The 144,179-nt window shown below is 38.7% G+C and overlaps 1 protein-coding gene and 2 pseudogenes across 2 annotated transcripts; all 3 read left to right on the forward strand.

Moving 5' to 3' along the window:
* The first annotated feature begins 23,240 nt into the window (after nt 1-23,240).
* On the forward strand, nt 23,241-24,597 carry LOC129515734 (protein FAM32A-like; annotated as a pseudogene).
* Nucleotides 24,598-33,449: 8,852 nt separating this feature from the next.
* On the forward strand, nt 33,450-82,188 carry AKR1D1 (aldo-keto reductase family 1 member D1). 2 transcript variants are annotated; one of them, XM_055334746.1, is made up of 10 exons: nt 33,450-33,620; nt 36,862-36,919; nt 48,049-48,216; nt 52,669-52,785; nt 59,891-59,968; nt 64,745-64,867; nt 70,812-70,921; nt 71,636-71,801; nt 77,932-78,014; nt 80,183-82,188. In XM_055334746.1, the coding sequence occupies exons 1-10, from the start codon at nt 33,568-33,570 to the stop codon at nt 80,223-80,225; spliced, it is 999 nt and encodes a 332-aa protein (XP_055190721.1). In that variant the 5' UTR covers nt 33,450-33,567; the 3' UTR covers nt 80,226-82,188. The 2 variants fall into 2 exon arrangements, with proteins under 2 accessions (XP_055190721.1, XP_055190722.1); XM_055334747.1 differs by lacking the exon at nt 36,862-36,919 and having other exon boundaries at nt 33,455-33,620.
* On the forward strand, nt 39,646-44,628 carry LOC129516092 (synaptotagmin-17-like; annotated as a pseudogene).
* Nucleotides 82,189-144,179: the final 61,991 nt, after the last annotated feature.

Raw genomic sequence — 144,179 nt, forward strand, 5'->3', positions numbered from 1 at the left:
ATAGAACCCCGAACTCTTCTCACTGCAGCATTCCAGCTGTTCTCTCTTTAGATCTCAGGCCGAATGGGTACGTTTACAGGATGATTTGAAAGTTATCTAGGTGAGTTGGTGGGGCCAGGTGACTTGGGGACCCTACTCCTCCTCCATCGTGCCCCCTCCCTAACCTGTGTGTTAGTTCTAACAGTTTTCCAATGAAGTCTTCAGGATTGTCTATATAAAATACTGTGTCATCTACAAATGGCAATAATTTTACTTCTTCCTTTCTCATCTGGATGCCTTTTCTTTTTCCTGCCTAATTGCCTGGGATAGAATTTCCGGTACTATTTTGAATATAAGTGGTGAGAGTGGGCATCCTTGTCTTGTTTCTGATCCTAGAGATTTCCCCCACTGAATATGATGTTGGCTATGGACTTTATTATGTTGAGATATGTCCCCTTTATAGCTACTTTATTGAGACTTTTTCTTATAAATGGGTGTTAAATTTTGTCAAATGCTTTTTCTGATCTATTGAGATGATCATATGATTTTTATCCTTCATTTTGTTAATGTGCCACATCACATTGATTTATAAATGTTGAACCATCCTTGGAATAAATCCCACCTGATTATGGTGTATATCATCCCTTTAATGTATTGTTGGATTTGGCTTACCAACATTTTGTTGAAGATTTATGCATCTGTGTTTATCAGGGATATTGGCCTGTCATTTTCTTTTCTTTGTGCTGCCCTTATCTGGTTTTGGAATCAGGGAAATGCTGGCTTCGTAAAATGAGTTTGGAAGTGTTCCCTCCTCTTCTATTTTTTGGAAAAGTTTGAGAAGGATTGATACTAATTTTTATTTGAAGGTTTGATAGAATTCAGCAATGAAGCCATCTGTCCTGGACTTTTGTTTGTTGGGAGATTTTTGATAACTGATTCAATCTCTGTACTAGTAATTTGTTCATATTTTTCTTTTTTCATGATTTAGTCTTGGCAGGTTGTATGTGTCTAAGAATTTATCCATTTCTTCTACGTTGTCCCATTTGTTAGCATATAGCTGTTCATAGCAGTCTCTTATGATCTTTTGTATTCCTGTGGTATCAGTTATACTATTTCCTCCTTCGTTTCCGATCCTTGCTTCCATTGTCACATCCTCCCCTCATGTGTCAGTGTCTTCATGTGGAATTCTCCTTCCTGAACGTCTCTCTCATCTCTTCTTCTTTTAAGAACACCAATCATATTGGATTAAGGGACCACTCTACATAGTATGAACTTAGCTTAACTAAGTAGATCTGCAATGATCATATTTCCAAATAGGATTTTATTTTAAATTGTTGGCAGTTAGGAAGGACTTCAACATATATTTTGGGGGGACACATTTCAACCCATAACACCCATCAAGCCATGAACATTAATCCATGAGTTCCTAGTGCAAACACATCCCTTTCTTGATCATTTTAATACCCGTAAACATGTCTTTGATTCTTTGGTAACACCACCATAGCCTTAAAAAAAAAAAAAAAAAGACTTCATTACATTTAGAATTTAGCATCCCTGTTGTTACTCTTCAAGATGTATGCCATGCCCTTGTACCCCTCTTCTGTCTTCTTTTCATACATATTCATTCAAGAACCTACCCTAGTACTTCCCCAACAAACACCAAGTTCTCCAAGTACCCTCTTGCTTTCTGTATTGAACCATTTCTGATTGCATGATCAGATTTGCATTTTTGAGAACTTCTCATTCCTTTTAAACAGTTTCCTCTCATTATAACCAACCATGTGATCCCAACTATCCCGTCTCAACATTGTTTTAATGGATTCTAAAGATGCACCTATTTTGTTCTATAACAACAAAAATGGCTTTCTACCATCCATTGAGAGTTTTGTTTCTATTTTACTGTTTCTAAAATATTTTTTTTTCATGAGAGACACACAGAGAGAGGTAGAGACGTAGGCAGAGGGAGAAGCAGGCTTCATACAAGGAGCCTGATGCAGGCCTTGATCCCAGGGCCCTGGGATCACACCCTGAGCCAAAGGCAGATGCTCAACCACTGAGCCACTCAGATGTCCCTTTTTTAAACATGTTTTATATTCTGATTCTAGTTTGGAATGAAATCAAATCTTTACTGTCTCTTCACATTCCTTCTTTTAATTTGTCTTGTGCTGTCTTTGGTATAACAAAGGAGAGTCCCAGCTTTTTGGCATAACAAAAGACATTCCCAGGAATTTCCTTAAATTATCGTTATTTAAACCCAGAAGTGGACCCTGAACTTTATGGTCAACTAATATTCGATAAAGGAGGAAAGACTATCCACTGGAAGAAAGACAGTCTCTTCAATAAATGGTGCTGGGAAAATTGAACAGCCACATGCAGAAGAATGAAACTAGACCACTCTCTTGCACCATACACAAAGATAAGCTCAAAATGGATGAAAGATCTAAATGTGAGACAAGATTCCATCAAAATCCTAGAGGAGAACACAGGCAACACCCTTTTTGAACTCGGCCACAGTAACTTCTTGCAAGATACATTCACGAAGGCAAAAGAAACAAAAGCAAAAATGAACTATTGGGACTTCATCAAGATAAGAAGCTTTTGCACAGCAAAGGATACAGTCAACAAAACTAAAAGACAACCTACAGAATGGGAGAAGATATTTGCAAAGGATGTATCAGATAAAGGGCTAGTTTCCAAGATCTATAAAGAACTTCTTAAACTCAACAGCAAAGAAACAAACACTCCAATCATGAAATGGGCGAAAGACATGAAGAGAAATCTCACAGAGGAAGACATAGACATGGCCAACATGCACATGAGAAAATGCTCTGCATCACTTGCCATCAGGGAAATACAAATCAAAACCAGAATGAGATACCACCTCACACCAGTGAGAATGGGGAAAATTAACAAGGCAGGAAACCACAAATGTTGGAGAGGATGCGGAGAAAAGGGAACCCTCTTACACTGTTGGTGGGAATGTGAACTGGTGCAGCCACTCTGGAAAACTGTGTGGAGGTTCCTCAAAGAGTTAAAAATAGACCTGCCCTACGACCCAGCAATTGCACTGCTGGGGATTTACCCCAAAGATACAGATGTAATGAAACGCCGGGACACCTGCACCCCGATGTTTCTAGCAGCAGTGTCCACAATAGCCAAACTGTAGAAGGAGCCTCGGTGTCCATCGAAAGATGAATGGATAAAGAAGATGTGGTTTATGTATACAATGGAATATTCCTCAGCCATTAGAAACGACAAATACCCACCATTTGCTTCAACGTGGATGGAACTGGAGGGTATTACGCTGAGTGAAATGAGCCAATCGGACAAGGACAAACATTCTATGTTCTCGTTCATTTGGGGAATATAAATAATAGTGAAAGGGAATAGAAGGGAAGGGAGAAGAAATGGGTAGGAAATATCAGAAAGGGTGACAGAACGTAAAGACTCCTAACTCTGGGAAATGAACTAGGGGTGGTGGAAGGGGAGGAGGGCGGGGGGTGGGGGTGACTGGGTGACAGGCACTGAGGGGGGCACTTGACGGGATGAGCACTGGGTGTTATTCTGTATGTTGGCAAATTGAACACCAAGAAAAAATAAATTTATTATTAAAAAAAATTATCCTTATTTAGCCAGAAATGGTATCACAGTCGTTTTTCTCTCTTACCTGTAGAGGAAAGAGGATAGAAGATGTCTGGGAGAATCTGCAATCTCTCTCTAGGAGATCCAGTGTTTTAAGGTAGACTTTGGAGTCCTTTCAGCCCTGGGGCATCCTGAAATAAATGGTAATGAAAACTCTGAGCATTGAGATAAAGAATCAAACAAAAGGAGGAGGTAAGCATTACTGTTTCTGACTTTTGAGAAGTGTGCCTTGGCCAGATAGTGAGATGGAAAGGGCTGGAAGTCATAACAGCCTTGGCTGTAGATATGATTGTTTGCTAATAGAGAATAGCCACTGCAGTGGGCCACTCTGCCTGAAGCCAAGGAAACATGTCACTCTCTCTCAATTTCTGAGAAAAGGGACTATAAAGACCTAGAGAGAAAACTAGTAAAAATAACATTGAAAACATAATTTAAAAAATCTGTTAACCTCTACCCATCTTGGGAAGATCAGAGATGGTAGGAGCCTCCATGAACAATAGGGGTCGCACAGGTGTGAGCAGCTACACCCACATGTCACACTGGCCCTTCCCTACCATTGCTGTCTTCAGAGATCTTGATCCCTACCCTTCCAGTGCTGTAAGGCAGCTTCACAATCATGTTCTGAATCCATACTCAACACTGCTTTGCCACTGAGACTCAGCCTGCCAATACACTACAGCTCCTTTTAGAAAGTTAGAGGATAGGGACGCCTGGGTGGCTCAGCAGTTGGGCGTCTGCCTTCAGCTCAGCTCATGATCCTGGGATCCAGGATCAAGTTCCACATCAGGCTCCCTGTGAGGAGCCTGCTTCTCCCTCTGCCTATGTCTCTGCCTCTCTCTCTCTCTCAGCCTGTGTCTCTCATGAATAAAAAAATAAATCTTAAAAAAAAAAAAGAGGATATCTTCTCAGGCAACTGCCTGAGAAAATAAAATTTTATTCAATCCCTACCACACAACTTATATGGAAATAAATTTCAGATGGACTAAGGACAAAAGTATAAAATAAAGCAAAGCTATCCAGAAGAAACAGCAATAAAATACTTTTATAATTTTAGTGTGGGCAAGGTGTAGACATAGTATAAAAGGCAGAAAACATAAGAAAAGCTAGATTTGGGCAGCCCGGGTGGCTCAGCGGTTTAGCGCCACCTGGAGCCCAGGGCATGATCCTGGGGACCCCGGATCAAGTCCCGCATTGGGCTCCCTGCATGGAGCCTGCTTCTCCCTCTGCCTGTGTCTCTGCCTCTCTCTCCTCTCTGTGTATTCTCATGAATAAATAAAAATAAATTCTTAAAAAAAAATCTTTAAAAAGAAAAGAAAAACTAGATTTATTTATACATAGATTGATGTATATATATATGTGTACACACACACATCCACACAGAATATATAATTTAAGTAAATGGAATTAAAGTATTATCCATGCTGTTGTTAACCTGAGTCTTTTTGGTGAAGGTCTTTTTAACTGATTTTCCTGGTACTCCCATCTCATCCCAAGTAAACGGTATTAACAGCCTGGTACGTACCTTTCCACACTTTTCTTTTCTTTTTAAGATTTTATTTATTTATTCATAGAGACACAGAGAGAGAGAGAGAGGCAGAGACACAGGCAGAGGGAGAAGCAGGCTCCATGCAGGGAGCCCAACGGGGGACTGATCCCGGGTCTCCAGGATCAGGCCCTGGGCTGAAGGCGGGGCTAATCCGCTGAGCCACCCGGGCTGCCCTCCCCACTTTTCTTTATGTCTGTATAATCCTATACAAATACACATACAGGGAAGCTCAATCATTGTTGAGCTTGTACACTTCCCTGCATTTTGCTTTTCTTACATAACAACAGAGCTTGAAAATCCCCCAAGTCCTCCAATATAGATCTAGTGCATTCTTGTTAATGATGACTGAAAAGGGATCATTAAAAGATAAACTGAGACATATTAAACACTTTAAGACTTTATTTAAGGAAACACTGATTGAATTGGGCAACATCCAATTTAGCAAATACAAAAGAACTCCAAGTGGCAACAGAAAGTGAAAGATTTGCATAGGTAGAATGGAGCAGGAACAAGGAAGTTGTACAAAGCAAAAAGTCCATTAATTATGCAAGCTTACTGTCCTTTGGGAGATGGCAGGGGTCTATCAGACAAATTACCTAACCAGTGCTGGTCAGCTGATTCCTGATTGGTTCCATTTCTGGGAGCCCTAAAACTGTACTTACATTACATCTTGGTTTGGGTGATATGGAGCTTAGCATAAGCAACTCCATTTTGTACCTATTGTCCTGGCTTAAACAGAATAAAGCACTTTTTATTCCCAATTGACAAGCATTTAACCCATTTCCAAACTTTACTTCTGCAAACATAAATTACATAACAGGGGGATGATACGCCTTTATCTTTTGAGTTTTCCTGTAAATGCCCTTTTCCCAGTAAAGGCAAATTAGGCTCAGGTCATTGAATTTGACACTCTAAGAGCCTCAGGTGCCCAAGAAGTAGACCGTAGGAAGGGAGCTGAAGTGGCATGAAGGACCAGGGAAGGAACACGGGCTCTAAGGATATTCTTTGTCATACCACAGCTTTGCCTCTGACCAATGTGAGGTCCTCACCTTAGGATATTGTTCACGCTGTGTCACAAAAGAGGCCATAAATCACTTAAAGGAGAGTGGAAGACAACCTGAAACTAAAGATCTGAACTAGAGAGAACAGGAACAGGAAAATTCAGGGAGAATTTTGGTCAGTTCTACAACACTGCCACCATGTGGCTGTAGAACATTGCAGCTAGCAAACCTAGAAGTGATGGGTTGGAAGCAGTTATTAAATAGAACCGGTTCTCGCATTCTATCTTAATTTGCACCTCCCACGTCAGGATATAAACATTTCCATCAACCCAAAGAATGTCCTTGTACTATTTCCAATCAGTACTTCCCCACCATCATTTTTCCAACTTCCACTAGATTCGCTATTCTTACACATCATATAAGTGGAATCCTATAGTACATACCCTTTTGTGTATGGTTCACAGGGTCTATAAGTTTCACCCGTGTTGTTGCATGTAGTTAATCCTTAGTTGTTCCCAGTAATGGTGTTTTATAAATTCTCCACAAACACTGAATTAGTGAATACTGGGCCATTGCTTCTGGGGGAAATCGCTTATAGGGGAAATTCAGCAGTAGATTCCTGTGAGTCTCAGTCTTAACTCACCTCATCGATACATATAAACAAACATACCGATATTTATATATGTATGTCAACTGATTAATACATGTAAACAAGCAAAATCAAAACAAATACTTTGCCTTATGTGTGTTTCTATTTAAAGATGCCTTATTTAATACATATTGTTCATTCATTAGCTTTGAACTCTCTGCCAACAGCACTATATGAGCCATGTGCCTGAAAGAAGTTTATCCAACACATGTATTTTCTCTGTAAGGAACACCAGTCTTGGGTAGCCCTGGTGGCGCAGCGGTTTAGTGCCGCCTGCAGCCCAGGGTGTGATCCTGGAGACCCGGGATTGAGTCCCACGTCAGCCTCCCTGCATGAAGCCTGCTTCTCCCTCTGCCTGTCTCTGCCTCTCTCTCTCTCTCTCTCTGTCTCTCATGAATAAATAAATAAAATATTTTTTTTAAAAAAAGGAACACCAGTCTTCTTGCACTTAGAAGCATCGAGGAACACTTCAGCACTACACTTGGGCCATTTTGAACAGTGAAATCATCATCAAAAAGCATAAAAATATGACAAACATAGAACTAAATAGACCACAAAAATACTACGTGATTATAGTATGAGGGCTGAGACAGAAAGAGACAGCATGACTTTATTCATCCTCACTGGAAACCTGCATACCAGGCAATTCAAAGTTTTTGCTACTCTGTGCATGTCCATGAATGGTCATGAGTGCCATATTGCTTTTAGGCTTACACATACATTTCAGCAAATAGGGAAATGCTCAAACATAGAATCCATAGATAATAAGGATCGATTGTATCTATTCTTTGTTCCTTTTAGTGCTAAGTAATATTCCATTGTATGTATATAGCACTATCTGTTTATCCATTCACCTATAGATGGAATTTGGAGTTGTTTCCTGTTGAGGGCTACTATGAAGTAAGGCTCTATAAACATTCCCGTACAAGCTATTTTGTGAAAATGCACACATTTCTCTTGGGGGAGTGAAATTACTGTACATGTTCAGCTTGATTAGAAACTCTTAAACAGTTTTCCAAGGTAATTTACCATTTTATACTCTCATCAGCAATATGAGAGTTTCAGGCATTCCACGTCTTCACACCTGCCACTGATAGTCTTCTGAATTGTATTTGTTCTGGTGGGTGTGCACTGGTGGTTTTCATTTGTATTTCCCAATGATTAGTGATGTCGCACACCTTTTTATACATTTACCGACCATCTGGATATTTCTTTATGAAGTTCCTTTTCAAGTTTTTGTCCATTTTTAATTGGGATGTTTATCTTTCTTATTACTGATATATGGGAATCCTTATATTCTGCATATAAATCCTTTGTCAAATACATGAATTGTATTGTAACAAGTAATGTTTCTATTTTCTCCTACTGTGCGGTTTCCCTTTTCATGTACTTAATGGTGACTTGTGATGAGTAGAAATTTTACGTTTCAATTAAGTCCATTCTGTAAATGTTTTATTTAGGGTTAGTGCTTTTTGTGTCCTATTATTCCTAAAAGCTTTATAATTCTACCTTCTACCTATAGGTCTATAATCCATCTCAAAATAAATTTTTCTGTATGATGTGAGGCAAAGATCAAGGTTGTCTTTGTCCATACAGTCATCCAATTGCTCTAATACTGAAAACCCTCCTTCTTGAGAAGAAACTTGCATCATTAATTTGAGATCTTTCTTCTTTTCAATAAATGTCTTAGAGTTATACATTCTCCTATTAATACTGCTTTAACCGCATCCTATATATTTTGATATGTTTTGTGTTCACTGTTTAGTTCAAATACCATCTAAGATCCATTGTAAATTTTCCTTTTACCTACAGGTTACTCTTCATTTCCAAATTCGTTGGAAATTTCTGGGTATCTTTTAGTTGTTGATTTTTAGTTTAATTCCATTGCAGTCAGAGAACTTATTGTGTAGTTTTTCAATCTTTTGAGATTTTTTGAGACATGGCTTATTTTGGTGAATGTTCCGTGTACACACGAAAAGCCTGTGTTCTGCAATAGTTGGATGTTGTATTCTACAAATGTCAGCTAGAATTTATAATCAAATATTCAATGCCCTTCATGATTTTTGTCTACTTGGTTTCCTCCTCTTTCATCATATGTGTCTCTCTATGTGTCTCCTCTTCTCTATGAACACCAGTCATAATGGATTAAGGATCCACTCTACATAGTATGACCTCATTTCCACTTAATGAATGGCATCTTGGTGAATGTTCCATGTGTATTTGAGAAGCATGTACGTTCTTTTGTGTTGTAATCGTTAATTAGGTCAAGTTGGTTGATTGATAGTCTTGTTCAAGTCTGCCATTATCCTTGGCAATTTTCTAAGTGTTCTATCGATTACTGAGTGAAGAGTTTTGAGACCAAGACTGTAACTGTGGATTTGTCCTTTATCTTTGCTATCAGTTTTTTGCCTCATGTATTTTGAAGCTCTCTTAGTAAATGCACAAATGTTTAGGGTTGTTATGTCCTCCCAGTTAATACCTTCTTTCATTATCATTGTGCTTAGAGTCTGTTAAACTTCTTGGATATATAGATTCACAGTTTTATTTAAATTTGAAACAGCTTGGCCATTATTTCTTCAACTATTTATTGTTTCATTTCTCTCCCCTCCATCAACGAATCCAGTTACCCATATATTAGGGTACTGATGTCCCACAGCTCACCAGTCTTATTTTTATTTTTAAAATTCCTTTTTTTTTTCTGTTTCACATTCAACAGTTTCTTCCTCTATGGCTTTGAGTTTACTAACTTTTTCTTCTGAAATGTCTAATCTATTATTAACTTCATCCAGTGAATTCTTCATCTCAGACATCTAGAAAGCTGATTTGAGTCTTTTGTATATCTCCCAAGCCTCTATTTAATCTTAATGTAACATTGAGAAAAATTAAAATTTAAAATTATTTAACAGTCAAGGCATTGGGTAAATTAATTAATTTAGATTATTGCCATCATCTCATTGATCTAGAGATTTTGTTTAGCTTATATAATAAAATTTAATACTTTTCTAGAAAATACATCTTTTCCATTCTCTTTTTTCTCCTCCCTCACTAACATCACCTTCTCTTGCCTTTCAGGTATCCTTATTAACAACCTGTGTGTAAATTTCTTTATTCAGATTCACACTTCTTATCCAAACAGAATCACATGCACACATACACACATACCCCACACACACATGCTCATATTTGTAAACATGTATATACGGGGTATTTTTTTTCTGAAAAGATGGGATTATATTATACAACTTCTCCCTTATCCTTGCTTAACAATGACAGGGGCACCTGGAAGAGTCTGCCTTTGGTTGGGGTCATAATCCGGGAGTCCTAGGATGGAGCCCTGCGTTGGGCTCCCTGCTCAATAGGGAGTCTGCTTCTCCATCTCCCTCTCCCCCTGCTTGTACTCTCTCTATATATAAAATAAAAAATTAAACAAAACAAAACATGTATTAGTACATGCCAAGTTTGATTATTTCATTAAGATGGTAGGTAGTTCCTAGGGGTGCCTGGGTGGCTCAGTCAGTTAAGCATCTGACTCTTGATTTTGGCTCAGGTCATGATCTCAGGGTCTTGAGATCAAGCCCCACATCAGGCCCTGTGCTCAGTGCAGAGTCTACTTGTCTCTCTCCCTCCCCCTCTGCCCTTCACACACTTGTGCTCTCTCTCCTATGTCTCTAAAATAAATAAATAAAATCTTTTTTTTAAAATGGTAGTTCCACATTGATATAAACTCCCTGGGGTGATATTTTGGCACAGTGCAAATTATCTTGTTGCCCAATATATTTGGAAGTAGAGGTTTCACAAGCACTGTGGTATTCACCCAAATTGATTATTTAATGGGAGTTTCAAAATGGTTATATTGTAATTCTAACATGAATCGCCTGCATCCTCCATCAAGAAGAGTCATCTCTCATCAAGTGGACATAAACTGTCGTTCCTTGCCAAAGGCAGAATGAGAATTTAATTATCTTTCTTTAACTACCAATTTCTGTTGTATCTTATATAATAATTGTCTGCAACGGTCATCTGTAAATCTTTTCTGCTCTTTTTTTTCTTTTCTCTTTCTTTTTTTTTGGTGGTTTTTATTTTTTATTTTTTATATAAATTTATTTTTTATTGGTGTTCAATTTGTCAACATATAGAATACACCCAGTGCTCATCCCATCAAGTGCCCCTCTCAGTGCCCATCACCCAGTCAACCCCACCTACTCTTTTTTTCTAATAACTTTGTAACTTTGGACTTGTAAAGTTGTATTTCTTTAAAGTTTTTTTTCTTTAAAGTTTTTATAATCACTAATCTTTGTGATAATCAAATTGCCCCAAATTTTACCAGTGGCAGCTTGAGCAAGCTGACTTCTGTGTCTTTTTTTGTTTTAAGATTTTATTTATTTATTCATGAGAGAGAGAGAGAGAGAGAGAGGCAGAGGCACAGGCAGAGGGAGAAGCAGGCTCCATGCAGGGAGCCCAATGTGGGACTCGATCCCGGGTCTCCAGGATCACGCCCTGGTCCGAAGGCGGTGCTAAACCGCTGGGCCACCCGGGTGCCCCCCCCCCCCCGTTGTTTGATATCACCCTAGTAGTCTTTGATGCTTGCTTCTCTTTGGCACATCCAGAAATGATGAGCCCACCTTATCCTTTCCCAGCCCCGGTCCATATTCAACCATTTCTCCGAAGAGCCCTAATTCCCTAGAGTGGAGAAAAGTATGTAAATACATAAATCTGAGCTCCAGCAAGTTTCACTGCTAGAATGTCTTGCTTTTAAATTCTTTCAGTGTGCAGAATATATGTATATATTTTTAACTTGAATTTATGTTGGTAATATCCAACTCAGATTTAACATGATTTGGCATGATTTTGTATTTATAGCTCTTCAACACTAAAAATCTTGGTTCCTAATAACATTAAGATATTTACTGACTTGCTTTATCTTAAAAAAAAACATAAAATACTTTCAAAATTACAATATCAGTATCACTCCTAAAAATAAAACTATTAACAGAGGGAAAACGTTCATTTGTAGTTCCCAAATTCATTCTTTTTTAAAAATCCTTAATCTATATCTCACTAAAGATGAACAGAGTTCTGCGTTCAAAGCTCACTTGGAATAATTCTTTTTTTCTCTGAGATTATGTTATCAAGTGGACATATGTTCAAGTTCATTTGTTTCCTTTTTTTCTATTTTTAAGGCTTCCTTTTTTCCTTTTATGATCTAATTTTTTTCAAACATGAAAAATACATACTTTCAAGGTGGCAATTATGTAAAACATATATACTCATGGATTTGCTTTTATTCCAAAACCTTTCACCAGGATTCCAAACTACCACCATCTCCACTAGGGGGAACTATTTTTATTCATTTCTGGTTTGTCATTCCAGTGTTTCTCTTTCAAAAATTTTTCCTCAGCTTGCATCTTACAATCCATGAAATGTAGAATATCTGTGCCAAGCAATATACATTTTAGTTCTGATGGCTTTTGAACTTCATACAAAAGATATCTGAGTATTTGTTTTTTTTTAAGATTTTAATTATTTATGAGAGAGAGAGAGAGAAGCAGAGACAGGCAGAAGCAGAACCAGGCTCCACACAGGGAGCCTGATGTGGGACTTGATCCCAGGTCTCCAGGATCATGCCATGGGCCGAAGGCAGGCCCTAAACCACTGAGCCACCCAGGGATCCCTATTTGTTGTTTTCTACGACTGTTTTGGTCAGTCAATATTCTATTATGAGATTTGTGGAAGTTGTTTTGTGTAGCTGTTATTCACTCATTTTCATTTAGGTGTACTGTTCCATTGTGTAAATACACTACAAATCATTTATCCTTCTGTCAATGGCATTTGGTGGTTTCTGGATTTTTTTCTAATATTTATATACTCTCACAAATATTCTATATCAGACAAAGTGGACTTGAGAGCAAAGAAAGCATTTTATAATGGTAGAAGGGTCAATTCTCTAAGAAAACTTAATTCCTGATATGTGTGTACCTAACAACAGTTAGACTAAAATTTTTAACCAAAAAAGCCACAAAATACATGTTGTAAAAGCTGATAGAGCTGCAAGGAGAAATAGATGAATCAACTATTTAGGAGATTTCAATATCCCTTTATCAGAAGTGAACAGATGGAGAAGATAGAAAATCAGTAAGGATATAATTAATCTGAACAGCACCGTCAAACACCTGGATCTAATTAATGTCTATAGACTATGTCATCTAAAAATAGAAGAGTACACATACTTTACAAGCTCACATGGAATATTCACCCAGAGAAATCACATTCTAGGGGTGCCTGGGTAGCTCAGTTGGTTAAGCATCTGCCTTCAGCTCAGGTCAGGATTCTAGGGTCCTGGGATTGAGTTCTGTGTTGGGCTCCCTGCCCAGTAGTGAATTTACTTCTCTCTCCCCCTCTGCCCCTCCCTCTGCCCATACTCTCTCTTTTGTGCACTCACACTCTCTCTCTCAAGTAAATAACTAAAATCTAAAAAAAAAAAAAATCACATTCTGGCCATAAAACATACCTTAACAATCTTAAATGAATAGAAATTACACAAAGTGTGCTCTCTGATCACATTGGAATTAAACTAGAAACTAATAACAGAAAGATAGCTGGAAAACCTCTCAAGTACTTGGAAATTAAACAATACATTTCTAAATAACACATAAATCAAAGAAATCTTTTTTTTATTTTTATTTTTTTCTTCCTTTTTTTTAATAAATTTATATTTATTGGTGTTCAATTTACCAACATACAGAATAACACCCAGTGCTCATCCCATCAAGTGCCCCCCTCATTCCCCGTCACCCATTCACCCCCACCCCCCGCCCTCCTCCCCTTCCACCACCCTTAGTTCATTTCCCAGAGTTAGGAGTCTTTATGTTCTGTCTCCCTTTCTGATATTTCCCACACATTTCTTCTCCCTTCCCCTCTATTCCCTTTCACTATTATTTATATTCCCCAAATGAACGAGAACATATAATGTTTGTCCTTCTCCAGTTGACTTACTTCACTCAGCATAATACCCTCCAGTTCCATCCACGTTGAAGCAAATGGTGGGTATTTGTCATTTCTAATGGCTAAGTAATATTCCATTGTATACATAAACCACATCTTCTTTATCCATTCATCTTTCGATGGACACCGAGGCTCCTTCCACAGTTTGGCTATTGTGGACATTGCTGCTAGAAACATCGGGGTGCAGGTGTCCCGGCATTTCATTGCATTTGTATCTTTGGGGTAAATCCCCAACAGTGCAATTGCTGGGTCTAGGGCAGGTCTATTTTTAACTCTTTGTGGAACCTCCACACAGTTTTCCAGAATGGCTGCACCAGTTCACATTCCCACCAACAGTGTAAGAGGGTTCCCCTTTCTCCGCATCCTCTCCAACATTTGTGGTTTCCTGCCTTGTTAATTTTCCCCATTCTCACTGGTGTGAGGTGGTATCTCATTCTGGTTTTGATTTGTATTTCCCTGATGGCAAGTGATGCAGAGCATTTTCTCATGTGCATGTTGGCCGTGTCTATGTCTTCCTCTGTGAGATTTCTCTTCATGTCTTTTGCCCATTTCATGATTGGGTTGTTTCTTTGGTGTTGAGTTTAAGAAGTTCTTTATAGATCTTGGAAACTAGCCCTTTATCTGATACATCCTTTGCAAATATCTTCTCCCATTCTGTAGGTTGTCTTTTAGTTTTGTTGACTGTATCCTTTGCTGTGCAAAAGCTTCTTATCTTGATGAAGTCCCAATAGTTCATTTTTGCTTTTGTTTCTTTTGCCTTCGTTGATGTGTCTTGCAAGAAGTTACTGTGGCCAAGTTCAAAAAGGGTGTTGCCTCTGTTCTCCTCTAGGATTTTGATGGACTGTTGTCTCACATTTAGATCTTTCATCCATTTTGAGTTTATCTTTGTGTATGTTGCAAGAGAGTGGTCTAGTTTCATTCTTCTGCATGTGGATGTCCAATTTTCCCAGCACCATTTATTGAAGAGACTGTCTTTCTTCCAATGGATAGTCTTTCCTCATGGATTGGCAGAATTAATATTGTGAAAATGTCAATGTTACCCAGGGCAATTTACACGTTTAATGCAATCCCTATCAAAATACCATGGACTTTCTTCAGAGAGTTAGAACAAATTATTTTAAGATTTGTGTGGAATCAGAAAAGACCCCGAATAGCCAGGGGAATTTTAAAAAAGAAAACCATATCTGGGGGCATCACAATGCCAGATTTCAGGTTGTACTACAAAGCTGTGGTCATCAAGACAGTGTGGTACTGGCACAAAAACAGACACATAGATCAATGGAACAGAATAGAGAACCCAGCAGTGGACCCTGAACTTTATGGTCAACTAATATTCGATAAAGGAGGAAATCAAAGAAATCTTAAGAGAAATTTTTAGATACTTCGAAGTAAATGGAAAGGAAAATACAGCTTATTGAAACTTGTGAGATGTAGCAACAGCAGTGTTTCAAGGGAAATTTATAGCATTGAACACAAATGTTGGAAAAGAAGAATGACCTAAAATCAATAATCTAAGCTTCCACTTTAGGAAACTAGAGAATAAGGAACAAATTAGATTTGGGGCACCTGGGTGGCACAGTTGGTGGAGGATGCAGCTCTTGATCTTGGGGTCATGAGTTTGAGGCTCATGTTGGGGAGTGGAGATTATATTAACTAATAATAATAATAATAATAATAGAATAAATAAATTTTAAGAAGAGCAAATTAAATTCAAAATCAATAGAATAAAAGAAATAATAAAAATTACAGCAGAAATCAATGAAATTGAAGACAAGAAATCAGTAGAGAAAAACAATGAAACCAAATGCTGATTCTTTAAAATAAAGTCAGTGAAAGTGATAAACCTCTAGCCTGGTTTACTCAGACAAAAAGAGAGAAAAAAAAAAAGAGAGACAAGACACAAATTGCCAATCTCAGAAGAGGGACCATCACTGCTGATGCCACTGGAGTAAGTACACTAGACCTAGATGATTTCAGTTGTGAATTCTACCAAACATTTATTGAAGAAATTGTACCGATTCTCTACAATCTCTTACAGAAGATAGAAGCAGAACAAATACTTCCTAATATATTCTATGAGATCAGCATTACCGTAATACCAAAAGCAAAGCCATTACAAGAAAGAAAAAATACAGGGACGCCTGGGGGGGGGGGGGCTCAGCAGTTGAGCGACTGCCTTTGGCTCAGATTGTGATCCCAGGGTCCTGGGATTGAGGCCCTCATTAGGCTTCTTGCATGGAGCCTACTTCTCCCTCTGCCTATGTCTCTGCCTCTCTCTCTGTGTCTCTCATGAATAAATAAATAAAATCTATTAAAAAAAATAAAGGAAAGGAAAAATACAGATCAATATATCTCACAAATTTTAATGCAAAAATATTAACAGTTTGAATTCAACGATGTGTAAGAAATTATATATGATGACCAAGTGGAATTTATTCCAGGTATGTGAGACTTGTTCAAAATTCAAAAATCAATTAATGTAATTTATCACATAAACAGGCCAGAGAGGAAAAAGTATAATATAGATACAGAGAAAGCATTTATGACACCCATTAATGGTAAAAATCCTCAGCAAAGTAGGAGTAGAGGAAGCTCCTCTTCAAAAGCCTACAGCTAACAAACACTTAATGGTAAGAAACTAGAGGCTTCCCTAATTCAATCCAGAATCAGTCAAGAATGTCTTTTATGACTTCTATTCAACATCTTACTGGAACTCCTTGGTCATACAATAAGAACAAGAAAAGGAAATAATAGATATACAATTGTGAAGGAAACTTTGTTTGCAAATGACATAACTATCTATGTAGAAAATCCCAAAGAATCAAATAAAAGCATCCCAGAACTAATAAGCAATTATGACAAGGTTGTAGGACAGAATGTTAAGTCAAATGCTTAACAGAAGTCAAATGCTTTCCTATATACCAGCAATGAACACTTGGAATTTGATTTTTAAAACAGTAATATTTACATTAGCACATAAAATTGAAATATTTAAATATACATATATACAAGAATAATATGTACAAGATCTATATAAGGAAAATTACAAAACTGATGAATGAAGTCAAAGATATAAGTAAAGAATATTCCATGTACATAGACAGGAAAACTCAAAATTATCAAGATATCAATTCTTCCCAACTTGATCTGTAGATTCAACACAATCCTAATCAAAATCCCAGCAAGTTATGTTGTGGATATGAACAAACTAATTATAAAGTTTATATGCTAAGCAAAAGACCCAGAATAGCCAACATAATATTGAAGAAAAGCAAGGTCAGAAGATTGATACTACCTGACTTCAAAAGTTATTCTAAAGTGACAGTAATCATGATGGTGAGATAATCACAAAAGAATAAACAAATAGATCAACGGAACTAATCTCTGACCTTTGATAAGGAACAAAGGCAATCAATAAAGGATACTTTAGTCAACAAATGGTGCTGGAACTAGACAGCTATGTATAAATAAATATAAACACAGGTCTTACGCCATTCACAAAAATGAACTCAAAATGGGTCATAGACCTAAATGTAACTGCACAACTATAAGATTTCTAGGTTACGGCATAAGGGAAAGCTTAGATGGCCCTGGGTTTGGTTATGAGTTTTTTCAAACAACACCAAAAGTACCACCCATGAATGAAAAAATGGATTAAGGGGGACTTCATGAAAATTTAAAAACTTCTGCTGCAAGAAAGAGACACAGTTAAGAGAAAGAAAAGACAAACCACAAACTGGGAGAAAATTTTTGCACAATGCATATCTGATAAAGAACTGGTATCCAGGGATCCCTGGGTGGCGCAGTGGTTGGGCACCTGCCTTTGGCCCAGGGCGCGATCCTGGAGACCCGGGATCGAATCCCACGTTGGGCTCCCGGTGCATGGAGCCTGCTTCTCCCTCTGCCTGTGTCTCTGCCTCTCCCTCTCTCTCTCTCTGTATGACTATCATAAATAAAAAAAAAAAAAGAACTGGTATCCAATCTAAAATAATACAAAGAACTCAAATTCATCAATAAACTAACGCAATTTAAAACTGAGCAAAATATCTGAACAGACACCTTATCAAAGAAAGTACACAGATGGCACATAAACATGCACAAAGATGCCCAACGTCCTTAGGGAATTTCACATTAACAGACCAATGAGATAACATTACACGTTAGAATGGCTAACATGCAAAACACCAATACTACATGCTGACAAGGCTTATAGCCACACAAAATCCTGCACATGAATGTTTATAATAGAGTTATTCTTAATCACTAAAACTCAGAAACAACCAAGATGTTCAATAAGGGAATGGATAAACAAAGTGGTATATAGTGGCATATTATCCAATGACTGAAAGAGAAATGAGTCACCAAGCCGTGAAAAAATAAGCACATTGCTAAAGAAATCAATTGGACTATATATGATTCCAACAATATAGAATTTTGGAAATGGGAAAACCAGTGATAGTAAAAAGTCGGTGAAAGATCAGTGGTTACCGGGAGTTCGCACAGAGCATTGAAGAAGGAATGAATACAGTTGGAGCATAGAGGATTTTTAGGGCACTGAAGTAATCTGTGGGATACTGCATTGGTGGATACATATCATCATGCATTTGTCAAAATCTATAGAATATACAACTCACAGTGAACCTTCACATAAACGATGGACTTAGTTAATAATAATGTATCAATATTGGAGCAGTTAAAACAAATGCATTGGGAACACCAGGGCAGAAGCTTAAGGGGGTACATGGGAAATCTGTACTTTATGCTCATTTTTCTGTAAACATAAAAATGCTCTAAAAATCAATCTGTCAATTGAAAAAGTTTTAGCCACTTAATCTGCATATTTCCAAGTGTTTATAAAATCTTATTAATTCACAATACAACTTTTATCTGATTTTTCTAAACTACCTATATGTTATAAAAATCTAAGGTAGAGTTAATCCAGGTTTATTCTGATGCTCAATTCTTTCCTGAGCTATAGTTAATAAAGTCCAAGCTTGCAAACAAGAATAACAATCCTTTGGTCCCAATACTACATAACCCACAAATGAAAAGAGTGCTACATATAAAAAAATCTATAGGTAATCAGTTAACCTATGGGTAACTAAACAGTGTGATATTGATGAAACAACAGATCAGTAGGACAGAATCGATAGCCCAGAAATAACACTTGCACAGACAGGGTCAGCTGATCCTTGACAAAGGAGCAAAGGCAAATCAGTGGCCAAAGGAAAATCTTTGCAACAAATGATACAACTGGACACCAGTTGTTTGGAATTGCAAGGGACATTGAATAGCCAAAACCATCTTGGAAAAGAACAAATAAGGAAGACTCATACTTCCAGATATCAAAACTGACCATGAAATTTATGGGACGCCTGTTCCTCCCTCTGCCCATGTCTCTGCCTCTCTCTCTCTCTCTCTCTCTCTCTCTCTCTCTGTGCCTCTCATGATTAAATAAATAAAATCTTAAAAAAAAAGAAATGGACATTTATGACACAAGTTTGCCTTCCTTGCTCACAACACTTCTCCTGGAAAATGAAGATTTACAGAAGACTTTATCTATTGCAGTTATTTACCAAACAACAATACCTCTGTCCAGAGATCACATTTATTGGCAAATTAAGTATGGCAGTAGGCTCGTGTCCACACAAGTCATGGTCTAACCATCAACCAGAAGCAGCTGGCTTCATAAACTATGGAACGGACTACCGAAGACTCAGCTCTGGGGCCAGCAAGATAGTCTTTGTCAAGTGGTTCTTTTGGATTTTTCCTAGTATTTTGCAAATATGAATAATTTATACAGTGAACACATAATCTTATGCTTTTGCAATGCCAATTTAACTATGGATAGATTCCTGGAACAGGGATTTCTGGATCAATGAGTTAAGTGCATATTTGATTTTACTAGGTAGTGCCAAATTTCCCTCTACAGGGGTTTACCATCTTGTATTCCCATCATCAAAGCATGGAAATCTCTGCTTCCTCGTATCTCCAATAGGACAGATTTTTTTACAGTCTAAAATGTGAAAAATAATGTCCCAGTTTAGTTTTAATTTTCATTTCCCTTATGAGAGAGGTTGAATAACTTTTAACATGTTTAAGGGCCATTTTAATTTCTTTTAATCTGAACATTCAGATTTTTTTAAATTTTTATTTATTTATGATAGTCACAGATTGAGAGAGAGAGGCAGAGACACAGGCAGAGGGAGAAGCAGGCTCCATGCACCAGGAGCCCGATGTGGGATTCGATCCCGGGTCTCCAGGATCGCACCCTGGGCCAAAGGCAGGCGCCAAACCGCTGCGCCACCCAGGGATCCCTGAACATTCAGTTTTTTAAGTAACTTATTATGTTGCTACTCTTCTCCAGTTTTTAAACACTGTTCATTAATTAGGAATACTGATCCAATTTAAATGTCCTAAATTTGTGTGTAAACATATTTTTATTATTATTGTCTTTAGAGTTTGGATATAGGAGAGTTTTCTTCTAAATTTGTAAGTCATTCACTTTTTTTTAACCTTTTAAGACTAGCTCCCCTCATTTCTGTTCTTGAAGTGGTTTTCTTAGCTAGTCAGATATTTTTCTATATGGTTTTTATAATCAATTTGTCCAGCTACAGGAAAAAAATACATTTTTGTTATGAGTATACTAAACATAATAACAGGGTAAAAAAATATGTAATTTCTAGCATGTTTTATAATATTAGTTTGCAGTTTTCAAATGTTGAATGATCACATTTTTTTTCTGGTGTGATTTTTTTTGTGTATGTTGATATTAGGCACTTCATTTTCATCATGTTTTCCTTTCAACATCTCTCTATATGGTTTGATTGCAACCCTTTTCTGTCGTGCGTATTTGAGTAAGATGTGTTTTCTTGTATTTTTTGTCTTAGAAGGATTCTGTATTTAGTATTTTTGTAGAGGATGGGAGTAAACCAGAGTAGTTTTCCTATCCTCACTACTGGGGGAGGCCGCTGTTGTTACCATCAAGAATCCAAAAGTATGGGGCAGCCTGGGTGGCTCAGTGGTTTAGCGCCAACTTCAGCCCAGGGCCTGATCCTGGAGACCCAGGATCGAGTCACACATCAGGCTCCTTGCATGGAGCCTGCTTCTCCCTCTGCCTATGTCTTTGCCTCTCTGTGTGGGTGTCTCTCATGAATAAATTAAAATACAAAAGTATGACCTCCCCATGAAGCTATGTCCATGATTTTGAGATCTGCTTTCTCTTGGTCCATTCTGCCAGCAGCTGGAGCACTTTTCTTCCTTGTTCGCAGTCTTTTACTCTACTCCCAGCAGTCTTTTCCTCAAAATATGTTTCTGTTTTTATTGCAGTGAATTTTTCCTGGATATTGCTGAGGTCTTTAAAGAATTACACTAGAAGACTTGCTGATTTTCCTGCAGCCCTTAGGGAGTACTCATGGGCTTTTTATGTTTACCCACATATTAGATGCTCCATTTGTCAGTTACAGTGATTATTTTCAGATTTGCTTTCTGAGGCTTCCACTCAGATGTAGGTGTTCTCTTTGATGACTCAAGAGTTTTGGGAGAATTTCTGGGGACATTCTTTAGCTATCAGAACTTCTCTGACTGGGGATCCCTGGGTGGCGCAGCGGTTTAGCGCCTGCCTTTGGCCCAGGGCACGATCCTGGAGACCCGGGATCGAATCCCACATCAAGCTCCCGGTGCATGGAGCCTGCTTCTCCCTCTGCCTGTGTCTGTCTCTCTCTCTCTCTCTCTCTCTCTCTCTCTATCATAAATAAATAAAAATTTAAAAAAAAGAAAAGAAAAGAAGAACTTCTCTGTCTCATATACAACTTCTGTATAGACTAAATCTGAGTTACACAGAATCCTACTTTTTTAGGGCATAAAGCCCCACCCACTGGTGTTCTAGGTTTCATGGAGTTTCCATTGTCACCAGTTTTACTGAAGGTGTCTGTTGTCTTTTTTCTTCTTCTCTCCTAGTTGCTCTCTCTCCAGTCTGAGGGCTTTGGGAAAGTTTTAAACACTATACTGCCATCACCATCTTCTTTTTCTAGGAGTCTCTCATAAAATCTTGAGCAAAATGTTGTCAACCAAGTAAGAACGAAAAATTAAAGCAGACAATTGTATTTGGGCAAATAGAATTGCAATTCGGAAAACATGGATTCAGGTAGAAACCTAAATTTTGTGACTAAGAAGACAAAGAGGGCAGGGTTATAAAAGTGATAGGTGATAAGAGTAGTTCTCGGTCATTATACAAAAGAGGAATTAAAACTAGGTTAATTGGGTCAGTTGAGGTGATGCGTGAATAGATTGAAATTTGTCAAATTGTGTTGGCTCTTTCCAATCGAAGCATGGGAACAATTCAGGTATCATGGTGAGGAAGGAGTTAAGTCCAGGCTGAGGGCTTGCAGTTGGCAAATAGTTCATGGTTCTTCTGATAAGGCCATGCATAAGCTCCTCCTCCCTTATGGTCACCTGACTCTATTTTAAAAGAGACTCTTGTAACCAAATTTGCTTCTTCCATTGTGATATCTCCTTTTACATTATCTCCCTTCGATCTAGATCTTTCTTGACAAGAAAGCATCAATGATCAATCTTTTGGTTTCGGTTCCATTACATTGCCAGAGTGATTAGTACTTGCTCTGGGTCTATCATGTCCCTCAGACTGGGGAGTCTTATATCCTCATCTATCTTTAAGCCTAAGACTACATTTGAGTGACAGGTAGACCTTTTAGGGAAAGAGGGTTTGAGCTACATCAATTGAAGTGCCATTTTCTATTGTCAAGTGTAGGGCAGATGAATACTCCCTCTTCTCAGCTAGAAGATAATCAGGGACTATCTAATTACCAAGCACAACTTTGGCCAGAGAGTCTAAGGGTCTTTGTTGGCTGCTATTGCTTTAGCGACAGATTCTGCAATAATTTCAAGAAATAAGGAGAAGATGACATTATAACCTCAATTACATTTATACCTAACCAAGGAAGTAGGGACTTGCCAAAGGAGCAAGTTCTGAATCATGAAAACCTCCTGCTAGATCTTTCTAACCTGACAGTATAAATTCAGGGAAGGAAGTTTACCAGTGAGATCTCTTATTTTGCTTTTGAAAGTTAGGGGCAAAATTAGATTTTTTTTCTCCTAGCCTGAAATAAAAGGTTGTTCTAAATTCCAGAGGTCACCACTGCTTAGGAATGACCTTGGAGATAAAGATGAGGGTGTTATCTTTGCAGGCCAATGCCAGAGTAAAGGAAAGCAAGAAGAAAGGCTTTCATGTTTAGTTAAAGTGTGAAGTCGTGATGTATCATCTTGAGCAGACGCAGTCTACCTCAATGTCCCCTACTTTTCTTCCTGTATACAGAAGATTGTAGCTGAGAGAACTCCAAAGGGTTTGCAAGGTTTTGTTATGATTTGTATGATTTGTCCAGTGAAGTGGGAGTGAGCCTCCATGACTGGAGATTATGGAAACTGTATCCCAGGTGAGAAACACATTCTCTAAACCATGGAAAGGACATCAGCAGGGGAAAGCTTCAACCCATCCAGAAAACATACAAACCATAACAAGAATGTCACGATAATGCACACTAAGAGGGGGTCTCTGGGTGGTTCAGTCAGTTAAGCATCTGCCTTTGGCTCAGGTCATGATCTCAGGGTCCTGGGCTCCCTGCTCAGCATTGAGTCTGCTTCTCCTTCTCCCTCTGCCCCTACGGCTCTGCTTAGGTGTTCTCTCTCTCTCTCTCTCTCTCTCTCAAATGAATAAATAAAATCTTTAAACACACACACACAGACTAAGAGATAGTTGAAGTCCAGCTGCAAGGGGTTCAAAGGGTTCAGAAGAAGGAGGTCTGAGGCTTGTGGGAACAAAAATAGCTTTTCCAGAATTATAGAATACAGGATTCCAAGATTATGACCTGACAGCTCAGACTGCTGGTAGACTGTTCCTGCAATATTATAAGTCTCCCCATCAATGTTTATTTATAGTCTGAGTCATCTTGCAGGTGAAGGAATGCAAAAACTGAAAAATGGGGTTTGTCAGTGAGCCACAAAGACCCAAGTGGCTATCTTGGGTTTCTCATCAGCCCAGCTGTTCTTCACTTTACAGCCACTGTTTATCCATCTTAACTTCTTATTCAGGAGCAGACTGTTGCCAAGTTACAAGGACATCAGGATGGCAAAAGTCTGGCAACAAGGGGCCATTTTTTACAGAAGCAGAATTTGAACTTCATCCACATGTGCCATGCATCTTTATATTGCAAAGACAATATAAAGAAGGCAAAATTTTACTTATTTGACGATGCCTCCCGTGTAATTTATATATCAAATAAGCCTGATTAATTTAACCAATCCTTTAAAATATCCCAGGTAAAAAAGACTTCATTTTGAAATCAATTTGGGGAAGTTTGTCATAAATATAGAAGGTCTGGATATTTGGTTAAAATAAGATCACAAGGAAAAGCAAGCAGCATCAAGGCGGCCTATGAGCAGGTTCAGAAGGGGCTTCTGAAACTAAAAGGCGTCGCAGAGCTCGGTGTGATCAAGCGGAGGAGAAGAAGAAGGACAAGGACAAGGCTAAACTCCTGGAAGCGATGGGAACAAGCAAAAAGAACAAGGAGGAGAAGCAGCACGGCCTGGACAAGCGAACCCTGGCCCAGGCGGCCTTTGAGAAGATGCAGGAGAAACAGCAAATCGAAAGGATCCTAAAGAAAGCATCCAAAACCCACAAGCAGAGAGTAGAGGACTTCAACAGACACTTGGACACCCTTACGGAGCACTATGACATTCCTAAAGACAGCTGGACGAAGTAGCCTCCCCATCCAGGGTAAGCAGTGGCATCGAGGGGAATTGGAAGGCAAAGTTAAGGTTCTGTTTGGTGCCTTTGGTATTTTCTAGAAACATTCTTTTACACATACCCTTGTGTTTTCTGCTGAGACCAATGCTTTCCAAAGCAGTGTGCCCTCTTGCTGGATTTGATTAAATAAAGTAAGACTGTTTTACTACACCCCCCCAAAAAAAATAAGATCACAAAAAATTAAAAGAATACTTAATTATCTATTAACCTAAGTGACAAGGTTTTAAGGACAATTATAGAAGATCACACCTGCAAAAACCTTAGCTTTTTCTTAAAGTAGGCTTCATATCCAGCGTGGAACCCAATGTGGGACTCTAACCCAACCCTGAGATTAAGACCTGAGCTAAGATCAAGAGTCAGATGCCCAGCTAAGCTACCCAGGCACCCCAATCCTTAGCTCTTTTTGAATAAAGATTTAGTTTTTCTCAGTAGTCAAAATGTAATAAAGACAAAAATGCAGAATCTTTCTCAGACAGATTGCACTGACAGTAAAGAAACTCTGTTTATAATTTCTTGTTAAGAACAGATCTATTATCTAAGAGTAGATCTATTATCTAAGAAAATTTGTTTTAATAGAGGAAAAAAAACCAAACTAGTTGGATCAGTATGGTTTTTATATTAAAACTCATTTTTCAATCCATTTATTTTAATCTTAGCCAGTTTGATAACATATAAAATTTCTTTCCTTTTCCACAACTCCTCCTACAACTTTTTTCTTAAGATCTTATTTATTCATTTGAGAGAGAGAAAGGGCACAAGTCTGGTGGAGAAGCAGAGGGAGAAAAAGAGGGAGAGAAAGGAGGAGACTCCATGCTGAGCCAGAAGCCCCATGCAGGGCTCAATCTCAGGACCCAAAGATCATGACCTGAGCTGAAGGCAGAGTCTTAACCATCTGAGACACCCTGGTACCACCAACTTTCTCTTTTTTACATTACAATTTTATCCTATGTTTTTCCTCTTTAAACAACCAGCCTCACTTTAGGACAATATTTTCAACAAAAAAAAATGTTATCTCCATTTCTCATAACTTCCCTTCCTAAAAACACATCCTACTTTCCTGGCATACAGAGATGTTTCCCTTATTATTTCTAGTAGCTTTGATTACATATATTAATTAGAATCTTTAATCCTTAGAAACCTTAGTCTCTAGTGAAAACTAAGAAGCAATTGTGACCTGTCTATAACTGTCTTTATATCATTATTCTTTAGCATTGCAAATTTATGAATAAATTTTATAATTTCTAGAAGCATTGCCTTTTTAAATTTTCCAACGTAGACTAACACATCCAAATATCTTTTAGTGTCTCTGTAATAATAAGCCAAAAGTAGATAAATGTATGTTTAGTACTTAATGTTGTAGTATTTTTGTCCTGTTTAGAAAATGACCTAAGTCTTTACTGAAATGTCATTATTTAACTTAGCAAAACTCTTAAGGTTTTAAGTTACCAAAAAGATTTCGGAAGACTTTTAAAAGTTCACCTAAATTTTTAAAATTTCACTTACATCTATTTAATTTACTTGTTCTTAGTAATTATGTTTAGATTAGTCATAAGAATTTTACAGGACAGTCATTATATGTCAGTTAAGGAGAGACAAACATTCTGGTGCATTTTTCTCAGACATAGTCACTGCTAAAATCTGACTGGTGGATTAACACCCCACCTGACCCGCTGAAAAAAATTAATAGTTTTTTTTAAAAGTATCTTCAAGATAGATTTCCTTGTACAGATTTCTTCCAGTACTAAAATTTCTCTCATGTTATGAATCCCAATCTTCAACCTTATAAAAATTAGATTTTGCTAAGTGGGAAATTTCAGAAAGGGAGACAGAACATGAAAGACTCCTAACTCTGGGGAACGAACTAGGGGTGGTGGAAGGGGAGGTGGGTGGGGGGGTGGGTGTGACTGGGTGGCGGGCACTGAGGTGGGCACTTGACAGGATGAGCACTGGGTGTTATTCTGTATGTTGACAAATTGAACACCAATAAAAAATAAATTTATTTTAAAAAATTAGATTTTGCCTCCACATCAACAAAATGCTTCTTGTGAGATGGTTAAGTCCTGCCAACTAAAGTCAGTTTATTGAAGAGCAGGAACCACCTGCCATTGCAATGGTCAGTTTGCTGTCTTCAGAGTTACTGTCTCCTGATTTGCAGCAGGAATTGTTTTACTTCACTTAGAAAATATGTCTGCCTGTAGGATCCAATGATTAGTACACTCCTGTTAGGACTCTCCATAGAGTCTGTGCCCCCCTAAAGTACCATTTCTTGTGTGGATATTACCTCTAGAGGCCCATTTTACCAGCTTACATATATCAGCCAGAGTATTCATGGACAATCACATAGCCTTTGCGTTCTTCTTAACTAAGAGAACACACCTTGGTGCAAATACATAAATACTAGAATAGACCCAGCTGGTTGTTTAAGCACATGTTTGACACCTGGGGTTAGTTATCCAGTCCTCTTAATGAACAGATTTTTACAAAACTAACAATATTTTTTTCTGGTAATTGCCTATATTTTGGTGGCTCAGTGCATTCTGCTACTGTACAGCCACTTTCACATCAGATGATTGAACAATTCATTCTACAAGAGAAGGATCAGAAAGGACCAACTTTTATCTGACTTAGATGCAATATCCCCCAAATAATCTAACCAGAATAATCCAGACAATGGGAAAAATCTTGTCAAAGACTAGTATCCCATGGCCTGATTTGTCTGTCCTTGGCCAAATATGGGGATTAGAAAGGAAAAAAGCAACCTTTGGACCCATTACCTAGTAGCTGGCCTAGTTTCTGCTAGTAAACTATAGTGTTCCCCTGTTAACCATAAATAATTTCACAGAATATCAGAATCCAGAGGACTCTTTGTGACCATGATGTGAACTACTCCATAATTATGTCTGAGTGGAGACACTATGCCACCTCAAAAATGACTAACTATTCCATCTTCAGCTAACAGGAGGACTGCTACTTTTTCTCTAATGGCAACTGTAATCACACTCTGTTCCTTCTATCTCCTAGGTAAAAGTTATTGTAATACCCCAATCATAGTATTGTTCCTACTTTATGAAGTGTACACACACACACACCTGCATCCTCAAACCTTCCCCCCAAATCACCTAATGTAAGCATAATTTCTACCATATGCCGTCTCTCTCTTTCCCTTAACAAGGCATCCAATGCTTCTCCACAGACTGCAAGTCTTCTTGCTGCAGGGAGCTTATAAAACTAACTCCATTTGTTAATAGTATGTTCCTACTGGTCCTTGACTGGTTAGCACCACCAAGTGATTGATGAAATGGGGCCAAGTAAAGTACCTGACGTAGGATATACCTGATACATTTTTACTGGTTGTTATAATTATCATTAACAGCTATCCAGGAAACAGATGAAATCAACCTTTATCTCTGATACAGTCAAAAGTAAGGATTTTTCTATTATCAGATCTACAGAGATAATAGTATCTAGTTGGCATTGTGAGCGCATTATATATGGAGGTCTCGATTTATTCTCATGTAATTATGACTTGTTTGAGTTAGTCACTTGCATAAATTCCTTAAAAATAGTTTTTGTGGCTCATTGATGTCAACTCTGCTAGAGTTCCATTAAGGGTACTAGAGGGGAGTAGTTAAAATGACTCTGTGGTCAGACAGACTAATGATCCTGCCAGTGATCGTGCAATTTTTGGTAAGTAACTTCTCTTGACCTCAACGCCCTCTCTATAATAGTATATTACTCACTGTGTTCATTTTCATAGGCTGTAATAACAAATTACCACAAACTGAGTTGCTTAAAACAAAAGAAAGTTATTCTCTCACAGCTCTGGAAGCTCTACGTCCATAATCAAGGTATCAGTAGGGCCATACTCCTTCTGAAGGCTCTGGCAAAGAATGTTTCTTTGCCTCTTCCTATCTTATGTGAGAGCTATACTTGGCATTCTTCAGTTTGTAGATACATCGTTCCAATCTCTACCTCTGTCATCACAAAAGACTCTTCCTTATGTATCCATATCTCTGTTTTCTCAAGTCATCAGTCACTGGATTAGAGTCCACCCTAATCCATGCTGGCCTCATTTTAACTAATTACATCTTCAATGACCCCATTTCCAAATAAGGTCACATGCTGAGATTTGGGGTGAGCATGAGCTTTGGGAGGATGCTACACAGCTCCAATACCACATAAATTTGTTGTGAAAATTAAATGAGAAATTACATGTAAGAGACATAGTAGATACTCAAAAATAATCTCCATTATCATTAAAATCATTTGTGAATTTAGAGCAGAAAAGAGAGTAATAATCTACAAGCAATTCTTTTATTGAATAAAAATAGGTTGTCAATTTATTTTGACAATATCAATATACAAAGAGTAATTTCAGCCATTTCTCACACTCAAAAAACAATCCAATATTTAAATTCACCTCAATTTAATCAAGATGTGTAATAAATTAAAAATTATTTTAAGGGGACACATGGGTGGCTCAATGGTTGAGCATCTGCCTTCAGCTCAGGGTGTGATCCTGGGATTCCAGGATCAAGCCTCACATGGAGCTCCCCGCGGGGAGCCTGCTTCTGCCTCTGCCTATGTCTCTGCCTCTCTCTCTGTGTCATGAATAAATAAATAAAATCTTTAAAAGAATTATTTTAAGAAATATGTGAGTGTTCTAGTTCCAGGTAAGATGGCTCTCCCACTGAATACAGTGACAAAATGTGAAATATATATGTGAAAGTTATTTCAGGAATCTGAAAAATAAATAATAGCAGGTAGATGTGGAAAGAGACAGCAGAACTCATGTACCACTGGAGTCTCTCAGTATCCCTCCCACCAATCAGAAAGTGAGCAAGAGAGTGGCAGACAGAACTGTGGTACATCCAGACAATAGAATATAATTCACCACTAAAAGCAAACAAGCTACCAAGCCATGAAAAGACATAGAGCAAGCCTATGTGCATATTACTAAGTGAAAGAAGCCAATTTGGAGATCTGTATGGTATTCTGAAAAAAACACTTTGGAGACAGTAATAAGATCCGTGGCTGCCAGGGATTAGGAAGGAGAGAGGGATGAATAAAGCAGAACACAGAGGATTTTTAGGGCAATCAAACTATTCTGTATGATACTAGTACAGTAGATACCTGACATTATACATCTTTCAAAATTCATAGATGTACAATGTTAACAGTGAATCCTAAAGTAAACTATGGACTTTGGTGGATAGTAATATGTCAAACAACTACCTCAGTTGTAACAAATGTACCACTCTGGTGGGGGATGTTGGTAGTGGGAGAAATCAGAGCATGTGTGAGGGCAGCAGATGGGAACCCTCTGTACTTACTATTCAAATTTTCTGTGAATCTAAAACTTCCCTAAAAAATAAAGTCTAAGAAAAAAGAACTCATTGGATGGTCTTAGTAGCAGAATGGAGGAAAGAAGACAGAGGAAAGAGTTAGTGAATCTGAATAGATGTCAGTAGTAAGTAATCCAATCTCAAAACAGAAATTAAACATATTTTTTAAAAATGAGAAGGGGCACCTGGGAGGCACAGTGGGCTAAGTGTCCGATTCTTGGTTTCAACTCAGGTGGTGATCTCAGGGTCATAAGATGGAGCCCCCTGTTGAACTCCATGCTGGGAGTGGAGTCTGCTTAAGATTTTCTCTCTCCCTGCCCCTCCCCCACTTCTTATTTAAATAAATCTTTTTAAAAAAGGAAAAGAGGAAAGTAGCAGAGTAGGAGCTCTAGGGCTCTGTCCTTTTATTTAAAAAAAAAATTAGTTGGTAAAGCTGTCAGCCTCATTTTTTGCAGAACTTTGGAGTATAGTCAAGAGTCTAAAACAACCAGGAATAAGCATAGTGAAGAAAGAAGCTGCTGCTTTGCATTAAGAGAGAGGGCTTTGGTGGTTCCAATGACCTGCTGACCATCCCCCATAACCCTGATCTGTGGCAGCCATGAGGACTAAGCCCATACTCCTGGTACAGGATGCTAGGGCCATAGGAACCAATGGAGATGTTACTCTCAAAGAATCATCATTGTAGGTCCCAGCCTGTCTGGTGGCACCGTGAAGGAACACGAAAGGGCTTGCTTTTATTTTGCCTAACTCAAGCATTCCTATGGGACAAAGGCAGCTGCCTAGGAGGCTTTTGCTGTGTGTACTTAAAGATAGAAATTGTAGGGGTACCTGGCTGGCTCAGTCAGTGGAGCATGCGGATCTTGATCTTGGTCATGAGTTTGAGCCCCGTGTTGGGCGTAGAGAGTATTTAAATAAATAAACTTGAAGAAAAAAGATAGAAATTTTACCTCTGGCAGCCTGAATTTAGTTGGAACAACCAAAAGACTGAAAAGCCTGAGAAAGAAAAAATTGGGAAAGGGGATACGTGATGGTGGGGGTGGGGACACTTTAATCATGAAAGCCACACATATTCTCAGGGCTGGTGAAAAAGGTCAGAAAGGCCTGAGAACACCCTCAGCTTTCATCTCTTACTGGCCTTCAGGCTCTATGCAAGCTGGAAGCAAAGACTAAGGCAACATGGTAAGCAGTGTGGGAAAGCAAAGTGGTGCCCCCAAAGGAGCCAATCTGCAACACTAAGAGAATTTGTAGGGTTTTTTGAGGCAAGCATTAAAGGAAACTGTCAAAACACCAAGTGACCATGATCACTAAGATAGCCAAACACAGCTTTCACATGACAAACAGTATAGACTTGCCAAAAAGAGTTTAGAGAAGTCAATAAAAAAAGCAAACAATAACAACTCAAAAACAAGCAGCAGAAACAAACCCCAAGGAAGAGGAAATATCTGATTTCTAGAACAGTCACACTATAATATTCAAAATCTCCAGTTTTCAATCAAAAAATTACAGAATGGGATCCCTGGGTGGCGCAGCGGTTGGGCGCCTGCCTTTGGCCCAGGGCGCAATCCTGGAGACCCAGGATCGAATCCCACATCAGGCTCCCGGTGCATGGAGCCTGCTTCTCCCTCTGCCTGTGTCTCTGCCTCTCTCTCTCTCTCTCTCTGTATGACTATCATAAATAAATAAAAAAAAATTAAAAAATTACAGAATGTGCAAAGAAACAAGAAAATATGGCTCATTCACAGGGAGAAAAAAAGGAAATTATGAATGTCCGTGAGGACACCAGGGCATTGGACTTACTAGACAAAGACATGAGATCAACTCTCTTAAATATGCTCAAAGAGCTAAATAAAATCACAGGGAAAGAACTAAAGGAACCAGGAAAACACCATCTCACCAGATACAGAACATTACTAAAGAGATAGAAATTATAAAAATGAATCACACAGAAATTCTGGAGATTAAAAATATAATCATTGAAATGAAAAAATAACTGGAGGGTTTCAACTGTAGATTTGAGCCTGCAGAAGAATCCAGGAACTTGAAGATAGATCCATTGAGATCATCCAGTTCAAGAAAAGAATGAAAAATAAATAAATAAAATAAATAAATAAACAAACAAACCAACCAAACTCAAGACACCTATGAGAGACACCATTGATACACCAACATATATAAAACAAGAGTCCCAGAAGGAGAGGAGAGGAAGAAACCAAAAGAATGTTTGAAGAAATAATACCCCAAACTTCCCAAATTGGATGAAAATCATGAATCTCAATATCCAAGTTCATTTAGCTACACACCAAAAAAGTCAAAAGTAATAAAAATAGAGAAACATATACTAGCCAGCATCTTAGCACACAAAGGTGTACAATAAGTATTTGTTGGATCAATTTGCAGTGTTGAAGACCACTATGGCCCATGTTCCATGCTCCCCAGCCTACTTGAAATCGTTATATCCCCCGGCTGCTTATGTATCTGTAAGCAAGAATGATGGTTCCAGAGAGCAAGTGAATTATAGGCAAACTTCAGCACATTCTCACCATCCTGAACACGGTTATCTTTGAGGTCACAGAGTCCAAAGCTCACATTTTACACACAGCACAATCCTTTGGAGAAAGAGCATAATACACATTGGTTAGTTGTTTCTCTACTTGTTACTTCTTTCCTTTTCCTTAACAATCTCCAAATTCTGCCCAGATAAGATTAACCCTAACTCTAAACTTAGAAATGGCTTTTAATTATCTGCAGGTGATTAATCTATTATTTCCTTTGACCATCATGATTGGCAGTGCAGACTGAAAAAACTATGCCTAGGTTGCTGTGTGACCAATGAGGTAAATAAAAATCTCTTTTTTCTGGAGTCTGTATCTGGAATCACATCACTCCATGGGCCAGTCATCATCTTTTAACAATAAGGGGGAAGTCGGCTGGGGGGGAAGGAAACAGAGACATGGACTGGAGGATGAGAAACTGGTTCCTGGCCATATTACTTATTTCTCTGGCCCAGTGTTTCCCAAACTTAACACCGGGGCAGGGGGGTGGGGGTGGATAATGGCAAAAAAGGCAAATCCTGGGAAACTGTTGTAGTCTCACCTGAAGCTAGCCCTAAGATTGAAGCTTTCAAAAATATGAACCAATAAATGTCCTTTATAATTTAAGAGAAATTGAGACCGGCCTGTTATTTGGCAATGAAAGCATCCTCACTGGTAGAAACCAACTAGACTTTTTTTTTTTTTTTTTTTTTACTTCTTTTTTTGTTTTGTTTTCCCTCTTTGTAGAGAAGTAAGAATCAACTCTCAATGGGTTATGTTATTTACATGCCTCTGATAAAGTTCAAAGGACAAGCTCAGGATTTTCAAAACAACCTAAAAAAAAAAAACAGATTGAGAAATACATCTGCTAATCTCTCTTCCCTCCCACTTCTCCTCCCTCTGGCTCTCCTTTCTTTAATTAACTAGGCCCTAGAACATCTTTTCTAAAAGACTTCTCTAGAGGCATCCAGAATCACTCCTAAAAACTTGAAACCCAAACTCCCTCCAGGATGTACCTCAGTGCTGCAAATCACCGCATACCCCTAAGTGATGGAAACAGCATTCCTATCATCGGTCTTGGGACCTACTCAGAACCTAAACTGGTAAATTTCTCTCTCTCTTTTTTTTAACTTTCCTAGAGCATAATGTTTAATTAATTGTGTTGATCTCATTGATTTACTTTTCATAATAATGAAAGTAATCTTCAAGGAGTACTATTTGGCATCCCTGAGTATTGAACCAGAGGTTAAAACTATACCACTTTATAATTTAAAATTATCTTGAATTAAAAAATGAGACCTTTCTTCTTCCTTTGCTGAAATTTAGCTGAATGCTGATTATTAGAATCAACTGAGGCACATGAAATTTCTGAATTTATTACTTGTGGGGTTTTAGAAATTTATATTTGAGACTTTCTACTTTAGTCTAAGAAATACTTGGTAAAAACCTACCAGGTGTGAAGACCTAGTCTTTAGGAGCTTCAAATGTGAGGAGAACAGTGTCTGTGCTGCCTAGGGATTAAAAATCAAATAGAGGAAGCAGACTCTTTAATAGCTAATTGTAGAACAATGAAAATAACAGTAAATGCTATCCTAGAACTGTAAACTATCTCTCTGAAAATACAGAAAAGAAAATCGTTAATTTGACCTTCAGGATTGAGTGGGCTTCCATTGAAACATAGTTTCTACTTATAAGAAAAACATCTTTCTGCTTTCCTCATTGCAAGTCAAACATAATGATTACCGGAATAAACAGTGCTATGATGTAGAAACGCTACCAGATTTGTGTGCTCATATAGGAATGACCTCTGTCAAGCTAACTATAAATTAGAAGCCAAAGAGGGAGAACTGAGGCAGGATGTTGTGGGCAGAAAGGGAAGTGTAGAGGCACAAGGGTATATGATTTGTCCAGCAAAGGCCAAGCCTGCAGTGGCTGGCACAAGGAATTAGTGGTGGAGGCAGGGGCCGCTGGCTCTGGAAATGCAGGTTGAGACTAGATCATAAAGGACCTTGAATACCATGCTGAAGAGTTGGAATTTTATTCTGTATAAAGGGGGAATTATGTGAAATTTCAAAACAAAGGGAAAGCATCACAAGATCAGTGCTTTTGAAAGATAACTGTGGGGCAGCATAGAGCATGGAAGGCAGAGAAAGAAAACTAAACTACGTATACCAAGATCCCAATCTCACATTCCACCGTAATTGCCCAATTCCCTTGTTCTTTTTTTTTTTTTTTTCAATTCCCTGTTCTTGATAATGCAAAGGAAAATCACTTTTGGAACAATTACAACTGTCTGAGTTATGGGCCCCTTCCTCTTCTTATTTTGCCCATTGTCTGTGTATGACCTCAGTTACAATCTTGGCTCCAACCACATACATGCAGAGACACCTATTTCCAGGAAATCTCTATTTCCTTTTTTGTTGTTGTTGTTTCTTTGGTGGGGGGTGAGGGGTTGTTACATATTCCCATACAACTGTGGACTGGCTACATCAGAACCACCTAGGGACTTTTCAAAAAATACAGATCCCTGGGCCTCACCTCTAGTCTACCAAATCTGGATCTTTTTTTTTTTTTTAAGATTGTATTTATTTATTCCTGAGAGACACAGAGAGAGGCATAGACACACAGGCAGAGGGAGAAACAGGCTCCATGCAAGGAGCCCAAAGTGGGGCTCAAACCTGGGAATCCAGGATCATGCCCTGAGCCAAAGGCGCAGGCGCTCAACCAGTGAGCCACTCAGGCGTCCCCAGATCTGGATCTTTAGAGGTAAAGGCTGAATATCTGCATTTAACAAGCTCTTTGGATAATTCTCTTGGACAGTCAAGTATGTATTCTTTCTTTTACAGATACCTCTAACTCAACATGACAAAACTACGTTATCCATCTCCCCTTCCACCCCCACCAAAATACTTCTCCTAGCAAATAACACTACCACCCTGAGCCAGAAGTCCGAATATATTCCTTCATTTTGCCCTCTTCCTCATGCCCCCCACCTTGTCCACATTACATCCAAATCATTCCTGTTCAGTTTATCTCAGAAATATGTTCTCAATTCACCCTCCTCTTCATCTCCTTTGTCACTGCCTTAGTTTAGTTCCTAATTTATCATTAGGCTGTTCTTCCAATTTTGTCCCTTCCAATCAATGATATAAACTGGGGCTGTTAGGATCTTCCTTGGACCCCCCCCCAAATCTGTTCATGTCACTCCTCTGCTTATTTATTTCAATGGCTCTCTATCAATTATAGGATAGAGTCCACATTCCTTATTTTGCACACTGAGCTCTCATGGTTCAGTCAAGACCTGACTGTCCAGCAGAATCTACCACCATTCTTCTATCTCCCCTCTGTGTGTCAAACATAATCGCCTAGAACAAAGTTCCTAGAACAACTCCCCCATCTCCATGCCTATGAACATGCTGCCTTCTATCTAGAACACCCTTTCTTGATTTGTTCAGTTCGCCAACTTCTACTAAGCCTTCGCAACTCAGCTCAAGGACACTGCTCCTTAGAATCCCATCTCTCCAGCCACATCTTGCCTGTCTTGTGTGTTCACATAGCCCCTTTGACTTGACTCTACTGTAGCTCTTATCATATTATATTGTAATCATTGTTTCTCTGCAGTCTTCCACAAGACTGTGAAATTCATTATGAAAGAGAGAATGTCTTGTTCAGCTCTATATTTCCAGAATAGCATCTAGTGTGTAATGGGTATTCAGCTGATGCTTTCAAATTAATGAGTTTGTAAAAGGGACTATCTATGTTTGTGAGCATCAGAGATGTAAATGGATATGACAACAACAGCTAAAATTTGGGGGCACCTAATGTGTAATGTATTTTCTAATTTAATCCTCAAAACATTATGAAAGGTACTACCATTTAACCCCATTTATAATAGATGATAAAACTGAAGTATAGAGAGATAGAAAATTGCCCCAAACTTACAATGCTAGAGAATACAGCCTATGTGTCTAGTAATATTAAATGCTATAGTTTAGAGAGATTCAAAATCAGTCATGTTATTCCCCAAAAAACAGCTATAATTCACTTCAGGAGATAAGACATAACTCTAATTAGACAATATAAGTGAGAAGAATACTATGAGAAATGAAGATCATGTATATGCCAACTACATTTGTGATCAGAAATATTACCAGTTGCAAAGTAACAAATGGACTTAATGGTATGTCTCACAAAATTAGAAACTCTAAAGTAAAGAAAAATATACAACATTTAACTGCTGCAGGGGAAGATGAGAAGTGAGAAGAACAGAGTATCTCAGATAAAGTAGATTCCTGGCTTTCTCTTCCAAGCTATGCAACTGATAACCCTTTATCATCTTCCCAGGACTGATGAAACAGAGGCTAGAACTACCTGTGCCCAAGTCAGCCACCATGAAATAAAGGTACTCAACTGAATTTAACTTCAGAATCAGTCTTAGTCCTGAAGGCAAAATTTAGTCCTAATGCCAAAATTCATTCTTCTCTACGTGGCATGCCTTAGATTCTTTTCAAGCCCTCATTCCACAACAACTAGTAGAAGGCAAATGCCAGGCTGAGGTAACCCTTTAACTGAAATTCATCTTTTATGTATGTGGTCACATCAATCAGTATCTGTCCTGGGATCCTGTTCACTTTTGACACCAAAGTTAGCAGAAGAGTAGCAGGGAAAGATCTAGCCATATCTTCAAGAGGATAAGGGTGGAAGCAGTTATGAAAGGCCAAAGTGAGGAAGGCTAACAATGCCTCTTCTTACCTTTGCCCCATTAGATTCCACCAAAACAGGTGGAGATAGGAGTTGGGAACACAACTTGGAAGAACAGTAGTATGTAGCTGTGTGAGGGTCCCCAGCCCAGCTTCTCCTGGCTTTCAAAGTTTTTTTTTCTTAATGAGCCCAAATTTCTTTTTTTTTTCCTATTTTACTAGTAGTTTCTTTATATTTTTTTGTTAAAAAATGAGCCCAGATTTCTTTTTTTTTCTATTTTACTAGTAATTTCTTAATGAACCCAAATTTCTTTTTTTTCTATTTTACTAGTAGTTTCTTTTTATTTTTTTATAAATTTATTTTTTATTGGTGTTCAATTGGCCAACATACAGAATAACACCCAGTGCTCATCCCATCAAGTGTCCCCCTCAGTGCCCATCACCCAGTCACCCCCACCCCCCACCCACCTCTCCTTCCACTCCCCCCCCCCCAGTTCGTTTCCCAGAGTTAGGAGTCTCTCATGTTCTGTCTCCCTTCCTGATATTTCCCACTCATTTTTTCTCCTTTTCCCTTTATTCCCTTTCACTATTTTTTATATTCCCCAAATGAATGAGACCATACAATGTTTGTCCTTCTCCAATTGACTTATTTCACTCCGCATAATACCCTCCAGTTCCATCCACGTCAAAGCAAATGGTGGGTATTTGTCGTTTCTAATGGCTGAGGAATATTCTATTGTACATAGACCACATCTTCTTTATCCATTCATCTTTGGATGGACACCGAGTGAGCCCAAGACACCGAGTGAGCCCAAATTTCTTGTAAAAGTGTTTCATGCCTATGGACTCAGGGAATTTGAGATGGAACCAATACTTAGTATCACTAAGCACTCTGTGCATTATCCCACCTCATGATGACTAATGAAAAGTAACACCTACAAATTATCCATGTGACTTTCTCCTTTTGAAAGCTTCTCAGAATGTTTTCATACAGGGATGCAATAATCTATAATAACCTCCCTACAGCTCCATCTGGGAAGGTCCCAACAGGTGAGGGTTTGGGTCTTACTCCTTTTTTCAGTTTTGATAGAAATTAATCCTGTTTTTATGAACATCAGCCCATGGGGTTAATAATCCTTATTTATCAAAAACTTCAAGAAAAACTCAAGAATGTTACCAGATGTGCAAATGACACAAATCCAGGACCAATGGTAAATATTTTGGAAAATGGACAATAATTTAGTTTGACAGATATTTATTGTGTACCTACCAAATGCAGGGCATTTTTCTAGGTAGCATAGGGATTGAAACAATGGTTTAGAAACAAGGGATTTAAGTGGAGTGACTGAGGATGAAAAAACACACACACACACATATAACTAAAATGTAAGGAAAAGCTGAAGTGCTTTAAGAGAGAGAACACTGGTTCAATGTTAAAGTAGCAATGAGCAAATCCAGTTATGAGGTAGATCAAGAAACATCAAGTTATGGGGAAGGAGTGGTGGTCTGGGAAGTAGATTGGGAGTCATAAATGATCCTGTATTCTTTCCTGGGTGGCCCTTGTTGAGATTCTGGTAGCTGAAAGCAGGTTTCACAGTCTGGAGAGTGAGCCAAGGGCTTTGTATCTGGGGCAAGGGAAAGGTGAAGTCCAAACCCTTGATGAGTAGTAAGGGAGAGTCTGAAAAATCAAGTCTGTTCTGCCCCTGAGCTGGAAGGGGATGGGGGGGATAGGCTTAGGACTCCTCAGGATTTTGCCATCCTTTAAATATTCCTCGCTTTCTCTTCAATGCCCATCGAATCCCCTCCTCTCAACCCAGGGAACCTTATTTCACATTATACCAGGCATTTTTATTATATCCTGGGGGCAACATGCTAAAGGAAAAGAATAATGCAATGACACTTGTGAAAGCATGGTAAAAGAACTGGATTCAAGGGCAGGTGCTATTGTGATAGGTCTAAGAACCACTGCAATGGGATTTTGCAGGAGTGGGGGAGCAGAGAGGTTGAGCTCCCACTCCAAAAACAGCATGGGAATTTATAGCGAAGGAGCAGGGTGGGGGTCAGTGGCTGGAAAAATGCTGAGAGAAAACATCAGGGATAAGGGCTAAATTGGTTGATTGGTTAAATCAATCTAACAGGATTCTTGCTATGACATTGCCTGGGCGATGGTGGCAGTTGAGGGTTCCTGATTAGACAGGGAGAGGGATCATACATAGAGGACAAGGAGTTGTTCCTAAACTGACTTATCAGGATTCTTGCTGAAGTCGGTTTATGCAAAAACAAAAGAATCTTTGTCAGCGGTCGGTCGGAGTGGTTCGATAACCTCCACCTAAAGAGACCAGGAACCAGACAGCAAGCACAAATAAGTGTCCTGAGGAGGTAAGTCTATTTCTGTGTTTTGTTCTGCTTTCCCATTCTGATAGCAGGCATGAGTGCAAGAATCAGCAAAACTGGAGACCCCACTGACCAGTCCAAGGATAGCACCTTCTCCACTACAGTCAGTTGTATGAACAAGCAAGGGTGCATCATGGCCTGACTTTCTAACAGTTTTCAGAAAACATTATGAAGTAATTATGAATTTTTAGGTAATGGCAACTCATTTATGGTTTTGTAAAATGTTCTGTGGGCTGATTCTGAGGGTCAAGAATTCAGTTGGTGTTTGTTTTTACTTTAGTACAGTGTATATCCTGAGTTCTTTCCAATACCTGTGATCCCCTCATACTCACACACCTGCCACAGAAGCCTTGGCTTTTAAAAATCAAACACCAAGAAATGACCTCTGCATTTTGTTTTATACACACACACACACACACATATCATTCCTTTCCAGAGGCAATTAGTGCTACACATCAAGCTGCAAAAAATAGTTTGGGCAGGATAACAACAACAACAAAATACCAGGGAGCAAAGAGATCAGGTGAGAAGGCTTCTATAATAAATCAGGCAAAAAAAAAAAAAAAAAAAAACAAAGACTTGAACGTGGTTGGTAGCTGTGAGGAAACTAATTTGGCTGGAGCCTAGGAAGGAAGGAACTTGGCCGAAGGCCACACATCATTGAGGGAAGCTGTACAAAGCTTGGCAACCAATTGGATCTAGGCTAAGGAGAGCAGATGGTAGATCTTAGGCCAAAAATGATGTTTTAGGCCCAAATCTAAGGCTTTGAAACTTATTGAGTCAAATCTAAGGCTTTGAAACTTACTGAGTCACTTACTCCCTTATTTTTGATCTACCTCCTTTTCTTTTTTTAACATTTAAAAATTTTGAAGTACAGTGGACTTAAGGTGGAACAAATGCTTTTTGTCGCTCCTTAGCTATAAGATCCAAAATTAGAACATACCAGACCCCAGAAACTCTGTGTGTGCCCTTCCCAACCTGAAAGCCTTCCTCCCTCAAGAGGGGATTGCTCTTCTAAGTCTTATGGTGATGACTTTTCTTGCTTTTTTTTGTAAGAGTTTTCTAAGAGTTACACAACTGTAACATACATTTCTATACAATTTTTGAACTTCACATGAATAGAAACACTGGTTGCCCTATTTTTTTCTGCTTCTTTTTCTAAGTATAATCTTGTAAAACTCACCCATGTAATTAATCACAGTCTTTGGCCATTTTTATTGCTGTATGACTGCTTATAATCATAAGAATATGTCAATATCCATTTTACTGTTGATGGGCATTTGAATTGCTTCCAGTTTGGGGCTTTGCAGACGCTATTTCTAGAAAGAGTCCTACACAGGTCTTATTGCACACATGTATGAGTTTTGCTAAGATATACATGTAAGAGTGGAACTGCTGTCCTGTGGAGTACAGTATCTTCAATTTTAGGAGATGATGCCAATATAAATAATTTCCAAGGTATTCGTATAATTTGCACTTCTTCCAACAATGTATAAGGGTGGCTCTGCTCCTCATTCTCATCAACATTTGGTGTCTTTTTAATTAATGTCATTTTATAAGTGTAGAATAAACTCTTATTGTGGTTTAATTTGCCTTTCCTTTACTCTAGATGAAATTGGCCAGTTTTTCCTATTTTTCTTAAACATTTTTGATATCTTTCACGAAGTGTGCCTTCTGTGCATTTTCCTTTTTTGGATTTCTCTTTTCTTCTTGGTAGTGGATTTGTAAAATATCTAGTATGAGACCTTTGTCAGTTACATCTATGCGAAAATACCCCTTCCTATTTGTCTTTTTACACTTTTAATGGTGTCTCGATGAACAGAGTCTATTTTCATAGTCCCGTTTATCGCTCTTAATGTATGTATCATTAATGCTCTCTGTAGCTCAAGAAATCCTTCTTTACCCTAGTGTCTTCTTGGGTTGGGTCCTCTGGAGAGCAGCCTCTGAGAAGGAGACTTGCATGCGGGCGGCTTAGTGGAGAATACTCTCGGGAATCAGGCTGTAGAAGGAGAATAGCAGTTCCGTACAGTGGGAAGAGTGCGCTGTGATCCGGTCGCTCCTCGGTCCCACAGGGGGCTCTGGATGGGGCCACGGAGTTGTGCTAGGTTGGGGTGAGAGAGCCAGCCTGTTCTGCCCTGGATCGCATCAGGGAATCAGACGGGAGTAACCAGCAGCCGGCACTGCGGGCAGCTAAGCAAAGGAGGGCGTCCACCCTGTGGCACACCGGACCGGGACCGCCGCTACGTCTACCGGAGGTCTCCTGGACCTGCGGCCTTTGTAAGCTCCGTTCACCCCCTGGGAAAAGCTCTCCCAGGGTGTTGTTTGGTCTCTCTCCTGGAAAGGTCTTTAAAGAGGTAGGTTAAAAGGAAATAGCTCCTGCTGGGTAGGTGCCGCAGCCTGGGCGCCGCCCCCGCTGCCCCCGGCCCCGCCCCGCCGCCCCGGCCCCGCCGCCTCCAGCCCCGCCGCCTCCAGCCCCGCGGCTGCCCGGGGCTCCGAGCGGCCGAACCTGGGAGCCGGAGCGCGGGGAAGGGCAAGCACCCGGCGGCCGGCGGAGGGGCGGGCGCCGCTCCTGAGCCGCCGCTCCCGTCTGGGGCCGCCCGGCTGCCTCGTCCGTCCTTCCCCCCTTGGCTCCCCGCCCCCGGCCCCTGCGGGGAGGGCATGCCCGGGCGGAGCGAGCGCCAGGGGTAGACGGCGGACCTCCAGGACGGCCAGCCGGAGCGGTGACGAGGACAGCCCCTCTGACCCCTGGACCGGCTCCCCAGATCGCACGCAGGTGCTCGTCCTCAGACACCTCTCAGTCTACACAGCCTGACCCGGAGGATTCCAAGTCTCGAATCCAGAGGCCCCGGCTCCCCTCTTATTGGTATGAAACCCATCGAGTTTGGTGTTCTCAGTGCCAAAAAGGAGCCCGCCCAGCCCCGTGCTCCGGCGGCCCTAGGCCCCAGACGCTGCTTGAGAACGCTCAGCCCCACTGCGCTCCCTCCACTCCAAGGGCGGTGCGGGCTGGCGGGCAGACCCGGAGGTCCCGGCCCAGGCCCAGCGGGGCATGCTGCGCTCAGCTCCCAGGATGACCTGCCACAGCCACCTGACGGCCGGGGACGGAGGCCAGGGACCCGCCCCGCCCATCCCCCAGGACGGCTCGCGCCAGGACATGGCCCACTCGAGCCCCTGTGTCCTGTCCAGACCCGTCTCCTGCCAGACCAGAGGAACTCCAAGCAGACGGGGGTCAAACGCAAGACCCAGAAGCCTGTGAGGAGGTTACACCTTCGAGATCCCCCTCCTCCAAGCTCAGAGGAGGACCCTGCTGCCAACCGTGGTGGATTTTGAGACGTTTTCCCGCCATTGTGTCATTGGGAAGGTGTCGGTGCCTCTGTGCGAGGCTGACCTGATGCAAGGCGGGCCTTGGTGGAAGGCGCTGGTCCCCAGCTCTCAGAATGAAGTGGAGCTGGGGGAGCTGCTCCTGTCACTGAATTATCTCCCCAGTGCTGGGACACTGAATGTGGATGTCATTCGAGCCAAGCAGCTTCTTCAAACCGATGTGACCCAAGGTTCAGACTCCTTTGTGACAATCCAGCTGGTACATGGACTCAAGCTTGTGAAAACAAAGAAGACATCCTTCTTAAGAGGCACGCTCGATCCCTTTTACCATGAATCCTTCAGCTTCAAAGTTCCCCAAGAAGAACTTGAAAATGCCAGCTTAGTGTTTACAGTGTTTGGCCACAACATGCCAAGCAGCAATGACTCCATCAGAAGAATTGTCATCGGCCAGTACTCCTCGGGCCCCTCTGAATCCAACCACTGGCAGCGGGTGCTCAACACTCACAGCACTGCCGTGGAGCAGTGGCACAGCCCGAGGTCCCCGGCTGAGTGTGACCGCGTGTCTCCCGCCTCGCTGGAGGTGACCTGAGGGCTGCAGGGAAAGCAGCTTTCATTTGTTGGAGGAAAAAAAAAAAAAAGGAAGAAAATTTAAGACAAAAAAAATGTGTCATGTGCCTATTATATCCACAACACAAACACACATACACAAATCCTCTCAGAACTGAGAGGAGGCTGACTATTGAACACAAAATGGTTGCCCTCAATGAGCAAAGCCTGAGAACTTTCTGGAAACCCCATCTGTATGTCACAAGCAGAGTGGACTCTGCTGTGAGACTTGCAGTGCTTGCTCCTGTTGATACCCCTACCCCCAAATGCACTTTCAACCCTCAGGCCAGAGAAAGGGCCTCCCCAAGGGTGCCAGCCTCCATTGAGATGAAATTCTCTAAGAGCTTGGCCAGTGTGCGGGAGGCCCAACCCCCACACCCAGAATGCACAGCCGCTGACTGGGTGGCTTCTGAACAGCCTGCTGTTCTCTGGGGTTCTTCAAACCTGATACCTTTCTCCCAAAATGTAAGTACTTTGTCTTCTCTTTAGTAGACGTGATAGATTAGACTCTGAAGAAACCAAGTGGCATCCAAAAATATGCCGGTGTAAGAAACTTCCCTGGCTTAACTGAACTTGTCCTCATGTTATTCTATTCCTAAGGACCCCTTGTGGGTAGTATGTGAACGTTCTCATGTGTGTGCCCTCGCAGGTGAACACGTGTGTGTCCCTGTGTGTCTTCCTGGTGAGCAAGGCGCTTGGCGGGACCTCAGTCCTCAGCCCTCCCTTCTCTCTGCCTCTCCCAGTGAAATCTCACCCAGTGTCCTCCTGTCTGCCAAGACCCCACCTTCAGTAACAGCATGTGCGTATATCATGTAAACAGAATATGATAGATAGAGCAAAAGTAACCTTATTTGACCGATTCGTGGTGATTGTGGCACCCAGAAGACCTGCAAAGTACAGCTACATGGATTAAAATGGCCACCACACTCCCATCCAAGATGACTCCTTCCTTTGTCATACTCTGAGCATCTCTCTGTGTTTGTGTGTGACCCAAAGTCATTTTTCTCGTGCTAAGGAATTTGTGTAGTTAGAATAGATCTTTCCCTGTTGGATGCTTCTGTATCATTCCCACAGCCTATTGTCTGGCGTAATGGGGAGCTATTTATTGAAATTAAAGATTATTTATTTGTGCCGTGCAAAAAAAAGGGGGGGGGGAATGGCTCCTGCCACGAAAGCTGTCTTCAAGTTACAACTTAATCTCCTTCCTGAACTACCCATTCTAGGTTTCTTGCATCCTCATCCAACATCTCTTCTGGTCTAGCTGGCTTATGAAATATTACAAGCTAAGATGCTCATCTCTGAGTTGTAAGAGTTCCTTCCTGGTCAACCAATCCTTCTCAGATTATGGTGCTGCTCTTAGCTGTTAACTATCAAAATTGGGAAGGGGTGTATCATTGGATGCCCTAGGTACCCAACATTTTCCTCCTTGGCTCATCATGTAACAGTGGAGAAGCCCTATATCCTCCTGTGAGAAGGTCACTTACCCCTGCCAGTATGGCAACATCTTTCCTCAAATACTAAACTCTTGAAATAAGCACCCTGGGTTCCCCTGGGAACTAGGACCTAGAATCCACAGAGCCTCAAATTCAGGGATGAGAAGCACACATTTTCTAAGTGAGTCAAAGGGAATAATGCTAAGCTGAACCACTCCTGCTGCATTTTCAGATTTGTGTATTCTACTTAATGGAGTCCCCAGGACTATATAATGGATGTTGACCTAGGATATATGTTACCTCCTGGAAGGTGGCACTGCATCCTTATAGGACTCTCCCCTTTCTTGAGTGAAGGAAGGGTGCTGTTGACCATTTTAGGAAACTGAAATCTTTATTTCACTGATACCATCCTTAATGCGTGGAGTCAAAATTTTGCATTTAAGATTCTACTGTCGTGTCATTTATTTGAGTCTCCAAATATAGTATTCTATTTGATCTTTCTGAGTTTTCCTTAAAGTGAATTTTCTTAAAGAATCTGTCAGAATCTACATACAAGTTCTCTTATGCTACATTTAAGAATTAAAAAGAAGCATTTTTCTCACATCCACATTTCCAACTAGTTCTTCCATATTGATTAAAATTAAGTCCAAAAGAATAATTCACCTCATTGCTGCTTCTGCCATCTGAAGGAAAATATTTTTAGCAAGCAAAGACTGTACCAGATATTCAGCTTTTAGAAAAGGCTCTTTAATGGTAGCTGAATAATTGAAGACTCTAACTACTATAACTTGCTTCTGTGCCCTCGTGAAGTAAAGCATCGTTCGTATATTGCTTCAGTACCGCACTCCTAACTTAGCCTTTGTCTTTTTTGTTTTCTTTATCCTAAATGCTCTCCCCTGTGCCTCTTGTCTTGGGTTGATCTTTGAAAAAATAAGCATATACTTTAATATGCATTGTTAGAGGGTTTTCCCCTTGTATTAAATCTATTTTGAGTTCTGTACTTCCATTTATCAGTCCAGCCACAAAATCTCAGTGCTATTTCTGAGATTGTATTTACCATCTCATATGAAGCTTTATTCTTTTCATTAATACTATGTATATACCCGATAATGGAAGTAGTATTTTTATTTTGACCGTTGAATTTTTGGAATCTACCCCAAGTCTCCTCTTCCAGTGTGTTTTGTTATCACGCTTGCTGTCATCCATAACATCTCATTTTCCAGGGTGTTTGGGGGGGGGGGTGTTGCCTCAATTTCTATTCAAGCTCTGTTAATCATGTTGTCAATTAATAAAGCAAAGAGATATTTCTGACATTCCTGGAAAATGTGTCTCTTTTCCCAGCTATTTGCGACTATGAATCCTATTTCCTAATACCATCTGTGTAGCCAATTTTTTCATTTTCCATATCCTCTTATCTTCTCAGTAGTGATGACTTTCAACTGAAGTAGGGAAAGAAAATACAATTTATGCTTCCAGTGCTTTTTATTTCCAGGCCAGGACTACAAAGTCACTAGAAATGCAAGAGATTTCTTTTCTCACTCATTCTCAATAAATCGACTTCTGTGGGCCAGAATTCACAGGTCTGTTGAGATTTGTCAAGAATTTGGTCAGAACACTGAAGATATAGAAGCAAACACAAGGAGTTCTCAGTATTTGTGAACAAGATTGGAATGATCACCATCTGAATATGAGGTCATTAAAAATCTATAAATAGGATTAACCCTCTCCTCCACACACAACCTAAAAGATGATTTGAATATTTTATTCAGCGAGACTAGATGCTTATCTTTGATGGAAATATCCATCACGGCTTCCATTTCTCCTTAAGAAAAAATGTAACTAAGCCACCTAAAAAAAAAGGAAAAAAAAAAAGAAAAAATGTAACTAAAATGAGACATACTCATGTATATCTAAAATGTCATCAGACCTAAAGAACAGCAATTTATGTGCAATCTGAAGAATGGATAACTTATGTTTCCAGTGTCAAGAGTTTGTCAGGTTTTTAGGTTCTGTCAGTGTTCAGGGGAGAGAATATTCTTATGCTTCATGCAGGTTAATAAAATGAACAAAGATTTGGATACCAAATTTGAAAAATCTAACACCCCCCAACACTCTTCTTTCCCAGTTTTATTGAGGAAGAATTGACATACAATAAACTATACATATTTGAAGTATTCAATTTGATGTGTTTGACTCCTATGTACACCCATGAAGCCATCACTATAATCAAGATGGTAAACATATCCAGCACTGTAAAAGTTTCCTTGTGTTCTTTTTTTTTTATTTATTTATGATAGACACACACACACACACAGAGAGAGAGAGAGGCAGAGACACAGGAGGAGGGAGAAGCAGGCTCCATGCCAGGAGCCTGACGCGGGACTCGATCCCGGGACTCCAGGATCGCGCCCTGGGCCAAAGGCAGGTGCCAAACCGCTGATCCACCCAGGGATCCCCAGTTTCCTTGTGTTCTTTCATAATTCCTCCCTGCCACCCATGGAGGGATTCACCCCTTGTCTCCCACCCCAGATAATCACTGATCTGCATCTGAACTATACATTAGTTTTCATTTTCTGGTATTTTACACAAATGGAATCATTATTTATTTTTCATCTGGCTTCTTTCACTTAGTATAATTGCCTTCATATTCACTCATGTTGCTATTATCAGTATTTCACTCCTTTTTATTACTGAATGATATTCCCTTCTGTGGATATATCTCAGTTGGCTTATCCCAAACTTTAATTTATAATGGAGACTTCTTCAATGAACTTGTGCCCTCTTATAACTTGGCTGTCGTGAAATCTCTCGTCCCTGGTAAAACTGATCAAATTCCATCCCTGAGGCCACAAAGCTATGGCAGACTTGGGAAAGATAGAGTCCCCCACTGGGGGTGGGAAGGGAGTTCCCTGTGAGGTCAGTGTCCTTAGCCTCCAGACACCATCTTCCAGTCACAACATGTAATTGGGAATTTGTCATTTTTGTTGTAAAAACAATGTGTGCTGAGTGTCCTGATGAAGAATCATGAAAAGAACGATCCATTTCTCTTCTTCCCCACCATAACCCCCTTGCCATTTCAGACCCCTAAGGGGACCTGTGCAAAGTCAGTGAAGATTGCCATTGACACAGGATACCGGCACATCGATGGGGCCTACATCTACCAAAATGAGCATGAAGTGGGGGAGGCCATCAGGGAGAAGATAGCCGAAGGAAAGGTGCGGAGGGAGGATATTTTCTACTGTGGAAAGGTAAGATCTTCCCTTCAATCTCCAATTCCTTATATTAATAGTGGATCTGGTGTCACTTTTCTCCAAAAAGAACTCCCAAAAAAGGGTGAGTTCTCAACTCCCAGATTTCTCATTCTTGCCCAGAATTTAGGGACTGATTAATTAGCCCATTGAAGGTTAAGGCAAATCTTCATACATGGGTATTGATTTAAAACAATATGGGGGGCAGCCCGGGTGGCTCAGCGGTGTAGCCGCACCTTCAGCCCAGGGCGTGATCCTGGAGACCGGGGATTGAGTCCCATGTCGGGCTCCCTACATGGAGCTCACTTTTCCCTCTGCATGTGTCTCTGCCTCTCCCTCTGTGTGTGTCTCTCATGAATAAATAAAATAAGTAAAATCTTAAAAAAAAAAAAAGAAAGAAAAGGTTAAGACAATATGGGAAGAACAAATCTACAGAGCAGAAAAATTGAGGGGCAGAGGCAAGACAGAAGTTGGTTCATATTACATAAGCATTTGCCAAAGCTTTGTTTAAAAGGGCAAACTTCTTTTTCTTTTCTGTATGCCTATTTGTCCATAGATTGCTATTTTTTTTAATTGAGCTCCAATTCATGTGCCATAAAGTTTGCCGACTTAAACCAGTGGCTTTTTTGTGTATTCACAAAGCTACGTAACCATCTCAACTCTCTTATTCCATAATGTTTTCATCACTCCAAAAGGAGCCCCATACCCACCAGTAGTCACTCCCCATTTTTCATTCTCCCCCCAGTCACTGACAACCAGTGATCTACTTTCTGTTTTATAGTTTTCCTATTTTGGACATTTCATATGAATTGAATCATACAATATGTGGCCTTTTGTGTCTAGCTTCTTTTACTTAGTATGACATTTTTCTAGGTTTATTCATGTTATAGCACGTATGAGAATTTCATTTATTTTCTATGGCCAAATAATGCTCTATTGCGTGGATATACGATATTTATATCACTACATTTTGAGCATTTGAGATTTCCAATATTAGAAATCACTATCCACTGAAGTGCAATCAGAAGGATAAAGCATCATGATTAAAATGCAAGCCAGTGGGAATATAGGATGTATATTTACAGGCAGCTTTGCAGAAATAAAGCTGCACAACTTTGGAGAACATGTAATACAATTCTCCTAAGTGTTCTAAAAGAGGACAAGATACTGCTTCTAACTTCATCCATTTCCCATACACAGCCCCCTTCCTCCCAGCTCCCCATTCAGGCTCCTTGCCAAGCTCCCTAGGTGTTTGTAGTTCCCCAAGTCCCCAGCCACTTATGGATTATGATTCCAAGGGGCTACATATCACCACTATCCCAAAATATCAGCCTGAAGCTTTTTCCTTTATTATAACTTTATAATTCTGATTCCTTAAGATTTTATTATTACACAGTCTCTCCTTAGAGTGAACACCAAATCTTAACCTGCTGCTCCCAAAATATTTCTGGGGAAGAAAAATATTGAACTCAGATCCTGAGAACTTAGGCCAAAGCAGCCTGCCCAAAGTTAGAAGTATTTTTGAAGACTTATGTCTTGTCCTAAAATTTTTTTTAGACTTTTATATTTTTCCCCGTAATATAAACTCATTTGTTTCATTTTGTTTCCGTGTAAAAATTGATTCTAAGTTACCACCAAGGAAAATAAACTGAAAACCTTTTCTTCTCATCTACTCTGGTAAACAGTTGAAGCTATTGTGATATCTATCATGTTGGAAAATTTGAACCAAATTAAGTCATCTAGTTCATAAAGTTGCTATGAGTTAACATTTACAAACCACTTAAACATAGTACCTGGCACAGAGCTACGATGATATGTGTTTGTTGAATAAAAATAAATTAAAATCTGTAAAACAATTTTCAGCTAGAATGGGATGGCAGCAATAACTCACCAAGGGGGCCTACGGTAATGATAAAAACATATTTTTCCGCTACTCTTTTCACTGTGTTTTCTCTTCTTTATGCATTGAAGGCAAGAAAAAATTATTGTCCAATGTACAGAAAAATCAAATTTTATCAATTTTACTTGCCCTAACTTGTGACAAAAAGGGTACAGAAATTCAAGATTTTTTCCCAAAAACACTTTGAACACATTTGATGCTCCAAGGAGTTGTATTACTTTATCCCAAGGCTCTGAGGATCCCTCAGTACCCTGTGCTTAATAGACTTCAAGGGTACACGTGCTTCAGTTTGACAATGTAAACCTTAATCTTTCATTACCTAACACTTTAGAGATTGACTAATTTCATTTTTTTTCATTAAGCTAAATTTCTTTTATTTTTTCCAGCTTTATTGAGATATCATCAACATATGACATTTTGCAAACTTAAGGTGTACATACACCATGTTGACTTGATACACTAATGTTTTGCAAAATGATTACCACCATAGTATTAGCTAACATCTCTATCATATCACAAAATTGCCATTTCCTTTTGGTGGCGAGGACATTTAAGATCTATTCCCTTAGCAACTTTCAACTGGAAGTTGGTACTGTTTGACCAATATCTCCCCATTTTCATCTGTGGATAGCTAATTATTGACCTTTATTGGAAGATGAGGCTGGGGTCTCCCACACCACCATTTTGGTGACATTATCAGTTTAGCCAGAGAGCCAGTAATTTCTTAGTAGGAATTGGCAGTTTCCCTGGGGTCTGAGTAGGACCAAATGAGAACAAAGCAGCAAAAAAAGGAAATCTAAACATTTGCAATAATTAAAGTTTTACCAGCTTCTGCACCACCTGTCACAAGGTGAAGGATCCAGTGAAGTCACTCACCTAACCATATTTCTTGTCCCGCTAAAGCACACCTTTTATCAGACTATCATGAAAATAAAATGCTGAAGCCAGCTAGTCAAATAATGTTCCCACCTACACAATAAGGAAAAGTGAAAGTGCTGAGGGTCAATTCAGAAATTAGCAGGGAGCCCAGACCCGCCGCCGCCGCGACCCCCTCAGCTGCCTGCAGCCCTCGGCGCGGTGGACCCGGCGGTGGCCGTGCAGATGAGCGAGGCGGTGGCGGAGAAGGTGCTCCGGTCCCTGCGGGAGGAGTCAGGATGGAAGATTTGCCGGGAAGGCAATGGAGTTTCAGTTTCTTGGAGGCCATCTCTGGAGTTTCCAGGGAACCTGTACCGAGGAGAAGGCGTTGTGAACTCCACACCAGAGAAAGTGTGGGGCTGCATAAAGCAGCTTGCTGGGACCCTGAGAGACAAGTGGGGTGAGAATGTGAGCAGCTTTGAAATTATCGAAAGCATCACTGATATGCTGTGAGCAGAACCGCCACCCCCTCGGCTGCCACGAAGCTCATTTCCCCCAGAGACTTTGTGGACTTGGTGCTAGTCAAGAAGTATGAGGACGGGACGCTCAGTTCCAATGCTGTCAACGTGGAACACCTGTTATGTCCTCTGAAGCCAGGTTACGTGAGAGGGTTTAACCACCCTTGTGGGTGCTTCTGTGAGCCTCTGCCAGGGGAGCCCAACAAGACCAAGCTGGTCACGTTCTTCCAGACTGACCTCAGCCGCTACCTCCCGCAGAGTGTGGTGGACTCCTTCCCCCGCAGCATGGCCGGTTTCTACACCAACCTGGAGAAAGCAGTGAAGAGGCTTTATGACTGATGTCCTCACCTGCTGGCTAAGAACTCCAGAGACTCCCCACAGAGCTCCTCTTGTTCGGGTCCTGGAGGGCTCGAGGGCCAGTGTTCACCCTTCAGAACCCGCTTGGGAGCAGCTCATCTCCAAGAAGCCAGCCAGAGTGGCCTCTGCCACCCTGCTCCTCCTCCCACTCAGGGCTGGTTTGGGGGTACTGCTCCAGGGCCCTGTTTGCTGGCTGTCCAAACCCCAACTTGGGCCAGCAGACACCAGCGGATGAGCCTCTTTGTGTGAGTCCCTGCCAGAGACTACCTGCCACTGCCCCCCCCACACACCCCCGCCCTCCTTTGTCAGAGTCACCATCGATGCTGAAAACCGAGCTCTGCTGCCTTTTTTAGCACCCCGGGGCTTTCCCACCTATGCTACTGACCTCATAACTATTTTTCTGCACCAGTTCTCCCCCTCTTCAAAAGGTAATGACTTGGAAAATATTGTTTTCACAAATGGGATAAGCATTAATGAAAAAATACATTCAATATGTCTTTGGTTGTAACTTCAAAAAAAAAAGAAACAAACAAACAAACAAACAAACTAGCAGGGAGCAGGGCAAGACTTTGTCACCAAACTAGGTACTCTATACTTCAGATGGATCTTCCAGTCTCTGGTACTATATTTGGATAAAGTATACTCTGGGTGTCAGGAGTTCTATGAGCTCATCCTATACTCAGATGATACTGCATGCAGCATAAGCATATTTTTGTAAAATGAAATGAATGAATAATGTATATGAGTGCTTTGTTAAGGGTTGTATTATTGTAAAAAAAAAATGTGCAGATGTTAGTTAACTATCACCTTTTATTCTTTCAGCTGTGGGCTACAAAGCATGACCCAGAGATGGTCCGCCCAACCCTGGAGAAGACACTTAGCGTCCTCCAGCTAGATTATGTGGATCTTTACATCATTGAAATACCCATGGCTTTCAAGGTGAGCTCAGATGCCTAAAGATAGGTTTCTGCTCTTAGGCAACCATGATCCAGCAGCTGTGTGTGAAGCTGTGAAGCTAGTTCATTATTTATCACCATAGAGTGTTAAGGTGTTCTGTTATTATAAATCAGGTAGTACTGACAAATCCCAACAAATGCCTATAGAGATTATATATATAACAGACTCAGACCTGGAACCCTAGTTTTTGATTAATAATCCAATGTACTTGCTATTATATCTTGTCTTTAACTATAGTTTAAACTCTCCCCACCAAACCAACGTGTAGTCCCCTAACTATACTCTACATTTTAGTTACCTGGCATTCAGACACATCCTTCTTCCTGTTTACAAAGTCATGAACATGTCCCTGCAGAACATAATGCAACATAATATATGCAACCGAAAACTTACTCATCCTCCACCCCCTCCAAAAAAGAAATAACCCAAAGAATAGTCAGGTTCTTGGAGCTAGATCCAAGGGCAGGGGATCTATGTAATATCTATTCCTCTAGTTCAAATTCACTACTTCTTTGACCTTTCTCAATCTATGGACTTGTTTATTTAACCAGCAACAAACAACACACCTATATGTATATATACACTGCTAAAGAGCAATCACTGCTTTAAAATTTCATTGAGGGCAGAAGAAATTGAACAATGAAATTGGCTACTTGTTCACAAGGTAAATCAGATTCTGCTGCTAGTCAGAAAGAACAAAGACTCTGCCATTACAGTGGCCAGAATTCCTTTATGTGACCAACCTGGCTGCCCCTATTTTTTTCTCTGGAAATACTTTCCTTGTTGGCTTTCCTCTGTAGTCACATCCAAGATGGGCTTTGGGAAAAATTGTCCTTTTGCATCCTACTTCATGAAGATAGAAGTTTGGAGACTTCACAATGGCCTTGGTAATCATAGGCTTTTACTGGTCAGGTTGAGATTTAATGGACAAGGCAATATCCCTTAAAATGTAATAAGCTTTCAGTAAATTTACATTCAGTCAGGTCCATGAATGAGTAATTAAAACTAAAAATCTAATAGGGTTCTTATATCTAATCCGTGGCCTATGGTTTCTCTTAGTAAAGAAGCTCCTTGTTTTACTTATCTGCCTCACGTTTAGCTTACTGACCTCCATCTGATTGGAAATACTATAAAACGGGGGCACCTGGTAGCTCAGTCGGTTAAGCATCTGCCTTTGGCTCAGGTCATGATCCCAGTGTCCTGGTATAGAGCCCCACATTGGGCTCTCTGCTCAGCAAGGAGTCTGCTCCTTCCTCTCCCTTTGCCTACAGCTCCCCCTGCTTGTTCTCTTTCTCTCTTTGTCAAATACATAAATAAAATCTTTTGAAAGAAAGAAAGAAAGAAGAAAGAAAGAAAGAAAGAAAGAAAGAAAGAAGGAAAGAAAGAAAGAAAGAAAAGAGAGAGAGAGAAAGAAGAAAGAAAGAAAGAAAAAAGAAAGAAAAGAAGAAATAAAAGAAAAGAAAGAAAAGAAAAAAGAAATACTATAAAACAGGCAGGCACAGTTAATGTGTTCCTTATACCCAGTCTGCAATTCATTGGATGCCCCTTTGTCTAGTAGGGCATCTGTGGCCTGAGATCTTATCTTCAAAAACAACCAGCATTCTCACAAAGTCCAATACTACTTCCCTCTAGGATTCTTAACTTCCTTTCTTGGCTGTCACTAATTTATCTATCTCCAGAAGGCTCAGATATGAACTTCTGTCATCTTGGATGACATCCAGAAGTACGAAGTACCCATTTTAATAAAATGTCATGGGCAGCCCCGGTGGCGCAGCGGTTAAGCACCGCCTGCAGCCCAGGGTGTGATCCTGGAGACCCGGGATCAAGTCCCACGTCGGGCTCCTACATGGAGCCTGCTTCTCCTTCTGCCTGTGTCTCTGCCTTTCTCTCTCTCTCTGTCTCTCGTGAATAAATAAATAAAATCTTTAAAAAAATAAATAAAATAAAATGTCATCTTACCTCTTGTCTTACAAGCCCAGTAGCAACAAACACCTCTTTCAACACATGCCTGAAGACTACAAAATGGCCAGAAAATTCTAATACCTAGTGGTTTTCTACTACGTCCCCTAAAGCTCCACCATTAGTAGGCCTATTTGTCTGAGACTTAAGACAACAATTTAACAGATTTATGCTCTTACAGAGCAAGGATTGCCAATTCTCAACTGGAGGGGGGATACTTCTCACTGTCCACTATCTCATGTTGACCTAACCAACTTCTCATTACTTGCCATACCCCAAAATCTTTGAATTAGTCAGAACTTGTTTTTATAAATGGCAGAAATCCAACTCAAGTTGGTGTTAGCTAAAAAGGGAGCCAGGAATTCCAAGGGATATCTAATTCAGGCACAGCTGGATCCAGAAATTCAAACTATGTATCTGGCCCTTTATCTCTGGTTTGGTTGGCTTCATCCTCAAAAATCCTTTTCTGTTTGATGGCAAAATGGCCATTTACATGCCAAGCCTACATTGTCAACACATGACAATTCAGACAAAGAGAGACCACACATTAAACCTCACAGAGAAATACTGACTAGCCTTCCTTAGGTCACGTTACTGACTAACCTTTGCAGAAGGCCAAAACGGGGACTGACTGACATCTTTGACCGAGAATAAGAGCTGGGTCAACCCACCCAAAAAACATGGAAAGGGCTCCTCCAGAGGAGACAGCACAAGTATGATAGAAAACAAAATAACAAAAAAAAAAAAAAAAGAAAGAAAACAAAATAACAGATTTCTACTATAATTAATTAGAGGCCACCTAGCATAGTGATAAAGATCATGGGTTCCAAGCAGGCTGCCTAGTTTGAATCCCAGCTCTGTCACATACAAGCCAGATGACTTGGTCAGGTTATTATCTGATCTTTTCCATATAGTCTTAACATAGTAGACTGTACAAATTCTGTATGGACTTTGGAGTCACACAGATGAGGGACTTATTTTCAGCTTTACTACTTACTACCAATAATCACTTTGATCTTTCTTTTCTTTCTTTTTTCTTTTTTTTTTTTTTGGTTCTTTCTGAACTTCAATTTCATTATCAGTAAAACGGAGACAATAGCAACTAACTTGACAAATTTTGCGAGGAGTCATTAAGATTATATATGTGAAATTACAGGCACAATATCTGACATTTTATAGATAATATTCTGAAATGTTTAGGTAGAAGGGAACCTTAGTATAAGATATCCCAACAACCTGATTTCACAGAAGAGAAAGTTGAGGCCCCAAACAAGGAAGTAACTCACTCAGGTTTAGTCCATTAGAACAGGACCACAAGATGGGCTCCCTGATGCCAACCCCATAACACTGCCCCTCTGTTTTGTCCTCATGAACCTAGCAATCCCAATACCCTGTGGACTACAGTGATTTTTTTAATTTCAGGTTCTTGGGAGTTAAAACCTCAGCCCTCATCCTTACACAACTAACTTCACTCATATTCAAAGAGTAGATTTCTACACTTAACTCTTAAAGATTTGGAAAAAGCGTATGTCTAAAAGTGAGAAAATGAAATTTACTTTTCTGTGGCTGACCGATGATGTGTAAAATCTTTTCGGGAAAGGTAAACAGAAAATTTCCACTCCTATTCTTAGATGGGATCAAGGCTCAAGGATACAGAGAGAAGGTAAAATTTTTAACAGTGAAAAATGACACAGTATAATGACATTACTTCCCAAATGAACCTGTAATTCCTATAATTGAGAAATCAATCTTCAAAGCCAAAATATCACATGCTTTTTTTTAATATTTTATTTATTTATTCATGAGAGACACACAGAAAGAGAGAGGCAGAGACACAGGCAGAGGGAGAAGCAGGCTCCATGCAGGGAGCCTGACATGGGACTCAACCTGGGGTCTTCAGGATCACAACCTGGCCTGAAGGCGGCGCTCGACTGCTGAGCCACCCAGGCTGCCCTCTCCTGATTTTTTTTTTTTTTAACAAGAAACCTTTCTTGCTAAAACATTTTAGCACTTTATTATTTTTTGAATGTCAATTTAACAAGCAGACACAATTTCAGAACAACAAAATACCAAAAAATCACAAGACATTTTTAAGGATTTTTTTTTAATTTTTATTTATTTATGATAGTTACACAGAGAGAGAGAGAGAGAGAGAGAGAGGCAGAGACATGGGGAGAGGGAGAAGCAGGCTCCATGCACCGGGAGCCCGATGTGGGATTCGATCCCGGGTCTCCAGGATCTCGCCCTGGGCCAAAGGCAGGCGCCAAACTGCTGCGCCACCCAGGGTTCCCCATTTTTAAGGATTTTTAAAAAAGATTTTATTTTAGAGAAGAAAGCACAAGGGTTGTGGGGGCAGAGGGAGAAGGAAAGAAAATTTCAAGCAGACTCCATGCTGAGCACAGAGACAGATGCAGGCCTCCGTTCCAGAACCCTATGATCATGACCTGAGCTGAAAATGAGCATGACGCTTGACTGACTCCACCACCCAGGCACCCCACAATAAAACATTTTTGAAAGATGAATGAAGTTACTGCTGAGCAGGAATGAGAGTCAGTATCATGGGGTTTTACAGGGTTAGATTATTCCAGCAATGGCCTACACTAAAGAGCAAGAACAGAGGACAAAGACAATGGTTTTATCAGGATGAATGGATTAGTAAAGTAGACACAGCAGAAGCCTAAGGGAGGCATCATGGAAATATTTAACATGGGTGCAGGCTTGATAAGAACTTAATTAAAATCTGGAGAGGTAAAAATTATTTAGCAGAGTTCAGAATTGAGGCATAAAGCCATTTCTGAACAGAGGTAAAACTGGGATATGCAAAAGGCAAGAAATATAGAGAAAGACTGGAGTGAAAATGTGGGTCATAAGTGTTGAGAGGTTAAAAAGCTTAGAAATCAGAGACAGAAAGGGCAATTAACATGAGTGATTATGGGGCATCAAGGGGAGAGGAGCCCTTTTCCCGCTCTCACTCATTGAGACAGGCAGAATTGAGAAGAAATTATTTTCACTAAAGAGGACAATGAAGAAAATGTTATCACCAGGGGAAAGTTTCATTCAGGTAAAATGGCAGAAGGAAAAATTTTTAAATATTTAAGAATATAATTGACTTTGTCCAAATGCGTGATTTTCAACAAAAAAAAAAAATCACGGTCTACAGACTTCCATGCTATCATCCACATCTAAAAGACACTTTGTCCCCATGTTATTTGATCTGTTTCAATACAGATGACTACTGCCTTTTTCTTTAAACATTTTCAGCTTATGGTTCTATTGTATCACCCTCTCCAGATGCTTTGACAGCATCTTCCCTGCCAATGTCCAAACGCCGTTATGCCCAGTACTGTATCCTCAATATTGTTTTACTGAGCCACAATTTCTCTACAGGTGATCCCATAGATTGAGTACCACTTTATGTGCTGATCCCTCCCAAATTTGTCTGCAGCCAAGACTTCTCTCTGAGCCTCTCTCAGACTTCTCTGTTCAATTGCCTCCTCAAATACCCACTGAATGTGGAAATTGCCATTTCAAACTCAAAATAACCAAAAAAAAAAACCTCTTGATTGCTAGCCTAAACTCAGGGAATGATCACCACTAGCCAACCAAGCAGCCTAGAAATCATCTTTTATTTCTCTCTATCCTATTTCCAAGCCCATAAGAATGGTTCCCATTTTTAGATATAGCGAAAGAGGAAAAATCTGAAAGCCAACAGTCAGTCTTAGTTGGAAAAGGATCACCAAAAATCTAGGTTTGATACTGAGATAATTTGTGAAGTAAAAAATAGATGCTAAACTCCTGGAGGTCCCGGAAAGAAAGAGCCACTGGGCAGATTATTCAGAACCAAGAAGTAATGTGCTAAGTTTTTCCGTATGATTAGGGAGTGTTCCATTCATTAGCTACACTTTTCTTAGCTGAAAAACTTCTTTTCACCCTTAAGGATGATCCTTGTTTTCTTATTAGAGTGAAAAATTTGCTGTTCTCAGGATGCGTGGGTGGCTCAGTGGTTGAGTTTCTGCCTTTGGCTCAGGGCATGATCTCCAGTCTGGGGATCGAGTCCAGTATCAGGCTCCCTCCAAGGAGCTGCTTCTCCCTCTGCCTATGTCTCTGCCTCTCTCTGTGTGTCTCTCATGAATAAATAAAATCTTTAAAAAAAATTTGCTGTTCTCAACTTTGGGCTTAGGGTTAGATCAAAACGCTGAGCCTAAATATCCTAATTCTCAACTTCTACTCTTTATTTATGAGTAATTTTGTTATTAAATGTTACAGTGGCTGGTAATGAGGGTGGCAAAGAATTGCACAAAGAGTAGAGCAATAAAGAGGAGAGTTTATTCATTCTCCAAGGGAGGAGAGGAACCAGACATCTAGAAAAGTGTTGGCCCCAAGTTTATGTCAAGCTGGGCCTTTTAAGGAGTTTTGAAGGATGTGAGAGGATTGTAGCTGTACCCATGGGGGAATTGGTGTGTAGAGAAGGGATCAACTCTTAGCCAGGTAGAGCAAGAAATGGCAGGTATATTGGCTCTGTCCAGGGGTTGTCTGAGATGTGGATCATGGTCAGGCTAGAGAAGAATATAATTTTGTGGTTGAAGTTTATTTCTCAAGAATGTAGGGCACCATGCCCTAGAAAAACAGAGTTAGGGCCAAATGCAGACACCTGTTAGTTTTGTCTGTGTCATTGGGTGAGGCGGGAGGGGGTAGTTGAACAGATTCCTTTCATTATGAGAGAACTTCATGGTTTAAGAACAATAATAAGGGGGTGCCCCAGGTGGCTCAGTGGTTTAGCGCCACCTTCAGCCCAGGGTGTGATCCTGGAGACCCGGGAAAGAGTCCCACGTTTGGCTCCCTGCATGGAGCCTGCTTCTCCCTCTGCCTGTGTTTCTGCCTCTCTCTCTCATGAATAAATAAATAAAATCTTTAAAAAAAAAATAAAGAACAATAATAATCTGTCAATAAATAAAGGAAAATGAATGCCAGAGTGAGATGAGACTAATATGTCATATTTATTATACATAAATAATTAAAATTGAATTGCTTTCCTAGGCCCAGGGTATATGGTATAATGACAACTCAAATGCCATAATTTTAATTCCCAGATATAAATAAAATAAGTTATACTCATTCTTTTTTATAGCCTGGAGATGAAATCTACCCTAAAGATGAGAATGGCAAATGGTTATATCACAAGTCAAATCTGTGTGCCACTTGGGAGGTAAGTTCAAATGGACCTCTTTTCTTGAAGACTACATTTTTAAACTGATCTGATTATTTCTGTTCAATTTATGGAGAAATGCAGCCTTTACTCCTAATGTATAGTAATAATTGGAACAGGTATTTCTAATCATAAGCAAAGATGTGTAAAATCCCCATTTCTGCACACTGAAAAATTCTTGATTTTGTTTTGATGGAAAAGAAGAATGCCAAAGAAGAGAGAAGTGTAGAAGGAAAAAGAAAGTAAAGGAAATAAGTTCTAATGTAACCATAAATAAGACTATATCAATGAGATAAAATCACAAATTTTTGAAATTTCTCAAATTGAATTTATGAAAATCAATAATATGATGTTTAAAAGAAACAAACAAAGTGATACATGAAAAACTGAAAAATAATTCTGGTTCCAGTTCTGAACAAGCTGATGGCTCCTTCCCCAAAATCATAAGAGTAGGAAAACTGGGGAAAGTAATTAAGGAAACCTATATGGATTCATGTTGGGGGTGAGGGGTGCAGATCTTTCAACTGGTTTGTTTATGAGGTAATATGGCAGCTTTTACCTAGAGTAGAAGGCAGCCCAACAAGCTACAAGAGGATAACATAGGAAAGGACCTTAGAGTTCTTTTTGCTCTTCCTTCTCTCCTGCTGTAGCCTTGGAACAAGTATTATCTGCTCCACACATATAGAAACTTAAGACTCATGTTCAGATGTCTTCAGGAATCAAATAAGAATAGCACCGAAATCCCGCACTTGTGAGAGGCTGAGAAAAACATAAGTTACTATCTGACCTCTGGCCACCATTTCCCTCCTTCTCCCATTCAAAACTCCAAAGACTGGGAAATTACACTCTAACAAGTACCTCTTTCTTTCTTTTTTTTTTTTTTTAAGATTTTATTTATTTATTTGAGAGAGACAGAGAGAGCAAGGAGAGCACACCAGCACAAACAGGGGGGAGAGGGAGAAGCAGGCTCCCCAGTGAGCTGGGAGCCCAACATGGGGCTTGATCCCAGGACCCTGGGATCATGACCTGAGCCAAAGGCAGAAGCTCAACTGACTATGCCACCCAGGCGCCCCTAACATGTACCTCTTTCTAATGGACTTCCCCTCCACCCTCCGTAGGTAATAGATGATTATCTGAATTGCAGAGTTATTTTGAGGGGTGAGAAGCATTGATTGGGTTTTCTGATGCCTGGGGATCTCCACCCAAGAGACCATACACTCATTCCTGACCTCATTGTAGATGACTAGGTTTGGAGTCACGTGTCTCCTTCCAAAGGACTGCCTGATAGCATAGTCAGTATCCTCAGGAAAAAAAATGTGTAAAAATTCCCATTTACAAGGCATTTATTTTATAAAGAAACCACACATCTCAATTAGAGATCCAAACATAAACAGAACAGATGACCAAGAACTTTTAGCTTCTTTAGCCAATTAATATAACAAAGGAGATAAGAAAAGATGCTAGCAATATGAAACAAGAACAAGAATATACTTTTAAAAAAGTGAAAATAATACTTAGTAAAGTGTAAAACAATGCAATAAATGGGATTAAAAATAGAATGGATATAAACAAAGAAAAATTATCAGATTGAAAGATCAGAATGAGGAAACTATCCTCCCCCCAAACGTGAAGAAGGAAAGGACAAGAAAATGTTTTAAGTATGAAAGAAAGGCTAAGAGTTGTAAAGGATAAAATTAGAATTTCTAGCATCCATACAATAGGAGTCTCAGGAAAAAAAGAAAGAAAAAAAGAAAAGGAGGTAATATTTGAAGAAAAAAAAAGATAAGGTGTGGATCACCAAAGAGAAGAGAAGAAAAACCTTACCTAGGTACATTACAGTGAAATTTCAGAATATCAAATATACAGAGAAAATGATAAAACTTCCCAAGTATAGCAAACAAGCCAATAAAGAAAAAAATGGAAGAAACAATAATAAATCAAGAAGACAGGAAAAGAAGAGGAAAAATGAATAGATGGGAAAAATAGAAAGCAAAGAGCAAGATGAGAGATTTTAACTCACTTATAAAAAAATAAATAAAATAAACTCATATTAATAATCACAATATATGTAAATGGTCTAAACAACTCAGTTAAAAGGCAGAGGTTATCAGAATAGATAGAAAGCAAAACCCCACTGTATATATTATTTATAAGAAACCCGTTTTATTTTTTTATAATAAATTTATTTTTTATTGGTGTTCAATTTACCAACACACAGAATAACACCCAGTGCTCATCCCGTCAAGTGACCCCCTCAGTGCCTGTCACCCATTCACCCCCACCCCCTGCCCTCCTCCCCTTCCACCACTCCTAGTTTGTTTCCCAGAGTTAGGAGTCTTTATGTTCTGTCTCCCTTTCTGATATTTCCCACACATTTCTTCTCCCTTCCCTTATATTCCCTTTCACTATTATTCATATTCCCCAAATGAATGAGAACATACAATGTTTGTCCTTCTCCAATTGACTTACTTCACTCAGCATAATACCCTCCAGTTCCATCCACGTTGAAGCAAAATGGTGGGTATTTGTCGAAGAAACCCGTTTTATTTTTTTTTTTTTTAATTTTTTTTTTTATTTATTTATGATAGTCACATAGAATGAGAGAGAGAGAGGCAGAGACACAGGCAGAGGGAGAAGCAGGCTCCATGCACCGGGAGCCCGACGTGGGATTCGATCCCGGGTCTCCAGGATTGCGCCCTGGGCCAAAGGCAGGCGCCAAACCGCTGCGCCACCCAGGGATCCCCAAGAAACCCGTTTTAAATAAAAAGACACAAATAGGTTAGAAGTAAAAGATTAAAAAAAAAAGGAAAAGGATAGAAAAAGATATACTAGGCTTTTTATTTCCTTCAAAAGAAAGTTGGAGTAGCTATTTTAATGTTAGCAAAGGTTTCAGAACAAAAAGTATTACCAAAGATAAAGAAGTGTGTTTATCCTAATAACAGAACTTAGTAACAGCACCTCATAACAGAACTCCAAAATACATGAATCTTAAATGAAGAGAACTCAAGAGGAGAATAATCTACAATTATAGTCAAAGATTTCAAAATCTCTATCTCAATAATTGAGATAATTAGACATAAAATCTATAGAAGAGATTTAAACATTATCAACCAGGGATCCCTGGGTGGTTCAGCTGTTTGATGCCTGCCTTTGGCCCAGGGCATGATCCTGGAGTCCCAGAATCGAGTCCTGCATCGGGCTCCCTGCATGGAGCCTGCTTCTCCCTCTGCCTGTGTCTCTGCCTCTCTCTATCATGAATAAATAAATAAATAAATCTTTTTAAAAAATTAAAAATAAACATTATCAACCAGCTTAACCTAATTGACATTTATTGAATATTTCACCAAAATATAGCAAAATGCTATTTTTCAAGTACACATAGAACATTTAACAAAATAGTCCACTGAGACATGAAACAAATCTCAAACACATTTAATTATATTCTTTATGCAATGTAGGCTGTCTGATAAAATTAGAATTAAATTTGAAGTCATGAGCAACAATATATCTGAAAAACCATCAGATATTTGGAAACTGAAAACATACATGTAAATAACCCATAGGACGAGAAATAAGATCTGTATTTATACATAATGTATATGTTAGCAACACATAATTGGAAATTAAATCTTTTTAAATGATATTAAGTTTTAGAGATAAATCCAACAAAATCAGTGCAAGAGTTAAACAGTAAAAACTAAAATATATTACTAAGAGCAATTTATTTTTAAGTAATCTACTATGCCCAATGTGGGCTTGAACTCACAACCTCAAGATGAAGAGTTACATGCTCTACCAATTCAGCCAGCCATGCACCACTACTGAGAGCGATTTTTAAAACCCTAAGGTGAGAGATACATCATGTTCTTTGATAGAAAGACTGAATATATTAAGATGGTAATTTTCCACAAACTGATAGATTCAATGCAATCCCAGCCAAAATACCAAAAGAAATTGAAAAACTGATTCTAAAATTTATAGGGGGGATGCCTGGGTGGCTTAGCGGTTTAGCTTCTGCCTTTGGCTGGGGTTGTGATCTCAGAGACCCAGGATCAAGTCCCACATCGGGCTCCCTGCATGGATCCTGCTTCTCCCTCTGCCTCTCTCTCTCTCTCTCTCTCTCTCTCATGAATAAATAAATCTTTAAAAAAATTTATAGGGAAGTGCAAATAGCATAATGATAAAAGAGTCAATTTACCAAGAAAATATATCAATTTTAAACACATGCGTACCATATAAAATATCTTCAAAATATATAAAGCAAAAGTCAATAAACTATAAGAAGACACTGATAAATTCTTCTAATATAGTGGGAAATTTCTAACATATTCCTTTAAATTATTGAGAAGCCAGGAGAAGCTAGACCCAGCTTTGTATATAATGTGTGTGTGTGTGTGTGTGTGTGTGTGTGTATGAATGAGACACAGAGCAAGAGGAGAGAGAAATTTGTATCTAATAAAAGGAGAATATACATTTATAAAAATGGATCAAATACCATGCTATAAAGCAAACCTCAACAGATTTCAGGAAATAAGATCATTTTTAATGCACTGGTATATATTGTGAAAATGCAAGGGGAAGATATGCTGTACAGTGTTTCCCAAACTAATTCAAATACAGAATTCCTGCCTATCTCTCCCACTTTTTTAAAATCTTCACAGAATGTCTGTTAACATACCCAGGGACTTTCCTTCTTAAAGAATTCACTGTCACCCCCGTAAACATTCTCATTTGTTTTGAGGCTTTTGCCTTAACCCTTTGGCCTTTACTCAACAGGCTTTGGAAGCTTGCAAAGATGCTGGCTTGGTGAAATCCCTTGGAGTTTCCAATTTTAACCGCAGGCAGCTGGAGCTCATCTTGAACAAACCAGGACTCAAACATAAGCCAGTCAGCAACCAGGTACAGTTTGACAGGAGGTGGGAGGGGAGAGGGGAATGTGAGGAGTAGAGGGAGATTCCAATATTTACTTAACAGGAGAATGCTGGAGTAGGAGTTGGAAATCTTGTGGTCATTAACACATATCTCATCATAGGACCATGAGAGCAAGTCTTTTGACTTCTCTCAATTTATGTCTCTTAAAAAAAGATTTGCAAGTTCAAATCCAGGCAAAAATAATCCAAAGAATTTTTTTGAAGAAAAATCATGAGGAGGAACTAGATCTGCCAGACATTAAGATATACAGAGTTTAAATTAATAGAAAATAAGAAATATCTTAGAAACAGGCCCAAGTATGATAAAAACTTAATATAGAGACAATAACACAAACGAGTGGCAAAGAGGTGAATTTTTCAGTAAATTGTGTGGAGGAAATGGTTAGTTATGTAGAAGCCAATACAGATCTTTGCCTCATGTCCTACTCCTAGTATCTCTTTGATCAGAAGTTAAAGGAGAAAGAGGAAATCATTTGTGAGTGCTACAAAACAATTTTAGTTTTCTAGAGCTATAGATAGAAAATGAAGCCATGGGAAAATTATAAAAGAAATGGACATATTTATAGTAAAAAACATTAAACTCTAAAAATATTGGAAACAGGGGCGCCTGGGTGGCTCAGTTAGATAAGCATCTATCTGCCTTTGGCTCAGATCATGATCCCAGGATCCTGAGATAGAGCCCAGATGGGGTAGGCGGTGGGGGACTGGGCTCTGCTCAGCAAGGGGTCTGCTTCTACCTCCCCCCTGCTCTTGCTTGCTCCCTCTCAAATAAATAAATAAATAAATAAATAAATAAATAAATAAATAAATAAATTAGAAACAAAGAGCAAGTAAAATGGAAAATTATATTTTTGAATATAACAGAAAGGGGGATCATATCCTTATGAATTAAGAGCCTAATAAAAATTAACGAAAAAAATCAAAAATAAAACACTAAAGCTCAACAGAAAAGTGAGTAAAAGAACTTTGAACAGAAATTCAAGACAAATTGCGAGACTAGTAAATATATGAAAAATGTTCAACTGCCCTGATAATTACAGAAATTTAAAGTATTTTATATTGCGTCAAAACAGCAAGACTTTTGCTTTGTTTTTTAACATAACGTTCCATATAAGCAAGTGATGAATTGCTAGCAAGTGCAAATTTGTTCAGCCTTACTGGGAAGCAATTTGGCAATAAGTGTCAAGAGCCTTAAAAAATGTTCACAGTCTTATATTCCTAAGAATTTATCCTTGTGGGAATGCCTGGGTAGCTCAGCGGTTGAGCCTCTGCATTAGGCTCAGAACATAATCCCTGGTGGGGTGGGTGGGGATCCCTGTGGGGGGTCTGCTTCTCTGTCTTCCTGTGTCTCTGCCTCTCTCTGTGTGTCTCTCATGAATAAATAAATAAATAAATCTTTCAAAAAAGAAAAGAATTTATCCTTGTGAAAAAAATCTGAAAGCTTTCAAGTGTGTTTGTCACAGCACTGTTTATAAAGGCCAAGAGGAAAAAAAAAAAAGGAAACAACCCAAATATGAAAAATTAGGGGGATATTTAAATAAATTATAAATCTCATATAATATAAAATCTTAATAAAAGATGTTCTTGAATCATTTTTGAGCAAAAGAGCAGTGGCCATAATATTAAAGGGAAAAACCAGAATACAAAATGTAATAGAGTATTGATGTGAATACATTATTTAAAAACATGCATAGGGGACAGCCCCAGTGGCGGTGGCGCTGCGTTTTAGCACTGCCTGCAGCCTGGGGTGTGATCCTGGAGACCCAGGATCGAGTCCCACGTCGGGCTTCCTGCATGGAGCCTGCTTCTCCCTCTGCCTGTGTTTCTGTCTCTCTCTCTCTCTCTCTCTGAATAAATAAATAAATCTTAAAAAAAATAAAGATAAATAAAAATTAAAACATGCATCGGAAAAATATTGGAAAAAATATATCAAAATACTAACTGTGGTTAACTTTGTGAATTTTACAAGTGAATTCTGTTTTCTTCTTTATGTTTTTCTATATTTTCCAAATTTTCTGTAAGGAGCATATGTTATTTTTATAATCACAACAAAATATTGTTAAATGGGGATAATGATACTCTCTTCACTCTACTTCATAAAACACTAAGAGGCTACATTTAAAAATGCCCTTAGGGTAAAGATTCATGTATTGGAGTTATGGTTGACTTGTTTGCTTGATTCATATGTAGTAACTCAAAGCAGTCTTGTTTGAGTTCATAACAGAAAGAATGAATTATTACCTATCATGACAGTAGCCCACAGCTAAAATAGAAGTGTTGCTATATTTAGAAGGATCACTTCCTAATTGACACCTAAGCCAACACTATACCATATGCTCTAAGGAGCAGAGAGCAACAACCCTTGACTTCCTAATTGATCTCAATCTCTCCCTTTATTACTACCCTAACTCTCACCCGCTCATCTCCCTCCTGCACCCCCAAGGACAATATTTTATTTCGTTATAAAAGGCCAAAATGACACACTTTTTCTTACAAATGTACAAAGAAAGATGATGCTTTTTGACCTCAGAAGGAAAAATAGAGTAAGAATATGACAGTGTGTCTTCTCATGCCAAGGAAGAAATACCCTGATATGTTGGCACAAGAATCATGAACAGCTTCACAAATGTACCCTGCAAAGGAAACAAGACATGTGGGAAGATCATATCCCAGGCTTGTTCATTTGCTTCATGATATGGAAATATGGAGAGTATATCAATACTCTTGAGATGGTACAGATCAAAGTGCAGGTCTACTGGCCACCTGCCATTACCCTATGCCTGGGGTATGACCACCTACACTCCAGAAACACACGTTTAGTTCAAACAGCTTTCAGCCCAGGAACATGATGACATATTGTGGGCATTATACAGGGTGGTCACAACTTATATATAAGGGATACATACCTGAAGACCTTGTGTAATTCATAATTCACATATTTAAAAACCAATTTTCCCATTAGAATAAATCAAAAGCATAATTTGCAAAATGTTTATATTTCTTCAAAACATGGTTAGTGAGGTCACCATCTGTAGAATAATCCTAAAATCAGTGGGGAGCAAATTCAGTTTTGTCAAGTTAGTTAGTTAGTTTAAAACTTTGAAGGAACAGACCTAACTATCTAGTCACCATTCTAGCAAATACATTTTTTTTTTCAAATACAATTTTCTGTAACAAAAAAGCAGTCTCAAGGTTCAGATTACAGCCTGGTAAGTAGAAGTGACATGTTGCAAAAGCCCTCTCTCTGTAGCTATCAGGCATCTAAGAATATTTTCACAAGGGGTAGAGCATGTATAAAATGAAATTTAAAGATGAATTTTGTCATCTTGGCCAAGAGTTCTTTACACTATCCAGTGCAGGCCTGCATTCATCTTCAGTATCTTACTGGCAAGATTTCTGCATTAAAAAGTGCTTGTGTCATAAAGTTCTTCTCAACATGTCTTCTTAACCACTATGGTAATATTTGACCTATGCTTTTCTTTCCTTTTTGGATTAAAATCAACCAACGCTGAATTAAAATAATTGAAGTATATACTTATCTTGATTGTCTGGAATAGTATTTGGTGAGTTTTATTTCTAGAAGGCACAAGGAGATGCTATTGATGAAGTGGCAAAGGTAAACTGGGCCTCTTTGTAGTGGGTCTTCTTACTTCTTTCTGTTCTCTAATTTGATACACTTTTTTTTTTTTCTGACATAATCTTGTTCCTTTATCCTAAGAAACACTTGTGGGCTTTCCACCCCTTGGAACATTTCTTAAATAATTCTAGAAAGTAACACAGACTAAAAAAAGGCAGGAATCACACTCTTTAGTGTTTCCTTCCTTTATCTCTCTGACTTCCAACATCGCTCTCTACTTTTTCATTTCCTATCTTGTCTATTATTGGTAGACCAGTCTCTCCAAGACATGTGTTTTATCACATCACTCCACTGCTTAGAAACTAAGTATGATTCCTTAATTTAATGCCCGCCTGCTCATTCCAAATACAAAATTTAAGGACTCCTTTCTAATCAGATTGGTGTGCTGTTGCATGTCTCTGACCTTATTAAATATGTAGAAGTATGTAGGTATACATCCATATGTATATGTGTATGTGTGTGTTCATAAACACATTGAACATTTTATAATCTACTCTTTGAAAAAGGACTTCATATGGCTTATGGCAACATGTGTGCATAATAAGGCTATCACAATTAGAAATAGAACAAATAGATATGTGCATATCGAATCTATGACTGAACAATCTGTGAACTGAAATCTGGGAGATTAGAGAGAGTTGCATTGGGCAACATACTAGAAACATCTGCTCAATGAGAACTTTTGAGTTAACATATAAACTCAAATAACAGCATAACAATATAATATAAATCTTTGCATAGAGAGTTGTTAGGTAAAAATCCTAGGGCATATCACTAAAGAGACACCCAGTGAGGGAAATTCTGGGGGTGGGAGCAGATAAGTTAATAAGATCCAAGTGCATACGAATTCACAGAGAACCATATTCCTTCTTTTCAGAGCATTTATCGAAGTTTATAATTACCAGTAACTTTTGTGATTGATTCATATCTGCTCCCCACTAGGCGGCTAGTGCCCTAAGAGGAAGGGCTGTATCTGTCGTTGGTCTCTTATGCATGTCTAAAGCATAGCAAAGTGCCTGGCATAAGGCAGGTGCTCAATGACTGTTGAATGAAAACAGTAACAATACAGAGAGGACCAAGCCAGCATCTTAGGAAGGGGCTTCATCAGGGCTGCAGCTTGGTGGGGTCATTTCAGGCCAGTGGATGATCCTTGTTTGGTATGCTGGCACTGGATGCTCAGTTTCAGGTAGAGGGTAGTGATAGTTTCTGTTGTCACTTGATGTCATCATTGCCCTGAACTAACTCATTTCCAAGGTGAAGCATATCTAAGTACACTTGCTTCCATCTTTCTTAGGGGCTGGTTATAGCCCTTTGTGGATGGGCTAGTGGAGATTCAGTCTTTACTTTTTCTTGTTTATTCTGTAAAATTGAGGTCACTTGTCAGTGTGTTGACATGTCTGGGGCTTTTACAACACTATTTGATAGTGCAGAACTTCAGATATCAAGAATCTCACAAGGTGAAGTTAAGCTGGCTCTTATGACAGGTGAGTTCTTTGACTTGACTTTTTTTTTTTTTTGACTTGACTTTCTTAAAGATGGTGGTGCCAGAAAGTGGACTATTAATTTGCATTACTATTTTTCCCTTTATAGCTTACTTTCTGAAAATTGGAACTGCTGATAATGAATGATGGTTATGACCTGTTCCTCCTACCCTTCTCTCTTAGACCCTGTGAAGGAAGACAGTAACCTCATTCTGTGTCTTTCTTAGAAGAAGTGTGTTGAATTTTCATTTAAGTTACTCAAAAAATATATATAGATTCCGAAGTCAGGACACCTGTGATTTAGGCATAGTGAAGAGGGTTAGGAAAAACTGAAGAATTTGGAGATCTTGCCTTTTTCCCCACCTCTCTCCCTTCATTTGTTACTAGAGTTAGGTATGTGAGATTAAATGGCCTGAGGTAGAGCCACAGTCTCCTTTGAATTAGGCTGGGAAAACACTGCATGACAAATGACCCACTAGGAAGGCTTTCAGAGAGATTAAGTGAGGGATGGAGCCTGGAGACACCTTTGTGTAGACAGGCATCAGAGGTAGTACTAAGGAATGCTCAGGCTCTGAGAATGAGTACAGAGTGAGATAATATTCTTTGTGCCCTTGTTCACCTTCTTCACCAATAAACAATGCCAACTTCCTTGTTAGGAATAATATTTAGCATTTGCCTCATTATCCATAATACTTTTAAATGGGTTTTATTGAAGAAATTTTTAAAAACTGTGTAAAACTGCATTCACTCCAAGCCTTTAATTTTGTGCTCTGCTCTCTAATGCAACCATGTAGGTTGAGTGCCATCCGTATTTCACCCAGCCAAAACTCTTGAAATTTTGCCAACAACATGACATTGTCATTATTGCATACAGCCCTTTGGGGACTTCTAGGAATCCAACCTGGTAAGCAATGCTGTATATCTCTTCAGCAGTGTTTCCTTTGGTGTAGAGTATGAAACTGATGTGAATTACTTGGTTGGCAAGATTATATGGCTCTGTGATTTTAAGAAAGTAACAAAGTCTTTGAGTCATTCTCTATATACACAAATTGGAGCTAATAAAACCTTCCTCACAAAGGTGGTATAAGAATTTATTACACTGTATGTATGAAATTACCTAACAATGCCTGAAACATGGAATATACCCCCACAAATGTTTAGGTATTATCTGACAGTCTCCATGACCATATCCTGAAATTTTAGAATTTTTTTATTTCTGTATTCCAGTATAGCACTTCTGCTGTGATGTGTTCCATAGGCTTAAGTAGAAATTTTTCTACTTGAAGATGACTCTAATAGTTGTGCCTCTGTTTCTTCCACTTTGGTCTTCCTGCCTTCCCCATATGCCTACTTCCAACCCAGTTCTCTCTGTAAGACCCATCAAAGAAATACCATTTACCCTCCGAAAGAGGCAGCTCTATAAATTTGCCTCTCTTGATCTTTTCATGTTAAAAGCAACTCTTCACTGAGTGCTCTGCTCTCTGAGAAATTGGTTACAGGTGACCTGAAGTGGTAGGTGGCCAGGGGGATAGGGAGCCAGAGGAGGGAGGTGATTGACTAACCATCTGTTCTCATTACTTGAGCTAAATATGATGCAGGTTTTGATTTTTTTTTTAAGGGTGAATATATCTTCCCCACCTTTGCTAAAGGATGAACTTCTTAATGCACTGGGGAAAAAGTACAAGAAGACAGCAGCTCAAATCGTTTTGCGTTTCAACATCCAGAGAGGAGTGGTTGTTATTCCTAAAAGCTTTAACCCTGAAAGGATCAAGGAAAACTTTCAAGTAAGAGAACTGCTTCTGGAAATGTAGAAAGTAGAGTTGTTTTGTTTTGTTTGTTTATTTTTTGGAGAATTTTCTATTCAGATTAATAAGAAACTTGTAATGCCTTCGTATTTTATTGTACACCTGCTCTCCAAACCACATTCTTTATATCTGAATTTAACTTTAGGTGAATTTGAGACAGTTCCCAGAACTTTGGGGATTGCTTTACTGCTTGTACTTTACCTAGCTCCCTTATTTTCTTCCGTTTCCTTAACCTATTGACTCTTGGCACTACCTACTCACTTCACCAGCACAGCAGAAATAGAAGGTATAAAATTTGAAGTTCGTAATAGGAAACTTTCCATCTTCTTTTTTTATTTGCTGGGGACAAATTTGGACATTATTGAAGAGGATCATTAGACTTCATGAATGCTAATTGCCTTTATCTCCTCTATAAATAATTTGGAATCAGTCTCATAACTTACAGGTGAGAAGAGGCCGCTAGACAAAGGCATGATTAGTTTACTACTACTCAAGACTAAACTGCTAGGTAAATACAGCCATAGAAAAATATCATGCAAAATTAATTAGTGACTGATCAGTTAATAATCTCAAAAGCTAAGTTGTTTTTGTTTCAATAAGTAGTTTATAAATTTAATAATCTCAGTAGTTTAATAAGTTTTTACTAAATAAAGTAAGTAGTTTAATAAGTTTAATAATCTCAAAAAGTAAGTTGATAAAAATAAGACCATATTTATCCCCTCAGGAAAATGATCAGAATATTGAATATGTAGGAAAACAGGCACCTTCATATACTCCTGTTAGAAACATTAATTTATATAAGATTTGAAGGAGCAAGATGTCACCTTTCCAACCCACATATCTATTTGACCCAAACAATCTTGGTCCTATATTTAACCACATATATATGGATGTTTACTACAGCATAATTTATCACTTTAAAAAACTGAAAACAATCTTCAGTAGAATCTTATAAAACAAATTATAATATATTTATACAATGAAATATTATATACCCTTTTTAAAATAATAGAGTGAAAATGTAAGTACTGCCATGGGAAGATATTCATGATATTAGACAATTTATCTTCAGAGCTTTTTTGCTACTGTATGACAGAAAGCAACTCAAACTTACCAAAGAAAGAGAAAGACATGATTTATTGGGTCACATAACTGGAAAGTCCATGGATAAATCGGGCATGACCAGGAACAGGTATTCAAATGATTTATAAAAGGACTGAGCTCTTTTCCTCCCTCCACACTCCCCACGCCTCTCCCAACCTTCTCTGTCTCTACATGATGGCACCAACAGTCCCTGACAGCTCCAGGCTAATCTATTACTCATACTCAGTGAAGATGATCACAGGTAAAGGCTTCTGTGAGGATCTCTATCAACCCCTGATTGTCCTTTTCTGGGTCATGCACCACTCCCATATTAATGACTATATCCAGTGAATAAGATACTTTGGCCCCCTGGGCTACACCTCTATTCCTGTGCTGGAAATGAATTCATGACAAATAGCCCTACTAGGTGGTGGAGGAGAAATTCATAAAAGGAAAAAGGGGATACTGTTATTAGCAAAAAGAGGAAAGAATGATAAACAGTTATGCCACTACTGACAGTATTTTATTATTTTTTTTCTGACAGTATTTTAACACTTAACAAAATCTTGCTAAAAGTAGTTGACACTGTTTTTCAGTCATCTTAAAAAAATAAGCTATCTAGATGGCTAATGTGTTAGTTCATCAAAAATTAAAACAAACAAGTTTAATGCACCTGCAACAAATGTTTTCATGGACTCAAAATTTTACTGTTCAGAAACTGAGAGTGGTGGGATGCCTGGGTGGCTCAGCGGTTGAGCATCTGCTTTTGGCTCAGGGCATGATCCTGGAGTACCGGGATCGAGTCCCACATCAGGCTCCCTGCATGGAGTCTGCTTCTCCCTCTACCTGCATCTCTGCCTCTCTCTGTGTCTCTCATGAATAAGTAAGTAAAATCATGAATAAGCAAATAGAGAGATTTTATTCTTTTTATGGTTGGGTAATATTCCAATATATAGATACCACATCTTCTTTTTCCATTCGTCACTTAGGAGCATTTGGGCACTTTCCATAATTTGGCTATTGTTGATAATGCTGCAGTAAATATCAAAGTGCACGTATCCCTTCAAGTCAGTATGTTTTTATCCTTTGGGTAAATATCCCAGGGATCCCAGTAGAAGACCTATTAAAAATGATAGGGAAAATGATTAAGAGGATAAAGCAAGGGGGATCCCTGGGTGGCTCAGCGGTTTAGTGCCTGCCTTTGGCCCAGGACGTGATCCTGGAGCCCCGGGATTGAGTCCCGCGTCGGGCTCCCGGCATGGGGCCTGCTTCTCCTTCCGCCTGTGTCTCTGTCCCCGTCTCTCTTTCTATGTCTATCATGAATAAATAAATAAAATCTTTAAAAAAAAAAGATAAAGCAAATTAAAAGTTAAAAATACATAAGCAAATTTAGAGACTAGGGAATATTTTTAAAAACAAGTGCACAAAAGCCATAGTCCAGAATCAGAAGTTCAGCATCTCATCCAGAAACAATAAAAAATTCTTCACTCTTGAAATTTTAGATGTCCTGAATATATGTTATTGCAGAGTATTTGGAATGTCTTGCAAGATGGCCCCAGCAGAAGTGTCTCAAAGACAAAGACCATCCCCAGCTCTGCATGGGGATGTGGCCCCCCAGCACCAGCCCAACTTCTTTCACATTTGCAGATATTCATAAATTTTTTATGTAAATTTTTGACATAAATTTTTGACGTAATCTTTTATGTGTATGTCACTAATAACAGAGCTTCAACATATATGAAGGACTAAAAGGAAATACCTGACAGAACTGAAACAAAGATATTAACAATTATTTTTGTATCAATTTTATTTACATTCCAGTTAGTTAACACATAGTATAATTTTGGTTTCAAGAGTAGAATTTAGTGATTCATATAACACCCAGTGTTCATTACAACAGGTGCCCTCCTTAATTCCCATCGCCATTTAGCCCATCTTCCACCCACCTCCCCTCCAGCAACCCTCAGTTTGTTCTCTATGGTTAAGAGTCTCTCTTTTTAAATTTTTTTTAATTTTTATTTATTTATGATAGTCACAGAGAGAGAGAGAGACAGAGAGGCAGAGACACAGGCAGAGGGAGAAGCAGGCTCCATGCACCGGGAGCCCGATGTGGGATTCGATCCCGGACCCCCAGGATCGCGCCCCGGGCCAAAGGCAGGCGCCAAACCGCTGCGCCACCCAGGGATCCCGAGTCTCTCTTTTTTTTTAAGATTTTATTTATATTTTATTCATCAGAGACACAGAGAGAGAGAGAGGCAGAGACAGGTAGAGGAAGAAACAGCCTCCATGCAGGGAGCCCAACATGGGACTCGATCCTGTGTCTCCAGAATCATGCCCTGGGCTGAAGGCGGCGCTAAACCACTGAGCCACCCGGGCTGCCCTGGTTAAGAGTCTTTTATGGTTCACTGTCTCCCTCTTTTTCTTTTCCATGCCCTTGTTCATTTTGTTTCTTAAATTCCACATATGAGTAAAATCGTATGGTATTTGTATTTCTCTGACTTGTTTCACTTAGCATAATGCACTCTAGCTCTATCCACGTTGTAGCAAATGGAGAGATTTTATTCTTTTTATGGTTGGGTAATATTCCAATATATAGATACCACATCTTCTTTTTCCATTCGTCACTTAGGAGCATTTGGGCACTTTCCATAATTTGGCTATTGTTGATAATGCTGCAGTAAATATCAAAGTGCACGTATCCCTTCAAGTCAGTATGTTTTTATCCTTTGGGTAAATATCCAGCAATGCTGGATCATAGGGTAATTCTATTTTTAACTTTGTGAGGAACCTCCATACTGCCTTCCGGTGGCTGGGTGAGTGGCTGCACCAGTTTGCATTCCCACCAACAATGTAACAAGGTTCCTTCTTCTCCACATTTTCACCTACACCTGTTGTTTCCTGTGTTGTTAATTTTAGCCGTTCTGACAGGTATGAAGTAGTGTCTCATCGTGGTTTTGATTTGTATTTCCCTGATGATAAGTGATATTGAGTGAGCATCTTTTCATGTGTCTGTTGACCATCTGTATGTCTTCTTTGGAAAAATGTCTACTCACGTCTTCTGTCCACTTTTTAACTGGGTTTTTTTTTTTTTTTTTAGGTATCAGGTCTTATAAGTTCTTTATATATTTTAGATACTAACCCTTTATCAGACACGTCTTTTGAAAATACCTTCTCCCATTTCATAGGCTGCCTTTTAGTTTTAATGATTGTTTCCTTTGATGTGCAGAAGCTTTTTATCTTGATAAAGTCGCAATAGTTCATCTTTTGCTTCTGTTTCCCTTGCCTCTGGCAATGTGTCTAGTAAGAAGTTGCTATGGCCAATATCAGAAAGGTTACTGCCTGTGTTCTATGGTTTTGATGGTTTCCTGTCTCACACTTAGGTCTTTTATCCATTTTTTATAAAGATTTTATTTATTTATTCATGAGAGACACATACAGAGAGGCAGAGACATAGGCAGAGGGAGAAGCAGGCCTCCTACAGGGAGCCTGATGCAGGACTTGATCCCAGGACCCCAGGATCACAACCTGAACCAAAGGTGGATGCTTAACCACTGAGCTACCCAGGTGCCCCAGGTCTTTCCCCCATTTTGAATTTATTTTTATGTATGGTGTAAGAAAGTAGTCCAACAAAATACCATTTGTTGAAGAGACAAATTTTTTTCCATTGGATATTCTTTCCTGCTTTGTTGAAGAATAATTTACCATATAGTTTTGGGTTTATTTCTGGGTTTTCTCTTCTGTTCCATTGATCTATGTGCTTGTTTTTGTGCCAGTACCATATTGTCTTGATGAGTACAGCTTTGTAATATAGCTTGAAGTCTGGAATTATGATGCCCCCAGCTCTGCATTGCTTTTTCAAGATTGCTTTGGTTACTCAGGGTCTTTCTTTTAATTTGGGGTCTTTTGTGGTTCCATACAAATTTAAGGATTATTTGTTCTAGCTCTGTGGAAAATCTTTTGCTGATAGGGATTACATTGAATGTATAGATTGCTTTGGGGGGATTAAACATTTTGACAATATTTTTCTTCCAATCTATGAGCATGGAATGTTTTCACATTTCTTTGTGTCCTCTTTAACTTCTTTCCTAAGTGTCCTCTGGTTCTCAGAATATAGATTGCCCCTCACTTTGGTTAGGTTCATTCCTAGGTATCTGACAGTTTTTGGTGCAATTGTAAATGGGATCGGTTCCTTTATTTCTCTTTCTACTGCTTCATTATTGGTGTATAGAAATGCAACAGATTTCTGGGGTGCCTGGATGGCTCAATTGGTTAAGTGTCTAATTCTTGGTTTTAGCTCAGGTTGTGACCTCAGGGTTCTGAGACTGAGCCCTGCATTGGGCTCCTCACCCAATGCAGAGTTTGCTTGTCTTTCTTCCTCTGCTCCTCCTCCCACTTTTTTCATGTATCAATTCTAACAATTTTTTAGTGGAGTCTTTTGGTTTTTCTACAGAGTATAATGTTGTCTGCAAACAGTGAAAGTTTAACATCTTCCTTGCCAGTTTGGATGCCTTCTATTTCTTTTTATTGACTGATTGCTGAAGCTAAAATTTCCACTACTATGTTAAATAACAATAGTGAGAGTGGTCATATGTTTTGTTCCTGACTATAGAGGGAAAGCTCTCAGTTTTTCCCCTTTGAGGATATATTAGCTGTGGGTTTTTGTTTATGGCCTTTATGATACCGATGTATGTTCTCTCAATCCCTACTTTGTTGAGGGTTTTTACCCAGAATGGATGCTGTACTTTGTCAAATGCTTTTTCTGCATCTATTGAGAAGTTCATAAGGTTCTGATCCTTTCTTTTATTAATGTGGTGTATCACATCGATTGACTTGCGAATATTGAATTACTCTTGTAGCCTAAGAATAAATCCCCACTTGGTCATGGTGAATAATTATTTTAAACATGTTCATAAGAAAAAAAAGATGCTCATAAATTTTTGAGGGGATCTTACTACGGGCCTCATTCCCTGATCCCAAGTTTGACCCATTTCCTACCTTCAAAAATGTCTTATTTCTGTTATTTCAGATCTTTGACTTTTCTCTCACTGAAGAAGAAATGAAGGACATTGAGGCCTTGAATAAAAATGTTCGCTTTGTGGAGATGCTCATGTGAGTTCAGGGAACCATTCATCAAATACTACCCAGTGGTACTGAATAGGCCCATGGAAATCACAAGGGTAAAGCCAGTGGGCAGCATGTTTTGAATATTAAACAGGTCTGGGTAAATTACTTTTATTCTAGGAATTTCCTACATGCCACAGTTTTATTTAAAAGATTTCTGGTATTAAAAAAAAAAAAGATTTCTGGTATTCATGACATCCCTTGACTTAGGTTAAGGCATGGCAGGCTAAATACCTTGATGAGAATTAAGTCATAGTGTATATATGTTAATATAACAGCAACACGAATACTCAAACCTATTTATTTTTTCCTAAAAATCAAAGTGATGCACAATTTAGAGCAAAATTATCAACAAAAATGAAAGAGACATGGGAGTAGAGTAGAAAGAGTGCCACATTAGAAGTGAAGAACCTAGGGATTTAGACAAATGCCTGCCTGTAAGATGTGGAGCTTCTAATTCCACCTATTAGATGACTTCCCACAAGCAAAATTCCTTACACTCCTTCAAAATGTTGCTAAATTCAGCTAATCAACTGAATTAGCCCTTTATTCTCTAAATAGTATAGGGCCTTTAAAATAACAAAAGACTAGTTCATACATATACGGTTCTCATAGATAAATATAGATACATACATACACATATTGGTGTATACACTTTTCTTTCTCTTTATTCATTAGTATATCCAGTTTTTGAAATCACCTGGACAGTAATCTATTTGTAATCTCCTCTTTAAGTGAGCATTTGGAAAATGCTCATTAGGTTAATTCATACAGCTTGAACATTTACCTTATTGGTCCCACTATTTCTCATGAGTCAGAAAGCACACTGACAATGCTAATACCAAATTTCTGAATCAATTTCTGAATTAATACAACAGCCTCCTAATGTTAATTTTCTAGAGTAAAACATTATTCAACATCAAAAGGTACCACTAAGGGCAGCCCCGGTGGTGCAGCGGTTTAGCGCCGCCTGCAGCCCAAGGCGTGATCCTGGAGACCGGGATCGAGTCCCACTTCGGGCTCCCTGCATGAAGTCCGCTTCTCCCTCTGCCTGTGTCTCTGCCTGTCTCTCTCTCTCTCTGAATGAATAAATAAGTAAATCTTAAAAAAAAAAAAAAAAGGTACCACTAAGCCTTGGGAACAGAAAGGTAAACACAAACACACCAACACTTAATGGTTAATTAATAGCTCTTGAAGATAAATTATTTCAATTGAATAAATATCATTAAATTAAAAAGAGATAATAAGAGACAATCAAGCTACCAATGTACTGATTTTTTTATGGTTAATTGGTGAAATTATTTAGTTTGACATTTGACATATTTAATACCTAATTCCTGCAACAATGGGAAAATAACTAATAAGAAATAACTAGATAAATCAGCAAGGAGAAACAAACATTAGGCCTCATTGATTAAAAAAAAAAAATGTACCACTTAGGGATGTTAGGCTATGATTCTTCTCTGTTTTTCATCCAGTTGATCTCTAACATTGAAGAACCTTAATTTGTTTTCTATTTTAATTAAAGCTCATAGTACTTGCAGAGAACTGAATTTTAAACATGGTCCATGGAAGGCACAACACACACTAGTCCTTTTTTATTGACTATTCCATCACTGTTATTTGATAGGTTCATGATCATCATCATTATCATGGAAACTTAAAATTCACGTTTCTAGATTTCAAACTTTCAATTCTCAAGAGGTCCAGTGAGAAGGACAGGTAAAAACTCTGGAAAGAAAGTGATACTGATGGGTAATAGAATTTTGAAGAGAAACATATGTGGATCATTGACACGGAAGGCAGCCTGTGTCAAAACAGCAGAGGGAAGGAAGGAATTGAGAAGGGGCACAAAAAACTATGGGCAGTCATTTCTCACTTCCTGTGCTTTTGTTCTGAGCAAAATGTTGATGTGGAGGCAGCCAGCCTTCCATCACACACACACAACTTACTCAAGTACACACACACTACTGTCCAGAGTTTCAGTAAAACATGTTGGCTTGAGGGAAAACAGAGGAGACTGGGTGAGAAACAGAGAGGGAGGACTAGGGGAGAAAGGGAAGGGCCAGTGAAATTGTCAAAGGAGGCTAGTAACGCATACAGCTGTGCAATGTTTGCAAGTGAACTTTTTCCCTTTCGGGAATTTGTTTTGACAGGTGGTGTGATCATCCTGAGTACCCATTTCATGATGAATACTGACTTCAGAATGCTCCTGAATTGATTTTTCCCTCCCATGCATGCCAGAACCTTGGGTTGGGTGGTTCCTCCAGATGTAGAAATTTAAAAAGTTTTACTCTCTTTAGATAAAGTGATGACGTTAACATGCTTAAGTTTTGTGCCACGTAAATGACTTTGGCTTAGATATGTAAAGAAAAAAAATATGTTTAAATCTGTTGAAATAATTATTTGTAAACTATAAGCTTGGATCAAGGCCTTCTGGGTTCCAGATAGAAAAATATTAGGCTTTAGAAAGGACTTCAGAGGCAATGTGTGAAGATAAATAACTCTTGAATGTGAGCACTGCCATTGGCAGTCTGAGTTCCTTACTTTAAGCAGTAAACTGGGCAACAAAGAGGGTGGTAAAGTAGTGCTTGCCTGTGCTAGCAGTGACCTTGATGATTTGGACCATTGACTGTAACACAGACACAGCCAAGATAAGATCCACACTTGAATTATTAACAAGGACATGATTTCCTGCACCTTGTATAATGAGAAAGAGCTAAGCATAGAAAAGTCTTAATATAGAGCTAATTCAACAATCACAGTGGTCAGCAAGGACATAATGACTTGGTTGTTGTTTGTTTCCATCCCATGTGTGTTCGTTTAGCTTTTACCCACTCTAAGGGATGGTTAATGGCTAGCTCTCTCTTGCATGCTTTCAAGGGCCTGAGCATAAACAACTGGTGATCCATACTTACACTGCCTATCACTCTTGCCTTACTCATCATACAACCACTATTATATGAAGTAGCTTGAGACAGTCAACATACACAAATAAAACTCTGAATCATAAAATAATCCAAAGATGACTATTTTTTTAAGTAGGTTCCATGGTCAGTGTGGAGCCCAATATAGGGCTTGAACTCATGACTCTAAGGTCAAGACCTGAGCTGACATCAAGAGTCAGACATTTAACTGACTGAGGCACCCAGGTGCCCCCAAAGATAACTATTTTAAAGGAAGGAATTTTAAAAGGAGGTGTTGGGGCGCCTGGCTGGCTCACTTGGTGGAGCATGTGACTTTTAATCTCAGGGTTGAGTTCAAGCCCCATGCTGGGTACATAGATTACTTAAAAATAAAATCTTTAAAATAAAAATAAAATAAAAATAGAAAGGAGGCTTCATAAGATATTAGACTTAGGGGATGCCTGGGTGGCTCAGCGGTTGGGCCACTGCCTTCGGCCCAGGGCGTGATCCTGGAGTCCTGGGATCAAGTCCCACATCGGGCTCCCTGTGAAGAGCCTGCTTCTCCCCCTGCCTATATCTCCACAGCTCGCTCTCTCTCTGCATCTCTCATGAATAAATAAATAAATCTTTTTTAAAAAAGATATACTTAGGACTTTGAAAGTATTATTAGAATAACTATGTGAATTTCAAGAAGTAGCAAGTTCTCAAAAGAACATTGGTAATTTTTTTAAAGATTATTTATTTATTCATTCATAGAGACACAGAGAGAGAGAGAGAGAGAGAGGCAGAGACACAGGCAGAGGGAGAAGCAGGCTCCATCCAGGGAGCCCGACGTGGGACTCAATCCAGGGTCTCCAGGATCACGCCCTAGGCCGCAGGCGGCGCTAAGCCGCTGCACCACCGGGGCTGCCCAAACATTGGTAATTTTACTGCATGTAAATTTTTAATTTTTGAGTATGAAGATTATTAGAATTCTGTTATAGAGATGTACCAATTTTCAATTCAACTAGAGCAATGTATTTTTTCATTCATATTAAGTCACTCTCATAGGGTAAGAGAGTTTTTCAAAAATTATGTTTTTCCAAGACCAATTGCTTACAGATGATCTTCAGTGACCTGAAAACACACATTTCTGAGAAATCAGCACTTGAAGAAAATTTGATCTCTACTCTCTGTATCTACTGATTCTAATGTAATGCTGTTCTCTGGAAAATATTTTGCTTACAACAAATAATAAAATGTGATGATTTATTGAACCACACAAATCTCCATTTTGTTGCTAATGACAGAGGGAGGGGAAAAATCATCTGAATTCAATTCAATTGAAAGTTCTTACTCTACATTTAGCACTGGGAAACGGGAGGAAAAAAGAGTATCATAGTGCAAGAACAGAAACTTAAGCCCTGTTCCCTGTTATCAAATGTCTTCAAAATATTTGGGGGGAGGCTGGTGTGAAGGAGAGTTCATATTGTTGAAACCACATTTAAAAGACAGGTATTGGGAAAGAGTTTTACCACTTCACAGGGGGAAAAATATTTCCAAAGGTTAGAGGAGGGGAACTCTACCTTAGTTACACAGTGATGAGGAGAAAGGGTTGAAGACAGAAAACAGGAAGTTCAGGAAATAGTGACAATCTGATATGAGCTTCTGCATGTCACCTCTCCCTCCACTCTCACCCCTCACAAGCTTCCCATCTATTTTGGGATACATTGTGTTCCCGCCTCCCCAAATTCAAAACTTAAAAGTCCTAGCCCCTAGCACCTCAGAATGTGACCTTATTTGGAAATATGGTCATTGCATATGTAATTCCTTAAGATGAGGTCATAATGGAAAAGGGTGACCCCTGATGCAATAAGACTGGTACCTTATAACAAGGGGAAATTTGGACACAGATAACATACAGGGAGAACACCATGTACATAACAAGGCAGAGATCAGAGTGATGCTTTCAATTATTTGTTCCTGGGGTACCTGGGTGGCTTACTAGTTGAGCATCTGCCTTTGGCTCAGGTCATGATCCCAAAGTCCTGGGATCAAGTCCCACACTGGGCTCCCTGCAGGGAAACTGCTTCTCTCTCTGCCTATGTCTCTGCCTCTGTATGTGTGTATGTATGTGTGTCTGATGAATAAATAAATAAAATCTTTTAAAAATATAAATAATTTGTTCATTATATAAAACAATAACAAACAGAAAGGAACTCTTTGATAATAATACAATGATAGTAGATCTACACATGCATTATTGAACAGATCATCTAAGCAATCAACCTACATCAATGGACAGATCATCTAAGCAGACAATCAACAAGGAAACAAGGGCTTTGAATGACATACTGGACCAGATGGACTTAACAGATATGTTGAGAGTATTCCATCCTAAAGCAGCAAAATACACATACTTTCAAAGTGCACATAGGACATTCTCCAGAATAGATCACATACTAGGTCACAAATCAGGTCTCAACAAGTACAAAAAGATTGAGATCATACCATGCGTATTTTCTGACCACAACACTATCAAACTTGAAGTCAATCACAGAAAAAATCTGTAAAGACCACAAATATATGGAGGTTAAAGAACATCCTACTAAAGAATGAATGCATCAACTGGGAAATTAAAGAAGAAATTAAAAAAAAATACATGGAATCAAACAAAAATGGGAACATCATGGTCCAAAAACTTTGGGATGCAGCAAAAGATGTCCTAAGAGGGAAGTGCATAGCAATACAGGCCTACCTCAAGAAGCAAGAAAAATCTCAGATAAACAACCTAACTTTACACCTAAAGGATTTAGAAAAAGAACTACCAACCAGCAGAAGGGAAATAATAAAGTTCTGAGCATAAATAAATGACATAGAAACAAAAGTAGAACAGATCAATGAAATCAAGAGCTGGTTCTTTGAAAAAATTAGTAAAATTTGTAAACTCTTAGCCAGACTAATCAATAAGAAAAGAGAAAGGACCTAAATAAATAAAATCACAAATGAGAAAGGAGAAGTAACAACCAACACCACAGAAGTACAAACAATAACAAAAAAATATTATGAAAACTATCTGCTAACAAATTAGACAACCTGGAAAAAAATGGATAAATTCCTAGAAACATATAAACTACCAAAACAGAAACAGGAGCAAATAGAAAACTTGAACAGACTGATAACCAGCAAAGAAACTGAATCAGTAATCAAACATCTCCCAAAAAAAGTCCAGGACCAGATGGCTTCACAGGAGGATTCTACTAAACATTTAAAGAGTTAATACCTATTCTCTCTTCAAACCATTCCAAAAAAATAGAAATGTAAGGAAAACTTCCAAACTCATTCTATGTGGCCAGCATTATCCTGATTCCAAAACCAGACAAAGACTCCACTAAAAAAGAGAACTACAGGCCAATATCTCTAAGGAACGTGGATGCAAAAATTCTCAGTGAAGTATTAGCAAATTGATGGGGTGCCTGGGTGGCTCAGTCAGTTAAGCATCTGCCTTTGGCTTGGGTCATAATCCCAGAGCCCCAGGATCCAGAGCCATGTCACACTCCCTGCTCAGCAGGGAGGCTTCTGCTCTCACTTACTCTTGCTCATTCTCTCTCTCAAATAAACAAAATACTAAAAAATATATTAGCAAATCAAATCCAATAGTACATTAAAAGAATAATTCACCACAACTGAGTGGGATTTATTCCTGGGCTGCAAGGTAGTTCAATATTCATAAATCAATCACATGACACACCTCATTAATAAGAGAAAGGATAAGAACCATATGATTCTCCCAATAGATGCAGAAAAAGCATTTGACAAAGTACAGCATCCATTTTTTATAAAAACCCTCAACAAAGGGCAACCCGGGTGGCTCAGTGGTTTGGCACCTGCCTTCAGCCCAGGGTGGGATCCTGGAGACCTGGATCGAGTCCCACATCGGGATCCCTGCATGGAGGCTGCTTCTCCCTCTGCCTGTGTCTCTGCTTCTTTCTCTCTCTCTGTCTCTCAAGAATAAATAAATAAAATCTTAAAAAAAAAAAAAAGAATTGTAACATTCTTTAAAAAAAAACAAAACCCTCAGCAAAGTAGGGACTGAGGGAACATACCTCAATATCATAAAGGCCATATTTATTGCAGCATTATCAATAGCCAATCCTCCTCTCCCAAAAAAGCAATAACCAAATTATGGAAAGAGCCCAAACATCCATCAACTGATGAATGAAAGAAGATGTGGTGTGTGTGTGTGTATACAGCCATGAAAGAAGAATGAAATCTTGCCATTTTCAAAAACACAGATTGAGCTAGAAAGCATTCTAAGTGAAATAAGTCAGTCAGAATAAGGAAAATATATACGATGTCACTCATTTGTGGAATTTAAGAAACGAAACAGCTGAATGTGGCAGGTTAGGAGGAAGAAAGGCAAACCAGGAAACACTCTCAACTACAGAGAACAAACAGGGTTAATGGAGGGAGGGAATGGATTAAATCAGTGATGGGTATTAAGGAAGGTACTTGTTGTGATGAGCACTGAGTGTTTTATGTAAGTGATGAATCACCAAACGCCTAAAATAATGTTACATAGTATGTTAACTAATTGGAATTTAAATAAAAACTTGAAAAAAAAAAAAGAGAAGACACACAGATTGCCAAGGGACACAGAAAAAGATGCTCAGCATCACTTTTCATGAGGGAAATGCAAATCAAGAATACACTGAGATATCACCTGACACCTATAAGAATGGCTAAACAAAAACTTAAAAATAACAGGTGTTGGGAAGGATGTGGAAAAAAAGGAACACTTGCACACTGTTAGTGGGAATGCAAATTGGTGAAGCCACTGTGGAAAACAGTATGGACATTCCCCAGAAAGTTAGAAATAAAACTATCCTACAATCCAGCAATTGCACTACTGGGCATTTACCCAAAGAACACAAAAATACTAATTCAATGGGATGCTCTATGTTTATAGCAGCATTATTTACAATAGCCAAGATATAGAAGCAGCTGTAGTGTCCATCAATTGATGAGCAAAGATGTGGTATATGAATACGATGGACTATTATTTGGCCATGACAAAGAATGAAATCTTATCATTTGCAAAAACATAGATGGAGCTATAGAGGATTATGCTAAGCAAAAATAAGTCAGTCTGAGAAAGACAAATATCATGTGATTTCACTCATGTGGAATTTAAGAAGCAAAACAAATGAGCAAAGGGATAGAGAGAGAGAGAGAGAGGGAAACCAAGAAATAGACTTAACCACACAGAACAACCCGATGGTTACCAGAGGGGAGGTGGGGGGGGAAGGGTGAAATAGGTGATGAGGATGAAGGAGCGCACTTGGTGTGATGAGCACCGGGTGTTGTAAGGAAGTGTTGAATCACTCTATTGTACAACTGCAACTAAGATAACACTATGTTAACTAACCAGAATTTAAATAAAACTTTTTTTAATAAATAAAAAATAAAAATACAAAAATTATTTGTTCCTCAAGTGTTGATGTAATTTACCTAAGAATTTCAGCTCTGTCTAAAGGGAGCCTGTCCATTTTCTACTTCTTCTAGGATCCATTTTGCAAATTCATCCAGTCAAAATTTATCAATGTCACATAATTTAGTAAATGTAAATATATTTGTTCATTCAGTTAACAAAGGTTTTTGTGTGCCACTCTGCTGGGCTCTATCCCAGGCAGTTGGGATACATCAGCAAACAAAACAAAAGTCCCTGAACTCTGCTCTTACACTCTTGGACTCTTCTGATCCCTTTAATTTTCTGAAGCCTGTGCTTACTTCCCCCTTTCCATTCTTATTTTGTGTGTCTTTGATTTTTCCTACTACCTAATTAGTAGTCTATCAAGTTATTCCTTTCTTCTGGATTTCACTTAAAGCAAATTCCCCAAAAGAAAGAAAGAAATGTAATTAGTTCCGCTGTTTTTCTGCTTCCTAATTCATTAATCTCTTACTTTCTTTTACTGAGCTCTTGTCTGTTTTTCTTACTTCTTACATAGACTTCTAACTTCTTAGGTTGAATACCTACTTCACTGATTTTGTTAATTTTTTTAAGTTTATCTTTTAGTAATATAAACATTAAATGTAATAGATTTTACTCTTAGCAACTGCCTTAGTTAAACTTTCATAAATCAACTTGCTATTTTTCTAGACATTCTGAATTTTGGTTTTGCTTTCTTTGATTTATCATTGTTTATAAGAGTTCCTATCTTATTTTAATTTCTAGTTTTAGAGGGGTTTTTCCCTAGCTTTTATATTTCATGTTTAATCATGCTGAACTCAGATATCATCAATCAATGTTTTAAATATTTCATGGAATTGTGACAAGGTACATTCTATTTTATTTTATTTTATTTTTATTTATGATAGTCACAGAGAAAGAGAGGCAGAGACACAGGCAGAGGGAGAAGCAGGCTCCATGCACCAGAAGCCCGATGTGGGACTTGATCCCGGGTTGCCAGGATCGCGCCCTGGGCCAAAGGCAGGCGCCAAACCGCTGCGCCACCCAGGGATCCCCGATACATTCTATTTAAAGTACTGAGTTGGACTTAATTGACACACAATCCTGTGTTAAACATTTTTATCATCCAGTATTAGAAAAGCTATTTCGAGGGGATCCCTGGGTGGCGCAGCGGTTTGGCGCCTGCCTTTGGCCCAGGGCGCGATCCTGGAGACCCGGGATCGAACCCCACGTCGGGCTCCCGGTGCATGGAGCCTGCTTCTCCCTCTGCCTGTGTCTCTGCCTCTCTCTCTCTCTGTGTGTGTGTGACTATCATAAAGAAATAAAAAAAAAAAAAAAGAAAAGCTATTTCGAGCAGTGGTTCTTTACTTTTAACATAGCAGTTCATAACTGGAGGCAGTTTCATCCCATCCTACCCCAAGGAAACATCTGGAGACATTTATGGTTGTCACAACCAGTAAGAGGTAAGGAGAGGTGATAACTGTTTAGTAGGTGGAAGCTAAGGATGCTGCTAAGTAAGCATCCTACAGTGCATAGGACAGCCCCCCCACAACAAAGAGTTACCTGGGCTAAAATGTCAGTAGCGCCAAAGTTGAGGAACCCCGCTAATACAAGAGTCTTTCTTGCTAGATGTTAAGATATGCTTCTTCCTAAAGCCATAATTTCAGCTCATTGTACAGAAATTAAAACTAATCTAGTTAGGCTCATGTTTTTACAGCACTTAAAGTAAACCACCTATCCTTTATAGTTTACCCATATTTTTTTTTCTTTTGCATTTTACCTTTCCTCTGATTGTTAAACTATAACAGTTTTCATGCTTTTAGTATTTTATTTTAAAACACATGGGGAAATGAGTCCCAATGAAAATGAGTTAATGCAGGAAACAGAAATTTTAAATTATTCCCACAGCATAAGTCAAGAGAAATTTGCTCTGATAAATAACAGACTGCTATTAAGAAATAGATGCAATCTGAAAGATTAGATTAAGCCAGTAATCTAATTTCCTTCCTGCCCCACATTTCTTGAAATAACCAAGCAGAGAGCCAGTTAGGCAGACCAAATCCACAACATCTCTAAAGACAGCGTACCATCAGTGAATGAAAAATCCTTAAGGATAGAAAACAAAAGTAATTGGATTGACAAAGAAATAAGAATAGAAAACTGTAGCCCAAAGTACTTGCACAAAGCAACTGCTCCAAAAAATAACAGCAATTTCAGATATGCTTCAAACATAAAAAGTCAATAAATATATATATATATATATATATTGGTTCCAATGACCTCACATTCCATCACAGCCTTTCCTTCCATACACATGGTTCTGAGGGGGCTGACAATAGCTATGTTTGTTCTTCAAGCTGATACCCACCTCTTTCTAATCAAAGTGAATACTATTCCAGAAAACGGCAGGTAGAAACACAATATTGAGACTGGAGAGAGATACAGATCACAGCCTGGAATAACTTCAAAGAACCACACAACAGATGGGATAAGAAGAAAAAGAAGAAGAAGAAGAAGAAGAAGAAGAAGAAGAAGAAGAAGAAGAAGAAGAGAGAAAAAGAAAAGAAAGAAGAAAGAAAGAAGAAAGAAAGAAAAGAAAGAAAAGAAAAGAAAAGAAAAGAAAAGAAAAGAAAAGAAAGCATAAAGCTGATTCTGTCATTTACTTCCAGGATAAAACAATGGAGTGAGGCAGGGGAGAAGAGACAGTAGGAGAAAACAGGAGAACATATCAAGATTAAAGGGGTCCCATGGTTTTATAAGGACCAGGATATTATGCCTGAAGAACACCAGAATTCGTTACTCCAAAATATGACAATTTGACTAATAATTATTTTGAGTTGAAGGCAACTGAGAAGAAACAGATACAAGGAAAACTCTCTGCCCTCCCTCTCCCTAAAGGGTGACATAAACTTACAAAGATGTCCTCCCTTTCTACCAAGGAAGACCAAAGTTAATCACTGGAGACAACTTTAGATCATTGTCACCCTGGAGATGGCACCAGAGGAATCCACATAACACCTTACTAGCCACCCTTTACCTTCCACTAGTCTCCCATATATTTGCCATTCCACAACTTGCTGCCCCAAGAGACTCAAGATTCTTGTCCTTGTCTTGTCATTTCTCTCAAAATTTATTTTTCCTTTGTTGCAAGGAAGCAATATAAGCCCAAATTCTAACCAAGCCTTTTTGTTACTTATCTCCGTGTAGTCCCATGTGTTACATGCACAATACACGAGTCAACTTTTGTTCATTTTTTTCTTGTTATTCTGTCCTTCGCCCGTCCAATTTGGATGCCCTGGCCAGAGAATCTAAGGTGGGTAGAGGAAGAGATTATTCTTCCCATTCATGACTATGTCATGTATAAACTACTATTATCCTCTAACATCTCCCTGGAGAAGCAAAGAAGCAAATACATGAATATCATCATCGAAACCATAAACCATATCTCTTGCCAACTCTGAACTATCTGGGCAAGGAGCCTCCGAAAGGAAATTTAAACACCAGGACTGACTATAAAAGGCTAAAAAAACAAGAACAGAACATAGATTATACCAGCCAACTGCAAGGAAGACAGCAACAGGGTTTTGCCTGCAATGGCCTTGGGTGGTTAAGAGTCTAGGAGATAGAACCAAATGAATAGAGGCTCCAAGTGCACAGATGACATCGAGAATTCTTTTTTTTTTTTAAGATTTTATTTATTTACTCATGAGAGACACAGACAGAGAGAGAGGCAGAGACACAGGCAGAGGGAGAAGCAGGCACCATGCAGGGAGCCCTATGTGGGACTCGATCCAGGGACTCCAGGATCTGGCCCTGGGCTGAAGGTGGCGCTAAACCGCTGAGCCACCCGGGCTGCCTGACATCCAGCATTCTAGGAGCATTCTTCAGAGGTGTGTGGCATGAAAGGTCTGCCTTTATGCATAAGTAACACAGCTGCATCCAACTATTATTAGCACCATCAATTTCCACCCCTATTCCCAGGCTTTTTTAACAGGAAACTGCATGTGGACCTCTTAGAAGATCCCTTTGGAATACTTCATATATCCCTCTGGATAAGTCCCTGAAGACAGATTTTTTACGTAATATAAAAGAACAGCCCCATACTGATACCTATTGACCTTGCGTGGATCCACATGGGCCACAGAGACAAAGCTTGAACCACAGCTGATCCGAGTCTTGGATGAACATCCTGGATCCTCCCAAAACATTAGTGCATAGAGGCTTGTGAGGGATAAGACCACTTGTCAATCACTCCCTTATCTACCAAAGAGGCTGAAACACAGTTTTTCAACTCTTCCCAGGTTCTGATGAAGCATGAGGCTCTCTGTCTTCTCTCAGGAGCAGCTGCAGGGTAAAGAGTGGCTTAGACAAAGCAGAGTGGTGACTCCATAGCAGGAGGGACCATCATTCATGTTGCAATTATCTGGACCCTTTGGTCTTGGTGTTGTCTTACCTGAGATAATTAAGAAAAGAGATTATCCTTGTAAGAGATATAGAGACTGAAAAAAGGAGAGTTTATGTCATTATATTCAGAAGAAACTCAAAATAACTTAGATTTCAGTAATAATTTTTCCCTGAGGGTCCTACTGATATATAATTATATGTCACTGTTTCTTTAACAGATCAATATTCTTATAAATACCAATGTCTCTGTTTCTATTCTGCTGCTTTATCATCCTCGCAATTCTAACTTACACAAGAGTTGATAAAACTTCCCATTTTATAAATGTAATTTTTTTTCCAGGCAAACACATATTTCATCTATCTCTAGGAAAAATAAATAAAATTATACGATTTATTAAAATTTAATGGAGCAAGTTCTTATTCTAATTATCCAATAGAAACAATATTAATATATGAAATATTAATATAAGCGTCAAGAGAAACTCAAAGATTTCCAGGGTTTTTTTTTCTTTTTTAATGCTCTAAATGAACTGAGTCTAAGAAATAAATGTTTTGATACACTTTTTTAAAAACCTTTTCCTTTTATCACTTTAACTACAAGTTTCACTTTTAACCAGTTGATTACTTGGAAACACTCAAAAGCAAAAATTATTTTTAAAAAACTTAAAAATTTTAAAATCTGACACATAGTTATATAGGGGAATGTTTTATATAATAATCAAGAATGATTCCTTGGATAAATCAGACTGGTGTAATACTCTTGGCTCAGAAATACCTCTTCTCAGGCCGGGACACCTGCACCCCGATGTTTCTAGCAGCCATGTCCACAATAGCCAAACTGTGGAAGGAGCCTCGGTGCCCATCGAAAGATGAATGGATAAAGAAGATGTGGTTTATGTATACAATGGAATACTACTCAGCCATTAGAAATGACAAATACCCACCATTTGCTTCAACGTGGATGGAACTGGAGGGTATTATGCTGAGTGAAGTAAGTCAATCGGAGAAGGACAAACAGGGTATGTTCTCATTCATTTGGGGAATATGAATAATAGTGAAAGGGAATATAAGGGAAGGGAGAAGAAATGTGTGGGAAATATCAGAAAGGGAGACAGAACATAAAGACTCCTAACTCTGGGAAATGAACTAGGAGTGGTGGAGGGGGAGAAGGGAGGGGAGTGGGGGTGAATGGGTGACGGGCACTGAGGGGGACACTTGACAGGATGAGCACTGGGTGTTCTTCTGTATGTTGGTAAATCGAACACCAATAAAAATTTATTAAAAAAAAAAAAAGAAAAAAATACCTCTTCTCTCTGACTTTACTAGTATAAAATTATTTTGTGTATTTTCTTGCATTTATTTTCTAATAAAAAGGCTAATGAATTTGAGTTATCTAAATTTCCTCTACTGATTTTATGGTCAAATAAGCTAACTCATACAAGATTATAAAATATTAAAATTATGTGTCAAACTAGATTAAATAACAATAGGTAATTCTTTACAAGAGAGATCCTTACAATGCTATAAATCTTACAGACTTAATATGCCAGCATAAATTATAATACCCAACTCTACTTGTAAAAATTTAAACTAATATTAAATTGAGTTAATTATTGAATTATCTTTGAATAACCAGAAATTTTCTAAGTGAAACCACAACAGGCCCAAAACCATAGCACAACAACAGGCCCGAAATGGAGTCTCTGATGTCAAGCCTCACCTCAACAAACCAAGACTTAATTACAGTTTCAGCTTTCTCAGAAATGAAATCTTAAACCAGTCAATCAGGAATCATCTGATTAGCAGTAGTTAGGTAATCTGCCTCACAAACATCCCCCAACCATCCCCATCCCATCTACTTTTTTCCCTAGTACAAATTGCCTAGGGATCCCTGGGTGGCGCAGCGGTTTGGCGCCTGCCTTTGGCCCAGGGCGCGATCCTGGAGACCCGGGATCGAATCCCACGTCAGGCTCCCGGTGCATGGAGCCTGCTTCTCCCTCTGCCTGTGTCTCTGCTTCTCTCTCTCTCTCTGTATGACTATCGTAAATTAAAAAAAAAAAAATTGCCTATAAAAGTTTTTCATCTTGCGCAACTACTTGGTGCTCCTTTCCACCTACTAGTTTGGATGCTGCTTGATCCATGAATAGTTGAATAAAGCCAATAAAATCTTTAAAATTTAGTCAGTTGAATTTTGTTTCTTAACCTCAGATAAAATACAGCTAATTGGTCACTAAACATCATTTTAATAGGCCCATGTTATTTTACAAAAACTATAGAATGGTCATCAATTAGCAAATTAAAAGATGAAAATGCCTTTCAATGATAATGAGTTCTATTTTTGCCAAGATAAATTTGATAAGATGACAGATAATTAGTATTCATGGACAAACATAACTAGATACTTCTTCTTTTTCTGCCTTTTAATCTTCTCTGTCAGAAGGATACAGTAGTTGGTTGCTATAGATGAAGATTTCAAAATCTCTCTCCTGGAAACCAGATCCTCAGTAGGTCTTTTCCTTCCTTAACAGATACTACCGCAACTTCCAATCTCTGGCAATTTCTAATGATGCTAAACCTCTTTCAGTAGGGATCCCTGGGTGGCTCAGCGGTTTAGCCCCTGCCTTTGGCCCAGGGTGTGATCCTGGAGTCCCAGGATTGAGTTCCATGTTGGGCTCCCTGCATGGAGCCTGCTTCTCCCTCTGCCTGTGTCTCTGCCTCTGTGTGTGTGTGTGGTGTGTGTGTGTGGTGTGTCTCATGAATGAATAAAATCTTTAAAAATAAATAAATATAAATAAACCTCTTTCACTATGCATAAACACTTCTGTTCAGAAACAGTTATCTGCTACCCAATCATGCCACATTATCAGAGGCTTAAAATTAACATCTATATTTAATAATAGATATTGTGTCTTCAAAGTTGTATATGAAGTTGCCATGCTATGAAAATCAGGGATTTTTCCCAATTTCTCTCTGAAGTTCAATAAAAATTATTGGAGATAATCCACCATTACCAAAAAATTTCATTTTTAAGCTTAAAACCAGTGAAGAAAATGCATTGATTCCTACTAGTTTGTACCAAACACAGATTAAAGCTTTATAGCCAATAGAAAGACAGTTACTTAATCTAGATTCTGGAAAAAAAAAAATCTCATTCAATTATTGTCAGAATCTTGCCTTATTCATAATTTTTATAGACCCCTAAAAAATTGAAGCTATAAGCAAGAGCTGAAGCCTACCCAAAAAAATCATTTGAACATTCATAAATGAATATCATATTATTGTTTCAAGCTTTGATATCTACCTTAATCATTATTTATAAGTGAATATCCTTTTTTTTAAGATTTTATTTATTTTTTCATGAGAGACACACAGAGAGAGGCAGAGACACACGAGAAGAGGGAGAAGCAGGCTCCCTGCAAGGAGCCTGATGTGGGACTCAATCTCAGACCCCGGGATCAAGTCCTGAGCCAAAGGCAGATGCTCAACTGCTGAGCCACCAAGGCATCCCTATTAAATGAATATTCTGGTTGAATTAAAGTAGTCTCTTGCCAAAAGACTTACATGCTAATATAAAATTTAATAGATTTTGTTTTCCTGCCTGGAAATATCTTCAATAATCAAGAAGGATGAAAACTGACTTTACAGATAAAATCTTTTTTTAATGTATGCAAAGTACTCACGCTAAACTGAAAAGTCCACATCATCCCCAAAGCTCTAAGAAAAAAAGGCACCTTGTGATATTTTGACCTCATAGAGTATTATTATTTAACTTATTTATGTGTTTCATTATATACAGCAGGTGCCAGCCACATATCCAAAAGGGACACCAACAATACACCTCTACAGATGAGCTATCTAGAAGTACTACAGCTTGGATGAACCTTGAAGACATTCTGCTAAGTGAAATAAGCTAGTCACAAAAGACAAATACTACATGATTTCACTTACAGGAGGTTCTAGAGTGGTCAGATTCACAGAAGCAGGAAGTAGAATGGTGGTTACAAGGTACTGAGGGAATGAGGAGTTAGCATTTAATGGGTACGGAGTTTCAGTACGGAAAGATGAAAACGTTTTGGAGATGGATGGTGGAGATGATTGCCTAACAATGTGACTGCGTTTACTGTCACTGAACTGTACACATAAAAGTGGTTAAAACGATAAATTTTGTGTTATATGTACATCAGAAAGGAGAAGGGGAGAGAACAACTTAAGATTTTACAACCTGGCCATACAAACTGGCTAGAGGTGTGATCCAGAGGCCAACTAAAAGGCCCCAGAAACAGACCACCAGCAAAGAAAACTTCCTGTGAATTCTAGAATTCAAGAATATGTGAATCGGGATGGAAGCATTCCACCACGGCCCTCAAAACACAATTCATAATCATAATACAAGATTTACATTTGAGCTTAGGTTTTATTTGTTAACTCCCTTTTCTTCCTTCCTTTCCTTTTTAGCATGGGCACCATCACAATTTCCAATTGTTAAATTTATTTTTGGCCTTCCCAAGTATTGAAAACAAAGCCTAACATTGAAACTTACCAAAAAGGATCTAAGACACTAGATTTCACTGACTTCTACCAAGATTTTACTCTGATGAGTAAAATGAAGTTTCAAAATCCAAAATGTGTGATCCATAAGTTAGTTCTGATGGTGAATCAAATAAAAGGTAAGCGATTCCATTAAGGCACACAAAAAAATGGCTTATTTAAAGGTAGGGAAGCTACTTATCTTGCCAAACCATAGGCCCCTGATTTTCTCTTAATATTTATGGTAGTCCTCATAGTTTTGTGTCCACTGCCTAATAGCCAGACCCTAAAATGTTACTCCACAGCCATTCCATTATCCCAAGCTAATATCCATAAGAATGTGTCAAGAAGAGACTAACCCCTTCCAGCCAAATCTGCTCCATTTGGAATTTGGCCAAAATTGGAAGTTGAGAAATTCCTCTGAGCAAAGTGGTACATCCCTGGCCTAACTAAGGGTAGGGCTAACAGAATGACCCAAGCAGACATTACGCATACACAAGGGTTGTACCTAAACTCCCAAATTCTTCTGAAGAATCCACAAACCAGTGAAGTTATTAGATAACCAGAGTTGGCCTTCTCAAGGATGAAACACCCAGACTGACCCCTAGCTAGAGCAAAAACAAAACAAGTTCACTTTATATCTGTTAATTTAGAAAAATTGGGGAAAATTGGTCTTTATGAACTGCTGATACAAGTGTATTGTGCCAATGCAGTCATTCTGGAGAGCAACCTGGAATTTAACCAGATTAAGTCTGTGCACACCCTGTGATCCAGCTATTTCACATCTGAGCATTTATCCAAAAGAAATTTTCACCCACGTCCATAAGGTCATATGCACAAGAATATTCATGGAAGCATTATTTGTTGTTAGTTGGATATTGGAGGTAATCTGAATGACCTTGGCAAGAAACAATGAGTAAAATATGGTAAATACATACCGTGGAGTAACTAGAAAAAGCAACAGGCAACTAGAAAAAGCAACAGACAAATTGGAAACATAGCAATATGGATCCTTAAAACATAGCACTAAGTGAGAGAAAAAAAAGGAAGAAAGAGAATGAGATCCAAAATGTGATAGAGTTTGCATGGGGCCACCCATCCTAAACAACATTACCCATTTAGAGCAATGCAAACAAAAGAACATGCATTTAAAATATGTGAGTAGTGGCTTATCTATGTGAGGGAGTCAGAAGATACAAAAAGGGATAAATGACAATACATAAATATAAATATAGTTTTTTTTAAAAGGAAAGCCTCATCCACACTAATAATAGTGAGCCATAAACTGAAGCATATGATTAACTCAATCTCCTAAACATGAAGTCCAACTTATTTTGTAATAATATATATAATAAAATGTTATATAGTCAAAACTATCAGTATTTTCCTTTAGATATACTGACATTTTTACCCTATCCTAAAATTACGTTTAAAAACTCTAATTTTTAAATCATCTCTAGTTGGTTTTTTCTTTTCTTTTTTTTATTTTTGCTCTTACACTTAGATCTTTATCTCATATGGAAATACTTTTGTATTTGCTATGCAGTACAGTTATAACTTTATTTGTTTAATGGAAATCCAGTTGTCCCAATGCCATTTATTCAAGAAGCCATCTTCTCCTCCCTCATTTTAAATGCCTCATTTATCATATGCTTAACTTCCATATGTACATGAGTCTATTTCTGGATTCTTTTTTATTCCTCTGATCTACTTGTTTATTTCTCTAGCAAAGCTACCAATTACTGTGGCCTTATAATGAATTTTAGTATGTTAGGTCCTCCCTCACTATTACTCTTTTTTTTTTTAGCAATTTTTTGGTTATTATTCTGTTTGGGATTACATGAAATATATATATTATTTATATGTGAGAAATACTGGCAGATTTATTATATTAAATCTTCCCATCTAGAAACATGGTATGTCTCTGTGTATGCTTTTATGTCCTTCAGTAAAATTGTGTAGTTCTCCTCAAGAAAGTGTTTCACAAAAAAAAAAAAGAAAAGAAAAAGAAAAGAAAAGAGTTTCACCCGGAGGTGGGCGGGGGGTTGGGGTGACTGGGTGATGGGCACTGAGGGGGGCACTTGGCGGGATGAGCACTGGGTGTTATGCTATATGTTGGCAAATTGAACTCCAATAAAAAATTAAAAATTAAAATTAAAAAAAGAGTGTTTCACCTTTCTTGTTTAATTTATTCATGATTAATTTATAGATTTGTTGCTACTGTAAATTTGCTTCTTAATTTCCATTCCTAACTGGGATACTATTATAAAGAAAAGTCATGGGGGATCCCTGGGTGGCGCAGCAGTTTGGTGCCTGCCTTTGGCCCGGGGCGTGATCCTGGAGACCCGGGATCGAATCCCACGTCGGGCTCCCTGCATGGAGCCTGCTTCTCCCTCTGCCTGTGTCTCTGCCTCTCTGTCTCTCTCTGTGTGACTATCATGAATAAATAAATAAAATCTTAAAAAAAAAAAAGAAAAGTCATGATTTTTTACTGCTTTGTATCTAGAGATCATTCTAAATTATCTTTTCATACATAATAGTGTTTTTAAAATTTTGAATATCTTGAAATTTCAATTACCAGAAAGTATAGGGTAATTGCGTTGGGTTGTTGTTTTGTTTTTTTTTTTTTTTTCAAAGTAGGCAGGAAAAAAATGATTTCAGAGTGATGCTTTTCTATTTCACACATACACAGGTGAGCAGAATGCTTACAATATTGCTTAAAATTGGAAAATTGTAAAACATTTAGTTCACCGATGCATAAAGTAAATGCTGTATCCAGAAGTAAATATAAACAAATATAAACATAATGAAATGAGGTATTCAGGAAAAAGAAATTATCTATATATAAAACTAAGCAACTTCTATGAGCCAGACACAACAGAGAAGGTGGAAGTTTAAGGTAGAAAACCAATGATGACATTAAATTCACTTCAATAAAATAAATGCACATAAATGTATACCAAGAAACAACATTATATCAACTATAGGCAATCTTCCCTTTGCATGTGGGACTTTAGAAAAAAGGCTATGCAGAGTATGTCACAAAAGACAAATACTGCATGATTTTGTGAAACTGCACAGCAATCTTAGTAATCAAGAGAAAACTGATATTCACAATTTGTCAAAACACTTAAAACTATCGTACTCTTGATTAAAAATGTATTGTGAAATTTTAAAAAGGAAAACTAATATTTATTCACTAGGCTGTAATTTAAAATTTTTGAAACTTTGAGAATTAAAGTGTTTTCATTTCTTTATGAAAAACTTATCAAGAATACTTTGAACAAGTTTTACCTAATTTATCAACCAACAGTTTTCACACCTACTTATTATACAAAGCAAACATCTTTTCTGTTCTTTGGAAAACTGTCATATTTCTTTTAAGTTTGTAACAGATACCAACATTCTATTCTTTGTGATTTCAATACCATAAGATATCTCTAAAAGTTCATTCAATGTGAAGTTTTCTGCTAGCGTCACTTCCTCTGGGATATCTTCAGACTTTTCCTCACAACCACTTTCCAGATTTATGTCAATAAATTTATCCTCACTGAGTTCCTCTGGCTGCATGTCTAGAAGCTCTCATATGGTGACAGTAGCAACAATCCCACTGTCTGATCTCTTTTATAACTCCATTTATGTTTGATTCAAACTTCACTTCGGCATTATCACTTTCATTTGGTTGTTGGTTTATTTTCTCCATTCATCTTTGTTGGCCGGTTCCCTATTTTAATTTTCCAATTTTGTAAAATGTTGCATGGGTTTATCAGTGGGAAGCAAGGAGGCAATATAATTATGTTTTGCGGTCTGTGTATGATGGGGAAGAAAAAGATGCACAATAACCCATCACTGAGTGGCTGATAATAATTATTGGATATGATACACATCTGCTATCAATGTAATGATTTGTGGACTGAAGAACTAGCAGTGAAGTTTATACTTTATGTAATCATTCACGGTTTATTGTATTACCTGAAATTTGGGCCATGTTGTTGGGTGCTGGTGCTAGCTAACCTGTACTAAATGAAATTTGTACATTTCAGAACCAAACAAAGAAAAGACTGCCAGGATATCTATATCCATTCATGTTTTTCTATCAAAGTACATTCCCAGAGTGTTAAACAGAGTCAGGGAAGTTCAGATCCATGGAGCCTCAGAAAATCTGTTTAAAAATCTTATTGTAGGGATCCCTGGGTGGCGCAGTGGTTTGGCGCCTGCCTTTGGCCCAGGGCGCGATCCTGGAGACCCGGGATCGAATCCCACGTTGGGCTCCTGGTGCATGGAGCCTGCTTCTCCCTCTGCCTGTGTCTCTGCCTCTCTCTCTCTCTCTCTCTCTCACTGTGTGCCTATCATAAATAAATAAAAATTTAAAAAAAAAATAAAAAATAAAAAATCTTATTGTAGGGGATCCCTGGGTGGCTCAGCAGTTTGGCATCTGACTTTGGCCCAGGGCGCAGTCCTGGAGTCCCGGGATCGAGTCCCACATCAGGCTCCTGGCATGGAGCCTGCTTCTCCCTCATGTGTCTCTGCCTCTCTCTCTCTCTCTCTATGTCTATCATAAATAAATAAATCTTTTTTAAAAAATCTTATTGTAGGGGATCCCTGGGTGGCTCAGAGTTTAGGGCCTGCCTTAGGCCCAGGACATGATCCTGGAGTCCCAGGTTCAAGTCCCACATCGAGCTCCCTGTATGGAGCCTGCTTCTCCCTCTGCCTGTGTCTCTGCCTCTCTCTCTCTGTGTGTCTCTTGTGAATAAATAAATAAAATCTTTAAAAAAAAAATCTTATTATAATTTCTTTGAAGAAATTGACAAGCTGATTTTAAAATTCATATGGAAATACAAAGGACTCAGAATAGCCAAAACAATCAAAAAAGAAGAACAAAGTTGGAGGACTTATAATTCCTGATTTCAAAACTTACTGCAAAGCTACAATAATCATGTATGTGGTACTGGCCTAAAGACTGACAAGCAGGGCAGCCTGGGTGGCTCAGTGGTTTAGCGCCACCTTCGGCCCAGGGCCTGATCCTGAAGAATCAGGATTGAGCACCCCGTCAGGCTTCCTGCATGGAGCCTGCTTCTCCCTCTGCCTGTGTCTCTGGCTCTTTCTCTCTCTCTGTATCTCTCGTGAATAAATAAATAAAATCTTTAAAAAAAAAAAAAGACTGACAAGCAGATCAGTGGGATAGAATTGAGAGTTGAGAAGGAAACCTATACATTTATGGCCAGTTAATCTTCAACAAAATGTCAAGTCAATTAAATGGAGGAGGAACATTTTCAACACAGTGATAAGACAACTAAAAATCCACATGCAAAAGAATGAATCTGGACCCTACTCCATATTAGCCACAAAAATTCACTGAAAATGGATCAAAGACTTAAATGAAAGGGCAAAATCTATTAAACACATGGAAGAAAACACAGGCATAAATCTTCATTATCTTGTGTTCAGGGGTTGGCTTCGATTATGGGGATTGGTTGGCTATACAAGTCCAAAATCCATAGAGCAGGAAGTCAGAAAAGGCAATAGTTTTTTGACATGAAACCTAAGGCATAAGCAATAAAAGATTAATCATTTGGACATCATCAAAATTCACAATTATTGTGCTTCAAAAGACATCATCAAGAAAGTGAAAAGTTACAGAAATGGGGAAAAGCCTTTGCCCATCACATCCAATAAGGGACTTGTATCTCGAATGTAGAAAACTATTATAAGCCAATGAAAAAAAGACAAATAATCCAATTTTTAATGGGTGAATCATCTGAAAAAACAATCCCCCCAAAAAAGATATACAAATTGCCAAGAAGTTCATGAAAAGATTCTCAACGTCAATAGTGATCAGGGAAATGCAAATCAAAACTACAAGATATCACTTCATACCCACCAAAATGGCTTTCTCCAAAAGATAGAAAATAATAATTGTTGACAAAGATATGAAGAAATAGACCCCTCATACACTGCTAATGATAATTAAAATGTAATTATTTTGGAAACAGTTTAGCAGTTCCTCAAAATGTCAAACATAGACTTACTATACTAAACATAGACTTAACAGCAATTCTATTCCTAACTATTTAGATAAGACAAATGAAAACAAGTATCTACAGAAAAACTCATACATGAATGTTCATAACAACCATTACAAAAGCCAAAAAGTAGGGAGAAATCTGTGTAGGTCAGAATTCCACTAGAGAAACAACTAGTATGTATACATGTATGTTTATGAAAAGATTCATAGCAAGGAACTGGCTTACTCAATAGTGGGTCTGGGCTGGGAAAGTACAAGTCACTGGGGAGGCTGTGAGGAAGGACAGGCTAGAAACTCTCAGGCAGAAGCTAGCATTGGATTACCAGAAGAACTTCTTCCTCAGAGACATCTCACACAACTGACCATCACACAACCTGACTATCCATCAACAGATGAATTGATAAATGTATCAATGGAATATTATGTGGCCATGAGAAGGAATGAAGTATTGATTCATGCTATAACATGGAAAATGGTATGTTAATAATCTAGGCATTGGAGTACCTGGGTGGGCTCAGTTGGTTGAGCACCCAACTCTTGGTTTTGGCTCAGGGTTGTAAGATCAAGAGTATGACAGGCTCCATGCTCAGCAGGAAGTCTCTTTGAGATTCTCTCTGTTCCTTTGCCCCTCCCCCCCCAACTCACATGTCCTCTCTCTTAGAAATAAATAAATCTTTAAAAAAATAATAATAATAAATAAATAAATAAATAAATAAATAAATAAAAGTTAAAAACTAATAATCTAGGTACCAAAAATCATATATAATTCCATTTATATGAAAAGTTCCAAGTAAGCAAATCCATAAAAACATAAAGTAGATTAGTGGTTGCCTAGAGTTGGGAGATTTAGGAGGGAAAAAAAGGAGTGACTACTAACAGAGTTTCTTTTAGGGGTGATTAAAATGACTCCTACTTCTATCTGGACCAGAATAGAAGCAAGATTCCCTGAAATTCCCTCAAATGGTTTGTCTACTGAGACTGGGTCAAATTGCCTCAAAAAAGGTAATTTATGGTCCTTATGTCAATTCTAGTGATTTTCAGACTTCTTTTTAACAGTATTCCATTTTGGAAAAAGAAAAATTATATTTTGGGACTGCAATATATAAGAGAAATAAAACCTACTTTCAATTGGCATAATGCAGTTTACAAATTCAAATTTATAAATATTATATTCAAAACTTATTATAATAAAGACAATTAATTAAAACAATGTGGCTGTTTTGATAAACACCAAAATTTAAAAGGATACTAAATGTTATCCTTACTGTTGCATAACAACAACCTGACTGTGAACATTCTCAAGGAATCCCAAGACAAGTGCCCAAAATCTCTATCTTCCATTGGGAAACAATATAAAAATTTATATATAAATATATAAAATATTTCTATACTTAAATATATATAAAATTTAAATTTATATATAAATATAATTTATGTATACTTTATATTTAAATATTAAAATATGTTATATGAAATAACTATATAAAATTCTGTATTTTACATAAATAAAATTTGGACACAATTCAACTTAAAATAAAGCCAAAGAGCTATTCTTTGCCATACAGTACTTCTAGAAGGAGATAAGAGTACTAAAGATTCTGGATGACTGAGAATTGGTATGCTCTAATATTTGGCAATCGTTGTACCCAACATTTTGAGTTTGTTGCTATTGCAATATTATATGACCTAGCAGATTTGGGTAGAAAATTTGCTCTGAAAAGAGGACAAAGATTAATCTTTGAGAATGAATGTACATATAGCAGTTTCCATGTGAGAATAATTCTTCTTAAACGGCATGTGTTTTTGTTTTCCCCAACTGAACCCCTGCCTTAAATGATAATTGTTAAGCCCCCAAATCTCCTGTCAATGAGTAAAATAACACAAACACAAGGCCAGTACTGTTTCTCTCAAGAACTATGGCCATCCTAGCTCAATCTCCAATCAAGGACACCACAGACCTGCTTTTTCAGGCTAAGAACACCAGGTGGCATATGGTGGCTGAATCAGAGCCTTGGTAACCATGGCAACCAGCTACCATTCCAGCTCTGCAGCTGCCATCTTTTATCCAAAGCAGTGTTTTGTGCACACTGGGGGTTTTGCTTTGAAATGGTTGTGCTGTGTGCTTTTCATTCTTCATACAGTCAGGGTTTCCACTTCTAAGATGGGAATTCTGGTGTCAGAGATAGATAAAATACCTCGGGTCAGTTGCATTAATTTTATTTTCTGCGCATTATTTATTTCCTCTACATAAAACAGTCTATGTAAGTGATATTTGAGAAGACCACGCCTTCCACAGCAGGCTTTCTCTAGGAAGGCTAGACTTCATTGGAGGGAAATGCATAATGGAGTGAGTGTCTCCTCACTGGACCAAGGTTAAGAACAAATGTAAATTCCAGCTCAATCCTGGAGGCAGTAGTAGGTACAATGACCCTCAGAGCTGCCTGTACCTAAGGGATGTCTGCTATAACTATCACTGACCTGTAGACGGAAGATGTCTGTCTGCCAACCTATTGGGAGAATATATTTGACACACACAGTATCTTTTTACAAAATGTGTTTTGTGTTTGCCATGCAATAATAAACCAAATATTTATAAATTGGAAACCATCCCTTTCCTTTTCTATCAGTCAAAAGCAATAAGATTCTCTAAGTTAATTGTCAGGCATTGCCTCTGGTGATTGGCAGTATATCACAAGCTGAGCTGCCAAAATCCATTCTCTTTGCCATTGGGAAGAAAGCTGAAATGAGTGATGTTATCCAAGTATCTTCCGTAAATTCCAAAAAGGTTCTGGACAGAACAGAGACTCACTTATGGACACATCTATTTTAGCATGGTGTTCTTTCTGGCTGTTAGATAGAAGGGTCGTATCTCAAATGTGCACTATTTGGATAAAAGATCCTTTTCATAGAACTAAAGTTCTGTTAAAAATGTATGATATCACATGAAAAATGAAGAATTCACATTGTACAAGTAATGTAATAATATTCATGGAGGATAAAGGAGAAGGACCTCTGCTTAGAAAATGAAAAGAAATAGAATAAATATTACCAGTTGTGAGATTTTGAATGGATTTTTTCCCTCTTTTCCACATTTATGCTTTTTTGCCTTTTAATCAGGAGAATTTACTTTAATCAGGAGAATTCATTACTATGTCATCAATTTATAAAAACATTAAAATTCTGTATTTTAGAATGCATTTTAATTTCGGTAAAGCAATCTCACTGCTTTATTTCACTTGTTACATGAATATAACATGTCAAATGCAAAGCTTTTAACATTTTGAAAAAAATCATTTGAATTTCCCAAATAAAATTTTAATTCATTTTAATTAAATTATTATAAATTATAAATTATGTTTGCTCTAAAAGAAAAACAATGTTTACAAAAATCTATCAATAAAACTATTCTTAAAATGAGCCTTATCTGAGATCTCTCTGAATTAAAGGATTATTTAAGGGTATCAGGAGAAAGGAGTTATTATATTTGTATGTAAAACTCAGTTTCTTGTTATTTTATGAAAATATCTATTGACAAGAAGGATGATATCTGCATTTATTGAGAAAGCTCATTATAATTTGAGAAAATTTATCATGGAGTTTTCACACATTTACTGGTTTCACGCTATTTCATGTTTTTTCACCTTCTGCTTAAAAGGAAAAAAAGAAGAAAGGATTTATTGAATCTGAACCATGGGAAGTAGGCAATACTAGATCATGAGACACAGGCACACCATGCAGCCTCAATATTTGTCTAGCATTTATCTAAAGAAGCCTGTGTGTATCTCTGGCTGGGAGAAGGATGGAGGAGGGTCTTTGATGACAGCTCAACTTAGTGTCCTCCCAGAGCAGTGCTATTGCAGTAGCTGCAAATTCTATACCACACACAGCACAGTGGAATTCTGATGGGCTGTTAACAATTATGTTCTAGAAGCATACTTAATAATATGGAAATATATTCAAATTATGTCATTAAGTGAGGAAAAATTACAATATTGAAATAGATGACAGATAGACCCACCCTCCAAGTGATTAAGAACCATCATCTCTGTCATCATTTAATTAGTACAATTGCAAGTAATTAATTATTTTCTGATTTTTTTTACATGTTGCAAATATTTTCTGCCAGATTGTTGCTTTTTAACATTTTTCCTAATACCTTTTGTCATACCTCAGTGTTTTGCTTTTATCTAATCAAGTCTCTCAATCTTCTGTTTTTTGTTTTGTTTTGTTTTGTTTTAAGATTTTATTTATTTATTCATGGGAGACACACAGAGAGAGAGGCAGAGACACAGGCAGGGGGAGAAGCAGGCTCCATGCAGGGAGCCCAATGTGGGACTTGATCCCGGGACTCCCAGGATCATGCCCTGAGCCAAAGGCAAACACTCAACCCCTGAACCACCCAGGCGTCCCAATCTTCTGGGTTTTTTTTTTTTTTTTTTTTTTATCCTGGGTTTTATGTCATATTTTGGAAGGCTTTCCTGCCCCCAAGATTATTAAAATACTACTAGTTTCCTTTATTACTTTTTAAATTATTTATGTCTATTCCTTCAATACATGGAGAATGTATTTTTGTATATGCTAAGAAGTAGAGTTAATTTTGCAATAAGGAAAAAGCTATTATTACTGACGAAGAGGTACAGATCATGCCACCCCAAAATATGCAACTTTGGCAAGTGAATTATTTTGAGCTAAAAGCAATCAAGAAGCAGCATGACAAAAGAAGCTCTTACCTACCCTTTAATTGCCTAAAAATATTTCCCATTTGTAGAGGAAATCTACATTAATAAAGGAAACTTCCATTTGAAAAGAACCTGTACCAGAAAAAGAGCTACCATCAGAAATACCTTTTTTCACCTGGGAGACTGAAATGCATGACAGGGTAACCTTTGTTTACCATATATTCCCTCCTCTCACCCTTCCATGAATTTTACACTCCCTCCAGCCTCCAACTCATCCCTTTCCTTACTTGGCTAAGGAAGGTATAAAAATCCTCTGGCCACTTTTGTAGTTTCTTATCTTTGTATGGCTTTTATACATGCATATGTAATTAGATTTTTTTTTCTCCTGGTAATCCGTTTTATGTCAATCCCCTATGCCATCATTATAATAATAATTATTATTGTATTAGTCCTTCTCTGGATTTTGATCTTTCTCTAATTCCATCAGATTCCATGAATCAGATACATATATTTATTTTTTTAAGATTTTATTTATTTATTCATAGAGACACAGCTAGAGAGAGAGAGGCAGAGACACAGGCAGAGGGAGAAGCAGGCTCCATGCAGGGAGCCCGATGCGGACTCGATCCGGTGTCTCCAGATCAGCCCTCGGCCGCAGGCGGCTCTAAACTGCTGCACCACCGGGGCTGCCCAGATACATATATTTAAATTCTAGTTGATGCCATGAAGGAATAATATGATAAAGAAGAAATTACCTTTAAAACAAATGCAAATATTGTAGATATTAATCTAGTTATCTGCATGCATTTGTGGCCAAACACCATAAACTATATAACGAAGGAGCCGTGTGCTATTTCAAAGCACTCAAGCCAGTTTGGTCATGCACAGTGATCAGGTGCCTTTTGATAGGTGTCCATGGCTTCCAATAATTAAAGGCAGGTGACAAATACAGGGTCCTCACTTTCAGATAGTATGTTATAATGAAAGCAGTCTCAAATCTCACTCTGACACATGTATAAATATTTAATAATCAGGCCCCCAAACAATCAAATGGTTTAGTAAGTTTGACGAAGTCTTGGCTTTTCAGCTTTATGATGCTCCAATTGTACCCTAAAGGCATTAGAGGGAGGAAGAACAATGTTCCAGCTTTGGGGCAGGAGTGAGCTAATTTTCAAGTCAGAATAAAAAAATCCTCTCATTACAGCCCTAGATACATTATAGCATTTCAAGTATAGAGAGATAATCCAAAGTGTATAAACTGTTAGTCTGGCTCAATTTTTCTTTACCTCCATTATACAAGGGCAAGAATATCCGTAAAACATTTTTTTCCAATCCACATAAATTAAAACTCATTTCACCAATGAGAAATCCTTTCTAATCTCATTATGCTAATTGCCAAAGCCCTTGGGATAGATAATAAGATAAAGATGGCTGAAGCCATAACATAACTCCTTTGGAATGCGGCTTCTGAAATAAAAATTTCAAATACTAACCTGCAGTGCCCACAATGTGTTATCCCAATTAGGGATCTTCAAACATCAAGTAACCATTCCTAAGAAGGGAATAAAACTGAATGAGATGCATCATACTAGTGTTGGGAAGGAAAAATTTTCCTGTTACCCTTTGAGGTTCTTCTGGCTGTTTTAAAAATTAAATTAACATGTGAAAAGTTAAAAGGAGAAACCCAAACAAAAGCTTAATTACATACTATGCGAATCCACAGAAACATGAAAGATTCCAGAGAGAGGCAAAGTGAAATTTACGAAGAGGTCTAGAGGTCTAGGGATACAAAGGGAAGGAAGACCATTCATAGGAAGGAGAGGAGATGTTTAAAATATGAAGACTGCACTGTTATACAGATAAGTTTCTTAGGTATAAAGGAAGCTCTGGTAATAGCTCTCATCGTGGTACAGACCCTGCTTTCAATGTAAATTTAGGCAGCTAAGGGAGAGGTAAAGTTTCCCCTCAACCTGTTGGATTTTTGTTTTTAACTCAAAATAACCTTTGCCAAAATGGCATATTCTGGGAAGACCCATCCTGATCCCCTTCAGCCCTTTCTTTAAATGTAAAGATCATCTAATCACAAATGCTCATTTTTCTCTTTCGTTTTATAATTCCCAGTCCGACTTAAAGCAACACAAGTATTTTGGGTCACTACAGAAGATGAGACACATCACCTGCCTTTAAGGACATCTATTTAAGGGCTGGGGATCAATAGGGAGTCCAAGTCCTTTTTTGTCTTTTAAACAACACCCTCTTCTCAATATAGTACATGATTCTCAAAAGGAGGTAGGATATTGGGGAAGGATCCCTGCCAAGTTTGGTTTGTCTGAAATCCTAAAGAAAAGATCTCTCAATCCTGGTAATCACCCCAGGAGGGAAAACTGTTATCATTTTCCCAAGCTCCACCCTCTTAGAATACACATCCATGGGATTACTCTCTGCATTCTATATTTTATCATCCCCTTGACCTTAATAACAAAGGCCTTGAGTTCTACCATCACATTGCCCTCAACCCAGGTTTAGAAACTCCTTAGCTCCCTTGCCTCTGGGCAGGTCTGCCTATTGCATCTCACAAAAGAAAAAAAGAGTCGAAAAAGAATGTCTAGCCCTAAGCTTTCTTTTGCATCTGTATGCTTGCTGGCCTTGGAATCCCTGAAGCAATGAAAGGTAAATAAGCCTCTGGTCTATTCTTCCTTTGTTCTTTGAACTGGGACTTCACTCCCAAGGAGATTTTCTTCTCAGATTAAACTTGAAGAGGTCTTTTTTCTTTGCTTAGATGATTTGAACTGATAATTTGCATCTACAAAGGGAACTAAGAAATACTGAATGGCTACTAGTCCTATAGAAGACGCTGAGGAGGTGCTCTTTATGATAATCTCATCTCTACTTTTAGAAGGAAGAGAGCTCAAAAGTGAATGGAAACCCAAAAGCAAAATTTTCAATGCCAAATTTTTCTAATATTGTCTCTGGATGACTCTACGTCAAACAAACTTTAAGTTACCAGCCTTAAACCAGCACTCCCTCTTCCCTGGAAAAAGAATCCAGATAATTTCAATAAAAATAAACAAAAGCATAGGATGAAAAACAAATTAATCTAATATTACAAAATTAGCACAGTAGTACAAGTAATAGAAGAGCAAGATAACAAAGGCTTAGTGAAAATCTCATGCAATTCCACCTCCAATAGAGTTCCTTCATATAGCGCAAGATTTCTTAATAAAATATATGCAGTTTATTCTCAGTGAAGTAAAGGAAAGCAATGCCTTTCTTTATTAAGCCAGAATAGACTTTCATAAGAGAAATAATATAACAAAACACACAGGAGCTGAAATAAAAATGTAAAATAATTGATAAAGGTGAAAGAAAAGCAGGCAGTTACCAATGAAATCAGAACAAATAGAGCAGAAGCAAAATCAAAGTAATAACACACACACACACACACACACACACACCATTCTATCAAAAGCAAATAGATAATGGATTGGAGAGATCACCATGTTATGGGGGAGGGGTTGTGAACAGAGAGCAATGCTCACACATACCTTGGGAATAGTTTTAAATTCCAAACAAAGGCAGCAGGGACTCAGCCTGCAGCTTTCTACTGAAGAATTTATGAGGTTCCTTAGCCCCTTCATCTAGCACCTAATAACAGAGCCAACTTTACCTGAAAACTCTCCTGTTTCCCTCACATGCAACCATCAGATATATTATAAAAGAAGAGCTTTAGGCTTCAGGAAACACCAGATAATGACAGAGATCTGCAGAAATCAGAAAGTATTAGCTTTGATTTCCTTAGACTGACAATAATAATAGGTATAAGTTACAGTTATATTTAATAAGAAGCTTGGTGAAATCTGAAATGCTGGGTTGGCAGTACAGTGTAAATGAAAAGGAGTTGGCTAAATAATATTGACCTGCCAGTGATAATCATTAAAAAGAAGAAGGAGGAGGAGAGTATGGAGGCCGAGAAAAATTAAGGCCATTCCACCTCAAGTTTAGCATTAGCACAAGTACAGCCATCTTAGGCCCCTGGGAATAAGAGCTGAACTTTATAGGAAACACTGCAGAATGTCCTCAGCAGGGAATCCCATATCAGAATGAGAACAGAGCCCAAGCCAGTGGCAGAAAGTCCCATATTAGAATGAGAACAGAGCTCAATGCCCTTGAAAGCCCCATATCAGAATGTAAACAGAACTTGAGAAATTCCTCCACCCCTTCTGAAAATCCCCTAGACCAGCCCATAAAAAACCCAGCTGTAACCCACATCGGGGTCCAAGTCCCTGCTCCGCTGTGTCGGGTATACTTGGACCCAAGCTAGATAATAAACCCTCATGCGCTTGCATCGGTGTCGGCTTCTTGGTGGTTTCTCAGATTTGCAATCTTGGGCACAACAGAGACCAAGATTCTCTCCTTGACTGAACTTGGGTGAGGCTTCTCTGAATCCTCCATAGTTATACCTGCAGACCTTGGATTGATTTGTCTGTCTTTGAATTGCCTAATTTTAGCAAGAATCCTGTGAAGTCAGTTTGGATAAAATCTCCCACCATTGATATCTAATCACTCTATATCTGATCAAATTCCTCATTCCCCTCAACCCCACCACACCCCCACTCCACCCCTCCACCTACCCCCCCCCATCCCTTCAGGGTATATCTTATTACCCTAGCCTGCCTTCAGTAAGAATCCTGTTAGGTCAGTTTAGGGGTAAATTACCCTCTCTGTTGTAGTTTTCCATCTATCATTTATTATCTATAAATCCCCTCATCTTCACTTCATCCATTTCTTGTCTATAAATCCCCATTCTTCCTGGTTGTCTCTCCCTATTGCAAAACCCCATTGCAGTAGCGCCTGTACCTATCATGATAGCTCTGAATAAAATCTGCCTTGGTGTCTGTAACAAGTGTCAAATTAGATCAACAAGGAGGCCATTAGACTGAGGTGGTTTTGTCACCAGCTAGATCCCACATTTTTCCTTAAGCTCTTCTTTCCAGTTTATCTCTTAATTCAAGCAAAAGACCTGAAAGCCTAGCACCCTGTGATGAGAACCAAAACTACCCTCAAGCAATAATGAACAATTGATGAAATTCTCTGGCACTCCAGAACAGTTGGAACTTAATTCCCAACTCATACTTATGCAAATAGACCTTGGGATGGCAGGTAGTTACCTTTACCTCATTATAATACAAAAATCTCTATCAAGGAGGAGCACAATCTTCATTAACATAACATACAATGTATGTATAGGAAAGTTTCCTTAAGGTTCATGCACCACCTTAAGCCCACCTCACATGATGACAAGGCTTCCCTTTCTAAATATTCATCCTAACCCTAAATTCACTCTTGCTCAGGGAGTCAAGGCTTTGGAAATTATTCCCTGTAATCTCCGTATTTGCTGCAAATTAAGTGTTTTTTGTTTGTTTGTTTGTTTTTTGTATGACATCTCCACCTGGTGTAGTTTCTATCTGTAACTCACATTAGTTTGATTACAGTTTTAATGGCTTTGTAGCTTACATAAGTGATAGAAGGCAGAAGAGAGTCAGTAATGTTTCCTCCAGACTGAGAAGGCACTTAAGACAGGTAGAGGAAGCAAGCCCCTCCGCACTACTTACACCGAGTTTTATTCAGGGTAACTTACTGAGAGATGGACAGAGGATCCAAAGCTACACAGCTATTCTCAATCACTCTTCTCCACCCAGACCAGACCCCAAGCCATAGTTTTATAGATGGAGGGGCTTTGTGATGAGGTCAGATAGTTATCTAAAGTAGCACTACCTGTGTGCCAGTCATTTTCACTAGTTACCTAAAGTGGGGCCTTCTGTGCACCTGTAAACACTACTAGTTATCTAAAGTGGAGCCTTCAGTGCACCACGTTAGGGAAGATCAAGCTTTCTCACATTCTGGTCAGGACATACATTAAGCTCTGCAGAGCCTGGAACACATAGCTCCAAGGGAGGTCATTGGGCAGGCATGAACAAGATGGAGGACCAAAAATGGAGTCAGTATTGTTAATACTCCTATAATAAGCAAACCAAAACCTAAGCCTAAAATGCCTGAAGGTTAAGAAATCAAAACTTAAGGACAAACAACCAACTAGGCGTTTCCAAATAAAATAAACACTTAAGCTACAACCAATCAGATAATTTCCTTGCTTTGCTCCCACCTCCTCCCTATAAAATTTTTTCCCCAAATCTTGTTGTTCAAGTGCTCCTGACCACTTCTGGTTTTGGCATTGCCTGAATCTAGTTGATTTTTGTTCAAATAAACTGTAAAAAAAAATTCAATATACCTCAGACTATCTTTCAATATAAAAATTCAATATACCTTAGTTTATCATGTGCCATGAATAATTTTTTTTCTTTGATACTAAGTAGGGGAAAAACATTTCCAATTGAATACATATTTGTCTTTGCTTATCCAGAAATTTTACTGAGGATAACAGTAAAGGAGTACAAGTCATAAACTGAAAAGGGCAAAGGGAATAGGAAAGTTAGGAGTGGGGAGTAAGATGCCAACCAAGCTTTGGGAGGTGGAATGAAGATGAAAGATTGGTAACTGGCTTACTAGACCAAGAGAACTGAAGTCAAAGTGTCAAAAGGAATACAGGTGGGTATATGGATATGGAAAGGAAGCTAATAAGCAAGGCGATTCACGATACTGAAACCCAGAGTCACAGGTATTTGTGGCAACAGGACTTCGTCCCCTTTTAGGTGGGTCTAAAAACAAGAGGATTATTTGAAAGTCTGTTTTAAAAGAGGTTGGAGGAGGGACAACTGGGTGGCTTTCATATTTTTAAATAATTTGCCAAATCTCTTTAAAAAGGGTGAGAGAGTGCTTGGGGGCTCAGTGGTTGAGATTCTGCCTTCAGCTCAGGTCGTGATCCTGGGGGTCCAGGATCAAGTCCCACATGGGGCTCCCTGTAGGGGGCCTGCTTCTCCCTCTGCCTGTGTCTCTGCTTCTCTCTCTGTCTTTCCCATGTATAAGTAAATACAATCTTTAAAAAAATAAATAAAAGTAGTTGCAGGAAAACACATTTTTTAAATAAATAAATAATACATACATACATACATACATACATACATACATACATACATACATACATACATAAATGTGATTGGGTAAAATCAAGAGAGCCCAAAGTAAACTAGCAGCCTACATAGGCAGGCTACTACTTGTGGAGTTTGCCTCAGTTGTAAGCTGTAATACAATCATGGCTCAGAGCCACCTAGAAGATGCCTACTATATGGCAGAGAGCTACCTGGAAATGGAAAGAGCCCTAAACTCCTACTTTGAGCTACCCATGAATGATAGAGTCTTGGAAAACCACCTTCAGATGCTCTCAGAACCCAAGCCATGTAAAATGTGACCTCAAAAGGAAATTGATAGTAAGATTTTAAGACTGAAAAAATACAAGCCTTTTTGGTTTTTGTTCCAATATGTAAGGAGCTTGGAAGTCATCACTCTCATTCTCAGAACAAGAAAAAGTCTGCAGGGCAGCCCCGGTGGCTCAGTGGTTTAGCGCCACCTTCAGTCCAGGGCGAGATCCTGGAGACTGGGGATCGAGTCCCGCATTAGGCTCCCTGCATGGAGCCTGCTTCTCCCTCTGCCTATGTCTCTGCCGCTCTCTCTCTCTCTCTCTCTCTCTGTATCTCTCAAAAATAAATAAAATCTTAAAAAGAAAGAAAAGAAAAAGTCTGCAGAAATCAACAATTCTTCTTAGAATCATCACAAAATTGAGGCCACAAGGCAAATTCCCACTTAAAAAGAGAACAGGTGGATCACGGCTTACACAGAGCAGAAGCCATTGGTGATGAAGCCTATAAGAACACTTAAAATGTTATTCCCTAGTTCTTAGAAATTGAACAAAGACTAGTGTGAGAGTTAAAAACTCCTTGGGGGCCCAGTCCTAGGACGGAGCCTGATACTTTCATAACTTTACTTCCAAGAACTCCATCAGGTTTCTCATGATGAAAATCATAGAAAAACCTTTTCATGCTTAGGGCAGGAGAAAACTAACCACTATGAAATGCACCCAGAGAGTTCTGTCCTCCCTAAAAAAAAGTCTACGCTCAGAGAAGCTACTTAATCAGAAACTAATTTGAGTTAGGGGAAGGGAAGTTAGACAAAACAGCCCTCTCTAGCCTTCTTGTCTCACATGAAAGGAGATAGAAAGGCTAAAATAAAATTTCTGAAGGTCATAACCCAGGGACACCATCCCATTTTTTAAAACCTGAGATTTAATTACAAGATTATAGAATGCTTCCCTTCTACAATACTTTACCACCACATCAACACAATTCCAGTATAACAATAGTGAATTACAAATGACAGAGATGCAAAAAGCAGCCTCTATTTAAGAAGGAGCTTCCAAGGAAGCTCAAATGCAACAGGGTAGGCAGAAATAAGGACGCTAGAGAAAACTGATGTCTCTGGCACCTACAGCAACAGCAGACACTAAACACAACCTAAGTCCTAGCCAGATAAACATAAAAAATCATATTAACGACAATTTAACTTAGTTCCTATTATCCAATATATCATATCCAGTTCAACAAAAAATTACAAGGCATGGTAAAGGCAAGAAAATACATAGTCTAAAGAGACAAAGCAAGCATTAGAATCAGATTCACAAAAAAAATAAAAATAAAAAAATAAAAAAAAAGAATCAGATTCACATATGGTAAATATTTTGGAATTATGAGGCAGAAATTTTAAATAATTATGACTCATGCTGTAATGGAAAAAGTAAACAACATGCATGAAGGATAATATAAGCAGAGAAATGAAACCTCTAAAAAATACCCAACAAGCCATGTTACCATTTTTTTTAATGTAACAGAAATGGGAGCCCCTGGGTGGTTCAGTCAGTTAAGCATCTGTTTTTGGCTCAAGTTATGATCCCAGGGTCCAGAGATCAAGCCGCATGTCGGAAGTCACTTATCAGGAAGTCTGCTCCTCTCTCTCTCTCTCTCTCCTTCTGCTCCTCATGCTCTCTCTCTCTCTCTCAAATAAATAAATAAAATCTTTAAAAAAGACCCTCACAGAACTGAAGATTGCCTTTGATGAGCTCACTGGAGGCACAACCAAGGAAAGTGAGCTTGAAGATGTCAATACAAATTTCCAAAACTAAAAATGCAAAGAGAAAAAAATATAACAGAAAATCCAGGAAATATATAAAAGTTACAAAAGGTGTTGAGTATGTAAAACGGAAATATCAGAAGGAGAAGAAAGAAAAGAGCAGAAAAAAATACTTGTAATAATATCTGAAATTTTTCAAAAATTAATGACAATTACCAAACCACAGGTCCAGAAATCTCAGTGAACATCAAACAGGATAAATACCAAAAATCTACAAAGAGGCATATCATTTAAGCTACAGAAAACAAGACAAAGGAAAAAAATCTTGAAAGAAACCAGAAAACAAGGTACCTTTCCTATAGGGAAACAAGGATAAGAATTGGATCAACTTCTCTCCAGAAACCATGCAAGTGAGAGGAGAGTAGATGAATATTTAAATGTTAAAAGAACAAAAAAACCAATAGCCTACAGTTCTGTATCCAGAAAAAAAAAAAAAACCTTCAAAAGTGAAGGAGAGGGGCACCTGAGTGGCACAGCGGCTGAGCATCTTTCTTTGGCTCAGGTTGTGATCCTGGGGTCCTGAGATTGAGCCTCACATCAAGCTCCTCACAGGGAGCCTGCTTCTCTCTGCCTATGTCTCTGCCTCTCTCTGTGTCTCTCATGAATAAATAAATAAAATCCTAAAAAAAAAAAAAAAGTGAAGGAGAAATAAAGATTTTCTCAGGCAAACAAAATTTGTTGCCTGTAGACCTGCCTTTCAAAAAATGTTAAAAAGAGTTCTTGAGGAAAAGGACATATTATTTATGTCATAAACTCAGATTTACATAAAGAAAGGAAGGTAAAGAAGAAATACATGAGAAAATAAAATCTTATTCTTATTGGTCTGATAGATCACTGTTCATTTAAAATTATAATAGCAACAATGTATTAAGTGATCATAGTGTATGGATAAGTGAAAAAGAATAACAGTGATGTTATAAGAGAAAGGAGGGAGAAAATGGTACATATATCACTTATGAAGTGGCATAATGTTATCCAAAAGTGGACTTAGACGAATTGCAGATGTACTGTGTAAATTCCGGGCAAGCCCCAAAAAGTTTTTGAAAAGAAAAAGCATAATTGATTTTCTGAGGAAGAAGAGAAAATGGAATCCTATAAGAAAAATTGTATAAAGCAGAAAAGACAAAAAAACAGGGGAAGACAAAGAAACAAGGAAAAAGTACAATGAATATAAAACAGTCATAAATACGGTAGATATTAATCCAACCTAATCAATAACTCCTTTAAATGCGAGTAGTCTAAAATATACCAATTAAAAGACAGAGACTGACAGAGTAGATTAAAAATCACACCCAACTATATATTGCATACAAAAAACCCACTTTAAAGAGAGACACAAAGAGATTAAGGAAGGGAAAGGAAAAGATACACCTTGCTAACACCAATCAAAATAAAAACTGGAGTAGACATATTAATTTCAGACAAAGCAGATTTCAGAATAAGAAAAATTATCAGGGATAAGGAAAGGCATTACCTAATGATAGAGGGATTAGTTCTCCAAGAAGACATGGCAATCCTTTATGTGTATGTAGCTAATAACAGAGCATCAAAATATGTGAGACAAAACCTGATAGAGCTACAAGGAGAAATAGACAAATCCACTATTATAGTTGGAGACTTCAACACCCCTCTATCAGGAATTGACAGAAAATCAGTAAGAATATAGTTGAAGTGAATAGCACCATCAATCAACTGGATCTAATTGACAGTTATAGACTACTTCATCCAACAACAGCAAGATGATACATTCTTCTCAAGCTTACATGGAATATTCACCAAGATGACTACATTCTGGGCCATTAAACATAATTCAACAAATTTAAAAGAATAGAAATCATACAAAATATGCTCTCAGATCACAATGAAACTAAAAATCGGTAACAGTAAAGTAACTACAAAATCTCAAAATATTTAGACATTAAACAACACACCTCTAAATAATAAATGGGTTGGGCAGCCCAGGTGGCTCAGTGGTTTGGCGCCTCCTTCAGCCCAGAGCCTGATCTTGGAGACCCGGGATTGGGTCCCATGTTAGGCTCCCTGCATGGAGCCTACTTCTTCTTCTGCCTGGGTCTCTGCCTCTCTCTCTCTCTCTCTCTCAGTGTTCTCTCATGAATAAATAAATAAAATCTTCTAAAAAATAAATAAGTAAATGGGTCAAAGAAGAAGTCTCAAAAATTTTTTTCAATATTTTGAACTAGATGAAAGTGAAAAAATATTTGAGTCTCTACATGTCCTCCCACCACCCCTCATTCACACAAAGGTGGGACATCATAATTCCTCCACCCTGTCAGAAGACTGGAAATGTACTCTGGATGTTGCCTTGAACTCTGGACTTAGGATAACAAGCATAGCTAAGGGTGCCATAGAATAAAGATAACTAATATGCTACACACCACTTTTCTGCTCCACTTCCAAAACCCCTTCTCCGATATTCTACAGAATAATAGTAACCAGAAATATGTCCCTGTAGCAGTGGAAAAATGCCTCCCCGCCCCAAAGATGTCTGTATCCTAATCCACAGAACCTGTGAATATGTTATGTTACATGATAAGAAAAAACTAAAGTTGCTAATAAACCTGTATTATTTGGGTGGGACCAATGTAATGAGAAGGATCCTAGTAAGTGAGAGAGGGTGGCAGGAGCATCAAGATAAGATGCAATATCAAAAAAAACTCAACTGACCTTTGTGTCTTTGAAGATGGAAGGGGACCACAGCCAAGGAATGGGGGACAACCTTTAGAAGACACTAGAAAGGGGTGCCTGGGTGGCACAGTTGGTTAAGTGACAAACTCTTGGTTTCAGTTCAGGTCATGATCTCAGGGTCCTGGGATCAAGTCCCATGTTGGGCTCTGCACTCAGTGCAAAGTCTGTCTCTCATTCTCTCTCCCTCTGCCCCTCCTACTCATGCTCTCTCTCTCTCTCTTTTTCTCTCTCTAAAACAAACAAATAAAGCTTTGAAAAAATTTTAAAAAGAAGCTACAGAAAGCCAGAAAATAGATTCTTCCCTTGAGCCTCCAGAAAGGAGCACAACCTTGCTGACACCTTGATTTTAGCCCAGTGAGACTTGTCAGACACCTGACCTCCAGAATTATAAGATATAAGTATATACTGTTTTAAGACAGACATTTGAGGTAATTTGTTACAACAGTAATAGAAAACCAATACAGTCCCCTTTTCAGAAAGTGTAGGCTTCTTCTCTTGAAAAACTGACCAGTCCAAGGGGAAATTTTTATACTTACTGACATTTTGAAGTCTCCTGAAAAATAGCCAAAGGCCTTGGTGATTACCCTATAGTGAAACTTCCCTCTTAAAAGCCACACTCAGCCAGGCAGTACCTAAATCTGAATATAAATGGACAGGTTAGAATCACTAGAACCTTGGAAAAAGCTTTTAACATGAAAAAGATTCTAACAAATACACAGAAAGAAGGAATTTGAGGGAAATAGAGACTCTGTGGAGATAAAATTCATATCAAAACAAACAAAATTGATATCCTCCAAGAGATAAAATATCAAATCTATGAATTAGGATGCTGAACTAGCATAAAGGATATGCTCATCAAATCAGAGATCTTAAAATTTCGAAAGAATCACAGATTTTAGCCACTATCAAGGTTTATTAATGATTGAAAGGATGCATATGATAATTATGACATGCAGGCAAAGCATGGAAAAGTTTGAAATGGACAGTGCAGGTCCTCAGGTTCCTCTCGCCACTTCAGGGCATGCTTCAACAAGATTTAACATATAAATTTTGAGATTGTATATACAAAGCATCACTTACCACAAAAACTATTTTATTCCCCCCCAAAATCTCTGTTTTATATGCTGACAGTTTCATAGCAGACGCTGACATTTTCAAGCAGGCCATGCCCCCATATATCCACATATTCCAGATTTGCTTACCAAAAGCAATCCAGCCAGACCAGGTATATCCTGGTAAAAAGCATTCCAAAAATGATCGTTCTTTCTGCTTGTTGATACCATCCCATTGGCTTGTTCACAAGAAGATTTGACCTGGTCATTTCCCCCTTCTTCTGGCATGTCTGAGGAAGGTTGGATAAGTAACAGACCAGCTGCTAACCCTTTTTCTTCCCAGATGGTATAAAAAGAAACATTCAGAAAATCTTGGAAATTAGGAATATGATAGAGTGGAAATCCTATTTCAACAGAAAGATTGAAATATAATTCCAAGGAGGGCAGCCAGGGTGGCTCAGCAGTTTAGTGCCACCTTCAATACAAGGTCTGATCCTGGAGACCCGGGATCGAGTCCCACGTCAGGCTCCCTACATGGAGCCTGCTTCTCCCTCTGCCTGCACCTCTGCCTCTCTCTCTGTGTATCTCATGAATAAAAAAAATAAAATCTTTTAAAAATAAAATAAAATAATAAAAAAGAAAGAAATATAATGCCAAGAAAATCACCCCTAAGACAGAGCAAGAAGTAGAGATGAAAAATAGAACAACAAAAAATTAAATGATTGACCTAGGAGGCAAACCAAGTAATAGGAAATCCAGAGAAAGGAAACTAAGCGTTAATATGAGGAGGTGATATTGAAATGACAGCAAGTTTTCTTCTAACTAAGGACAGTAAGTTTCTAGCTTGAAAGGGACCTCCAAGAGACCTGCACAATGAATTGGAGGGAGAGATTTTTAAAAATCACATCAAGGGTCATTGCTATGGAATTTCAGAATACCAGAGATAAAGGGAAGATCCTAAAGCTTCCAGAGAAAGTGGGGGGAGGGGGGAGAGGATTTGAAAGTGGGGGGGAAGGAGAGGATTTCAAATACAAAGGATCAGGAATCCTGATGGCACCAAACTTCCACAGGAACACTGAAAGTCAGAAAACAATGAATTGATGACTTCAGAAATTCTTAGGAGAAATGATTTACAACTCACAGGCACAAAAAAAAATATTAAATATGAAGGTAGAATGAAAATTATCTCTATGGAACGCCCGGGTGGGTCAGTGGTTGAGCATCTGCCTTTGGCTCAGGGTGTGATCCTAGGGTCCCGGGATCGAGTTCTGCATTGGGCTTCCTGTAAAGAGCCTGCTTCTCTCTCTGCCTCTCTCTCTCTCTCTCTCTCTCTCTCTCTCTGTCTCTCTCTGTCTCTCATGAATAAATACATAAAATCTTAAAAAAAAAAAAAAGAAAAAGAAAACTTTCTTTATATGCCAAATCTTGAAGTGACTAGAAAAAATCCATCTAAACAGAAAATACTACTGAAAAAAAGACTTAGGGCTTCATAAACTGTGGAGGCCGAGAAAATTAAGGCCATTCCACAGTAAGTTCAGCGTTAGCACAAGTACAGCCATCTCAGGCCCCTGTGAATAAGAGCTGAACTTTACCTTACTTCAGTTACAGGAAGAAAACAGCTTAAAGCTTAATGGCCTAGAAAGCCCCATATTAGAATGAGAACAGAGCTCAATGCCCTTGAAAGCCCCATATCAGAATGTAAACAGAACTTGAGAAATTCCTCCATCCCTTCTGGAGGTCGCCTAGACCAGCCCATAAATCTAAGCTGGAACCCACCTCAGGGTCCTAGTACCTGCTCCGCTGTGTCGGGTATACTTGGACCCAAGCTCGAGCTTGTAAATAAACCCTCGTGTGTTTGCATCTGTGTCGGCTCCTTGGTGGTTTCTCGGATACATAAACTTGGGCACAACAAAACAGAGAATCCAGCCCAGAAGAGAGACAATGAAAATTCTGAAAATGATGATGTTGAGACCTTCTAAAATAATTATGAAACAAGTGAGAGAATAAGTGACACAGAATGGAAAAAGAGGAAGGAAAATGTTGGATTCAGGAGAAACATCTGCAATATATATCTCCAACTGGATATATAGAGAAATAATGGATGGATGGGTGGGTAGATGGGTGGTTGGAGACAGAGCAAGGGCAAGAGAAAGAGAAAGGCTGGTAAACTAATCAATATTTATCAAGTTTTATAGGATAAGTTCTGCATTTGTGTATGTATTATTATGAATTATAATAGGTAGCACATTCATATGATTAAAAAAAAAAGCAGGTGAATTCATCAACCCTGACCACCTCCTCCCTCCATTTATAAAACTATTTTTATTAGTTTCTTGCATGTCCTCTTAATATTCCTTCATGTAATGAGTAATTTTATATATTTCCCACTATATATATATCTAGGATAAGTTCTTAAGAGTAGGAGTTCCAGGTCAGAGAATAAATGCATCTGTAATGTTGATATTGCCAAATTACCCTGCATAGAGATTTTTAACATTTTGCAATCAGACTAACAATGTCTGAAAGTGCCTATTTCCCCACAGCTTTGCCAACATCATGCATTGTAAAACTTTTGGATTTTTGCTGATCTCAGAAGTGAAAATGGTATATTCAGCTTTAATTTGCATTTATTGGGATGCCAGGGTGGCTCGGTGGTTGAGTGTCTGCCTTTGTCTCCTCAGGTTGTGATCCTGTGTCCTGGGATCGAGTCCCACATTGGGCTCCCCACAGGGACCTGCCTCTCCCCCTGCCTATGTCTCTGCCTCTCTGTGGGTCTCTCACGAATAAATTAAAAAAATTTTTAATTTTCATTTATCTAACTATAAATGATATTTACCATATTTTCATAAATCTTTTAACATTTATATTTCTTTTCTGTGAAGTAACTTTTCATGCCCTTTGCCCTTATTTCTATTGAGTCACTTTTTTTCTCATTGGCTTTTGTGTGTGTGAATGTATTGAGAGGAGATCTATTCTTCTGCAGTGTTTGGACATTAAATAATATTATTTGGGATAGAAAAAGAAAATAAAGTGGGTACAAATGTGGAAGGGTTCCCAGGGCTCTTCCACAATAAGAGGTCAATAAAAAATACCTAAAAATCCTAAGTCATTAACTAGAATTATTCCCTGCTATTTTAAAAAGTAGGGAAAAAACATTACATAACAATTGAATGAGCTGAATATGTCTTCCTGTAAAGAATTTGGAAATCAGAGAGAGTGCAAAATGAAGCTGAAAATGACCATATTCCATTAAGAGATTTAAAAATGAAATGATTTTTTAAAAATCCTTTTTAAAGTTTAATATTTGCATGTTCTGTTTCCTTAGATACAAAATCCTCTTCCTGGGGATCCCTGAGTGGCTCAGCGGTTTGGTGCCTGCCTTTGGCCCAGGGCGCGATCCTGGAGTCCGGGGATCGAGTCCCACGTTGGGCTCCCGGCTTGGAGCCTGCTTCTCTCTCCTCCTGTGTCTCTGCCTCTCTCTCTCTCTCTCTGTCTAAAATAAATAAATAAATAAATAAATAAATAAATAAATAAATAAATAAATAATAAATCTTTTAAAAAATCCTCTTCCTATGTTTACTGATAGTTATTGAGAACTGATGAAGGTGGTTTGCAAAATATAAATCAGTAAAGAAATGTATCTGCGGGGGGCGGGGGGATGGGAGAAATGCATGTTGATAGTCAAAGGGTATAAATTTCCAGTTATAGATGAATAAGTTCTTGGGATCTGATGTACAGCATGGTGACTATAGTTCTCAATGCTGTTTTATATGCTTGAGAATGGCTAAGAGAGTAGATCTTCAAAGTTCTCTCCATACACAAAAACTGGTAACTATGTGAGGTAATGGATGTGTTAACTAACCTTGGTATGGTGATCATTTTGCAATATATATTTACATCCAATCATCATGTTGTACACTTTAAACTTACACAATGTCATATGCACTTATAACTCAATAAAGCTAGGAAAAAGAAAGAACTGCATGGGACAGGTCCAAATACAAACATGGTGCAAACTCTCATTTTTCACAGTCTAAATCATGTCATCCAACCCCCTCTCATGGACTTCTCTTCATTCTATTCTAAGCCACTGTACTAGTTTCCTAGAGCTGCTGTAACTAAGTACTACAAACTGGGTAGCTTAAAACAATAGAAATGTGTTGTCTCACAGACAAGGAGGCTATAAGCTCTAAAGAAATCAGGGTGTCAACAAGGCTCTATGGAAGGACCTTTCCTCCCTCTTACTAGTTTCTGGTGGTTGCTAGTACTCCTTGACTTGTAATACATCAATCCAATCTCTGCCTTCATCAGCACATGGTGTTCTGTGGGTCTGTATGCCTAAATTCCCTCTCTTATAAGGACACCAGTCACTGATTCACTATGACCTCGTTTCATCTTAATTACATCTGCAGACTTTATTTCCAAAGAAGATGACATTCAAAGGTACCAGAGTTAGGACTCGAACGTTGTTTCAATCCACAATACTGTCCTAGCTAATCAGGCTGTTGATTCTCAAGTTTTTTCTTTCTCTTTTCCTACAGACCTACCCCAGCCCCTGCTTCTCTGAAGCCAAAATAGGCTTCTCTCAGTACTACAACTGCTTCAGGAAATACCACTTCTGAATATGCTCCAACCCATCTGTCCCAGGAAATTGTTCACTCCATTAGGCTGACCTAGTTCCCCCAAGTGGGCTCCCCACAGTACTCAGTAATTGCCTATTGGATTTGACATGCAAACGATACAAAGATCACAACATAAAAATAGAAGAAATAGTAGTGTAATTGAAAGAATACAGGGTATTAAATCAGAAAACCTGAGCTCCAATTCAGATACAGATACTTAAAAAAAAAAAAACAAAAACAAAACAAAAAAGGAGCAACCCAGACCTTCTAAATTTTAGTATAATAGTATAATGTCCCTCCCATGATTTAACGGCTAGACAGCCTTGATTGCACTCAATGCAGCAACATCACTGAACTGGAAACTTCTGAGGGGAAACCAGAGGAGGAAAAGGAGGAGAAAGAAAGAAAAGGAACAGGAAAAAGAGGAAGAGGAAAATAGCAAAATATAGTGCCCACAATGTCTGCTTGAATGATTGTTAAACAAATACACAGAGAAAAATCCCAAAGTCCAACTGCCTCTGAGAGCTTGCCTAAAGATGAATGGAAAGATCTTGACTGCAACCAGTATGTGCTTCATGCTATTTTGGTTTGTGGGTGAGTCATACGTGCTGGGGAGCAAATTTCTCAGGCTTTCAAATTTATTTATTTATTTATTTATTTATTTATTTATTTAGGCTTTCAAATTTAAATGGGAGTAAATAGTCCAAGGCATTCACCTCAGCATGGAGTGTTTTCTCCTAATGTTCACAGAAAGAATCCATTGTGTTGTGATTAGGTCATGCTTGATCCACCTTAGAAATGTTTTCAGAGCCACAGAATATTTACTTCTCAGAGACTCCACCAAGGTTCAAGAAGACCTGGTCAGCATATTTACAAAGCCCCTGTGATCCTAAAAAGGCTAAGGCTAATCCTCCCCCTCCTTTGTCCACCCACTGTTACTGTTATTCCATCTGCACTTGGGTGATGACACCCACCTTTCCATTTTAAACATAGAAGGAAAGAGTAATTAATAGAGCCTAATTGCACCGAAAGAAAATCTTGCTTTATAAATCTTGCTTCAGAATAATTGTGCCTCAAATGTGTTTTGAACAAAAATTTCAGAACTAGAATTAAGCCTATTATTAATGACAAATTGCTATTTTTCTCAACCTATCATAATTCCTCAATAAATACATAAATTTTAACTTTATTTTTTTTCTTTTTTTCTTTGTATTTATGATAGTCAGAGAGAGAGGGGGGGGGGGCAGAGGAAGAAGCAGGCTCCATGCACCGGGAGCCTGACGTGGGATTTGATCCCGGGTCTCCAGGATCGTGCCCTGGGCCAAAGGCAGGCGCCAAACCGCTGCGCCACCCAGGGATCCCTAAATACATAAATTTTAACTTTAAATTACATCTAGGGTATTCACATAAATGGATTGTACTGCTGGACAGAACCACCACATGTGGTACTATCACAAATTTTTGTTGCCAAAACTTTCAAGGATTTATCTCCTAAAAACCAGCAAATCCAGGGCAAAATCAGAAAACCAGCAAATCAAGCACTGAGCTTGACCCAGTGGCTCTGCAGTCACAGTTTGGATTTACACGCAAAAATCAATTATTTCTTCCTAGATTTATTGCCTCAAAGGGGCCTCAAGTCAAAGATTTTTAGATGTGAAAGTGGCAATCAAGTATCTGTTAGGGATTAACTTGAATAAGGTGAACAGGATGTTAAAATATCAAACCACAAAAATTGACATCTTTCTTGAAACAGAAAACAAAACAACCTTAAGGAAAATTTAAGTTTAATACCATCAATTCATATTTTGATTGTTTCTGTATAAGAATTTTTTTAGATAAGAAGTGTAAGTAAGTAGTACTGACAATTGACCTAAAGAGAAATGTATGTAGGGTTCCTTTCTTTCACAATAATCTCCTTTAGAGGCAGATCCCTTGGCATAGAGCAACTAAATACAAAAAAAAAAAAAAATTTAATAACATTGTCCTTGGTTTTATAGTAATCAATAAAAAATATTTAGGGGTGCCTGGGTGGGTCAGTTGGTTTAGTGCTCAACACTTGGTTTCAACTCAGGTCCTGATCTCAGGGCCATGGGATAGAGCCCCGAGTCAGGCTCCATGCTCAGTAGGCAGCCTGCTTCTCTCCCTCTCCTTCAGTCCCTCCCCACCATTGTCTCTCTCTCTCTCTCAAATAAATAAATAAATCTTAAAAATATATTTAAATTTTCCAATCAAACAAGGTTCTCAAGGATTATTGCTAACATTGTTTTGTTAAACAGTGATTACAAAATAGCTCAGGGAAATATAAAGGAGAAAAGTGAGTACCACTAATGGACAAAGCAGGGTATTGGGGGTATTTTGGTTTTCCTACCCATCTCCATTTGGTCAAAATACAACATTGGGCATTTAATTTTAAAAGGGGATTGGGAATGGAGGAGGAGACACTATATCTGCATCCGTATACCAGTTTCTCTCTGTATATTAAAGGAATGGGAGTGGGAGGATGAACGACTAAAGAAAGTTAGTCTGGAGTAGTCAGGATCTCACAGGAAGTTGAGTACATGTCCTCTGAGGGAGCACAGCCTAAAGATATAAGGCCTTCTTTGCAGCACACATCTCCTGTCTGTTGTGGGACATAGCTTCCTAATATCCAGGGTTTTCAAGGGGACAAGTGATCCTTTACATGGATTGCTCCTATCAATAGGTCTCAGTGACAACCTGTGGCATTCTCAATACCTGTTAACTAGTTAATGATTCTGCCTTCAGTTCCTGTGTGTGTGTGTGTGTGTGTGTGTGTGCGTGCGCGCGCCCGCGCATGAAGGCGCATGGTTTTGAGGAGAGGTCGGGGAGGTTTCTATACCACTGAGCAGTTCTCTGTCCTATAATTCAACTCGATTCTCATACTACATACCTGGATGTGGCTTCAGATCCCACAAGATCCCCACAAGATGCCGCCGCTCATTTCAGTTGCCAACTGCAAGTCCAGGCTGTTACTTGTGCTTCTGACAGACCAGCTACAGATCAGAGGTTTCAAGGACCCCCTTCTTGGATTCAGTTAATGTGCTAGGGTGGCTCATGGAGCTCAGGAACAGTAAACCCAGTTTACTTACTAGATTATTGGGTTCTTTTATAAAAGGATATAACTCAGGAACAGCCAGATGAAAAAGGTGCATAGGGCATGGTATGCAGAAAGGGCACAGAGCTTCCACGCCCTCTGAGTGCACCAATCTTCCCTAATTTCCATGTGTTCGCCAACCCAGAAGCTCCCTGAACCCCATGCTCTTGGGTTTTTGTGAAGGCTCCATTACACAAGCATGATTGATTAAGTCACTGTCCACTGGTAATTAAACTCAATATCTAGCCCCTCTTCCCTCTGCAGATGTCAGGTGAGTGGGCTGAAAGTTCCAAACATCTGATCACATGGTTGGTTCCCCTGGCAACCAGCCCTCATCCCTCAGTGACCTAGGAGCTTTCCCCAGAGTCGCCTCATTAACATAACAAAGACACTTTAATAGGGCTCTTCTAGAAATCTGAGTTTTAGTCTGTTTCTGGCAGAAATGGGGACAAAGATCAAATATATGTTTCTTATTCTAAATCACAGTATCACACTAGTTCACTTCATGTTATATGCCCCCTGATTTTGGATGGTACCACAAAATCGTCTTGTCCTGTGTTGGCTCACAAACTGCCCTGCACATAGAGAACGAGGACAGACCCAAGAGCTCGAGAGCACCCCAGGGTAACTTACTTTTGAGGCTTGTCTTGGGCTCCACAAGAGGAGTAGATCTTCATACCCACTCAACAAAATCTTAAAAGTTCATATAGAGGCCTTAACGGGGCTCAGTCACATATTCAGGATATGTGCTCTCAAGGTGACCTAAGTCCTAGAAAAAACAGCTCCCACTGTGGAAACTGTGGGTGAACTCACACTCCAAGGACAGGGGATGGTGACGATCCTCGGATTCTCTGGGTCCAGCTTGCAGGTCACCCAGGGGTCCTGTCCTTTCAATGACTTCCTGCAACACCCTAGCACTTTTGAATTAATATGATCTCTGCTCTTCTCCTTTGTTGGGCTTTTCCTGGGCTGTGACAAGTGCCAGACCTCCCAATCATTTCACAAAATGGGAACCAGGACCACACCCAAGGAACACACATAAGCTGCACCCATGGCAAGCATTTTAAAATTCTAATGAGAACAATTGTTATCATATGTTTAGAATAAGATTTAAGGAGATAAAAATTACTCTTAGTTACCTTGCTCTCAAGTACAGGATGTTTAACTTGGAAGGGTGCTTGGTGATGAGAGAACAGGTATAGAGAGATGGGGTGGCATGTCCTGGGTCACACTGGGTGGGTTATGGCATCAAGTGAGCACCCAGGCTTCTAGCCTACTTACCCATTGTTCACCACCACTTACCTTCCGTCCCATCCACTGCCCCGGATCTTAATCCTCCTCTTGTGTCTTCATGACTTTAAAAGAAGAAAATAACGTTCTTCTAATTTAATTCAAGATTAAAAGCCCACCAAAGTCATGCTCAGGTCTTCATATTTAACTATTAGAGTAAAAGGAGAAAAGAAAAAAAAATGAAGACCCACATAGTGACCTAAGTCCATGCCTGGATATATAGTCCCTGGAGAAAATTGCTCTCATCTGTACCAGGGTACCTCAGGAGCTTTTTACGTCTTTTGGCAGGAGTCACACACAGCTGATGACTCCTTGGCCTCTGCTTCCTCGAGAGGAGACCACAGGTGTGTGCCCAGGCCCGAATCCCAGCTGGAGTCTCACGACTGATCCATAGGTGGATCCTATGGCCTAGAGTGGCTACTACCCTGCTGCAGGACACAGCAGCCTGCTAGTTCCAGCTCTTGGTTTGGTAGCAGCCCTTGTGTTCATGATTCCTGAATTGGACAACATCCCATCTAGAAGTAAAAGGGAGCTTCAAAGAGCTACAGAAAGGGAAAAGGCTTTAAAGGCAGAACAAGGAAGCCATAAACAAACCCCAAAAAGCATTATTTGGGGTGAGGTCACCTTCCCATGAGGACACAAGGGTCTTACTAGGTAGATGACTTCATCTTGCTTTGGGGGATAGAGAGAGAACCCACGTAACAGATTACCTTACTGGCACTGACCAGAAAATTCCTGACTGACCAGCTAAAACTACATTGCTGAGAGAGGTTGCAACTGTACTTATGTTAGGTGTTAAGCCCCAGTTTAGTGACATGGCCTAGCATAAGTGACTTCATTTTGGGCCTGTGGTTTTCTTTCCGACAAGGGAAACACATAATGTGGTAGCATATCTGTGGGGATTGGTAGGGTTCCAGAAGTGCCCCAGGTTTCTGGAAAATATGGTAAATCATGCTCTACTGGCCAGTAATTATAATTGGTTGCTTTGTATTAACTTTATGAGGTCTTTTGTTTTTCTAATCTTTAAAGTGGCCATGAGATTGAAAATGCCAATATGAGCGAAATCCTTTGCAGGTATTTGATTCCACATACACTGTCTTGGTGATTCTGATAATTATTGGATTATCGACCCCATTTGACATACGCAGACACAAAGCTTTGGAGAAATTAAGCGGTCCACTGATTGCCTCTGGTCCCTTAAATAGGCCACCCAGAAAGAGAACCAAAGTCTTTTACTTACCATCCTGAGTGTGTTTGCTTTCTTCCTTTGTCACTTAATCTATGTTTCAGTGCAGCCAGGGCAGCAGGGGTGCCCAAGCACCTGGCTCTGGGCGTCCCAAACAGATCAGGTTCCTCCAGGCAACACTGACAAAATACAAAAGCAGAGAGACAGTGGTGGTGGTGAAACAAGAAAAGAATTTATTTCAGTGAGGCCACCATCAGGAAGATGGCACACTAACATCTCAAAGATTGTCTCCAAAGCGCTGAAAAAGCGTACAGGTTTGTATAAGAAAAATGAGGGACAAAGATCAGTGGGCACCTGCAGCTGGGCAGTATAGGTCAGGTCAATGACTGTCTCAGGGTCAATCATGCAGGATCTCGTTGGCTCTGGACAGTCCTTATTGCTTGACGGGGCAGTTTCAGTTCTCAGCAGGGTATGTTTTGCCCACAGGGTCTTTTGCCTGAGTTAAGAGGTAAGTTGGAATGAACTTAATTAGTAAGTACAGAATGAGGCCATGATGGAGGTCATGTAAGTCCACTTTCATCAACACCGTTATGTTTATAGTTTACACTAAATAGGACTTAGACCTAGTAAGACTTCCCCAGCCACTCTCTAGGCTTCAGCCAACAGCTCAGCTCAAAAGAAGGATCTCTCATCTCACACTGGCTCCTGGTATACATACCAGATATTGTCCAGACAAACTAAAAAGACTCCAACTAGGGGATGCCTGGTGGCTCAGTGGTTGAGTGGTTGAGCATCTGCCTTTGGCTCAGGTCATGATCCCCAGGTCCTGGGATTAAGTCCCACATCAGGCTCCCCATGGGAAGCCTGCTTCTCCCTCTGCCTGTATCTGTGTCTTTCATGAATAAATTAAAAAAAAAAAAAAAAAGATTACGACTAGACCAGGATGATTTTTTTTTTAAGTGAAGAGGACATAGAGCCTCCCCCTTTTTTTTGGGGGGGGGGATTAGGAAGGGCACTTGTGATGAAGAGCCTCCCCTTTTTAACATTCATTTATTCATTCCTTGGCTGATTCCTTTTCATTCATTCATTGACTCAACTCAAATGATTGACTTAAATACTTATTTGAAAGTCAGATAAGTATAATATTCAATGCCTGTCCCCAAGGAGTTTGCAATCCACCCAGGGAGTTTATGTACATACAAAATTTATTAGTAGTATTGTAACCAGGGCCCAAAAGTGTAAGAGCACCTTCATCCCGAAGTCGGAACAGACCAGGTTCAGCCACTCACCATTGACAGAACCAAAGGTCAGAGAGATGAGTGGTGGTTGAAACAAGAAAGGAATTTACTTCAATGAAGCCACCACCCAGTAGACAGTGGACTAGTGTTCCAAAGGCAGTCTTCAAAGGGCTGAAAATATTGCCAGGTTTACATAAGAATGCAGGACAAAGGTTGGCATGTATGAGCATCTGGGCAGTAAAGGTCAGGTGGTTCACTGTCTTGGGGTCAATCAACTGGAGTATTTCTGGTTCAGGGCAGCCCTTATTGCTTGAGAGGGTAGATTTGTTCCCCATCATGGGACTCTTTGCCCGCAGGGTCTTTTGCCTGAGTTAAGAGATGAGCTAGAGAGAACTTAATTAGTTAGAAAAGTATGGGGGGGGGGGGAGTATAGACAGGGGTCAAATGAAGGTAAAAGTGACAACTGTGTCCTATTTCAGTATCTTGTACTTCAGAGTGTATAATGTGGGATTTTATTAGACATGTGGATTATATATATATTTTTTAAAAGAGTCTTGGGGCACCTGGGTGGCTCAATTGGTTAAGTGTAGACTCTTGATTTCATTTTTTAAAAAGATTTTTATTTATTTATTCATGAGAGACACAGAGACACGGGCAGAGGGAAAAGCAGGCTCCATGCAAGGAGCCCGATGTGGGACTCGATCCCGGGACTCCAGGATCACGCCCTGGACTGAAGGCAGGCACTAAACCACTGAACCACCCAGGGGTCCCAGACTCTTGATTTCAGCTCAGACCATGATCTCAGGGTGATGAGACTGAGTCCGTGTTGGGCTCCCGTGCTGGGTGTGGAGCTTGCTGGAAATTCTCTCTCTCCCTCTTGCTCTGCTCCTCCTTCCAACCATACCTCCAACCGCTCATGAGTGCACACACATGCTCTCTCTCCAAAAGAAGACAAAAGAATCTTCTCAATGCTATATACTGAGTAATCTTGTAATGCTGTCTTAATCTTAATAAATTTGCCTCTGCCTGAAGTTCATTCATATATGGTATTTCATTGTATGTATGTATTATAAATACCTCAGTGTCTACATTGTATTCAGGAGAGATATTTGTGTTATTTCCAGTTTGAGGTGATTAGGACATAACCCAGTGCTTCCTCTTCCATTGCAGCTCTCATGTTAGGGTACACTCTCCTCATAGCTCTCTCATGCTTGCTCTGAAATACCTGAGTGTTGATATTTCACACTCTTTTTGCCAGGAATAGCGTCAGCCCCTTAGAAACAGAACCCATTGAATTGTCTGGTTTCCCAGATGACACTCCCACATCCACCAGCTGCCCAAGAACACTGGCCACACTGGAAAGAAGTGTGTCACTGGTGAAAAGCTGTAACCCAGGGGACCTGAATCCGCAGTGTAGTTAGCAAGTGTGAGGAAGAGCAACCCCATCTGAGCTGCTTTTGCACAAGGAGATAGAAGACCTCTGGCAGTTGTCAGGGAAATCCCTGCCATAAACCTCTCAGAGCTGCTCTGAAGACAGGCTTTCCAGTATCATTAACCTTTAACCTTGGTGCCCAACACATCCCGATAATCTTTTATATAATTGCCACATGTCCTCAGAGATCATATCTCAATGTCCCAACCTAGTCTGTCACCAAATCCAGGCTGCCTCACCAAAGAACTCTCTGGATCTAGGGTCCCCGGGTACTGAAAAGTTAAAGGACCAGTTTGCCCTTAGACTTGATGATTGAAATACTACATTAGACCCACTAACTGAAAAACAATAGTTTGAAAGTGATGGCAGGGCACCTGGGCGGTGCAGACTGTTCAGTATCCAACTCTTGGTTTCAGCTCAGGTCGTGATCTCAGGGTAATGGGATCAAGCCCTGGGTCTGGCTCTGTGTTTAGCATGGATCTGCTTAAGACTCTTTCCCTCTCAAAAAAAAAAAAAAAAAAAAAAAGACTTTCCCTCTCTTTGCCCCTTCTCACTGCTTTCTCTCTCTCTCTCTCAAATAAATAAATAGATGTTTCAAAAAAAAAGAAAGAAAGAAAGAAAGAAAGAGAGATGGCTTAAATTTGCCATGGCAGGAATATAATATTCAGATATAATGATCATAATTGATTATGGGACATTTCTTTGATCTTTGTTTGCTGTTTGCCATGCAGGCTTGCAACAAATTTTAAAGGATAAAATTGTGTCAATTGATTGTTACAGAGCACAATTTTAATACACTTTGCCAACTAATACATCAATTGGGAAGTATCATAAAATTCAGACCACAATTCCCTATTGGTGCTATGACACTGGCTAAAGTTGACATTTGGTATCGTTCATATCATCAGCTATTTGCTTATTGTATAGAAAGGCATTGTTGAGTTTCTAATACAGATCTTGTTAAAAAAAAAAAAAAAAAGAAAATAACAGGTCCCAAATAGAGTCACTTGTGCTAAGGCACATATCACCTAATCAAGATTTACTACCTAACCTAATTATAGTTTCAGCCTCTCCCAGGAATGTAATCTTAACCAGTCAATCTGGAATTTCCTGGTCAGCACTATTGAGGTAATCCATTTGATAGATCCCTGTTGTCCCCTAAAGGAAGGTGACCTTGCCTGAAACAATCCATTCTTCACTGGTAACTTGCTTGTCCTCCCTCCTCCTGCCTATAAGTCTTCCATTTCATACAGCTCCTGGGAGCTTCTTTCTATCTGCTAAATGGAATGTTGCCTGATTCATAAATCATTGAATAAAGCCAACAAGATCTTTAAATTTATTCAGTTGAATTTTGTTTTTTCAACAATGTCTAAGTTCTTTCACTATGATATAAATCATTATGTAATAACTAGTATTCACACGCCATGAAAAATTCACAAAGCAGTACTTCATAGACATAAATTCGAGGTCACTAAATGATCATCCACTATATATTTTATAGGAAGTGTTTATGATGGAAATTCGTCATTATAAAAATAGCTGCGATTAAAATTTAGAGTGTATAACAAGTATATTATTTTGAACTTATTTCTATTTTTAAATAAATGATATTTAAACTATTATAGATGGTATAAAAGTTTTCCACATACTCTTCACCACCTTTCCTTGATGTTAATAACTTACATAACTGTCATAAATGATCAAAAATAGGAAACTAACATTAGCCAATCAAGACTTATTCAAATATTACCAATTGTCCTAGTAATGTGCTTTCCTGGTCTAGAATAAAAAGATCCAAGGGTCCCACATTGCATTTGTTTATTATGACCCCTGAGTCTCTTCCAATACAGAACAGTTTCATTTTGCTTTGTTTTATTGATTTTTTTTTTTTTAATGACTTTGACAATTCTTAAAAGCACAGGCCAGGGACATCTGGGTGGCTCAGTCAGTGAAGTGTCTGCCTTCAGCTCAGGTCATGATCTCAGGGTCCTGGGATTGAGCCCCACATCAGGCTCTCTGATCAGCAGGGAGTCTGCTTCTCCCTCTCCCTTTATGTTCTCTCTCTCTCTCAAATAAATAAATTAAATAAATAAAAAATATATTTTAAAAAAAATAAGCAAATACTCCACTTTGTGGAATGTCACATAATTTGGGGTTGTGCTACATTTAAAAAATATGTTTGGTCTTTGTTCCCTGTTTCTGCCACAGAGCTCTTAAACCCACCCCCCCACACTCCCACCCCCAACCCACCCCCGGATTTCTTGAGTGGTAGCAATGTCTTTGTTATATTAATGTGGTTACTCCTAACCCTAGGATGAGGCCAGTTGCCAAAGAAAACAAAAACAAAAACAAAAATCAGGGCAGCCTTGGGGGCTCAGCAGTTTAGCACTGCTTTCAGCCCAGGGCATGATCCCAGAGCCCTGGGATGGAGTCCCAGGTTGGGCTCCCTGCGTGGAGCCTGCGTCCCCCTCTGCCTGTGTCTCTGCCTCTCTCTGTGTGTGTCTCTCATGAATGAATGAATGAATGAATGAATGAATGAATGAATAAATAAATAAATAAATAAATAAATAAATCTTTAAAAAAAATCACCAGTAGCCAATGATTTAACTAATCATGCCTATATAATGAAGCCTTGACAAAGAAATTTTTGAATAATGAGGTTCTGGGAATTTCTGGGATGGTGAACAACACATCAATGTGCCAGACAGTGGCATACCTGGAGAGGGCATAGAAGCTCTGCATTCCTCACACCCAATCACCCCTCACTACTTGCCCTATATATCTTTTCCATTTGGCTCGTCTTGAGTTGTATCCTGTATATAAAACTGTAATTGTGAAGTACAGCACTTTCCTGAGTTCCATAAGCTGTTCTAGACTGAGCCTCCTAACCTATGGGGTCTATGTTAACTCCAGGTACTTAGTATCAGAACTGAATTGAATTGTAAGATACACACCTGGTGTCACAAAATTGGTCTTGGAAGATGACATGCAGGGTGATCTGATGTCTCCTCATGATAAATTTAGGTTATGATATTTTTGTAAGATTTTCAGAGAAGTGATGTTGAGCCCTTCTCAGGACATCATGTCAGGAGGCACATGATGCTGATATCTCATTACTGAGATGTTAACTTTGATCACTCAGTTGAGGTAGTGTCTTCCAGGTTTCTACACTGTAAAGTTATATTTTCCCCAAACCTATTATTTTTAAGTGTTTCACACTGCAAGATAAAATATTAAACTACTCATAACTTCTTTTCAGATGTCAAAAATAATTTTTTTCAATTACCAACGATAAGAAAACAAATCCATTAGAGAATAAAGGAAACTTCTCTGTATAATTGACTTTTTGGAGAAAATAGATGAGAAGCAGGAGGAAAAAAGAAAAAGATCCAGAATTTAATAGTTTCAGCAGAATGTAGCATTGAAATGTCACTGGTTGGACAGAACACGAATTTACCTTCTATCTCCACGTCAATCATAAGAGATGAATTGCCATTTAAACTAGAAGAGAGGGGATCCCTGGGAGGCACAGCGGTTTGGCTCCTGCCTTTGGCCCAGGGCGTGATCCTGGAGACCCGGGATCGAATCCCACATCGGGCTCCCGGTGCATGGAGCCTGCTTCTCCCTTTGCCTGTGTCTCTGCCTCTCTCTCTCTCTGTGACTATCATAAATAAATAAAAATTAAAAATAAATAAATAAATAAACTTGAAGAGAAAAGAAGCCAACACTCCATTAAACCTAACGTACTTTCTATGAATGCAAGTACACATCCATAAAACTTTAATATTTAGATGACTGGTTGATAATTATCCACCTCAAGTCGCAGATAAGTTTTGAGGAACATTACATACAAATTCTTCCAAATGACAAAGAAATAATGCTAAGCCTCTTTACTTAAAAGGAGTTTGTATTTTGTCTCTATGTCAAAGTCTTAGGGAGTGGAAAAAAATCAACTGGAGCTTGACAATAGTACAAAGATAGGCAGCATTTATCACATGCTCTTAGTTAAGATGGAGAAAATTAAATGCATATCAAAAAACAGTGTTAGGCATTTAAAATTGAACTGTGATTTTATTTTTTTTGAACTGTGATTTTTTAAATATAACCATAATTATTAACACTACAAAACAAACTACTCCAAAGCAAGATCAAATATCATGTGCAATTTTTATTTTATTTTATTATTTTATTTCTTTAAATATTTTATTTATTTATTCATAAGAGACACAGGCAGAGGGAGAGGCAGGCTCCATGCAGGGATCCTGATGTGACTCCATCCCAGGTCTCCAAGATCATACCCCGGGCTGAAAGAGGTGCTAAACCACTAAGGCACCCGGGCTGCCCTTTGCACAATTTTTAAACACAATATAGATGATTTTTTTTTATGGTGAGGAAATTCATATTTTTAACCAACTAGACTCAGTTTAGATGATTCCAATTTTGTTGGCAACATCCAAAGAATCAGTCAGGAACCTTTTAAACATATGCATTCTTCTCTCCTTTGGGCCTGATCCAGGTGTTGACCTTGGCCACATCAATGTCGTAGCACTTCTTCACAGCCGGTTTGAGCTGGTGCTTATTGATGTTGATTGACATCCACAAGAAACAAGTGTGTTGTCTTCTGTTTTCTTCATGACTGACTCAGGAATCAGGGGGATCCTGATGATGGCATAGTGGTCGAGTTTGTTTCTCCTGGGGATGCTCTTTCGGAGATAATCTGAGCTGCCTTTGAAAACAACGTCGTGGGTCCAAGTCCCTGCTCTACTCTGTCGGGTATACTTGGACCCAAGCTTGAGCTTGTAAATAAACCCTTGTGTGTTTGCATCGGGGAAAAAAAAAAAAAGGAAAAGAGAAAGAAAACAGTGTCTTGGGCCATTGGAAGGTACGTGACTTGTGAATCTTCTTTATTTTTATGACACACCTTTCAGTACAGCCATCTTGGCCTTCAAAGACTTTGCTTTAGTTTTGGCTTTGGGAGGAGCAGGGGCTTCTTTCTATCCCTTCAGCACCATCTTTGTAAAGAGAGATGATTCGTTTTTGGTGTGAATGCTAGTATTCAGAGCATCCAAGAACTTCATGAGCATAATAATGGGAATTTTCTTCATCTGGAAGGAACTGAAAGAAATAATAACATTGAAGACAGAGCATTTTCTTAGAATATAAACATCAGCAGCAAATGATGTGTTGTTTGAATTAGGTAAGAAGTGCTAAATATTTCGCACCTATTTTAGATACGACTCCTGATGCAAGCTGTGTAGAACAGATTAGAATTATTACCAGATTTTTGGATTCCAAAAAAGGCAAACATGTCTGTAGGTGAATATTTTGTGGTAGTTTGTTCAGTAATGACATGAGTCGAAAAGACTATATGTATTTTTAATAATGTTGACTGCTCTCTCAAAAAATTTCCAGAAAAAACTGTTGGTCAAGCAAAATCAAGTGTATTAGGCTTAAGGCAGCAAGGGAGAGCACCATCTTTTTGTTTTTGTTTTTTTTTAATGTAGACACATAAAATGTTTTTTTTTTTGTTTTTTTTTTTAATGTAGACACATAAAATGTGAGATTTAGGAATTGGCATGAGGGCACTGCTGGGGTTGGGAAAACCTCTTTCTTTCTTTCTTTCTTTCTTCTTTTTACAGCAAATGCTTAATAAATATTTATTGTACAGTATACAAATTCAGCAATGCATATTTTGTATACCATATGTATTACAGACACACACTGTTGTGCATGTTTTATGTATGTTTTCTTGCATTGGCTTTCTTAAACTAACATTTTAACTAACTCATGAAATCTTCCCTCTATGTATCTTTCCTGCTTTAGTTTTTTTTTTTTAATTTTTATTGGAGTTCAATTTGCCAACATATAGCATAACACCCAGTGCTCATCTTGCCAAGTGCCCCCCTCAGTGCCCATCACCCAGTCACCCCAACCCCCTGCCCACCTCCCTTTCCACTACCCCTTGTTCATTTCCCAGAGTTACGTGTCTCTCATGTTTTGTCACCCTCACTGATATTTTCACTCATTTTCTCTCCTTTCCCCTTTATTCCCTTTCACTAATTTTTATATTCCTCAAATGAATGAGACCATATAATGTTTGTCCATCTCCGATTGACTTATTTCACTCAGCATAATACCCTTGATGTCCCTCCACGTCGAAGCAAATGGTGGGTATTTGTCGTTTCTAATGGCTGAGGAATATTCCATTGTATACATAGACCACATCTTCTTTATCCATTCATCTTTCGATGGACACCAAGGCTCCTTCCAGTTTGGCTATTGTGGACATGGCTGCTATAAATATGGGAGAGCACCATCTTAACAGAGTTTTAGTGTCTCAGCAGGGGAATGCTGTAGGGTCTGGACTCACGTAATTTAAGGCAAGTCCTTCAAGGTAGGAAAATGGTGAAGATTGGCCAAAGTTTATGATGTAATACATTAGGATTGGTGGACACAGCAGGTCTTAAAACAAGTCTGGATAAACAAATTCTTGTCCTGATAAGCAAGCTGTTTGTGCCGGTGAACACACAGGTTTTTTTTGATAAGACTAGCTGTTTGCCACAGTGAGGCAACTATTCACCTGAATAAATTGGTTTGCAAGAATTTCCTGAAACAAATGATGACGTTAGTTATTTATTGGTTTTCAATCTAATCTTCATGGCTAGAATCTCTTGGAGAAAAACAGTCACGTTATGTTGACACAGATAATATCAATTCTCAGCAGAATGTCTACAAAAACTGAATCTAGACAAAACAATTTGAGTGACTAGGAGACATGATGATTCCACAAATATACATGGGAAACAAGGGATTGCAGGAGCAAATCATGAAAAATTTTACAAAACCTTCTATATTCCTTGTTTTGTTTCATCCTGATAAAAAACATGCAACATCTTTTTTGGCTTCTGTGTTGGGGTTGATTAAAAATGATTCTAGGAAAGAGAAATTTGAAGCCATTTTTGAAAAAATGATGAGAAAGTCAAGCTGAATCTATCATGACACTAGAAACTCACTGAAGGTGGGTGCCTGGGTGGCTCAGTCGAGTAAGTGTCCAACTTGATTTCAGCTCAGGTCATGATCTCAGGGCCCTGGATCAGGCCCAGCATCTGGCTCCCCCTTTGTGGGGAGTTGTCTTGAGGATTTCCCTTCCTCTCCCTCTGCCCTTCCTCCTCCTCTCTCTCTCAAAAAATAAATAAATCTTCAAAAAAAAAAAAGGAGAAACTCACTGAAGAGAAGGCAATGCTCTGTTAGAAATTATTGTGACATTAATTGTTACATATTTCTGCAACACAAGTAAAAGCTTGGTCTTAAAAATAACCAGTTTTACATTTATTTGTTCAGTACTCATTTGGCATAATAGCTGGGTAAAATTTGATGTTAAATGCAAAATGACGCAGGAAAAAATTCAGTGCACACGATGCACTTGAAAGCATCAAAGGAATTATACATTTTTAAAAAATGATTTTATTTATTTATTCATGAGAGACAGAGAGAGAGAGAAAGAGGCAGAGTCACAGGCAGAGGGAGAAGCAGGCTCCATGCAGGGAGCCCGACATGGGACTGGATCCCAGGTCTTCAGGATCACGCCCTGGGCTGAAGGTGGCACTAAACTGCTGAGCCACCAGGGCTGCCCAGAATTATACATTTTTTGAAGACAAAGCAATAATGTTTATGAAAAATATATTGATACTGAACAAATAGCAAACTATCTTGACATAGACGACAAGTCTCCCAGTATAGACAGTACCAAGGAAGGAATAAGAAGTGTTAACTTAGAATCCCATCTACAATCCAAAACTCAATTCCAAATTCAATTTTCTTTTTTCTAAGCTAGCTATAACAATACCATCTTCAAAGGAAAGTCTGAAAGAACATAATGGCCTCTCAGTGTTACAGATGGCCAGTGTAACTTAAAGAATTCCAATGAATAGGAGCTATTGACGAATAGTTGAAATTGCTTGGTGAACAAATAAGGGAAATGATACTGATGGGAATTCAATGTATAGGCAACTAAATACTAAGTTGATTTCTAAAATCTACACTTAGAATACTCCAGGTGAAGTATCTCAATATATTTGCAACAATGATTTACATGACACATTTCCAATAACGCTTTGTAGCTCCCAGGATAAATTTCACCTTGCAGTTGCAATTGCCAATGGACAATTTTATAGCTTTGTGAAAATAAAATTTATTAAAGGTATACAATGTCATGAGAAAAACTGTTCATTTCTTTAGAAAACAAGACACTAGAGACAAATAGGCACTGAAACTGTCATAAAGAATTTTATCTCTGTGAAAGCAAGATGTAAAGCTATTTTATAACTAATAATGAAATCTTACTGGTTTCTTAAGTATTCTACTGAGTTATTATTACGATCAAAAATTTGTATTTCCTTTATTGTGTATTCAATAATTTAATTTGTAGAATTTATATAGAATGACCTCAGGCTTGCTATAAATTTTATTATTAAAAAATAAATAATACTCTATCTTCTAAAAATTGCACTTGAACATAAGAAAACTAACTATTCAAAGAAGGAACACTTTTTTCCTAATTCACACAAAGGCTGCATATGGGTACCAAAGCATCATCTCAAGATGTTGAAAATATAATTCTTTTTTTTGAAAATATAATTCTTATATAGATAGTAAGTTCATACCAAAGATTAATTAAACCAATTAATAAGGTAACCAGCAGAATGATAAAAACAATTCAAAGGGGAATGTAAGAAACTGAGATGTTTACAATAAATGGGGAGAAAAGTCTGAAATAAAATTGCTGATTTAGACAAAGGTATACAGTGGTTAAAATCCTACAGGGTAATAAAACCATAACCTTCAGGTTTATCCTTCCTACTAAACAAAAAAGAATAACATGGCCCCAAATCAGCTTTCAGAATTTTAAAATCTGAGTTCTAATGAATTATGCAAACAATTCTAAGTTACCAGAGTCTGACAATCTTTAGGTAGGTTTGTTTGAAAATGTTCTTAGCATGACATTAATCACCCTTTGACTTATTTCCAAGTTTGAGATCATTTTTCTTCACGTGGGCTAATGATACCCCTATATAGTCACACTGAAGCAGGAATCAGCACTAGTGATATTAAAAACTAAACAAACAAATTCTCACCCACAAATCGCAAAGGAGTAACGAAGACTTTACTGATATTTGGTGGTGACATGGAGGAGAGGGGCACACTGCACATCCCAAAGCAAATCATCTCTGAGATCTTGGTAAATACCTGCACCCTGCACTTCTATCCAGCCTTCCCACTGGCTCTCCCCACACATTTTCCCTATCTTCTTTTTCCTAAGGCAAAGAAATATAGCCTTCTGCAGTGTTGCAGCCTCACACCCAGCAGCCTCTAAGCAAAAAATTATATTTCGTACTGATGGGGTCCAAGACATGCCACCCCAAAATATGGTACCTTGGCACGTCACGTATCTTAAACTGAGTAAGTCTGAGAAAGCGACAGAAAAAGGTCACTGTGACCTCCCCCCTTATCCCTTCTCCTATGAAACAGGTCATAAATTTCCCAAGTGAAAGTTCCCCTCCCTGTACCAGGATGGAGGAAGCCATTCTTCTCATGAGAGACAGGGAATTGGGGGCTGAGAAATCTGATAAATAAACCTTGTTAAACTAACCCTTATCTCCCTGGTTACTTCTTCACCATTGAACACCCCTAGCCCAAACGTCTCTGTCTTGTCATTTCCTCAGATTCATTATTTCTTTGCCTGAAAGGTTTAAAGCTCTCTACTCTGGTCACTGCTTTGGGTCTTCATTCTCTTGCGAAGGCTCCCACATACATGTAAAAATTCAATGAAATCTACATGTGCTTCTTCTGTTAATTTGTTTTATGTCCATTTTCAAACCCAGCCAGGGACCCTAAGAGGGTTGAAGAAAGCTTTTTCCTCTCCTACAATATGTGAAGATCCAAAATAAATAATGAATTTTAAATAATTTTTCTTCTTTTTGTCACCATTGGTCAAAACTGACTCACCTTGCTTCAGTATAAAATTAAATTTAAAGTCAATAGTTTTTAAAATAAAGACAAGACACTTTGGCTTGTTTCCAGTCATTATTTCTTGAACACTCACTGTATTCTGTGATTTCACACCGGTCATCTCACTCAGTACGAGGTTGGCTGATTCTACTATAACAAATTAAGCAAGTGAGCCTCAAAGAGGCTGCCGTGTTATAGGTAACAATAAATAGTGAGGCTTAGATGGAGATCCAGGGCCTCAAATTCCAAGTCCAGAGCTGATTACTTATTGCTCTGCTCAGAAGATATAGTCCTTTTGTTCTGTTCATGTAAATCCTTGAATTGATGAGCCATCTAAAGGGCTGCTTAGAATCTGTTAACTATTTCTTCTGCACGATTTCTTAACTTCAGCACTTTTGACTTTTTTTTCCCCCAGGAGGCTGTTCTGTGCACCGTAGGATGCTCAGCAGCATCTATGGCATCCACTCACTAGATGCCAGTAGCTCTCCCTCCCAGCCTTCCCTACCCCAAGTCATGACACAGTCAGCTCCAATTGAGAACCACTGTTTCACCCTATGCTAAATTCCTTTGCAATTTGCATCCCCCCCCATCAGCCTTTCAGTCTGTGAGAACACATGGATTCTCAGACCCAGCATGCCATTGTGGAAAACCTCCCTGCCAGTGCTCTCTACTGGGTCCCTCTGGGCTTCCTGTAGGCCCCATGCCTATGGTACCTGACATCCTCACTGTGAGCCTTTATCCGTTCTTGGAGAGTGTCCAAAATCTACTTATATCAGCTTGATTCTCTGTGCTAGCGCATCCAATCTACTTGATGCAGTGGCTATCCAAAACCAGGGGTTGGTTAAAATAGAATTGACTGCCTAAGAATGATTTACTGGAGGCTTCTGAAAATGTCTCCCACAACTGGATTAACTATTTTGATTAATTTGACCCGTCAGTTTGTTGAGAAGAAAGGGAATACTCATTTATTTATTCACTTAATTTTTTCAAGTTAATAATTTATTTAGATGCATTCATTTATTTAACTAATATTTAGACTGAAATGACTTGCTTTGGACTAAATTAAACATTTAAAATGATCAGATTAGAAAAAAAAGAAAATAAAATGATCAGAGTAGGTTTCTTTTTAGACTCAAGCTGCATTCTGCTTCTATCTCAGTACAAATTATTTCATAATCTTTATTCCCTAGAGAATATAGCTCTGTTAATAAATAATCAGTTTTCAGAGACTATTTCTAACCTCTCTCTTTCCTTGTTGTAGAGAGAGTAAGATAATTTTTTCCCTTAAATTTCAAAGACTATTTTAAAAAATAAATGTTTGAGAAACACTTGTGCTTGTATGATGATGCCTTTCAAGCAAGAGAGAATGACATAGAACTCAGCACAATAAATGTGTGTCATTGTATCCATAGTGGATTTCCTGCGTGATGGAGGGAAGAACAGGAGGAGACAGTCCAGAGGGTTCATGTCACACTAGATTTCTTAGGAAGCTCGTAAAAAGGATTTACTGTATTTTGATTAATCCATCCTTCATCCACCTTGAGTGTCTCCATGGCAACCAGATATTTGTTTCCCAAAGATGGGCTTTCAGACTGTGGAAGGTTCATTCAGCTCTATACAAAACCCTCTGTATTTCTGAGAACCACATCTTTGAAATTCAGCCTGCATAGACAACCACTCCCAAACCTTTGTCTGTGTTACTAATCCTAATGCTACTATCATCTTATCAATGACCAGACATGATCAATTTTTGAAGCATTTTCTTAGAACCAAGAGAGGCATCTGTTTCTATTTCTCAAAAACATCAAATGTTTTAAGCTTAAAGGAGACTAGTTGAGTAGTCATTATAAGGTTTTTTTCTTTGATTGGTTAGAGTATTTCAGAGCATCCACAATTGATTATTCCTGTAAATAAAAATGATCTTTCATCAAAAATTAATGATCCTGGGTGCTTGGCTGGCTCAGCCAGTGGAGCATGCAACTCTTGATCTCAGGGTCGTGAGTTCAAGCCCCACATTGGGCATGGAGCCTACTTACAGTTAAAATTTTTAAAAAGAATTAATGATCCCTTTCTCAAAACACACTTCTAAAGCAGAATATAATCGAGGTGGACTAACATGCAAAAAACACACATTTTATAATGAGGTTGCACACTAGTTAGAAATGAAGCTGAAATGAGCACATGGAAACCCAAACTCCCAACACACAGCTCCATATACCCTATAGCAGGGCTGCCTTTCTGTGCTCACAGGGGATCTTGAGTAGTGCCCTATTATGTGAGATGTGTAAGTCTTCCACTCCATGGAAACAGGAACCCACTGTGTCCTGCCTTCTCCCCAACCTCTACTTTTCAAAATGGAAATATGTTTCAATGGACGGT

The sequence above is a fragment of the Nyctereutes procyonoides genome, unplaced genomic scaffold (assembly GCF_905146905.1).
Source record: "Nyctereutes procyonoides isolate TBG_1078 unplaced genomic scaffold, NYPRO_anot_genome, whole genome shotgun sequence".
NCBI classification, from domain to species: Eukaryota; Metazoa; Chordata; class Mammalia; order Carnivora; family Canidae; genus Nyctereutes; species Nyctereutes procyonoides.

Coding starts and splice junctions, on each gene's coding strand:
- AKR1D1 (XM_055334746.1), top strand. CDS start 33,568: ATGGAAACAGCATTCCTATCATCGGTCTTGGGACCTACTCAGAACCTA. Junction 33,621..36,861: donor CCTACTCAGAACCTAAACTG/GTAAATTTCTCT, acceptor TCATCTTCCCAG/GACTGATGAAACAGAGGCTA. Junction 59,969..64,744: donor ATCTGTGTGCCACTTGGGAG/GTAAGTTCAAAT, acceptor TTTACTCAACAG/GCTTTGGAAGCTTGCAAAGA.